This window comes from Schistocerca nitens, chromosome 6, assembly GCF_023898315.1.
Source record: "Schistocerca nitens isolate TAMUIC-IGC-003100 chromosome 6, iqSchNite1.1, whole genome shotgun sequence".
NCBI classification, from domain to species: Eukaryota; Metazoa; Arthropoda; class Insecta; order Orthoptera; family Acrididae; genus Schistocerca; species Schistocerca nitens.
Genome location: NC_064619.1, coordinates 628,297,433 through 628,441,611, shown reverse-complemented (window position 1 = coordinate 628,441,611; position 144,179 = coordinate 628,297,433).

Sequence of the window (144,179 nt, the reverse complement as noted above, 5' to 3'; positions counted from 1 at the left end):
ATTATGTTGGAGAAAAAGTCACCATCAACAAAATGCTCCCGGGTTTCAGAAGACGATGTCGTCAAATGAATGGTTCGGCCCTTACTGGGAAGTGGACGAAATATCACTTCAGACAAGTGGTTTACCGACTTTGCGCTTGTTGATGAGCTCACAAAGCATAAGCTCACCTACGTTGGTATGGTAAGGAAATACAAGAGACTGTTGCCTCTAGCCTTTGTGGATCTGAAAGGAAAGAAGCAGTAAGACAGTATGTTCGGGTACAACGATGGTAAAGTTCTGGACTCATATCTTAAAAGAGAGTAAAAAGATGTTATCTTCGCTTCTTCCCTTCATAATGACGATGCTATTGATTCTTCATCTGGACAGACCAAGAAGCCAGAGATCATAACATCCTACAACACTACAAATGGTGGAGACCAAATGTGTTCAACTCATGATGTATGCAGAAGCAACAAGCGTTGGCTAATGGTAATCTTTTATTTGATTGTGAATGTGGCTGAGGTGGACATCTTCGTGTATCTTGGCAATGATTTTGCAGCACTGCACAGCAGAGAGTTCCTCAGAAAGTTGGCCCATAAATTTACTCTCCCAGAACTGGAGAGAAGGAGCTAGAAGAGGCACGAAACTCCTCCAGCCTCCGAATCCGCCTGAGGAAGTTCAACAGCATGAACATAAGGTCGAACCATCCTTGAAGAGGCGTAAGTGCATGGAACTGGTCTGAGGAGTTTACCGTGTGGAGATGTCTTCGTCGTGGTAAGCCGATCTGTTACACACACGCAAACGACGTCTGTGATGAGTGCGAAGTTGCCAGTCTTCTAACGTTTTCTGAGGAACCTAAGTTCAGCGTATCTGAGGAGGACTGAGATCACCAGGAACAGACTGAAGTGCCTCCGTGTTTTTTTTTTTTTTGTGTTTTCTTCTGACGTTTAGATCACCTTTCAATCCAAGTTTTCAATCAAGTGCACTAGAAGGCTCAAAAATGGTTATTTTTAAAATCGTGTGCTTTTGGTAGCAAAAACGTTTTTTCCTTCAGTTCCTTTTTTACCTCCTTCATCTCGATCCTAAAGAAGTACCTCTCAGATCCAAAAGGGGATGGTCTTTAGGACAGTTTATTATGCTTTATTGGCATATTGCGACCCAACGAAGTTACGAATAGTTTGGGACCGAGGGAGGGTTGAACGTACGTTCACGTTAAGCCTCGCTGCTGGCACATCGTACCTCGCCGCTCACCGGTAGCGTTGTTGCATTTACGCTACAGCCTCGCTCTCGCTTCCCGCCGGGCAAATTAGCCCTGCGGCTTTTCACATACTGAGCTGACACCCAAACCTCCACATGTCAGACACTCAGAGTATGAACCAACTGACCGATTTACACTCATGCTCATAAATTAAGGATAATGCTGATACTTGGTGAAACAACGCTCTGGTGGGCGGTTCGCGGGTTTAAATCATCTCTGGGTATGACCATGCGATGCATTTGACCTGCGGTCTTCGCACGGTGACGCTGGCGGCAGTCCACATACGCAGTGTTGGTGCATGTCAGAGTACGGTGAAGCGAGTAAGTGTGCAGACGTTTTCAGACGTGCTAATGGTGACTGTGTGTTGAAAATGGCTCAAAGAACACATATTAATGACGTTATGAGGGGTAGAATACTAGGGCGACTGGAGGCTGGTCAAACACAGCAGGTCGTATCACGGGCCCTCCGTGTGCCACAAAGTGTGATCTCAAGATCATGGCAGGGATTGCAGCAGACAGGAAACGTGTCCAGGTGCTACAGATCGGGACGTCCACAGTGTACAACGCCACAAGACCGATATCTCTCCATCAGTGCCCGCAGACGGCCAAGGAGTACTGCAGGTAGCCCTGCTCAGGACCTTACCGCAGCCACTGGAACAGTTGTCTCCAGACACACTGTCTACAGACGACTGAACAGACGTGGTTTATTCGCTCGGAGACCTGTAAGGTGCATTCCACTGACCCCTGATCACAGGAGAGCCCTTAAAGCCTGGTGTCAAGCCTGGTCATTGGAACAGTGGACCCAGGTTACGTTCACGGACGAGTCCAGGTATAGTCTGAACAGTGATTCTCGCCGGGTTTTCATCTGGCGTGAACCAGGAACCAGATACCAACCCCTTAATGTCCTTGAAAGGGACCTGTATGGAGGTCGTGGTTTGATGGTGTGGGGTGGTATTATGATTGGTGCACGTACACCCCTGCATGTCTTTGACAGAGGAACTGTAAAAGGTCAGGTGTATCGGGACGTCATTTTGCACCAGTATGTTCGCCTTCTCAGGGGTGCAGTGGGTCCCACCTTCCTCCTGATGGATGATAGCGCACAGCCCCACCGAGCAGTCATCGTGGAGGAGTACCTTGAAACAGAAGAATCAGGCGAATGGAGTGGCCTGCCTGTTCTCCAGACCTAAACCCCATCGAGCACCTCTGGGATGCTCTCGGTCGCTGCAGGTCTTCAAACCCCTAGGACACTTCAAAAGCTCCGAAAGGCACTGGTGCAATAATGGGAGGCTATACTGCAGCAGCTGCTCGACAACCTGATCCAGAGTATGCCAACCCGTTGTGCGGCCTGTGTACTCGTGCATGGTGATCATATCCCATACTGATGTCGGCGTACATGAGCAGGAAACAGCGGCGTTTTGTAGCACATGTGTTTCGGCACGGTTTTCTCAACTTATCACCAATACCTTGGACTTACAGATCTGTGTCGTGTGTGTTCCCTATGTGCCCATGCTATTAGCGCCAGTTTTGTGTAGTGCCACGTTGTGTGGCACCACATTCTGCAATTATCCTTAATTTATGAGCATGAGTGTAGTTCATGCTGTGTGCCATAGTCTAGTAAAACATGCGTAAACGGCAATTAAAAGTATCATCAGAGCTACGTAGCACAGGGAAAGTGTATCTGTGAGTAACTTTATTGTAGATCTCTCACTTGGGTGAGAAGGTAGAGCGATCGGCCGTCATACCAAAGATCCCGCGTCCAGATCCCACTGATGACAATTTTTTAAGTTTTTACGCATGAAACTGACATGTAAAAGGACTTTTCGGAGTTTGGAGCAATGTTCTTTTAGCGGTCTGCTTTCGCTTCGTTACTTGAACGTTATGTACTTTTTAATGATCTTATTATTTCGTTTAATATTAATTATTATTATTTCTATTACTTTCGCACGTGTGATGCAATTGTTTCTTTATTTTTCTATTCTGATAGCATGTTCTGTGAAACTACAAATGTGGTCTATACTTTTACTAATTTGAAAGAAACGAAGCGGAAGCAGACTGCCAAGAGAACGCTGCCGTAAACTCTAAATAGCCCTTTTATATGTCATGAACACGTTGTCCGTTATAACTTCAGGCATAACACAGGAAAAGAAATTGCCATCATGGGGATGTGAAACTGGGATCTATAGCATGGTAGATCTAATACTGCACCAAAATTCCCACGGCTGCAACTGCTGTAATTCACTCACAGTTTTGCTTTTGATGTGCTATGCAGTTGTGGTGTTCCTTTTAATTAGCGTCAATGGCCGTTCTGCTGGACGGCAGCACATTATAAAAATTGAATCGATGTTTTGCTGTGGCTGACCGGTTCTAGGCGCTTCAGTCTGGAACCGCGCGACCGCTACGGTTGCAGGTTCGAATCCTGCCTCGGGCATGGATGTGTGTGATGCCCTTAGGTTAGTTAGGTGTAAGTAGATCTAAGTTCTAGGGGACTGATGACCTCAGAAGTTACGTCCCATAGTGCTCAGAGCCATTTGAACCATTTTTTTGTTTGTTTGAAGTTTTGGTTGATACTCATCGACATAGAATGTTTGGTATCGATCTGAGTGTGCCACATCAGGAGGTTGGGTGTGACTGCTAGCAGCGTCAAACGATGCACTGCTGGAGTGACCTTGAAGCAGCCAATCACGGGTCAGGTTTCAAGACATGCGGCGATGGTCGCAACGGGAAACACAAATCACCTGAGAACAGCCGACAAGTTGTCGCAAAAAGTATTTGCTATAAACATCTCAGAGTGTTGTGTCGTCGATTTGTCTTCCAAAAAAAGGTCAAGCTTTCCCTCTCTGCCGTATGCTCATCCTTTTTTTTTTACCGATAGTGACCGTTTTCTTCTTTTCGTGTTGTTCACTGGCACGACATATAATGCAGCAGATGCAAAGAAAGAAAATTGCTTATACAGGATGATTTTTTACCACCGTGTACAAATTCTAGGGACTGATCGATGAGAGGTCAAGGAACAAATAAGGTCTAATAAACTCATGTCTGGAAATGTATGATGTTAGAGACCATTTTTTTAATGACACTTTCTTATAGAGACTGCGGTCTAATACGCGCTGTACCACGCAGCCACAGTTGGGTGGTATTCCTAGAGGGTGGTTCTGTTCCCCATATGTCATGTTCTAGCACCTTCTGCCGTAGTCATTGGGAATGTTGTGTCCGATTCACTTCTATTACTGACTCACCTTGTAGTGGATGTGATACTGACTCGTACACGATGATTCCGTATTTGAATCGAGAGCTTGCCGACATGATATTTACTTACGGAAAGGTAAATGACAACGGGCGGTAGGCAGCAAGGTTGTATCAGGAGTCCTCTACCCGCCGACAACAATCATAGCATTCACTGTTTGCAACAGTGTTTCGGCGTTTGTCTGAGACTGGGTCTTTTCAGGAAGCAGGAAATCATGAAGGACGTACGCGAAATGTCCGGACACCAGACCTGGAGGAAAATATGATTAACACTGTTGAAGGCGACCGCCGCATCAGTACCAGGCTAAGCCAGACGACAGCGAAGAACATGCTCAACGAAAATTGTTACTACCCTTGCAGGGCTTACTAGCGACACACTTTTTACATTGGGAGCAGTTTTTTCGGTGGTTTCTTCACCAGGCAACCACAATTCCGGGATTTGTATGACCCATAATATTCATAGATGAGGTCACCTTTACGCAGGGTGGTACATTCAGCTTCCATAACAGTCATTTGTGGCACAGTATGCAGAATCCCCATGGTATGGTGACAGCGAATCATCAGCATTGGTGTATGTGTTAGCCGGAATAATTGGCGACTGTATTTTGGGATCAGTCTTCATTCCACATCGCCTAACAGGCCGGAACTATCGGCGTGATTTTGCCTGCCCTCTGGAAGAAGTGCCATTGATGATTCGATGGGTTACGTGCCGCAACCCACTTTGCCGTTAATCATGTCTTCCCTGGTCGATGGATCAGACGACCGGGTCCAGTTGCGCGGCCTACTCGTTTACTCGATCTCAATCCGAACGATTTCTAGTTACGGGGCCATCTCAAACGTATCGTGTATGCAGAGCCCATTCCAGATGTGGAGACACTGGAGTAGCGTATTCATGCTGCCTTTGACACTGTTTGATGCAGCCTGGCCGATATGGACGTTTGAGACTGAGCATGCTATGGCGCGTACACGCATGCGCTGAGACACATGGAAAGCATTTTCAAGACATACTGTAGCTGTGGCTGTATCGTATAGCGCGTACTAGACAGAAGTTTTTGTAAGAATGTATGACTAAATAAATGGATCAAATGGTTCAAATGGCTCTGAGCACTATGGGACTTAACTTCTGAGGTCATCATCCCCCTAGTACTTAGAACTAGTTAAACCTAACTAACCTGTGGACATCACACACATCCATCCCCGAGGTAGGATTCGAACCTGCGACCGTAGCGGTCGCCCGGTTCCAGACTGTAGCGCCTAGAACCGCTCGGCCACTCCGGCCGGCGAATAAATGGTCTCTAGCATGGAATCCATGCATTTCCGGACATGAGCTCATTAGACGTTTTTTCTTCCATATCCTCTCATCGATCAATCCCTAGAATTTGTACAGGGTGGAGGAAATCATCCTGTGTAATGGAACATCCGCAGAGAAAGTAGAAACTGCCTATAGACTTTTACCACTCGACAGAATCCACAGCCGTACGTGCACTCTGATGTGCATTTTGTGGCACGTCCGCCCACGCGGGACTCTTTGCGTTCCCTTCAGCGCAAGCCTTGTTCCGTGCATTAAGCAATGTGTAAATTGCGACTTACAGAGTGGGGCAAGCTTCCGACCTCCACGTGTGATGTGGCGTGGACGTCCAGCACCTTGGCGCCCACTTGTGGTTTCGCCATCCTACAACAGCTTTTCACAGACGCTGATGACAGTAGCACTTGAACAGCCAACCAGCTTTGCCATTTCTGAATTGCTCATTTGCAGGCTGCAGGCCATAACAGTCTGTTGCGACGTAAAATCAAGCGCCGGCACGCCAGTCGGGAAGGACGGAGGGGGGAAGGATGTGAGCCAATTGGACGGTGACCGGACCTTCCTTCAGCACGACAGCGCGACGATAGCGGCCCCTGTGTGAAGAGGACATGAGCCCCGCGACCGACTGGTGACGGCCCAGATCAATAGAAGCTCCAAGACTAGCGACTTGGCTAGAAGCGTCAACACTAGTTACTTCGTATGTACTCTCTATATAGCACGGACTTGGAATTGTCTATACTGAAGACGAGTAATTATTTCGAATGTCACCCTTTGCTTGCGACACATCTGTGTGATTGCAAAAGTTAAGTATTATAAAATTTCTTTCTGTAATAAAACTCATTAATACGATATGTTTGAATGTTTGTCTAGCGAACCGAGTACATAGGTTTCCTAGACACCACATATTTGACGACAAGGCTGTATGTAATACAGTCAAAGTCGCTTATGTCTGTGGATATTCCAATTTACGCCCCCAGTGGTTGCTACAATGATTCCCCCATTCGCCTTTCGTCTGGTTTGTACAGTTTCCTTGCTGTGACCTGCGCCCAGAACACCACCAGCCAGGGTTCAGTCTCGCGGTGGGCATGTTCATAATGTTTTGACCCATCAACATACGTAGCTTCTGACTACAGACCCTATATCTGTCTCAGAGATAATTTATTTCAATGGTATTAAATTTCAGAACATATTTTTGTCGAATAATAGTTTTGTTGTAAATCATTAAGTTACAATGAAATGAATACCCATAGCTGCATATAGGCGTTGATGTAAGCCAACGGGGACAGTTGAAAATCTGTGCCCCGACCAGGACTCGAACCCGGGGTCTCCTGCTTGCATGGCAGATGCTCTATCCATTTAAGCCACCGAGGACACAGAGGATAGTGCGACTGCAGGTACTTATCTCTGGCACGCCTCCCGTGAGACCCACATTCCCAACTTATTGCCCCGCACTATATTCATAATGCCCTGCCAATTATACTCATTACTCGCGGCTTTTTGCCGATTCCCGTAAGAGTTCAGGTTCTGTTTGTGCATCTGCACAGAAGAAGATGGTCCAATGGCCGGTGAGCCTTATATATATAATCATTAAGTTTCCCATCAAATGCATTCACAATTGAGAATAAGGACTACCATCAGCTGTAGAATGGAATGACGACAATGAAAATTTGTGCCGGACCATCACTGTGTTTCGTAACGGCTGTGGTCGCCGCAGGGCCTGTTCCTTTCGACATGCATGTATGGTCTAAAAGGACCTTTGCATCGTAATCAGAGTAACACAAGCACGGCAAAAAATGGTTCAAATGGCTCTGAGCACTATGGGACTTAACATCTGAGGTCATCAGTCCGCTAGAACTTAGAACTACTTAAACCTAACTAACCTAAGGACATCACACACATCCATGCCCGAGACAGGATTCGAACCTGCGACCATAGCGATCGCGCGGTTTCAGACTGAAGCGCCTAGAACCGCTCGGCCACACCGGCCGGCCACAGGCACTGCAATATTGCATTAAGTTTCTATTCACTATTATCTCAAGTAGTGTCCTGTTCCCTACAGTCCTATCTGTTATACGATGGTTATCAGGTTGTGGTACTTGCGATAACTGAACGCGATTCATGCAGTGGACCTACACATCTGTTATACCGGTAGCTGAGAACTTGTAGTCATGCCTGTTCCTTTTGCAGTAAGAACTACGCGGTTACCGAAAGCTGCCATAGAGTGATGCGTAGGCTCCTCCAGGACAACTCGTTCCTTGCAATCTTCTCTTTACAATCTGACTCCTGTTTGTGTATTACATAGGACATAAAAAATATTCGGTATGAAGTCGGTGAATCTATCATTTCTATTAAGTGTACTGTAAGTACCCAATAGTCTAGTTTAGAGGTCAGTTAAATCTTGAAAAAAGAGCACGAAATTTGGTCTCAGCATAAAACTTTAAATAGAAATATGGAACAAAAATGTCCATCCAGTTACATTCTGTTAGGAATGTGGATGCACTCAAGCGACTGTGATGTGACTTTCAAAATGATGGAGCACAGCAATCAGTCGTCGTTTTCTTTCAGGTTCTATTAAAGCAAATCTAGATTTCGGTTAATGCCTAACCATTATCAACGCTAAAAAATACAAGAAGTACATAGTCAGGCGATAGTGTAAAAAGCTACAGCTCGTGGCATAACACATATCGCTTATAAATAGATTACATACCACTATATCATAGTATCAATGCTTGTCCGTCAGTACCATGTTGTTCGGTCTTCTGCCACCGTTCGTTTAAGACTACTGTATAATGAAGGGGGGCTCTGTGGAGAACACATCGATTGGCTTAAGGCGCCCTCTATATGAACTACGTAGTATCTAATAGTCAAAGAAAAGCAGTTATAGACTCTCCTAAAAAACTTCCAATTTGCATAGGAATAACACAAAATGAAATACAAGTAAAATTATTTACGTTGCCACATTCAACAGTAAACTTAAAAGATGTAAGAATTTTTTTCCAGATTCACTGCTTGCAGCCAATCGTTTTGTTATTCTTTAAAACACGCAAGTAATGTCGGATGAAAACAATTAAATCAAAATCAATTCCAATAGTCGCAGCATACAGCATGTGCCTCCTTGTGCTTTGTAAATAATTTTTTTTTTTAAAAATTACCATTCCTATGCTATCTATGTGTTTTAGAGAATACTTTAGTCTTGAACGAACTTATGACAGAAGCCCGAACAAGAGGGGACTGACAGGCATGCATTCATACAGTACTGGCCTTTAAAATTGCTACACCAAGAAGAAATGCAGACGATAAAAGGCTATTCATTGGACAAATATATTATACTAGAACTGACATGTGATTACATTTTCACGCAATTTGGGTGCATAGATCCTGACAAATCAGTACCCAGAACAACCACCTCTGGCCGTAATAACGGCCTTGATACGCTTGGGCATTGAGTCAAACAGAGCGTGGATGGCGTGTACAGGTACAGCTGCCCATGCAGCTTCAACACGATACCACAGTTCATCAAGAGTAGTACAGGACCTGCAACATGCGGTCGTGCATTATCCTGCTGAAATGTAGAGTTTCGCAGGGATCGAATGAAGGGTAGAGCCACAGGTCGTAAGACATCTGAAATGTAACGTCCACTGTTCAAAGTGCCGTCAATGCGAACAACAGGTGACCGAGACGTGTAACCAATGGCACCCCCTACCATCACGCCGGGTGATACGCCAGTATGGCGATGACGAATACACGCTCCAATGTGCGTTCACCGCCAAGTCGCCAAACACGGATGCGACCATCATGATGCTGTAAACAGAACCTGGATTCATCCGAAAAAATGACGTTTTGCCATTCGTCCACCCAGGTTCGTCGTTGAGTACACCATCGCAGGCGCTCCTGTTTGTGATGCAGCATCCAGGGTAACCGCAGCCATGGTCTCCGACCTGATAGTCCATGCTGCTGCAAACGTCTTCGAACTGTTCGTGGAGATGGTTGTTGTCTTGCAAACGTCACCATCTGTTGACTCAGGGATCGAGACGTGGCTGCACAATCCGTTGCAGCCATGACTGCTAGTGATACGGGGCCGTTGGGATCCAGCACGGCGTTCCGTATTACCCTCCTGAACCCATCGATTCCATATTCTGTTAACAGTCATTGGACCTCGACCAACGCGAGCAGCAATGTCGCGATACGATAAACCGCAATCGCGATCGGCTACAATCCGACCTTTATGAAAGAAGGAAACGTGATGGTACGCAATCCTCCTCCTTACACGAGGCATCACAACAACGTTTCACCAGGCAACGCCGGTCAACTGTTGTTTGTGTATGAGAAATCGGTTGGAAACTTTCCTCATGTCAGCACGTTGTAGGTGTCGCCACCGGCGCCAACCTTGTGTGAATGGTATGAAAAGCTAATCATTTGCATATCACAGCATCTTCTTCCTGTCGGTTAAATTTCGCGTCTGTAGCACGTCATCTTCGTGGTGTAGCAATTTTAATGGGCAGTAGTGTACTATGATATAGTGGTACGTTATCTATGTACGAGCGATACGGATTATGCTACTAGTTGTATCTTTCTATACTATTGCCTGACTATGTATTCCTTGTATTTTTTTAGCGTCGATAATGGCTAGGCACTAGCCGAAATCTAGATTTGCTTTAATAAAACCTAAAAGAAAAGGACGACTGATTACTGTGCCCAATCATTTCGAACAAAAATGTTTTGTGTCACTGTTAGATGCAGAAATATATTAGCTTAAGTTTCATCTGGGTAACGCTGTAATACGTAGGGATTTCAGAGAGTAATTATACATGCCTCCTCACGCTACGATCATTGAGAGCAGTATTGTCAGGAGAGAGTACATGTTCCGGGTTTCCTGCAGACGGTTTTGTTGGAGTACGACAAGCAGGTACATCACAGTGTAGGAATGAAATGGCGCGGCCAGTGGAAACTGGCCAGAGTTGGGCCAAACGTCTAAATTTTCACACATATCCACCTTTAAATTAGTGCGGTGTATGTACCACAGGCAGTGTCATTTCAAGCTCCAGGGAGACGGTGCCAACAAATTTAACAAGGCTACATAGACGTGGGTCATGCTCATCAGGAAGTGCAGATCTTGTGCCACACAAATTCCGTCCTTTCCGCAATCTAAAAGAACGTCTGGGGGAAAGAGATTTTGCAGTGAGGGGAATGTTCACTCAGCGCCTCTCGAAGGGCGGACTGCAACTTTTAATGACCACAAAAACGGTACTGTGAAAGGGTCAGTTAATGCCACACTTGAAGTTGGCAACTCAGTAAGCAAGAAGTAGGACAGCCCCGCTATAGAGCCTTGTACTGAAAGGCAGCAAGGGAGAGGATGTTATGGGTGGCCAGTATCTTCTTTCTACAACACAAATGGACACGTCAATTAACGCGGTTCTTTATTTACATGAACTTTTACTTAACGTGAATAGAGTCCACGTTCTGCGGTACAAGCTCATCAGTAACAGTCCTCTCGCTGACAATATCGGTAATCTTCCTGTCGGCACCGATCTGGTCGCTATGTACTGTCGCGGCCTGTTACGTGAACTAAGATCGCTCAGCGATTGAACTGACAGACGCCACACGGGAGTGTGTGAGTCAGTGAGCCAAGGCCGAGGGATTGCTTGTCAGTGTGTCTCTGGCCTCTCTCATGATAGGCGCACTTGATCCTGCGCCTACTATCAGTCTTCGCCCTTCGTCTTTGCCAACTGGTGTGCTGGCGACAGCTTACACCAGCACACCCACCCTAGGTATGAGTTAAAGGGGGTGGTGTCCCTGTTCCCAACCGAACTGGTCAGTCATATGAACGACAGCAACTCGCTAACATCTTAGCACAATCACATGATGTTTCGTTGTGTAGTTTAAGTTAATTATCAAAAGAGGAAAACATGGCAGAAACTTACGTTTTGTAACCTATTTTTAGTGACTGTGGTAATGTACATTCAAACCTTACAGAATGGTTCTAGGAACTGAAGAACGTGGATAGCGACCCTATGGTAAACAATCGTTATGTCCTGTTAAATTATTTACAGTAGACAGCGAAAATTTTTTTCGAGTTTGGAAGGCACTCACATTACACACCATTTCCAGAACACTTGTTAAACAGAAGAATGTTATCAAATTCTGTTAAAATAAAAGATGAAACTTTAGATGAAAGACCATCAGACATTATACACAATGAAGTAAGCATAGAGTAAATATCTCTGGAGTGAGCATTGCGTTCTGCGCATGTTGTCAGCATTAAACCAGGATTGTCACGCGTTTTCGGGACTTCACAATGAGTGCATGCTTTCCGCAAAGTTTGAAGTTTATAATATCAAGTGTTTTTGTTGTGTTCTCACCGTTTGTTGATAGTGTAATAGCGATGGTGATTTACTGTTGTTGCTACGGAGGCAAAGAAAAATATGTGAACCGAGGGACAGTAACTTTTCATGGGTACATACCATGTAGCTCCGATTATAGTTAGCATATTACTAAGAGACGCTGTGTATGTTTAAAAATTTAGAGACGCATTATAATTAAGGCTTGATTCTGTAGACCTATTTTTCTACAATTTTATGACTATATGATAGATATTACGGCTCGTACAAAAGCTTACAAACAATCGCTTCCTCTCGTAAATTTGCTAGTGGAACAGGAAAGGGAGTGGTTCGTTGTTTCAGCAAATACTATCCTCCATGCATTTATGAGTGACTTGTCGATTATGTATATAGATTTGAAAGACGGGAGACAGATAAATTCAATAGAATGGGAATCTGTAATTGTCTTCGTATAAAATATGTCCAAACCTTTTTGTTTACTATAAACTTACAGTAGGAGACCATGTTAAGTGTGTCTAGGTCATGGAGAATGATTATTTGTGATTTATATTTTTGTTTCACGAAGGATGAACAACGAGTAATGATGTGGCTCCAGAAAATAAGGAGGAGTAATTTTGTCCCCACAAAATATTCCAAAGTATGTTCATAACACTTTGAAGAGGAATGTTTGGACAGAGAAAAATTTGGACGTGTGTGGCTGAAGGTAGCTAATCAAAGTACACATTTATCTTCTTTAGTGTATTTTACTTTCAATTTATTTTCTTCACCATTTGATTAAGAAGCGTAAAATATTAGTAAACATGTCCCCAAACTCTTTCATTTGTGTCACTTTCCACTTCCCTTAATGGTGTTATATAGGTTGACTGTTACATGACCAACTGTATTTGCTTTACTGTACATCTGTTCTCCGATCGCCTGTTTCCCCCCGTCTTACTCAGTCTACTATTTATTTAATAAACTGAGAGGAAGTACGTAAAATGCGTTAAATTAATACTTCAAAGTGTCACCAGTGAGAAAAATTGTGCTTTAGGTCGCAAAAACGAGAAAATAAATACGCAGAAGCAGCAGAAAAAAAGGACGAATTAGCAGGGATATAATGGCTAATGTGTGGCAAATTCGGTGGTTTTCGGACACTTGCAAAAGTACTAGCGAACTGTCAAGTCGTTTTGCAAGACTATCACAGCAAAAATGTACGTCAGACTCTGTAATGCTATAAAGTGCCGTATCATACCGAAAACTACCAAAAATCGAGTGCATCAGAACTGTGACACCTGTCGCAAAGAAGAAGAATGCAATATCACTTGCTCTTAAAAGTTACGAAGCTGGTTTATTACCGATATCAAAGGGATACTGTTAAAATGTCTGTGCAACATATATAAATAATCCACGACACGTACGAAAAGAATCCGTCTGTACTAAGGGTGTAGTGACATTCTAAATATACAGGACGCTATACGGACAAACACACAACGTCCCGAGAACACGTGACCAGGCCGGCAATGTATGTTGACAACACAAAATCTGTTCTGAGCATGTGAATGCTCACTCCAGAGATATTTACTCTATGGAAGTAAGTGACGATCCGACAACCGTGAACACAATAACAAGACCCGGTGTAAGATATTTTAGCAACAATATTATTCACGCTCGTTTGAAGAGTATACGGAAACTACCAAAATCCGCGATGGAAATTCAGGTTGCCTTATCGCTGATGGGGGTGACAAGTCCAAAGACGAAGCCTTTGACCTCTATAATGATGTGAAAAATTGTCGTGTAATTTTTTCAAGCAATTCCAGTTTACAATACCAACACGAAACTATACTAATGCATGGCACTTCCTCCAATTTCATGATCCACTGTTAGTCAGCTTCTTACGTACCATTAGTGTTCAGCTGTATAAAATTTAAGAAGAAGGGAATGTATCTGTGAATTATATAGTGTATTCAAGATGAATGTAGAAAGAGGCAACCGTCTTTTAATCCAAAAACGGTGGTAACTGACTTCGAGCAGTCCATCCATTAGAGTATCACAATTGCCCTCCCATTACTCAAGATTACTGTTTGTCGGTTAAACTGACTCAAGCTTGGTAAGTGCAGTTGTAATTGTTATTTTAGTGGAATACATTTATTCCTAAAATTAGCTATGCATCATTCAAGCTACCAAGGGTTACGTTGCTGAAGTTGCGGATCTTAAAAACAAAACTTTTGTCTTTCAAAATTTCCACGAACATTTTTCTCTAAATATTTCAGGTGGCGAAATATACACTCAGTTTGGCTTCGATGTACAAAGAAAAACTGTTCAAATGTGTGTGAATTCCTAAGGAACCAAACTGCTTAGGTCATCGGTCCCTAGACTTACACACTGCTCAAACTAACTTAAAGTAACTTATGCTAAGAACAACGCACACACCCATGCCAGAGGGAGGACTCGAACCTTCGGCGGGAGGGGCCGCGCAATCCGCTACATGACGCCTCAAATCACGCGGCCACTCCGCGTGGCAATGTACAAAGACGGGACATTGAAAAAGACCAGTGGCCGCATTACATCTTTCGGCTTACTTAAATCCTCAAGATCTGCCAAATGTTTTTCCTCGCCTGGTCAGCATACAACCACAAGACCAAAAACCCACCAAATTTACGCATTATGTAACTGAAAACTGCACCGATGACGAATAAAATGCGCTATTTCTTCCTCACGTTAGTTTGAAGCATGAATAGAAGTATACCTATATAACTGTAAGGTAGTCATGTCATTTTGTTTTTTGTACGTCATCGACGTGCACGTCAGAGAGAGAGAGAGCAAGTTACGTTACTGCTAAAGAATCTTTGGTCCTGTCGTGGCACAGTCTTTGCCTCTGAGCACTCGGATACTTTCTTAGTTGAAGTGTGGTATTTAGTGGTGCTGTGTGGACTTGTGATTGTATCTGTTAGATGAAGAAAGGGTAGTAACGACTAGTATGATGGGTACATTGAAAGGTGAAAGGAATATAAATTTTGAATAATTTTTGAAGAGAAGAAGTTTGTAGTAAGACTGCAGCACTGCGCTACTAGAAATGATTATTTTCAGCTAGTAAACTTGTTCGGAACTGAGAGAAAGACCACACCACTTCCCTGAATCATGGATTAACATATTATTTGATTAAGCTGTTTGGTTTGTATAGAAATTCTCTGGTAACTTCGTACTCTTTTTAAATCATTGTTCACTTTGTTAGGCATAGTATTGTTCAGACCAGTGTTATGTGTTAGGATCACGCGAAGTTTAACTCTGTCTTTTCAATATATACATCATTCTGGAATCGTTGTCTTGGAATATAATTTCATAGGAATGGTCATTCTCCCATCCCACTGTTTGTCATTACGCATTACCACATGCAACAGTTTCACTATGTATTTAGAACCAAAAATCAAACAGCCGGTGCCTGCTTGCTGTTTGATGCTGTGGTTTCGAGAAATCTGCAACAATGTTGTCAAGAAATAAATGGATATTTCGATTAGGACCAGATAATTGTTTTACTTCCGTTGCGCATTTAATACCAAGTCAAGTTGCATTCAGATCAGTTACAATTAAGTATATATTAGGCTCTGTAAAGTTGGGCTAAATTTCTTACAAAAAAAAGATTACATAATCATTAACTCTGAAAACAATGGCCACATCATCAAAATGGACACAAAAATCAGGAGAGGCAAGCTTTCCTACAACAGAAATTATATTCACTCACGCCAGAAACGGTGAAGGGGCAAACTAGAATTCGTAAACTGCGTTATATACACAACAGCGGAGAGGGGAACATAAGATAAAAAGAAATGCAGTTTTTCAAACATATTTTTTACAGTCATTTTTTTCTATTTTCAGTGTTTCCTTAATTGCTTTAAAATTCGTGGAGATATGTTCCGTCTATGCAACTAATTGAAGGCAGTTTCTTTATTACCATACGTGTTTCGCTTCTTTTAATTGTGAAGCATCTTGAGTGGCCTGTAACACGTGCTTTTTTAAATATATGTCTAAGAAACGTATTATGTGGCAGTAACAATATGTTGCTGTGTTACATTTTGTCGTGTTTTGCGTTGTTTTTTTTAGGTTAGAATCAAGTTTTGCAGCACAAATTTCGCGATGTGAAATTAAGGTTCGGTGTTCCTTAAGATTTCCAGCGCTGTTAACTGATGCATACGGCCCTGGAGATGTATTCAGTTTCCATGCTGCCGCGCAGGATTAGCCGAGCGGTCTAAGGCACTGCTGTCATGGACTGTGCGGCTGATCCCGGGGCAGATTCGAGTCCTCCCACGGGTATGGGTGTGTGTGTTTGTCCTTAGGATAATTCAGGTTAAGTAGTGTGTAAGCTTAGGGACTGATGACCTTAGCAGTTAAGTGCCATAAGATTTCACACACACTTGAACACTTGAACACTAGAGTTTCCATGCTCCAGCAGGCCGATTTACGGCGTTCTTTCACCCACCTTTGATTCAACACATCACTTGCACTTTGCATTTGGTGGTCAGCATACACTACTGGCCATTAAAATTGCTACACCAAGAAGAAATGCAGATGATAAACAGGTATTCATTGGACAAATATATTATACTAGAACTGATGTGTGATTACATTTCCACGCAATTTGAGTGCATAGATCTTGAGAAATCAGTACTCAGAACAGCCGCCTCTGGCCGTAATAACGGCCTTGATACGCATAGGCAGTGAGTCAAACAGACCTTGGATGGCGTGTACAGGTACAGCTGCCCATGGAGCTTCAACAAGATACCACGGTTCATGAAGAGTAGTGACTGGCGTATTGTGACGAGCCAGTTGCTCGGCCACCATTGACCAGACGTTTTCAGTTGGTGAGAGATCTGGAGAATGTGCTGGTCAGGACACCAGTCGAACATTTTCTGTATCCAGAAAGGCCCGTACAGGACCTGCAACATGCGGTCGTGCATTATCCTGCTGAAATGTAGGGTTTTGCAGGGATCGAATGAAGGGTAGAGCCACGGGTCGTAACACATCTGAAATGTAACGTCCAGTGTTCAAAGTGCCGTCATTGCGAAAAGAGGTGACCGAGACGTGTAACCAACGGCACCCCAATCCAATACGCCGGGTGATACGCCAGTATGACGATGACGAATACACGCTTCAAATGTGCGTTCACCGGGATGTCGCCAAACGCGGATGCGACCATCATGATGCTGTAAACAGAACCTGGATTCATCCGAAAAAATAACGTGAAACGTCCCCTTTGAAAAATTGTACAGGACTGTGCTTTAACTGACACACAATATTTTTAGCGCAACGCAATCTGACTTTCAGAAATCCCTACAAAAGAATGGCCCTGACTAACATTAACCTATGCATTTCACAAATCGCTTACCTCACAAAAATCTTGGTTACTCGAACTACTGCAATACAGCGGGCGCCACTACTGCCAGCTAAATAAAAGATTCAAACTATGGAAGGCACTAACTACTGATAGGGATAGTTAGCAAATGAAAGATATTAATAGAGAACAAACATTGTATTTACCTTAATAGTCATAATATATATAGCAGTTCATGGCAAATTACAAAACTCCGCCATCCCTCTCCCCACATCCACCACTGCTGGCGGCTCACCTCCAACTGCGCAACGCTACGCGCTGTTCACAGCCAGCTGCCTAACACTACAATGGCGAGTATTACAACAATGCAAAGCAGCCACAGACTGCACACAGCACAGCCAGTGATTTTCATACAGAGGTGGCGTTACCAATAAAAAAACCTAAACAGCCTACTTACATAGCCCCCATGCTCCCCACAAAAAAATTTTACAAATTGTTCTGGGCACTGGGCAATACATATTTGTTAAAATTTTTCATAATCGTAATTACAATAACAAGGAAATCAAATGCACACACTTATTGATACAATGTTGGTCAAAAGCTAAAATTTTCTCACAGTCCATAAAGATAGTTCTGATCATTCATCATAATAGTAATTATAGTTTTTTTTCACAAAGTCTCATTAGTAAAAGAAATTGCACACAGAAGTAGTGGATTTCCATGCAGTCTTGAAGAAGTAGTGTTGTCCTTCCAACGGAAAGACAGTGCTGACTCTCGACATGCAGACAGGTAATGGGCCACAACAGAGTAAACCCACAGCAGAGTCCGTCGAAGGTTTGAAGAGTATTGGTAGGTAGGTCATCACAGAGTAGACCCACTGTAGTCCTGGTAGAGATTGTGGTATTGGTGGGCCACCAGAGGTGCAGACCCACTGCAGTCCTTGTAGAAATAATGGCACTGGTGAGTCAGCAAAGGTGTAGACCCACTGTGAGTGCACAAGTGATGGTTATGGACTTGCTATATTATCTCCAAGACTCTTCATTGGTGATTGTGTACCTGCACAGTCACAACAGATGGCTGCTGGTCATTTCTACAAGGACTACAGTGGGTCTACACCTTTGCTGACTCACCAGTACCATTATTTCTACAAGGACTGCAGTGGGTCTGCACCCCTGGTGGCCCACCAATACCACAATCTCTACCAGGACTACAGTGGGTCTACTCTGTGATGACCTACCTACCAATACTCTTCAAACCTTCGACGGACTCTGCTGTGGGTTTACTCTGTTGTGGCCCATTACCTGTCTGCATGTCGAGAGTCAGCACTGTCTTTCCGTTGGAAGGACAACACTACTTCTTCAAGACTGCATGGAAATCCACTACTTCTGTGTGCAATTTCTTTTACTAATGAGACTTTGTGAAAAAAAACTATAATTACTATTATGATGAATGATCAGAACTATCTTTATGGACTGTGAGAAAATTTTAGCTTTTGACCAACATTGTATCAATAAGTGTGTGCATTTGATTTCTTTGTTATTGTAATTACGATTATGAAAAATTTTAACAAATATGTATTGCCCAGTGCCCAAAACAATTTGTAAAATTTTTTTGTGGGGAGCATGGGGGCTATGTAAGTAGGCTGTTTAGGTTTTTTTATTGGTAACGCCACCTCTGTATGAAAATCACTGGCTGTGCTGTGTGCAGTCTGTGGCTGCTTTGCATTGTTGTAATACTCGCCATTGTAGTGTTAGGCAGCTGGCTGTGAACAGCGCGTAGCGTTGTGCAGTTGGAGGTGAGCCGCCAGCAGTGGTGGATGTGGGGAGAGAGATGGCGGAGTTTTGTAGTTTGTCATGAACTGCTATATATATTATGACTATTAAGGTAAATACAGTGTTTGTTCTCTATTAATATCTTTCATTTGCTAACTATCCCTATCAGTAGTTAGTGCCTTCCATAGTTTGAATCTTTTATTTAGCTGGCAGTAGTGGCGCCCGCTGTATTGCAGTAGTTCGAGTAACCAAGATTTTTGTGAGGTAAGCGATTTGTGAAATGCATATGTTAATGTTAGTCAGGGCCATTCTTTTGTAGGGATTTCTGAAAGTCAGATTGCGTTGCGCTAAAAATATTGTGTGTCAGTTAAAGCACAGTCCTGTACAATTTTTCAAAGGGGACGTTTCATATGTCGACCCTTAGCCTAGGATACCTCACTGGAATCTTCTGATTTTTTCTTGTAGTTTGTGTAATTAGCGTAGATTTTGTTTATTGCTAGCGCGTAATTATAGAGAATTTCCTTTGTAGTTGTGGTTTTTCATTGTTGTACAGTAAAACAGTTGTGGCATGCATGTAGATTTGCACCAAGTATTTCGCAGCTGCAATTAACTAGATATTATTTTCAGTGCTATGTTAATGTGTTCTCTTATTTTTGCTCTTCAAATTGTGCTTTTCTGTGTTATCGTGTGAAATATTGTGTCAATAATGGCGTGTGAAAAACGTAACACTAGGCTCCAAAGTAAACTGAGAAATGACAGTGAAGACGAAAGCAGTGTGTTAGCGCCGCAGAGTAATGAATTAACTAATGTTCAAAGTAGTAATTTGGTAATTGCGCGTAGGGAAATGGAGCGGGTTGCAAATAATGGCGTAGACAGTGAAACAGGTAGTGAACAGGGAAGCATTATCGATCGATCGGTCGGCAACAGCTCGCCTCAGGAATCGGGAATGACAGAGCACAATATTGCAAATACTGTAGACTCAGGTTTTAGGTTCTCACCGTTTTCTCAAATGAGTCGAGACACATTTTCTGCTCGTCAAAATGTAAATGTTGCCGGTGCAAATGCAGTGCCGAAAAGCATAGAGGAACCGATTCCAGACACTAACACATTATTATTGCAATTAATGCAGCAAATGAAAGATATTAATAGAGAACAAACACTGTATTTGCCTTAATAGTCATAATATATATAGCAGTTCATGACAAATTACAAAACTCCGCCATCTCTCTCCCCACATCCACCACAGCTGGCGGCTCACCTCCAACTGCGCAACGCTACGCGCTGTTCACAGCCAGCTGCCTAACACTACAATGGCGAGTATTACAACAATGCAAAGCAGCCACAGACTGCACACAGCACAGCCAGTGATTTTCATACAGAGGTGGCGTTACCAATAAAAAAACCTAAACAGCCTACTTACAAACGTTTTGCCATTCGTGCACCCAGGTTCGTCGTTGAGTACACCATCGCAGGCGCTAGGGTAACCGCAGCCATGGTCTCCGAGCTGATAGTCCATGCTGCTGCAAACGTCGTCGAACTGTTCGTGCAGATGGTTGTTGTCTTGCAAACATCCCCATCTGTTGACTCAGGGATCGAGACGTGGCTGCACGATCCGTTACAGCCATGCGGATAAGATGCCTGTCATCTCGACTGCTAGTGGTACGAGGCCGTTGGGATCCAGCACGGCGTTCCGTATTACCCTCCTGAACCCACCGATTCCATATTCTGCTAACAGTCATTGGATCGACCAACGCGAGCAGCAATGTTGCGATACGATAAACCGCAATCGCGATAGGCTACAACCGATCTTTATCAAAGTCGGAAACGTGATGGTACGCATTTCTCCTCCTTACACGAGTTATCACAACAACGTTTCACCAGGCAACGCCGGTCAACTGCTGTTTGCGTATGAGAAATGGGTTGGAAACTTTCCTCATGTTAGCACGTTGTAGGTGTCGCCACCGGCGGCAACCTTGTGTGAATGCTCTGAAAAGCTAATCATTTCCATATCACAGCATCTTTTTCCTGTCGGTTAAATTTCGCGTCTGTAGCACGTCATCTTCGTCGTGTAGCAATTTTAATGGTCAGTACTGTATAAGTTCTTTCGGTGAGTCGTGTTGCCAACTGTCGTGTGTTTATTGTCGTCTTTTTTTGTGTTGTGCGTGTGGTTTGGTATACAGTATTTCATTTGTCGTGTGTGTATGTGTGTATTTGCTGTGTGAAAATGTTTCTTTCTTGAGAGGGTGACTTTTTAAAATTAAATGTCACATTCACAGACAGCAAATGAAAAATATCAGACCACACACACACCTAAAATCTTCCTGTTTATGTTTAATTTGTTTTCTTTTACATCTTGTTCTTTGGTCCAATATATAGAATATTATTTAAGGACGCTGTAAATCGTGATGGTGGTCGTGCACTTGCTTTATTCAGGTTTGGAAGAGTTTGCAGCTGGTCTGCCACGTGCAGGTAGAAGTTGCCGAATTAGTGCGTGCCGCTCACGATACGCTTTGGTAACAGTTGCCGAATTCGAGTGTTCCGTTTTCCACCAGCAAGTAGAAGTTCGCGAATTCGTGACAAGGACAGTTTTCTATCGCCGAGGAACTGAACGATTGGTACTTGTCCTGCCGTAATAACGTGCCATTTATGTTTTGAAGTCCACTCGTGTCTGCAGTTGCTAATTCGCAGCACAGCTTCAAAACCAAGTGCGGGCTTCAGCAGATGATAATTCGGGCCAGGCGCTCGGATGCGACCAGCGAAACCGGGTTTAAGTGACTTACGGAACTTTACAATCCGTGACGGGAGCTGCGAATCAAGGACTTGCGGATATGGCTGCCGATACCTCTACGTCTACATCTACATGGATACTCCGCAACTCACACTTAAGTGCCTGGCAGAGGGTTCATCGAACCACCGTCACAATAATTCTCCATTATTCCACTCTCGAACAGCGCGCGGGAAAAAAGGAACACGTTTCCGTGCGAGCTCTAATTTCCCTTACTTTATTATGACGATCGTTTCTCCCTATTTAGGTTGCCGTCAACAAAATATTATCACATTCACAGAATAATAATGGCGTGTGACGAGGGCCTCCCATCGGGTAGACCGCTCGCCTGGTGCAAGTCCATCGATTTGACGCCACTTCGGCGACTTGCGCGTCGATGGCGATGAAATGATGACGATTAGGACAACACAACACCCAGTCCCTGAGCGGAGAAAATCTCCGCCCCATCCGGGAATCGAACCCGGGCCCTTTGGATTGACGCCGACCGAGGTGGCCACGCGGTTCTAGGCGCAGCAGGCCGGAACCGCGTGACTGCTACGGTCGCAGGTTCGAATCCTGCCTCGGGCATGGATGTGTGTGATGTCCTTAGGTTAGTTAGGTTTAAGTAGTTCTAAGTTCTAGGGGACTGATGACCTCAGATGTTAAGTCCCATAGTGCTCAGAGCCATTTGAATCATTTGAACCTTTGGATTGACAGTCTGTCGCGATGGCCACTTTTTTTTCTAATCTCATTTTTCTTCGTTTTTTCGTTCGTTTCATCGGTGCGGACGTCGCAAGACAGCCGTTTCAGTTCGTCGTTGATCCATTAACTCACTTTTTTTTTTCTTTTTTGTTTGTTACAGAGAGCAGCTAACCTTCTGAGTGAACACGCTGAGCTACCGTGCCGGCTATAGCACTCAGCTACCGGGGGCAGACACATTCAGAGAAGAAAGTTGATGATTGAAATTTGGTGAGAAGATTCCGCCGCAACGTCAAACGCCTTTGTTTTAATTATGTCCACCCCAAATCCTGTACCATGTCAGTGACATTCCCTTTCCTATTTCGTGATAATAAAAAATGTGCTGCTCTGCTTTGAACTCCGTTAATTCTACCTGGAAAGGATCCCACACCGTGCAGCAGTACTCGAAAAGAGGACGGACAAGCGTAGTGTAGGCAGTCTCTTTAGTAGATCTGTTACATTTTCTAAGTGTCCTACCAATGAAACGCAGTTTTTGGTTGCCGTCCCCACAACACTTTCTAAGTGTTCTTTCGAATTTAAGTTGTTCGTCATTGTAATTCCGTGGCCAAAGTGGCCGTGCGGTTAAAGGCGCTGCAGTCTGGAACCGCAAGACCGCTACGGTCGCAGGTTCGAATCCTGCCTCGGGCATGGATGTTTGTGATGTCCTTAGGTTAGTTAGGTTTAACTAGTTCTAAGTTCTAGGGGACTAATGACCTCAGCAGTTGAGTCCCATAGTGCTCAGAGCCATTTGAACCATTTTTTTGTAATTCCGTGGTGTTTAGCTGAATTTACGGCCTATAGATTTGACTGTTTCATCGTGTAACCGAAGTTTAACGGATTCCTTTTAGTACACATGTGGATGACCTCACACTTTTCATTATTTATGGTCAATTTCCAATTTTCGCACGATACAGATATCTTTTCTAAATCGTTTTACAATTTGTTTTGATCTTCTGATGACTTTACTTGACGATAAAAGACAGCGTCACCTGCAAACAACCTAAGACAGCTGCTCAGATTGACTCCTACATCATTTATACAAATAAGGAACAGCAGAGGGTCTATAACACTATCTTGGGGAACGCCAGATATCACTTCATTTTTACTCGATCACTTTCCGTCAATTACTACGAACTGTGACCTCTCTGACAGGAAATCACGAACCCAGTCGCATACCCGAGACGATATTCCGTAAGCACGAAATTTCACTACAAGCAGCTTGTGTGGTACAGTGTCAAAAGCGTTCTGGGAATACGGAATCAATTTGAAATCCCTTGTCAACAGCACTCAACATTTCGTGTGTGTAAAGAGCTAGTTGTGTTTCACAAGAATGATGTTTTCTAAATCCGTGTTGACTGTCTGCCAGTAGCGTTACTCCTATACTTACAGACCTCCGTCCATTAGGGTGGTTAGAACGACGAGCATAAGCAGGTCGTACAGAGAGAGAGCTGCAGCAGGTTGTGTGCAGACAGACAGACTTGGCTTGCTGGCGCCTTCCTGCCGCTGACTCACCTCCGGTGCCCCAGCGCGCTGCAGCCCGCGACTACGCGAAGCCACAAAAACAACACCAGCAGTCGGCAGGGGCGACGGCCGGTCGCAGGACCGCCTGCCTCACATCTGCTCGCCTCTACGCCACAACGCACCGAGTAACAGATACGCGGAGCGCCCTCGAAAAACTAGCAAACATCACTCCTGGGACTTGCTAAGCTCTGGCTGGCCTGGTTGTTCACCGACGTGATCCAAACTGGTGATCTGCCCAGGGAGTTCAAACGAACAAAGATAATAGCCATCCTAAAAACAGGGAAAGCAGCGAACTGCCCTAAGAGCTACAGGCCTATTGCATTATTATCAGTAACATACAAGTTACCTGAAAGGCTCATCTACAGCAGACTTTCTCAGAAAATATTTGATGAACACCAATCGAATAGGCAGGACTAAAACGAAGCTGTGCTGACCGAATTCTGTAGCTAACTACTTATATTGAAGCGAAATTTCAAAGAAAGCTTAAAATCTGCGCTGCATTCATTGATGTACCAGACGCCTACGACACTCTCTGGGGAGAAGGCATGCTCTATAAATTACTTCGTATGGTCCGATGCAAACCAGCAGCTCGTTTTTAAATGATATGATGAATGACAGAACACTGCAGGTTATCACGGGGTGCAACGTGAGCTCACCACGAAAACTCCTGCCACAAGGATTGGTACTTGCACCTATCCTATTCAGCAAATACATCGCAGACATGCCAGAGACGAGATCTAAACAGCACGGCTACGCTGATCACCGGATACTTGCAAGAAGACGTGGCTCATTGGAAGAATCAGAGGACGTCCTTAGAGCCGACCTGGAGAAGTTGGGAAGATACTTCCGAAAATGGCGCCTCCAACCAAATCCCAGGAAAACAGAGGTTACATGATTTCATCTGAACGACAAATTTGCCAAAAGGGAGCTTAGAATACAGTCTGAGAGCACGTGGCTTACTCACAATAAAACAAAATATCTGGGCGTGACACTCGATAGAAATTTCACATTTACAGAGCACGTAACAAAAATAGCAGAGAAATTAAAATGGAGGAGCAATATCATACAGAAACCCTGTGGTGCAACATGGGGAGCATCAGACTCTGTCCTACCCTTATCTGCTCTGAGCCTTGTCTTCTCAACTGCTGAATGCCGTGCGCCAATGTAACTCAACAGTCCCCACACTCATAAAATTGACGCTCAATAACACAGTGAGAATTATCGCAGGAGTCATCCGATCTACCCCTACGGAATAGCTCCCACTACGGAGCCATATACCACTGCCAAATCTGCTTCGTATAAACACACCCACGAGAGAGTACAAGATCTTATGCAACAGTAACCTACCAGTACCTGAGGATATTGAATAGCCCACCCATAGCCACCTTCGATCCAGAAAACCCTCTATCAAAACGGCAATTACAGCAACAGAGGAAAAATTCAGCCTGGCATCAACAATGAACCACAAAGCAGAGTAACGAAATTCTACGTAATACCCAAAGCCTCCAGGTTTTGAATTCCAACGTAAAACCTGGTCATCTCTGAACAGAATACGGACCCACCTTGGTAGATGTGCCTATTTCCTGCACAAATGGGGCAATAAATCGACGCCTTTCTGAGTGGTGAAACCAAAGCCGTAAAACACAACATAGAAGAATGCCCTCGGACAGCTTATGAAGGGAAACTTGAAGATTTCCTGACGGCAACACCAGAAGCAACAGCCTATATAAATAAGTTTGCCAGTTAGCAACGAGTGACGAGACGGAAAGAATACCCTTCTTAATGCGTCTCCCTTGTACAGACCTCGTAACCAGTGTCGTAAAAGAAGCATTGACGATTGGTATTGATTCTGGGAACAGACTCAGGTGCCGAAAGAACAAAACAGTGCAGAGATTCAAGAATGCCTTCCCAAGAAACCATGGAGTCCAAAGTTTTTACATTCACGACCACATACTACATCAATCATAAGAATGCGAAGCGGACACTGGTATTATGCCGCACACCTCTACACAATCACCACTTAAAAATTGAAAATCTGAATCACCTCCTTCTTGGCTGTTTCCGCTACGCCGGTAATCAGGCCAAACTTTATATCGCAATAGACAAACTGGGAATTCCACTACCCACAACTGTCACGAACTCTGCCCTACAGCGAAAAATACGATCAGTCATTTCTAAATTCCAAGGTATGAGGACACCGAGCCACAGCAACCGCAATATGTGATTGGCTCTACAGGTGCACACCATTAACCGCTATCAGAGGACGAAACCACATGCATTCATTTTAGAGCTGGTTGTTTTATTTATTTATTTTATTTATTTGCTGCTGCCATTTACAATGACCTAGTTACTAAGACAGATGCTATTTTCGCACTGCGAAATTGTACACATAAAAAATGTGAAATTGATTTGATATTTATTGTTTGTAATAAGGATGAATAATACTGCAGCTTTAAATACTTATAGTCTTCAGAGTAGTTAAGAAGTCAAAATATTAAAATTAACGACTTATTCATGAACAGAAGATAGAAATTTAGGAAGACAGAAAGAGGACATAATATACTATCACTTTATTACATACTAGAAGTTCGGAAAAACTTTCTAAAATAACAAGAATCTAGCATTTTAGAAGGACAAGTAAAAGATAATAGGAAAATACATAGATTTGTATTAAAGATCCCACTACCCAGCTATCTTGGGTATGACGACTTGGCAAATCATAGAGCCTGTCACATTCGAGGTAGTGCACAAAATATATCTTTAATACTCATTTCATAATTTATTTGTACAGACTTGCATTGAATTATTCTTGTATTATATCATTACACAATTTTTATTACACATATTATTTTACTTAAGCTTAATATACAATTATATCATTTAAATTACACTTATTACTCAACACATTTCTACATATATTAATATGACAGTTGATCCATTTCTGTGTTCCTTGATTTAGTCTTATCTTACATTAAAACCTGTATATTAATCTCACTGTTTGCTTCTGTTTCAGTATCTGAATCTGTTTCTGTGATTCTGTTGGTGTCTGTGTCATTACAAGTATCCTGTTCCCATATTTGCGTGGTTGTTCTCATTTGTGTATATGTTTGTTCTTGTTTGTATAATTCGTGTAACGTATGTGACACTTTATCAGTTACGTCTCTCAGTATGTTCTAATCGTTCTACTGTCATAGAAACTGTGCTGCGCTAATAACTTTATCTTGGAACACTTCCATTTGGTCCGTGTCTGCAATAAAAACAACAATGTGGAAATTGTGAGTGTGGCTTGATGCAAAACACTTTGTTACTTGGGGAATGAATAAGTAAACAAAGAACAAACCGTTTTGCATCAAGGAGGACTCACAATTCCCATATTGTTGTTTGTGCTGTGCTGTCACAGTGAGTTCCGGATGGTATATGTGTGACCCTGTCACAGTTAAAAGTAACATGTTCAGAAGTTCCTAGTTCCCCGCAAGTACAGATAGACGATTGGCTGAGACGAAACCGATGAGGTGTTGCAGATATGGACTATGGCCCTTGAGGAAATTGACCATGCTACATGGGGGATCTATATGCTATTTTTAGTGATAATATGTAATTAGGAAATAGTGAGATGTATCGAGAATCCGCTATTAACATAAAAATAATATGTAATTGTGATACATTAAATAACAATGTAAGTGACTAAACACCTGAGCAGCTAGAGGCCAAATAAATACAATAAGTAAATATACTGACCATCTAAAAGCGCGTATTGACCAATAGTATTGACAGTCCCAGAAATATTATCAGTATTGTGAATATGTACTAATCTAAAAGCGCGTATTGACCAATAGTATTGACAGTCCCAGAAATATTATCAGTATTGTGAATATGTACTAAGCATGTGAGGTCGAGTAGTGACCTTTGAAAATATTCGCCATTCATATGTAGATGTAACTTCATAGACTGCCCACTAAACGTGTTTAGGATTTCAATTCTTCGTTTATATCATGCTTCAAATTCAATTTGTCAAGTAGTCTTTTAACAGAAAATAGTTTCAACAGTCCTACACAGGAGTAATCATTGCATTTACCATTTTACAATAGTCACTGGAGGATTCACTAAGTCACTGTTTTCTTTATTAACTCGAAAATATAGTATTAGTATCTTGAATTACACAGGGATTTGGAAGTATGCTTCTACTTTGATAAGTATGTCACATATTACAATGACTGGTGAGATGTCTGCGAAATACAAATCAGTGTCATCAAATAACCACAACACACAAAAAATATATCCTTGTAGGTCAGATGCAATTGCTCCACAGTTTTGCATAGTAATTTTGGTAATTGTTTTTGCAGACATTACAGCACCAAACTTCAAGCATTCCAGTGACCTGCCTGTCCAGAATTCTCAAAATTACTACTAATTTCTCATCGAATACGATTGCCTGTCTCATGAAAGGAATTCGGTTCTGTGTTTTTTGTTTGTATCTATATTTAATTTTGTGTATGATGTAGGACTCATCCGAAAGTAGTTCATATTTCAGGTCCAGGAGCACCTGGGTTCGAGTCCCATAAAGGGCACCACCATTTTCAATTTCCCATCAACTCCAAGTGCATGCCTCTGATGGTTTAATTGTGTTAGGGGGGTGCACTTGGGCTTTACACCCAGGGGGACCAGGGTTCGAGTCCCAGAAAGGGTACTGACAATTTTTAATTTCCCGCCAGTTCCCAGGTGCGGGGGTGGGGAGGGATCTCAGCGCAGCCCTGGTACAAAGAAATTCCCTCCAAAATTCGAAATTCCCGCCAATAGGGTAGGCTGGGGGGAGGGGTGGGGAGGGGGAAGGGGAGGTGGGGTATGGGGCACATGTGCATCTGGGAAAACACGTGACGTCACCTGAGGCCGGGGGTGGGCGTGGTCGGGGCGGGGGTGGAGGAATTAACTGATCACTTTAATTGATTTGCATATTAATTTGATATCAAAATTGCACCAAGGTCCCCATCTCTCTACTACTGACATGGACTCAGCTATAAACCTGATCATTGTCACGGCGTGTGCATTGTTAAACTTTAAACTTTCTGCTATGGAAGCAAGAATATACGTGTATGCCGTATATAAACACTCCAGAGACATTTCTGCTCTCTCGAGCAGTGTTGTTCGTTTGAGATTAAATGTTTCAACACTAGTAAATGTTGAGCTAACGAATGGTATCAAATTACGGATAGTGTAAGTATAGCGAGTCCCCAGTGAAGTGGATTGTCACCACGGCTTTGCATAAAACCAGGAAGTGTGTCAGGACATCAGTTCAGAACATAGCGCTGGCAGCAATATGTGAACGAGTCTTTATTAAGCACTGATGCTGGGATCTGACTTTGTTTCGTGAACCCTGCATAGCATTGAGCAAACAGTTGGCAACACTTCAGAGCCTTCCAGCGAGCCCCTGCAATCCCGAGTCTCGTGGTTCCTGCATGCCGCCATCATGCTAACGGTGGAGGAGGGCTGCCTGTGGTCATCAACCTGAGGGGGCAGCTTGCTCCCCTCCCCCCTCTTCCACTAAGCACTCTTCCGCTGATGTGCAGAATGAAAATATCAACAACGAGTCTACACTGAGTTTATATCATTTAAACTGTTCTATAAACCACTGCACCAGATGATCATGAGTCTATTTTCCTACTGTATACATTCATTTTCCGACGTTACTCAATATAAGATGACCTCGAGGTTACTTTGCTTTGCAGAAATGCATTACCTTCAAACTTTTCTACATCAACCATCGTCAGAAGACCTGGAATCTATTTTGTGTTTACATAAATTCACTTTTTGTAGAACGAAATTCCTGATCGATCCAGGAAGAACATTCAGTCTATATTGTGTTTGTATAACTTCAATCTTTCTTTTGACCATCACTGACCACTGATCTGTGAAGACTGCATGGGGGCTTAATTAAATATAATGCAAATATTTTTAGTTTTAGTCGCTGTCTGTCCAGTTACGCAGTCTCGTAACCGGTTGGCCCTGACTAGTATTAGTACACAATCTGACTGCATAGAATAACAACAAAGAATGAAAGGAAATTCCGTTAACCAATTAATTAATTAAGTCCCCAGCAACTATGAAAGCTACGAAACAACAAAGCACAAGTGTAACTGTTCTGTGTGTGGAAGTGTGATTCAACGTACACATCTGGCACGGTTCTTCCTCAATAAGACAAGGTATTTTAAGCACCATTTACATTGAAGTAATTAAAAAAAACCAGAAATACTGTGATTGCACACAGAAACCAGAATTACACTCTAATACATGAACACAAGCCAGATGCTTTGTTGACTGAACCTGTAACCAAGAGACATTGTTAGTTAGGAAATTTGAAATAAAAAAAATGTTTTTTTATCTTCATATATATTGACGAAATATACACTCTGATCATTACAACATCCCCAATCGAACAGCATCGGCTGTCTAGCCCATCAGAACAACTGCAAACGACATGCTGACAACTAGTATTGTAATCGACATCCTCTCAACAAGCACTGACTATGGCAACCTCAGAACTACTACTTCCCACAGCAACTTCTGAACAAGCACTGCCAGCGGAGGCGGCTGAATAATACTCTTTGGCGCAATCTCTGGCGCTGTGACTCAGTGTTGCCACCTTTCAAGACTCGAGTCTACTTAACATCGTATCGAGCTAAATTTCTAGAAAATATTAATGATCTGAAGCACAGTCATTCCAAAATTCATCCTCGGCAAATTTGCGGCATGAAATCGTATTATACGAATTCTTTAACTAACCAAGTTGAGGGGAAATATTTGATTTGTAAAACATTATACTTTTATGAAAAGCTTTAATCTTTTGAAGTTATCAACATCTATCGATCTGTGTATCACTTGTAAGGATCTAAATACTTTAAGATTGAATTTCAATTATAATTTGCTGAAATAAATATGGCATATCCAACTAACTAAATCAAAATCATTATCTTATTCAATTGTATGTAATATGCTCCAAAATTCTTATGGTATATGTACACTTAAACTGTGTGCCAACTAATGTAATGTACTGAAATACTTTGTGAAATGAAACTATGGCAAGCCATTGTACCATAGCTGTTACCCTAAAATTGGTCGAAGACTTGGAGGTATTTGGTGTTTTGTATGCCTTCAAGCCTTTGAGGGGGCCATGTATTATTACTTTTTGTTTCATCCTATTTTGTATGAATTAACTGTTTGTGAAATAATGCTGTAAACGATGCGCCTGTGCTCTTATTTTAAATTTATGCATTTACGTGAGTATATTTACTCCTAAAACTCCGTATCTAATCTTCTTCTTCTTCTTCTGTAGTGGTCAATCCAAGAATTGGTTTGCAACAGCTACAATGGCAGCTTGTCTCCATTCTGTGCGTCTTTCAGCTTTTCTCTTCATTTCTTTATAGGTGTTACATCCCACATCTTTCACGATTTGATCCATGTACCTCAGACGTGGTCTTCCTCTCGGTCTTTTTCCCTCGACATATCCCTCTATGATTGTGTTCAGGAGTCCTTTATGTCTTAATAGATGGCCTGTAAACTGCACTCTTCTTTTAACAATGAAACTCCAGAAGCTTCTCTTCTCACCTGCGCTTTCCAGAACCACTTCGTTTGTGACCTTGTCAATCCATTTTATTTTGAGCATGCGTCTATAGCACCACATCTCAAAAGAATTTAGCTTCTGCTGTTCCTCTGTCCCGAGAGTCCATGTTTCACACCCATAGCATGCCACACTCCACACATATGATTTCAAAAAACTTTTCCTGGTTTCAAGGCTGATGCTCTTAGATGTTAATATGTTTTTCTTCTTGTTAAAAGCAGCCTTTGCTTGAGCTATTCTACTTCTCACTTCTGCCTTGCTCCTTCCATCCCTGGTAATATTACTGCCCAGATAAGTAAATTTATCAACTTGTTCAAGCAGTTCATTGCCTACATGAACTTGGACTTTCACTTGATCTTCTTTGTCGCATGCCATTACTTTTGTTTTTGCTTTATTAATTCTCATATTATATTCTTCACACATAACTTTATCCATTCTATTCAGTAGGACTACAAGATCTTCTTCACTTTCAGCCAGGACAGCTATAGCTTCGGCATATCTTATCATATCTATTCGTTGACCATGAATTACTACACCTGTCTGTGAATTTTCCCTTACTTTTTTCAGCGCCTCTTCAATGTATACGTTAAAGATAACAGGGGATAGTGCGCAACCTTGCTGGACACCTTTCCGTATCTGCACCTCTTCTTGTTTTGTCCGTCCACGGATAACTACTAGTCTCGTTTTTGTACAGGTTCCATATCATTTTTCTATCTTTATGGTCTATTCCTACTTTTTTGAGTACCTCAAACATCTTATCCCATTTAACATTATCAAAGACTTTCTCTATATCTACGAAAGCTATGTATGTTTTCAGGTTCTTATCTAGTCGTTTCTCTATAATTAGTTTTAGAGCAAATATTGCTTCTCTGGTTCCTCTATCTTTCCGGAATCCAAACTGGTCTTCGGAGAGTGTAGCTTCGACTTTTTGTTCTATGCGTTTTAGGATAATTGAGGTTAATATTTTAGAGGCGTGAGTAACTAGGCTGAGTGTCCTATAATTTTCACATCTTGTAGCATTTGCCTTCTTTGGAATGGGGACCATAACGTTTTTCTCAAAGTCTGTAGGAATTTTACCCTGCTCGTACATGTTGAAAACAAGATTATACAACTCCTGATTCAGTTTTGCTCCTCCAGATTTCAGAAGTTCGGCTGGGATATTGTCTATACCAGGCGATTTGTTGTTTTTCAATTTTTTCAGAGCTTGTTCAAACTCTACCTTTAATATAGGTTCACCTATGTTGTGTGCATCTACTTCTGTTTCTTCTTCCATGATGTTTTCAGACAGGTCTAATCATGGACTAATAATTCATCTGATATTTTTATACTTTAGATGTCCTCCTATCTCTTGTGAATTTTGTCTTTCGTTGTGTCGTTCACATAATACATGGGCGCCATTCTGCAGTGCTCATTGTAAAGATTATTTTGCAAATGATAATTAGGTTTCCTAAATGTAGTATGAAGTAAAAGTAATTTTGCCTTTTATTTCTAATAAAAACCATGACACTTTTATATGATTTTTGATTTGTATGGTTTGTTTTTCAGAGGATCATGGCTGGTAAGGAGGCATCAACAGCACATTGTTGGTGGATGTTAATGACTAAACACCTTTTGTATTCAGTCATTACTTTACTTTGTGTCTTACACATAAGTTAATGCAGCAACTTTAACTGAATAACATTTTAAGGGAAAAATTCATCTCTAATGAAGGAGAAAAATACGGTTGTTTATATTAGTTACATAAGAAACAAAAACGTAATGGGCAAGATAAACTGGCTCTATTTATTTCCTTACAAATATTGTGTGATGTATTTGTATTTATATATCTTCACTAGCAAAGAAATGTGGATGTTTTGAAACGTTCTTTCATTTTTCAGCATTTTATCACACAAAATTAGTCAAGAACTTACTTTTTCAAATTTGCTTTGGTGTTAATAATCTTTAGCATTATTAATTCCTCAGTTCCGATACTGTACTTCGACTTTTGTATCTCAGATGCTAACTCATAACATCACCTTCACCTTATGATAGAGGTCTAAGGGAACTTACGTGATGTGATGTGACATTATGGACAGTGTGAATATAGCCTGGCATGAAGGTGCAGTGATGTGACGCCTAATGTTAAATTATCTTAACCCAGGAAGTATCTGAGCATTCAGCAACATGATGGAGTATGTCAGTGAATTGCATGTTGAATGGTGCATCCTGAGTGAAGGCAGCTATAGTCTGTTTACAAGAATTCATTAGAGGCATCAGTCAAGTGAGCTCAGTAAAGATAATACCACCACAGATGAGACACTGACACTGGTAATTGGGCTATTTTTGTGAAATCTTGACATGATACCAACTGGAGACAGCTGAATTGGTAATCTAATATTTTTGATTACAGACTATTGTCACGTTTGTCTTTTCGCTGATACCCATAATAATCTGAACATTTGCAGATCCACTGCAGCTTCAGAGTGATGCATCAATTATATGTACTGTGTGCAACCTCCATAAGCCTCTATTTCCTTTTTTATTGTTATTTTACTTTCCCTCGATGTGGCTGGTTGGTAGTGGATAAAGGGTCTCTTCAACAAAAGGTTTTGTGTGTTTAACCAAAGCTTTAATTATATAAAACAAATTATTGCGTTTAAAAATGTACATAAATTTATACATGATGTTTAAACTGTAACCAGTGATAATGATTTTGACGCTCCTATGATATAATGATAATGCTAGTGTTGCATGAGGGATGTGGAATGATGAGCACTACAGTGTGCCCATGTGGAACCTTGGAAGCCTCTAACAGTTACTGAGAGGGGAGAACAGAGGGGGAGAGGAAACAGAAGGATGAGGGGAAGTGGAGCGTTGTGGACTGGATTTGGACAGAAGCATTTCATCACAGGTTATTGTTTGTGTTTCAAGAGTCTCCAAAAAGAGAAGAAAGTGTGGAATGCGACTTAGAGGCGGTTGGAGGATGTGGAGAAGTCTCTCTAGGATTTCAAGGGACTTGAAGAATTTAGCAGTTTCAAAGCTCCAAGCAACACTGCCATAAGTTAGTCAATTTTTGGTTTTCTACTGAATACTGAGGGAGTGTTAGTCCTAAATATTTTACTGTTTTACAGGAATGGGTTGACCATAGCAGGAGAGATGGAGATCTGGACAAATGACTAATCAATTATGCTCCCAAGACTTGGCTTTTCAGTAGATTTACTTCAAGTTTTCGCGTAGTACATGATGAGGAGATGCGACTTGGAAGGAAGTGTAGGAGCGTTGGAGGATGTAGTGGGTAGTTGAATAAACTCTGCCATCAGCAGGTTAGTGGTTGGGTATTGGTTTGGGAGTATCTGCAGAATATACTCGTATGTGTGACAGGAGATGCAACAGGACAGAAACTTGAGGCACATCAGTGTAAGATGAAAGATGCAGGAACTAGTGAAACAGGTCGATGGTGGAAGTGTGCCTTCCATGTCACTTTTCTGTAGGTTTTAGTCCTTAATATTTTACTGCTTTAGAGGAATTGATTGACCATAAAAGGAGATGCGGAGATCTGGACAAATGGCTTGGCACAGTTAACTAGGAGTGCCTAGGTTTGTAGTCTGAAGAGTACTCCATAATCCCATACACAGTCAAGGGCTTTTTGGATATCGAGTGAGGCAAATATGGCAGATTTTCTTTTGTTTAGTTGACGGGTGAAAAGGTGGATAACGTAAAGACGTGGATAAGAATTCTTGTATGGATTTTTCTGAAGATTGTTGGGAGGATGGTTCCTAAACGGTGGTTTACATTTTACGAAGGGTAGGACTTTGGATGATTTTCCATTACTTTGTGTTACAACCTGTGTAGAGGAAGGTAGTGTAAAGAATGCCAAGGAGTTTCCCCATAGACTCTGGGACACTTTTTTGAGATTGTAGTACACAATCACAACATGGCCAGGATCAGTGCTTCGCTTTCTATCGAGTGTTTGTGTTATGTCTTCAGCTGTTATTGATGCGTGTAGCCTTCTTCGTGGACTGCTGGATGAGTAGTGAATGTTGTTGTATATAGCCTTCAGGCAAAAAAAAAAAAAAAATAAAAATAAAAAAATAAAAAATATCTGCTAGAGGTGGAATATCTTTGTTTATACAGGGTGTTTAAAAAATGACCGGTATATTTGAAACGGCAATAAAAACTAAACGAGCAGCGATAGAAATACACCGTTTGTTGCAATATGCTTGGGACAACAGTACATTTTCAGGCAGACAAACTTTCGAAATTACAGTAGTTACAATTTTCAACAACAGATGGCGCTGCGGTCTGGGAAACTCTATAGTACGATATTTTCCACATATCCACCATGCGTAGCAATAATATGGCGTAGTCTCTGAATGAAATTACCCGAAACCTTTGACAACGTGTCTGGCGGAATGGCTTCACATGCAGATGAGATGTACTGCTTCAGCTGTTCAATTGTTTCTGGATTCTGGCGGTACACCTGGTCTTTCAAGTGTCCCCACAGAAAGAAGTCACAGGGGTTCATGTCTGGCGAATAGGGAGGCCAACCCACGCCGCCTCCTGTATGTTTCGGATAGCCCAAAGCAATCACACGATCATCGAAATATTCATTCAGGAAATTAAAGACGTCGGCCGTACGATGTGGCCGGGCACCATCGTGCATAAACCACGAGGTGTTCGCAGTGTCGTCTAAGGCAGTTTGTACCGCCACAAATTCACGAAGAATGTCCAGATAGCGTGATTCAGTAATCGTTTCGGATCTGAAAAATGGGCCAATGATTCCTTTGGAAGAAATGGCGGCCCAGACCAGTACTTTTTGAGGATGCAGGGACGATGGGACTGCAACATGGGGCTTTTCGGTTCCCCATATGCGCCAGTTCTGTTTATTGACGAAGCCGTCCAGGTAAAAATAAGCTTCGTCAGTAAACCTAATGCTGCCCACATGCATATCGCCGTCATCAATCCTGTGCACTATATCGTTAGCGAATGTCTCTCGTGCAGCAATGGTAGCGGCGCTGAGGGGTTGCCGTGTTTGAATTTTGTATGGATAGAGGTGTAAACTCTGGCGCATGAGACGATACGTGGACGTTGGCGTCATTTGGACCGCAGCTGCAACACGGCGAACGGAAACCCGAGGTCGCTGTTGGATCACCTGCTGCACTAGCTGCGCGTTGCCCTCTGTGGTTGCCGTACGCGGTCGCCCTACCTTTCCAGCACGTTCATCTGTTACGTTCCCAGTCCGTTGAAATTTTTCAAACAGATCCTTTATTGTATCGCTTTTCGGTCCTTTGGTTACATTAAACCTCCGTTGAAAACTTCGTCTTGTTGCAACAACACAGTGTTCTAGGCGGTGGAATTCCAACACCAGAAAAATCCTCTGTTCTAAGGAATAAACCATGTTGTCTACAGCAGACTTGCACGTTGTGAACAGCACACGCTTACAGCAGAAAGACGACGTACAGAATGGCGCACCCACAGACTGCGTTGTCTTCTATATCTTTCACATCACTTGCAGCGCCATCTGTTGTTGAAAATTGTAACTACTGTAATTTCGAAAGTTTGTCCGCCTGAAAATGTACTGTTGTCCCAAGCATATTGCAACAAACGGTGTATTTCTATCGCTGCTCGTTTAGGTTTTATTGCCGTTTCAAATATACCGGTCATTTTTGAAACACCCTGTATGTTCACAAACATAGAGATCCACAGAGTTATGAAGGGGGGGAGGGGGCTTGATGTAATGTGGCTTTGAGGATGTCTGTTACTGTGTAAGATGGGCTACGTGTGAGTGGGGGTTTCGTTGAAAGCATATGAAATGCTTTGTAGTAATTTTCAGAGTTTATAGATATTTCGTTTAGTTTAGTGAATGGTATGTGCCAGTTCTGCTGATGTAACTAACTACAGGTCTGTCAATGGACCCATTAGTGGACTGTTAGAGAGTTTCGAGAGTGAGTACGAAGAAGTTCTCTGTAGAGAAAATAGACTTTTTGGAGCACAGTAAGAGTAAGTGGAGGGAAAGGGAGATGTCGTCAGTGCTTCATTGCTAAATTTTTAGGTGACTGAACGCCACCTCTTCAACCATACAACTATCTCCCCGCAACCCACTCCAACCGTAAAAATCACAAGTTTCGATTTCTGAAAACTTACGATAAAATTTACAGTTTACAAAGTACTGTTCTGAGGGAGAGGTTTGTAAACAAAATTTCTTACAATAAAAACAATAAAACCACAAGATTTAATATGAAGCAACAGATCGTGCTGTCTATTCCCACAGCCATGTCGCTTTGACACGTTCCTACCCATAAATAAGCTCAAAAATTTAATTTCATTGATTTAATACAAATTTCGAAAAAAGGGTAGCTGTCACCAAATGGTGGTTGCACATACGGTAGTCCGCAATACATATGGACCAGTGCGGTAATACAGCGTATGTTGGGAATGCAACATAGGAAGCGTGCGCACGAATAACGCTGTATGGCACATTTTGACATTTCGTAGAATCGCGTGGAATAATGCTGAATACAGCAGTCTGCATCACCTGCTGTTATAATTGACATGTTCACCGTCCGAGGGCAGCACTTAACAGCGACGAGACGCGCACAGTTTTCGCGCCTCTTCGCGAACAATGCTGTATCTTACAAGAATGGCGGAGTGCAGCAAGGCGACGCTTACCGCAAGTGGTTTGAAAGGTGCAAATAATGCACGGAAGAGGAAAATTAACATTGGTAGTTGGCAGGATATTAAGAGGAAAAGGCTTCGTGATGCTGGACTGGAACATAAATCACGAAAAGGAAAGGTAGTTCCTGCGAAGCAGCCTCCAACACAGGTGAGTAGAATAATGCTGTATGGGTTTTGTAAAAAGATGTATGTCTTTAGAGAAGCATATGTGTCCTGTAAAGCGGCGACGTGCTTTGTAGAGTACATGCCTCTAATGACATGTTATGTGTATCTTCTGAAAACATTACAGTAAAAGTATGTAACGTGAATGAAATTAACTACAGTTCTGTAGTTATCATTGGCGAAAAAATAGAATACTCAGTCTGAGTAATGATATATTATTAAAAGAGAATGTGAAATTTGATAATTTAGTTGAATATTAGGTAGTAATAGTGATTGTTTTCGTGATTCAGGATCGTGTATGCAATGCAGAAGTGTGCTCAAAAGAAGGATGCAAGGACATAAACCTGGAAATGAAGTTAAAGCTGTACGAAGAATATCATGCCTTAACATACGATGAGTAGTCCACATACTTAATAAAATCCATGGAAATATGCGTGCCAGCCAGGCGCAACAGAGCTAAGACAGACGATACTTCACGGAAACAAGCTACTTTCAAATACAAAGTTTACTCAAAAGAAGTGTGTCAAAAAACATTGCTTGACATATTCTCCATCACCCAGCGACTAATGCAGACTCTGCAACGTAAAGTAAAAGGTGGAATAACCACTCCTAAAGACGGTAGAGGAGAACACTGCAATAGGCCACATGCCATATCAAATGACTACAGGGCTCTTATTCGGCAACACATATCGAGTTTCCCAAAGCAGATGAGCCATTACAGCAGGAATAAATCCTCAAAAGAATGTCTGCACCCCGATCTCAACCTCTGTAGAATGTATCGGTTGTTTGCCGAAAAGTTTCCTGATAAGTCAATAAGCAGGTCATACTATCAAAGTGTGTTTCAAACAGATTTTAGTCTGCGTTTCGGAACACCTAGATCAGATACTTGCAGACTGTGCGATTTGTTGTTTAACAAAATGATTGCAGCTTCAGATGAAATAGAACTACACAAGACTGAAATTGAGAGTCAGTTGCATCATTCGAGAGCAGACCAAGCATACAAAACCCTAAAAGACGATACGGAAATGGCTAAGAGGAATAGCAATATACATATTATGTGTGTTGACCTACAACAGGTTTTGCTTTGTCCTACATTTACTCATTCCACGGTATTCTACCAGAGACAGCTGTCGTCGTATAATTTCACGATTCATGACGTTGGTACTGGAAACATCACCGTAAATTTGTGGGATCAATCCACTGCAAGGAGAGGTTCAGCCAAAATAATTTCCTGTCTGCTTAAATTTGTAAAGCACAATTATCATACGTTTGAAGAAGGTATGGAAAGAAAACTGATTGTTTGGTCTGACCGCTGTGTCGGGCAGAACAAGAACTGGAGAGTTTTAGGACTTTATTTCTATCTGATCAGCTGCAAGTACTTTACAGAAATACAACAGAAGTTTTTATGTTCGGGTCACAGTTTCCTACCGTGTGACAGGGATTTTGCAGTCATCGAGAAAAGAGAGAAAGTGTCAAAAGTTATGGTTCCTTCAGAATGGAAGCACGACATTGCTAGGGCCTTTGTCGATCCTTCAAAACAGACCATTCACGAGATGATGATGGAAGACTTCAAGGACATGGGATCCATCGAGATGCTTATGAAGAAGCCGCCTGCTTTGAAAATTACCGAAGCACTTTGGTTGAAGCTGTGTAGTGACGATCCTCGAGGTTTAAGTGTGCGCCGTACCCACAATGTGCTTCGCCCATGGGAAAGACACTGTATTGTAAAGCATGGTTGTGAACATCAAGTAAAAAATCGTCCATTGCCTTCTGAATTTCGGTTGCTCTATAACGGGACACTGAAAGTTCATAAGGAGAAGAAAAGGGATCTATTGGACATGACGAAATATATCGAACCAAAATACAGGCAGTTTTATGAAAACCTGCAGTGTGACAACTGACTATAATGTACTAGATTTGAGCCTAAACTTGATAAACTAATGTTGTATTATTTTTTTTAAGATCAAGCAATTCAGTTTACAATAAATATTATTTAGTATCTTATTTTAAATCTCTTACTTACTATTTTTGGATTTTAGACACCTTATAATTACAGCAGAGCACTGGCTGATCTGGAATAACGCTGTATATCCATTGCCATACAGCGTTATTCCATTTTAAATCTTACTTATTTTCGAAAAATCTGTGCTTAGCGCAAATTTAAAAACCAGAAATTAGTATTTTCCACAGTCTGTATGCACAAACAATACATATCTGCTATTACATTATTATATCGTATTTATTCTCTGGAACTAACAGTTTTTGTCAATTTCCCAACAACTGCAAAATGTGCCATACAGCATTATTCGTGCACATGCTTCATATAATGGAAATTAATCACCATCAAAAACTTCTAAATGTTTGTGGTGTCTGCATCCAACTAGTGTAGGCCACACAATCCCATTGTTAGTAGATGGATTAACAAATCATTCTTTGCATAGATTGCGGGAAAACCTTCCAAGATACAAATAAAATGACCGGTATAAGTATCTCAGGGATGTATAGTGTAAGACACAATGTATCTATATATATAGTGTGGGTATCAGCTCAGCTACATTATTGTAAAACCTAAATAATTTTTCGCTTTCGGATGTATGACTTCGCTTGTGGAAGAACACATAATTGAAAAAAAATATCCAAGTTTTCGTCGAACATTTGCAATTTGCCACAAAAACAAAGTACAATATAAAAATAAAGATCAAGAAGACACTAAAGTATAATGTCTACTACTATAACACGAGTGAGCGCAGAGAAAATAGGCAAACTTGGCAAACGACGGTACTGACAAAACATACTTCCTGAGAAACCTTGATGTGGCGTGATGTGACGATCCGTTGACAGCTGTGTGAATGCCGCCATCTGAAATGCATTGTGGAGTTTGGTGTGACATGAAGTGGCGTGACGTGACGGTCAGAGCGAATGTGCCTTACCCACATGATATGGTTACCACTATGGTCAATGGGAATTAGCCTTTATCAACATGGTGCACTTAGAATGACGTGATAGAATATCACCGTAGTGCTCTCCAGCGGCAGCTGGCTGGTACAAGTGGCTTTTGCAAACTAAACAAGTACTCTCGAAATGGACAAGCTTAACCTTGACTCTCACTTTGCCAAAGACATGACAGACACTCTCCTTGTACCATTGTTCATTATGCTAATTTGTACTTTTCAATTCATGTAGGGAGTGTTCTTTGAATTAAACTATCAGCATACTCAATTCTACCCTCCTGTGCCCCAGCACCCAGAATGTCTTTGTACTGAAAAGAGAAGTGACCTGCATGTGATACAGATGTTTATTGCTCGATATTTGACTGTGTGTCTAGCATATCTGACGTGTTTGATATTGCTCTGCACGTTCAGAAACAACCTTTTATATGCGTTTTCCATTCTCTGAAGTCAGAAGCTCATCATGTTGAAGTACAAATTCAAGGCCCATGTGAGGATGGCTTCAGGCTCTACTTAGCTGTGTGAACATGTTTATAGCTTCATGGAGTTCAATGGTTTTAAGTTTTTCCTACATTTATGTATGTAATGGAGCATACTTTCTGCTGCTCTAGTTAATAGTTTTGTTACTCAGATCATGTAATCTTTTATTTTACTACTGTAATTTATTTTATTGTAAAATGCAGTGGATAGTCATAACTTGTGAATCCAAAAAGTGTAAAACTATAATGCTTGATATAATGGACTCCTGTGTTCTGGACATATTCTGATGTCGACTACCGTCTCATTTACATTTTGTTTGTGTTACAAATGTATTCAAATCCTTGTATTACCATACGCACGAGTTTAAATCATGTGCTTTTACTTCTTTCACGTAGGTCGACTTGATTATGGTTTAAGATCGGAGCTGGTCGAAAATGATAGCGTTTGCAATTTTAAGATGTCTTTTTCTGAATCAGTTAAAAGCACGGCCTGCAGACAGTCTCGGTCTGTGTACTATGCCTGATATCCCACTTCAACCTGTTGTGTATGGAGCGAACATCAGAGGACCCAGAAACTTCGCCTATCCTTTATACACAAGAAAAAGGTCATGTGCACTCCACATGTATTTTGCTACCCGCCTGAACTTCTTGCAACTACATAGATCGCTATTTTAATAGTAAAAGTATTTCATCTAGGTTGTTTGACCTTCCTTTTTTGTTTCTTTATCGTCAGGTTCTCGCAATTTCACTACTTATTCTTTGACCCATTTAGTGTAGATGCCCATATTTCATGTCCATCTTCACCCCATTTTCTTGTTTTTGCTTAAACCTTCCTTTTCGTATTATTTAAATTGTTGTGGATTGGCAGGAGAGCCAACCCAGGATTATAGAGGAAGCCGAAAGGCACGCGCTTTAGCTCACGCAGGCTGGCGTGAGGTCTGGAACAGGACAAGGAATTTAGACTAGAAAAAAAAGGATGTAGCTGGTGGAATACTTAACTTTAATTTATTAATGCTGAACGTAGCTCTTGTCTCTACATTATTTACAATATCAATAGTAACTGAACATTGCGCCTTGCTAGGTTGTAGCAAATGACGTAGCTGAAGGCTATGCTAACTATCGTCTCGGCAAATGAGAGCGTATTTTGTCAGTGAACCATCGCTAGCAAAGTCGGTTGTACAACTGGGGCGAGTGCTAGGAAGTCTCTCTAGACCTGCCGTGTGGCGGCGCTCGGTCTGCAATCTCTGATAGTGGCGACACGCGGGTCCGACGTATACTAACGGACCGCGGCCGATTTAAAGGCTGCCACCTAGCAAGTGTGGTGTCTGGCGGTGACACCACATAAATGGAAGCCGGTTTAGCTCTCTTTTCATTTGATCTGGACATTCACCAGTAGTTTGTGTTACAGATTCCTCTTCCATTACTAATTATAACCCACTGTCAGCATCAGCCGTCAAAGACGTTCCAAAGCTGTTTTCATCTCTGATCGCAAACATGTTACAGTCTTACGACATTAATGGATCAAGCAATCTTTTAGTTCTCTTCGAAGCCCTCAGAAGAGCACACTCTGCCTAGTCATTGTAATCTTCGCAGTCCCGTCGCTGTAATTCTAACCGTTGGGCAGAATCGAATCGTATCGCCCTGAGGGGGTAACAATTTCTCTATTTTATTTCAAGTACTCGGGTACTGAAGGTGTTTGTCTTTACAGAGACATGCGGCCATGCTTGCTAGACGAGCTGTATCTGTTATATCCAGCACCGGAATCACTTTCTGGTGTGCAGAGATTTGTCTTCAGAAGCAGGGGACGCTGTCACATAATGAATGATCAGAGAAGCTGCTCAGGCCAGTCAGCTGTGCAATTTCACTTTCTTCTCTGCCTCGTGATGACTGGGTGTTGTGTGCTGTCCTTAGGTTAGTTAGGTTTAAGTAGTTCTAAGTTCTAGGGGACTGATGACCATAGATGTTAAGTCCCATAGTGCTCAGAGCCATTTGAACCATTTTTGAATTTCACTTTCCGTCCGTCACGCTACACGAAGGACTGCCCTCTGGGAACATAACGTTGCCGACCGTAATCACCAAAGCTGCGTTTAAACGGGCCAAATTTTACGTCAATGTGTGGTGTCACCGTCAGACACCACACTTGCCAGGTGGTAGCCTTCTAATCGGCCGCGGTCCGTTAGTATACGTCGGACCCGCGTGTCGCCCACTATCAGTGATTGCAGACCGAGCGCCGCCACACGGCAGGTCTAGAGAGACTTCCTAGCACTCGCCCTAGTTGTACAACCGACTTTGCTAGCGATGGTTCACTGACAAATTACGCTCTCATTTGCCGAGACGATGGTTGGCATGGCCTTCAGCTGCGTCATTTGCTGCGACCTAGCAGGGCGCCCTTATCAGTTGCTACTGATATTGTAAAGAATGTACAGACAAGAGCTACGTTCAACATTAATGGATTGAAGTTGGGTGTTCCACCATCTGCGTCCGTTTTTCTGGGTTCTAGTTTCCTTGTCCTGTTCCGGACCTCACGCCGGCCTGCGTGAGCTTAAGCGCGTGCCTTTTGGCTTCCTCCAAACTCCGTGGGTTGGCTCTCCTGCCAATCCACAACACAATGTATGGTAGAAGCAGTGTTGCCGTCAGCACTGCTGCAACACGGTTGAAATGCACAGCAATAGTGCGCCATGGACAGGCAATATTTCTGGTGGATCAGGCTGTTGCAGGTAGTTGCTAAAGTATTGCGTAAGTGTTGCCGGTGTTGCCCACCAAGGGTAGGAAATATTTCGTATTGCAGAAAAGTATCTGTCTCTGTCGCTGTCTGTAAACGCTTCCGTTTCACTCTCAGCATTGCTTCCTCCTTCTCACGCCGACGGTCCTGCAGTTCCAAGTGAAGTAATCGAGCAGTGAAACAATATCATTTCGCTTCAGTTCGGAAGACAGCTTATGTTCCTGTTCGTTATCCACATGAAAGTAGAAATGGACAATCGAAATAACCATGAATCCCATCAATGTGATTCGTACATCTACAACCAGACTTGTACAACACAGGAAGTAATACACACAAAGATTGAGATCTGAAAAAAATCATTGTCACTGCTGCCGCTGTAGAAGGTCTGCAGTAGTGAGACATAATTCCATTCTACATGGGTTCTTAAGTGTCCTAAACTTTTTTGAAGCTTCATCATGTGTGCTGTCGTTTTCATGGGCAGCAACTAGCCAATTAGTTTTTATTATATTTATGGTCTTACTGTACATTAATTTTCACATCCCACAACTCTCCTCATAGATATAACACATTTATGAATTCATAGTTCTGTCACTGTACTGTTGATCCACATAAAAGCATTAACATAAACATTTTATTTGTTATTTCAAAGAACTGAAGTGAATTCTTTGGTTCCTTCTGTGGTGTCACCGCCAGACACCACACTTGCTAGGTGGTAGCCTTTAAATCGGCCGCGGTCCATTAGTATACGTCGGACCCGCGTGTCGCCACTGTCAGTGATCGCAGACCGAGCGCCGCCACACGGCAGGTCTAGAGAGACATGCTAGCACTCGACCCAGTTGTACAGCCGACGTTCATAGGAAGGGTTCATTGACAAATACGCTCTCATTTGCCGAGACGATAGTTAGCATAGCCTTCAGCTACGTCATGTGCTAAGACCTAGCAAGGCGCCATTACCAGTTATATTGAACTTATTATACTTTTGTATCGTCAAGAGCGATGTACACCAATTATGGATTAAAGTTAAGTATTACATCATCTACGTACTTTATTTGCAATTCTCAAGACATTGTCCTGTTCCAGACCTCACGCCAGTCTGCGTGAGATTAAACGCGTGTATTTCGGCCTCCTCTAGCAACACGGTGTTGGCTCTTCTGCCAACACTTCACCTTCCACCAAAAGGTTGCTAACGTCTGGTTGAGTCCGCATAGGATTCAGTGGCCGATCCACAGTGACCGGTTTTCGTCCAAAGCGCTGGGCGAGTTCACTCGTTTATTCGTGAGGGGAGGCCGACAACTGTTTTCCACCTTTTCAGCCGGACGGCGACCACAGAATCGAGGCGCACGCCCTGCATTGTTGCACAAACGATTTTACAGAAACTGTTCGGTAAAAATTTCATTTTTCCTTTACTTACAGCTTTATATGTCAGGTTGATGATGATGAGTCCATCATTTCGTTAAAGGTCATAGTTATTGTGTTATTTACATGTAAATTAGACATTGCGTGAAATTCGGAAAAGTTTGCACTGCAAAATGTAGGTCGCTATGATTTTGTGTTTGATGCATATTACATAATATTCTTTAGATTTGGGTAGAGGTATCTATCCGTCACCAATCCCGAGAAAATTGGTCTGGCGTAGCTTACTCATTTGCGATCGAACCGCGTCATCGATAAAGCCAGAGTGAAATATCCACAACTATCCTCATATTTCATAAACGATTCCAAATATCGAAATGAGATTTTGGCAAATGATAGCACTAAAAGAGGAGAGTATTTTGCCGTATCGTTATTATATAAAACTTCATTGTCCACTATGTTATTCCAGTAACTATAGAATTTTTCGATGAAAGAATGTAATTTTTAAGGGCCATCGATAGCTAGCGAAATGAGAAATGCTATGGCAACAAAGTTAACCGAAGACATTACAGGTTTTTCTCTACCGAGCATGTGCATATTCATAAGGTACTGGCCTTACTTTTCCTTAGTTCTTCACTTAATAAACTTAATAAAGCACCGTTTCAGAATTCTCTCGCAACTGTGTCTGGGCAACATGTAAGTGAGGTATTTTTTAAACTCCATTGTGTTTTGGCAAAAGAATCCAATTTTAACATGGCAACCAGAGAAATATGTGGGTTTTATGCAAAGTTTCACCATTCACGACGCTTCTATGAAAGTTACAAATGGTTAACACGCCAGGCGAAAATACACTCCTGGAAATGGAAAAAAGAACACATTGACACCGGTGTGTCAGACCCACCATACTTGCTCCGGACACTGCGAGAGAGCTGTACAAGCAATGATCACACGCACGGCACAGCGGACACACCAGGAACCGCGGTGTTGGCCGTCGAATGGCGCTAGCTGCGCAGCATTTGTGCACCGCCGCCGTCAGTGTCAGCCAGTTTGCCGTGGCATACGGAGCTCCATCGCAGTCTTTAACACTGGTAGCATGCCGCGACAGCGTGGACGTGAACCGTATGTGCAGTTGACGGACTTTGATCGAGGGCGTATAGTGGGCATGCGGGAGGCCGGGTGGACGTACCGCCGAATTGCTCAACACGTGGGGCGTGAGGTCTCCACAGTACATCGATGTTGTCGCCAGTGGTCGGCGGAAGGTGCACGTGCCCGTCGACCTGGGACCGGACCGCAGCGACGCACGGATGCACGCCAAGACCGTAGGATCCTACGCAGTGCCGTAGGGGACCGCACCGCCACTTCCCAGCAAATTAGGGACACTGTTGCTCCTGGGGTATCGGCGAGGACCATTCGCAACCGTCTCCATGAAGCTGGGCTACGGTCCCGCACACCGTTAAGCCGTCTTCCGCTCACGCCCCAACATCGTGCAGCCCGCCTCCAGTGGTGTCGCGACAGGCGTGAATGGAGGGACGAATGGAGACGTGTCGTCTTCAGCGATGAGAGTCGCTTCTGCCTTGGTGCCAATGATGGTCGTATGCGTGTTTGGCGCCGTGCAGGTGAGCGCCACAATCAGGACTGCATACGACCGAGGCACACAGGGCCAACAGCCGGTATCATGGTGTGGGGAGCCATCTCCTACACTGGCCGTACACCACTGGTGATCGTCGAGGGGACACTGAATAGTGCACGGTACATCCAAACCGTCATCGAACCCATCGTTCTACCATTCCTAGACCGGCAAGGGAACTTGCTGTTCCAACAGGACAATGCACGTCCGCATGTATCCCGTGCCACCCAACGTGCTCTAGAAGGTGTAAGTCAACTACCCTGGCCAGCAAGATCTCCGGATCTGTCCCCCATTGAGCATGTTTGGGACTGGATGAAGCGTCGTCTCACGCGGTCTGCACGTCCAGCACGAACGCTGGTCCAACTGAGGCGCCAGGTGGAAATGGCATGGCAAGCCGTTCCACAGGACTACATCCAGCATCTCTACGATCGTCTCCATGGGAGAATAGCAGCCTGCATTGCTGCGAAAGGTGGATATACACTGTACTAGTGCCGACATTGTGCATGCTCTGTTGCCTGTGTCTATGTGCCTGTGGTTCTGTCAGTGTGATCATGTGATGTATCTGACCCCAGGAATGTGTCAAGAAAGTTTCCCCTTCCTGGGACAATGAATTCACGGTGTTCTTATTTCAATTTCCAGGAGTGTAAATCGTATTTTCGGCGGAATTCTTTTTATATATTAACCAAAACAGAGGTGACAGATCTTTTTAAATGGTCACCATGCAAATGTGGGCATGGAGGGGCCTTGTTGATGTTTACAAAAAATGTGAGTGTAGGCGTCAGTGGAGAATGACACTTTCCCTCCAGCACTCCGCATCTCCCCCACAACGTCTGCCCGTAACCCCCACCACTACCGCTCTCCCCACACTTGCCCTGCGTATCCACTGGTCACAGAATTCTGCGTGGACCCTACCAAGAGGCATGTCAACGAGAAGTAGTCTTAAACGTTAAAGAGGTGCATCACAGATGTGTATGAATCTTCAGCAGCCAAAACTGCAGTGTGAGAGCCAGCCTGGCCGCAGCTCGTATACATTCTTTCATATTCGTATTGTTCATGCCAGTTCTGGGACTAATTGCTTCTAAACGATTTACTCAGAATCGTGTTGCAGCATTGTTGGAGTGGTACTTAGCACACAAGTTGAAGTTTCAGAGGCTGTTAGCTTACTTATAAAAGAACACAACGGCAAGGCCCGTTTTCTGTTTGTGGAACGTGAATGCAACAGAACCGCACTCACTTCCGCTACACAGCTCATTTTCGTCCATTTCGCGACCGCAGAGTGGCCTGTGTAAACTCTTCACACTCTTCTGGCCGGGAAACGTACTGCTCCAACCACCCCAGGTAACAGTTGTTGGCTGTGTTGCCATACATGCGACTACTATTCGTGTGGCCCACGATGTCGCCGGATGACACTGCCGGGCTATATTGTCGGCAACATATACTTTTTATACCCCATGCAACGTACTTTCACGTGTCTCGTGTGTTGGTAGAGTCCATACTTTCTTACCGTTAGTGTCCTACAAAGGAGGCGGAATCACTTTACTGGAACGAGACTGGTTTCAGGGAGCGGCCATGTCATAGCGCGCTGTAGCAACTGATGGAAGTAATACGCCGCCATAGCGGATTAACTAATGAATCTATCATTTCTGCAACAACGCTGGAAACGCTGTTGTCGAACTCAAATCCTGTCATCGGCGCCATCGTGTTCATGTATGCATACATGCAGAAGTGTGTTGTCCAGTTCTTTTGCTGTAAATGATGAATTTCATACTTCCATGGAGACAAATTTCGCCTTATGCGAAGCACTGCTTGTTTATTTTTGCATTAATGTTTCAGCATTTCCAGTGCTACTTTCAGTGCGTTTTCTTGCTACACACTCTGAAAATTTCTGAAATGAAAACGTTTTGTTTATGTTATATGACTTTCAGTTTAAAGCTATTTACTTTCGCAAAAACTAACAATTAACGTTCAATTTAACGTCAGTTTACATGTTAAATTAGTCACATATTACACAGTCGAGCTTTGAAATGTTGTACATTTATATTGAAAATTAGGCCTAAGATACTAATTAGGATAATAAAATATACTTACACTATTGCTCACATAGTACAGGTTATCCTACATTAAACCGTTAGAAAAAGCCTCACTCCTGAGATTCAAATAGCAATGACCTAATTAAAAAAGAACAGATAATAGTAACTCAGTTTCCTGTTTATAAAATATGCAGCGTAGCCAACTTTCGGGTCAATGTTGCTACTTCACAAGCAGTTCGACTACAGATGGTTAACCGTTACGTCAGGCGTACTGGTTTTAGGTGGGACACAATGTAGACTGGCAATGGCAAGGAAAGCGTTTCTGAAGAAGAGAAATTTGGTAACATCGAATATTGATTTAAGTGTCAGGAAGTCGTTTCTGAAAGTATTTGTATGGAGCGTAGCCATGTATGGAAGTGAAACATGGACGATAACTAGTTTGGACAAGAAGAGAATAGAAGCTTTCGAAATGTGGTGCTACAGAAGAATGCTGAAGATTAGATGGGTAGATCATATAACTAATGAGGAGGTATTGAATAGGATTGGGGAGAAGAGCCGTTTGTGGTACAACTTAACTAGAAGAAGGGATCGGTTGGTAGGACATGTTCTGAGGCATCAAGGGCTCACCAATTTAGTATTGGAAGCGTGGAGGGTAAAAATCGTAGAGGGAGACCAAGAGATGAATACACTAAACAGATTCAGAAGGATGTAGGTTGCAGTAGGTACTGGGAGATGAAGAGGCTTGCACAGGACAGAGTAGCATGGAGAGCTGCATCAAACCAGTCTCAGGACTGAAGACCTCAACAACAACAATGTACTTCGCATAACACTGCCACTTACTTTGTGCTGGTAGTTTTAAGTCTGTCGTACATTCTATGGCTTAGCATTTGCAAACAATAAAACGATTTTATTTGTCTGCTGAAAATCATTAAATGTTAGATTTACGCAAAAATAGACGAAAAGTAACGACTGCTACATTATCCAAAAGATGATTATTCGTACTTCTTGTGGCGTTCTGCATGCATCCAGCATAGACGGACGCTTTCTGCTTGGGATCGGGACAAAACCATGCAGAATAAGTACAACTAATAGACGACACACACACACACACACACACACACACACACACACACACACACACACACACACACACTCTGTAATGGGTAAAGGGATTCTATTTAATGTTGCTGCGGTGGTGTGTACGTGTTATTGTAAAACGTATGAAAATATAGGATATAGGAGCAAGAATAACAGTATTATTTGCAAGAAATAAATAATCTCTGATAATTCTTATTTAAGTGCTGCTGAGGACAGGAGACGAGGTACTGGCGGAAGTAAAACTGTGAGGACGGGGCGTGAGTCGTATTTGGGTAGCTCAGATGGTAGAGCACTTACCCACGAAAGGCAAAGGTCCCGAGTTCGAGTCTCGGTCCGGCACGCAGTTTTAATCTGCCGGGAAAGTTTCATAACAGCGCACACTCCGCTGCAGAGTGAAAATCTCATTCTACATTCTACTAAGCAGCTGCTTTAACCACTGTGCCACCTGGACACAGTGTTTATCGAAAATACTCGAACTGTCTCGACATGTGTCTCGGCCAACCCACACCACCTATCCACAGTCCCTGTACATGTGCTTTATGCTCGCTGGAGGTCGAAAGTATCTGTGCATCTCCACTGAAGGTGGCGGACTCATGACCCGTGAAGCGAATCAATTATATGAATGCGTGGGCCATAAATCCACCATCTTAAGTGCAGAGGCATAAGTGCGTTCGATCTCCTGTGGAAATCTAAAAGTAAGAGCATGGAGGACACTGATAGGAACTTCGGATAGGTGGAGTTTGTGGGAGTTGGTGTCGGTTGTGAGACGGGCCGAGATAGTCCACACAATTGCGATATACCGGTACATTGTGTCTGGATGCAAAGTGGTTAACGCAGCTGTCTAGTAAGCGCCGGCCGCTGTGGCCGAGCGGTTCTAGGCGCTTCACTCCGGAACCACTCGGTTGCTACGGTCGCAGATTCGAATCCTGCCTCGGGCATGAATGTGTGTGATGTCCTTAGGTTAGTTAGGTTTAAGTAGTTCTAAGTCTGGGGGACTGATGACCTCAGATGTTAAGCCCCATAGTGCTTAGAGTCATTTTAACCATTTTTCTCTAGTAAGAAAGTTTCACTTTAGAAGCCGAGCAGTGTGGACATTATTTCCGCCTGTGGGGCGTGCGTCGTAGTTTCGTTTACCCTCTGCGGCCGTTACTTGCGCGTTGTTTAGCACTCCAGAGTAATGGCGATCAGATTGCATAAATCGACACTCTGTTTCAACGACTATGAAAGACCAAAGGCGCTCGAGGTAGAGCACTTTCTTCGTGATATAGCCAAAATCGAAATCCCGACGAACGATATGGTGGATGTCCACTTATCAGTACTGAACAGCAAGGTGTGTGTTAAAGCCAATAATGACGCGATCTGCTGTAACATGCTTGGGAACATGCAACAGGGACCCGTTTCTGCCATGCTGACGGTGGCATGGAGTGGTGACGGTCGACCACGCAGGATTAGGCATGTAGGCAATTTGGGTCTCTGAACTACCGTTCGAACTCCCGGCAGCCGACTTAATGGACGCCTTCCATCCTTATGGCACCGTTCACCGTTACGTAGCCAAGTGTTGGGCACAATTTCGAACATACCGGGTCCTCAATGGTGTATGGTTGTCACATGTCATCCTATCTTCAAACATGCAACTGCCATGTGGTCATCATCTACGACGGGCAACTGTGGACTTGGTCAGAATATGGCAAGGAAGGACATGGTTGATCAGATGGTCTCCAGCGTTGCATCACACAACTGCCAGCCTCTGATGTGACACTTGCACCACAACCAATGTCCCTTACCATCCACTATGTGATGGCTGTCGTTGCACCAGCAACTTCATGAGGACCCTGTACCAGTGCCATTATCAGACGCCACCAATACAACCATCGCACAACCTCCTCAGCAAGGAATGGCTGTGTCGACACCACTGGCATGATGGACTGTGGAAAGCGACCATCTCTCAGGTGACCTGATCGGCTTTACGGGTATGATAGTACAAGCCTTTGTGCTGGGATTCGCTCCCTTATTTCGACATGGAAAGCCGGTCACAGAAGCAGTGGTGGTGGTGGTGAGTTGCTATGGGACCAAACCGCTGAGGTCGTTAGTCCCTAGGCTTACACATTACTTAATGTAACTTACATTAACTTACGCTAAGGACGACACACACAGCCAAGCCCGAGGGAGGACTCGTACCTCCGACAGGGAGAGCCATGCGAACTGTGGCTAGGAGCCTCAGACCACACAACTACCCCCCTTGGCGAGCAGTGGTCACCCAAACACTGTGAATGTATACGTCACACGTTCTAGATCTGGATGCCTCACCTCCCAATGACACCCCACTTGCAGTTCCCAAGGACGACGACCATAAGTTGACTGATGTCGAGGACACGAATGTAATCCCAACTCCAACAAATGAACAGCCACCAGCCCTGACAGCAAATTATTGTAGAACCAGAGGAAGCGTCCATTCTTTGGACACTTCTTCATCAGTTAACTGCCACAGCAAACGAATGATTCACTGGGATTCCATTCTTCTGCAAGGAGCGATGGCATTGATATCAACCATGGACCCCAGTCAGCTGTGGTGCCTCCAGAGGCCACGACCTGAACATATCTATATTAAATACATTAAATGTAAGACAAGGCTGTAGCCTTTCGCCCCTACTCTTCAATCTGTACATCGAGGGAGCAATGATGGAAATAAAAGAAAGGTTCAGGAGCGGAATTAAAATACAAGGTGAAAGGATATCAATGGTACGATTCGCTGATGACATTGCTATCCTGAGTGAAAGTGAAGAAGAATTAAATGATCTGCTGAACGGAATGAACAGTCTAATGAGTACACAGAATGGTTTGAGAGTAAATCGGAGAAAGACGAAGGTAATGAGAAGTAGTAGAAATGAGAACAGCGAGAAACTTAACATCAGGATTGATGGTCACGAAGTCAATGAAGTTATGGAATTCTGCTACCTAGGCAGTAAAATAACCAATGACGGACGGAGCAAGGAGGACATCAAAAGCAGACTCGCTATGGCAAAAAAGGCATTTCTGGCCAAGAGAAGTCTACTAATATCAAATACCGGCCTTAATTTGAGGAAGAAATTTCTGAGGATGTACGTCTGGAGTATAGCATTGTATGGTAGTGAAACATGGACTGTGGGAAAACCGGAACAGAAGAGAATCGAAGCATTTGAGATGTGGTGCTATAGACGAATGTTGAAAATTAGGTGGACTGATAAGTAAGGAATGAGGAGGCTCTACGCAGAATCGGAGAGGAAAGGAATATGTGGAAAACACTGATAAGGAGAAGGGACAGGATGATAGGACATCTGCTAAGACATGAGGGAATGACTTCCATGGTACTAGAGGGCGCTGTAGAGGGCAAAAACTGTAGAGAAAGACAGAGATTGGAATACGTCAAGCAAATAATTGAGGACGTAGGTTGCAAGTGCTACTCTGAGATGAAGAGGGTAGCACAGGAAAGGAATTCGTGGCGGGCCGCATCAAACCAGTCAGTAGACTGATGACAAAAAAAAAATATGTATTCGCAATTGCAAATAAGGTGACCATACCTAGGCTGCAACCTTGGAGACTGGACGAAACTATCTATGACCTCCTTTTTCACCCTTCGTTACATACAACGTGATACTGAACTTCCCCTTTACTGCATGTCATCAATATCTGCACTCCATCTGGTTCCACCCACGGGCAGGAGAGCGTTATATTCTATTCTGAAGACACTGCCCTACTGTTCTTAGGGCGTTAAGCTAGTTGCATAATTGGAGGGGACTTCAACTGTATTTTGAAACAGAAAGATCAGTCTCCTTACTTTAATGCCTGTCAAGAACTCCTCATGATCGTCTGAGTCCTTCAGCTTAGCAACACATGGGAAGAGAAGTCTGGCATTGACCTTGGCTCCAAGCCATTCAGAAAGTCGACTAGATAAAATTTATGTCTCGGTGGTGTTCGCGTCTGATATCCAGGACGCTGAACTGTGGCCACTGGCTTCCTCCTACCAAAGTGTATACATTTGTATGATTCACTTCAAACTGCAACCAGTCTGGCGTAGTCATAGATCATGGAAAATGAACATCACACATCTCCAGCAGGTGGAATGTCAGTGATGCGTAACACAGACTTGGGCAGCTTGTGAACGACGAGTGCCCACCTATAGAAAGATTTTAAAGTGCTGGTTAGGGTGTACCAAGCCTTTCTTATGGGAAACCTTGATACAGTATGGGAAGGACACGGCGGAATGGCGCCAACACACAACTAACTTCTATTACACCATCCTCCAAGACTTAGACATCCAAGGACCTGACCTAACCACCAGAGCGAGCAGCAGCAGATTAAGGCATGGATAGTAACGATGGCCCGACGTCGTCTACAGGAAGTCCTAGAGAGAGCGCGCGCCGGTCGGTGTGGCCGAGCGGTTCTAGGCACTACAGTCTGGAACCGCGCGACCGAAACGGTCGCAGGTTCGAATCCTGCCTCGGGCATGGATATGTGTGACGTCCTTAGGTTAGCTAGGTTTAAGCAGTTCTAAGTTCTAGGGGACTGATGACCTCAGATGTTAAGTCCCATAGTGCTCAGAACCATTTGAACCATTTTAGAGAGCGCGCCTACAGGCCTCACTGGACCACAAGATATCTATAATGAATCATATCGCAACCGACAACCAACGACGGCGACAACAGCTCATAACCAAATTCGTCAGGCCACAGACACAAACATCACACAACGTCTGAAAGCAATCTACTACACCACCTCGACCCACTTCAGCATGGGCTACCTCAGTTGTCATGTTGCTTCGAAACTAGTACATGTTACTCATGTCATACCTTTACCGCAAACGATGGCACTTCGGCCACAAGTGGGCCCTTGGCTACTGGTTCAGATGGCTCTAAGCACTATGGCACTTAACATCTGAGGTCATCAGTCCCCTAGACTTAGAACTACTTAAACCTAACTCACCTAAGGACATCACACATATCCATGCCTGAGGCAGGATTCGAACCTGCGACCGTAGTAGCAGCGCGGTTCCGGACTGAAGCGCCTAGAACCGCTCGGCCACAGCGGCCGGCCCTTGGCTACTATATGATGGCGTGAACCATCCATATGGTCCAGTATGAAATGCTTACCCTCCCCCTTGTGAACGAGGACTTGGTCCACTCAACACACAGCACAGAGCAGATGCTCTGTGCACTGGAATGATGCAGTAGCAATAGACTGGAGCGGGAGCGAGCATCACCTACAATTACGTGGACTTTCTCATGCTGGTGTCCATTCTTTCACCAGTGCCAGTTAGTCACATTCATACGTCATTGTCACATATTGCGACCTTTATTATGGCCTATAGTTATGTACATCCCACACTTCTGACCATGCATTATCCTATGGCGAAAGACACGTATCTCACCCTGTTACGTCGAGTGTCATGCAACATAGTCGAACAGAAGAACTCTGCTATCCATTGGTCAAATGTATGGCGCCACACATCTACGAAGTTTACCTCGTCACATATGTTCAAGCAACTTGGTACTTGGTTAACAATGAAAAAATCGCGACTTGACAGAAGTCACATGCAGCTGGACTAGTTGACATCACATTGTGTGTCACCTGCCAATACCTTCACGAGGACGTCCACTGCCTCACATGTCGATCGACCCTTAACATCTGGCAGATAAATGACAAGTCGGTCACCTGTTTTCTCTGACCGTGGTCCAACCTAAGACATACATCATTCCTGAGGACATATACTCCCCAGCTGGCAAAACCAGTGCAGCACTCAAAAGTTTGGACCCTCAGCTACCTCTAAAGCGACGGCGACAAATCATGTTTCGGCTTTTGCAAAATCTGCACGCCGCTTTGGAGTGACGACGCAATTCCCGGGCTCTGTTTGTCAAGTATTTGCATGGAGTATTCATTTTCCGCCGTCCAGATGGGGCGTAATGGGGGTTATCCTCACTCCGCCCCCATGACTTCTCCTGCTCTTCTCGCTGCGTCTGCATATTTCTTCCCTGCTTTCTGAGGACTTCACAAAGGCGAGCGCATCTTATCGCATATGGCAGCACCATGACATTTTACCCTCTCCCCTCACGTCACCGGAATTGGGATTAAATAAATAAAAGGAAATTCGCCCACCCAACCCTAGCTACAACATACACTCCCCTCCTATACATCCTACTGTGGAGGGGTCCAGGGACGACGTGGCCAGGCCTCAATTACGACTCCTGTCCTCTCTCCCCTCGGACTCAGTCGATGGACGGATGTATATCGCCGATTGTTTCTCGTCTCCCTTTTCTTCCCTTATAAAGTACATTCCACAGCAGGTACGTTCCTCTATTGTTCCTCTTTGGTTGTTGTCAATAAAATTACATGTAAATCAAAACTGAGCAGATTGCACTAAAAAGACAAAAAAAAAAAAAAAAAAAAGCAAACTGGAGATGTCGGGTTCGCGTCCTAGCCTGGCATTCATTTTCGCTCGTAGCCGCTGATCCCGTATAAAGTTCCAAGTCAGCTGACATACATAAGTCCTCCCCTTTCCTTTCCTTTCTGAACCCCCACGTTCAATTTACGTAACGCGAAATAGCTTGAGATCATGCAAATGGCTAAAAGTTGCCGCATTTTCTGCTAATAATAATTTTGTATGGTTGATCGCCGTGGTGCAAGACTTTCTATTGGATGCCACTTTGGCAGCTTGTGTGTCTCCAACCTACCCAAGTAATGCTGCTGTGTAAAAGAGGACCTACAGTTTAACGTAGAGTTCGAAACACGTGTCGTTCACCCCACCGGTAGTTGAAGGCTCAGGTAACGGAAGACTGAAAAAACTTCCGTGGTTCGACTGGAACTCGACCCTGTGACCTACCTGTTCCCGGGCAAGTGCTTTGTCGGTAGACCACTAGGCCCGAAGTACTTTCTGCTGGGATAATGTATTGTAACTGTAAAAGTAACATCACCGAGAGATTGCAATTATGAGTAATTAACCACCTAATCAACTAACTACAGATGTTCGTAAGTACCGCTATGTGTGAATGCAGCTCTCATATCTAAAGTGGTAGGGAGAGATGTTGATTTAAATGGACGATGCACTAAGTATTTTCCAACTGAGAATTCGATATATTTTACTATCATTTCTTAACTTAGATATAATCATTTATAATTTATAATTTTTATTATATTTATTATTCTTACTTACTAATATTATTTTACTGCCTTTAATGACGCTACGAAATAAAGCAGGACGAAAATGTAACAAGTGGCTGGGTCCACTCTTAATGAAGTTACGGTTACGAAGTTTCGTAAAAATATCCAGTAAGGAGATAGAAAACATCACGCAACGTGGGGAAAGTTGTTTTACGTAACACGTAGCCCCGAACTGGAACCAGGAAAACGTCACGAGATTGCATTGGACTTCCCGCGTGTTTCCAGGTACACGGCCGTCCTTTGCCAGCATCTCCCGCCAGGCGCACGTTGTTGCCGACCAGTACTGTTTTTTGTTATCTGTACCTTTGAAGTTGGGTCGCCATGCCTCATAAACACAAAAACATCAGAGCAACTGAGACAATCCAAATGGGCATCAATAAAAACAACCAACTATAAAATGTCATTGACTAGCAATCGACAAGAGTGGGGAACTAGGAAATGGACTTGAGAAATGAATAGTTCGTTATTATTTACGTAGTATTTCCAGAAATAGTTTCACAAACTTGAAGAGCATATTCCACACACGAAAACAAAAAAAATAGTAAAGCAAAAATGTCTAAAAATCCTTCGTCTTTTGTAATTGTAGGGAAAGTTAAGACCAGTGCGTTCAAGATAAAATCCAACAACTAATAATTAAAACTTATATTGTTAGATAACAGAAGGGCAGCGCAGATAAAGGCCAATCTGCTTATGCACTCATTGTATCCCCGATGGCTAAATGTTCCTGTGGACATACATTGTATGCATTTCAGAATAATCTGTCTTGAACCTTCTACGTGTGTTGTAGTGCTGAATAACCTTATTTGTGTACCATTTAATCCTAGCAGAGTATTCATTTCGTAACCAACAGGTCTGATATTTATGTGCAGCCACGCAAGTGGTAACGGACGTTAGGATGCGTGGTGCAAAGAAATCACTTTTTCTGACAGAAGACATTCGAATCAACCAACCTGTGTTACTCCCGATCGTCGCGTTGCTTGAACAGGATTCGGAGCACTACAAATGGTTGACCAAAGCAGACCATGATTTGTTCGTACTCCTAACCAGAAAGAGCACGTTCTATTGGCTACAGGAGGAGACTCACGTATCAATCCATGGAACATCGCCATAGCATGTGACCCATCTGGTAGCACTACTTGGGGTGCAATTCACAATTAGTTCATGTACCCGTATCGTCCTGACAGTGTGCGGGATCTCTTACCTCACAGTCACTGGCCAAGGGGAAACTTTAGCCAATGGTTCGTTGCCATAATTTTTACTATCAGTCTTGTTTATAGAGGAGGCAACATTTGCAAACGATAGAATAGCGAATTTTCAAAACCGATTTTTGTATGCAAATGAAAATCTCCATGGTACTATTTGAACCATCAGCTGCAGTTTTAAGATTAATGCGTGCATTATAATAATAGATGACTGTCTGGTAGGTCCATTTATTAACTGAATATGTCTTGTGGATTCCGTCTACAACCATCTTTATTCAGTACACTTTTTCAGACGTGGTACAGTATGGTCCGTCGAAAATAACAAGATTCAGTGTTTTGTGAGTGGTGCACATTGTAGTCACAGCATTTGATTTGACGTGGATGATATCTACAACGACATATGGGTAGAGCAGGACCATTTACAAGGACTGTGCAATCCCCCAACGTCGTCCTTTGGGTCATTATCGGTGGAGCCACTAACATAATATTTGTTTAAAACCTCTTCGGCCAAATGCAGACGCGGACGCTATAGCGACGATTGAAAGCCCTTGGGAGCCAGATCAAGATTTAAATACACTGTCAAAATCGTATACTCAGTATAGCTCCGTAATCTCGGAATTTTATTTTACACATTCTAACATTCGCCACACTGCATCGTTGGACTCCAGTACACTGACTTTGTTTTTACGGTGTATTGCAGGCCAGTAAGATCGACAACCAAGTGTGGGTGTTGCAGAGCAGCAACTTACACTGCTGCCAACGGGACGTGAGGTGACTTCGCGCTTTCGGGGGACACGAAAGCCAGACAGCTAAAGCCGCTGTCCACTCGCAGGATCTAAGCGGGCCATCGCTGCCATAACACGTGAGCCTTTATGCCCAGCTCTCGGCGGTCATGACGCAGCTGATGCAGGCGGGAGAAACGTAATGTAAACAGAAGGAAAAAGTTGACCCTCTTGAGTCGTGTTTAGTTTCACTCTCTGTCGATATCGACACCATCACTGAAGGTGGACAGTCTCTCATTTAAACAGCAACACGCAGAGATACACTTTCTGTGAACACTCATTGTCATTCGTCCAGTAGACTGCAGTCACACAGGGCCTCGTTTTCCTGTTTTAACATCATTTAATCTTTTGAAGGCTGTATCCGATACCTTGAAGCAGTGGCGGCTCGTACGTACACATTTTGGGTGTTGGCAAATTTTTATAAGCTGATAAATATGAGAGTGCGGAACTAATATTATCTGCTGTATAACATTTAAGCTTATCAACATATTTATAAAACTTCAGCCACTGTCAACAATAGTAGTAATAACAATAATGTAAGTAGGCAGTTTAGGTTTTTCTGTTGGTAACGCTATGTAGCGCTCTGTATTAATATCGCTGATTGCGCTGTGTGTAGTCTGTGGCTGGTTGGACTCATTGTTGAATTATTCGCTAGTGTAGTGTGTGGTCGATTGGATGTGAACAGCGCGTAGCGCTGGGCAGTTGGAGGTGAGCCGGCAGCAGTGGTGGATGCGGGGAGAGAGATGCCAGAGTTTTGAGATGTTAATATGAGCGGATGATCTGGACGTGTGTCCGTCAGAAAAAGGAAATTTGTCAAAATAAACGTCAAGAATATATATATATATATATATATATATATATATATATATATATATATATATATATATATATATATATCTTATGACTTTTGAACACTGTTAAGGTAAATACATTGTTTGTTCTCTATCAAAATCTTTCATTTGCTAACTATATGCCTATCAGTAGTTAATGCCTTCAGTAGTTAGAATCTTTTATTCAGCTGGCAGTATTGGCGCTCGCTGTATTGCGCAGTAGTTCGAGAAACGAAGATTTTTGTGAGGTAAGTGATTCGTAAAGGGTATAGGTTATTGTTAAAAAATGGTTCAAATGGCTATGAGCACTATGGGACTTAACTTCTGAGGTCATCAGTCCCCTAGAACTTAGAACTAGTTAAACCTAACTAACCTAAGGACATCACACACATCCATGCCCGAGGCAGGATTCGAACCTGCGACCACAGCGGTCGCGCGGTTCCAGACTGTAGCGCCTAGAACCGCTCGGCCATCCCGGACGGCTGGTTATTGTTAGTCTGGGCTATTCTTTTGTAGGAATTACTGAAAGTCAGATTGAATTGCGCCAAAAATATTGTGTGTCAGTTTAGAAATGATCAGAATAAGTAAAGAGAAAATTGTCTGATTATATTCAGTTTTACTCAGCTGTTTCTGCATCAAATAACGTAGAAGTTTACCAGCACAGTCATTCTTTACATTAAAAGGGGAAGTTTCAATAACAATAATAATAGTAATATGCCTAACTTGTCTGAAAAAGGAAGAATTGTTTTTGCGGAATTTTGTTGCTTGCTACTTAATTATGCATAGTTTGGGGAAAGAAGGAAATAATGTTTAAGCTTTCGCTACTCTCGATTGCGCATTTTTGTGTAAGCGGGAGTTTTTTCGGAAATGTACCTGATCGATGATTCATTAACGAATTAGCCTGTGGTCTGAAATTCAACATTCTTGCGTTGCACCCACACAAGAACTTACACTTAATGTACACTTCCTTGTTAAATTTTCGCGCGTAGACACGCTTATTTGATGTCTACACTTTCTCAGGCAACGGATCTGGTCTGGGAGGCTGTACTTCCTTTGTGGATAACTTTTCCTGCTAATTTTCTTTTCTGTTAGCGCTTAATTCAGGTTCAAAAGAGTTCATGTTGACACTGCACAGGACAGGCGATTCCTCAACAGTAGACAACCAACTCTAAGTACAAAGTGCCGTTTGTGGAAATTATTAAATTCAAGTAGCACTACCTACCAACATGTTCACTTGACTAGAATACAAATGAGGCTTTGAGAGCCATAAGGGCCAAACGCGCACCGTCTTCGACCCCGCATTTAAGGGAATATCAGAAAAACAAGTGAGACAGCTTTTTGGGAACGTTCATATATGCGTACTATGTGGGCCTACAGTACAGATAAATATGATCCACCATAAGATCAAAAGATGTCAGAAGCATGAATAAATGGTACAGTCTCACAATCGATGATGATATGCTTTTGATTCTCAGCACCTCAAATGGATTACTGTATGATAAAACTCAAAACTTAATGTGGTATATCTCATTAAGAATCCCACAGAACAGGTTTTCCTACCGTATAGCTATAATATATACTAATGTACAATCTAACTTTGCTATATAGTGAGTGAATTGGCATATCTGAGGAGTGTGCTTCTGCCTAGTGGGATTTATGCCAACCGAACATAAACTGCTGCAGTGTACCCCACCTAATGCATTGACATAAACTTGTAGTTGATTGGTAAGGGGTAGCACTGCACTCCGCGAACCGTGCACTGTCTGTATCAAATCCGTATGTATTTGAACCGTAAGGCAATTACATCACACCAATTGCGCATGCGCAGAAGCTCCTTAAAACGTGCACAAGTGAAGGCCTGCTCGCGACCCTGATGCCAAGTTTTTCATTTAGTCTATAGGAGCAATGTAACAAGCGTGGTAGATTTAGTGCCGTGTATTTCGGATTACTGCATCTACATTACATTTAACAGCATTCAAAGAAAAATAACCAATAAATCCGCAAGGTGTCAGAAATTAGGGTTTTCACGTGACCTTGTGCTCTTACACAACAGCCGCCACTGCCCTGAAGGCAGAATTGGTTTCTATTCTTGCTGAAGCGTCATGAATATTTTGTGCCTAAATTTAAATATGTACCTTATAACTGTTCTATCCAACATCCACATTTTTAATCGCACAATGATCTGGTTCAACTCTGACAATGAGTATTAAAATATGGGGCTTATTGAACTCTCGTGAACAGGTCCCTTTTGATGAGCGAAGTCATTAGGGTTTGATGCCCCGTTGGCAACAACGTAATTATAGTCTGCGTACAAGCTCGGATTTTGGATTGGTGGGGAAGGAAATCGGCCCTGCCCTTTCAAAGGTACCATCCCAGTATTCGCATTATCGGATTATACAACTGATACAGCAACAGAAAGCTTAACATGGATGGATGATATGAGCGTAACTAGGACCTGCACTGGAGGGGGGGGGGAGGGGGGGGGTGGAGAGGGGGCTACTGATAGTAGTTGCAGGAGGGCCGTAGTCAGTGGCATACAGGAGCTCAGCAGGCACACGCGATTAGCGCCGGAAAGGACAGACATATTGTTCACCTGGCCGAGCAGAATCGTACAACTGTTGTTACAATATGCTAACATTGATGCTCTCAGTGACAACACGGGACACAAAAGTGAAACACGGTTGTATCTTAAGACGAGTCTTGGTCCCGCGTAAAGCGTCACAATGGATGCATGCAGGTGTGGAAACTTCAAGGAGAACTAACGTTGCCAGATGACCACCGCCATCAACATGTTGACCCAGTACCTGAATTGATGGTATGAGGTGCCACTGGGTACACAACACGATCACCCCTGATTCACATAGCCTGTAATTTGGACAGCAGCCGATACATTTCCTACGTATTATGGTCGGTGGCTGTGACCTATCTCTGCAGTGTTATCTTTCAACAAGATGACGCAAGACGGTATGTTACCCGTGCTCTCCTGATCAAAGTCGTTACAGAGGTTGTTCTACTGTTGTTCCAGTCAAGTGTTTAAACTCAGAAGAATGTTGCTGGAGCCACTCTGTAGCAATTCTGGACGTGTGCGTTGTCGCATACGTTCACCAAATGTCCTACCCATAGAACACGGTCCCCAGCCGGGTTGGGACGATTCGATACGGATTCTGGCTCAAGCTAGACGGGCAAGTCCTGGTTGAGAAAAATGTAAAATACTTTGCCTTAAAATTTGCAATTCTTGCTGTTAGCAAGTACGCATCAAAGAACGCAATAATCAAACTTTTCTTCGACGAAGAGGACATTAGGGAGGCCACATTTGCTCTGATTGGACCAGACTGAGAAATTAACGGTCCTTGACTCTGTGCAAACATCCAGTGCCAGATTAAGCCAGCACAAGAGCCGTAGTAAATGCTAAGAAGACGCCCTCGGTTTGCTTTTGGCCTCAAAGTTCAGGATACAAAACTGAACAGTACTTTATGAAAAAGCTTTCCTCAATTTAATTTAGAGGTAACACTAATCAAATCAGCGTCCCTAAGCGAATCGCATTCTGTGTTGATTACCGCGAGGTCGCTTAGACGCTCTCGTCCCGCCGTCTTCCTTAACTCATTTTAATGTGGAAGAGAACGTTCCCCACTGCAGCTGATAATCATCAAAGATAAACAGATATGTACGACTATCTCTACGTTTGGGAAAAACTATTATGATGAATTTACTGCAGAAACTTTACACAGCTGCAGTTTGAGGGGCTTGTTGTTTCTGCTGTCAATAGCAGCAGCCACTTCTGGTTTGAGCAGCTAAGCAGACTGCACCAGTCCGACATGCAGGCTTTCTTCTCAATCGTCTGTGTAAACACTGACGATAATTGCAGTTGTTTTCAAGATCTCTTAGGTTGTTAAAAGCTTAAATACTTCAGAAGTATGCCAAATACACTAGTCCCTTGATCATACATCTTCCACGCGTCAGCTAATGCAAACAGCACATTGTCAGATACGACAATAAATGCCTCAATTTCAAAATGTTGTCCATGTGTTTGATTTTCTCAAACTTAATCGACTGTAGTTGAGCCGCTGAAATGGCCATATTTCGTATTTCGCTTATGTCCTCTTGAAGTCTTTTGCTTGTATTCTTCGCTGCCGGTCAGCACCTTGCCTTATTGCTTCAATATCTGGACATGTGAATACTATTGTTGGACATACCCATCTAACGATTAATAAAACAAATAATTTAACCTTATTCCTCAGTATTTCTCACTTTCCTGTTGGTAAATTTTGCAGTCACTAGATAAAAATCACATTTCATTCTATCTTCTACTATTGTTAAACAGTAGTATTTCTTGGCGACTGTGATGTAAAAAAGGTACTGCACGTGCGAAATTCTGGTAGGGCCTAAAGGAGTGCCACATGACCCTAATCAGATCAGATTAAATAAATAAATAAAATAAAAATAAATATTGTAACCCATTACTCCACAGCGACCTGCAAAGAAACATCGGCGCAAAAGAAACGCAGGGACTGAGAAACTACAAGAAGTGTACAACGATAGTTCACCCCTCAAGAAAGCAACTTTCACTGTAGACCAGGAGTCCCCAAACTTTTCCTCGACGGAACACTTTGAGAATCCTGGTACTTTGATAGAATACCTTTATTTTGGAGGTTAATAAATTATTTGTAGAATGAGAAAAACTTGTTTTATTCAGCGATAACGTCAATTTTAAATCATAACTAATGACACAGAAATGATAGTAAAATGTTTAAAAAATAATTAGTATCGTCAGAATTTCAAAAAAAGAAAAAACCGCCAACGTAGTTTGGAAAATGTGCTGTAGACGGCTCGTTTGGAAGTATAGTGATAAAAGTAAATAGACTGTAGCAAGTATACACGACAGGAATAGTGAACTTACAAAACTAAACAGTATCGATTAATAACTGTCTTATTGGTGATCAGTAGGCCCCTCGCTAATTGATCGGGTTATTAAGACTAGCTCGCATAACATTAGGGAAATCCGCTGTAAGTTAGCAGTATTGTCAAATTCCGAGAGATAATGTATGTATGAAGATTGTATCTATATAGATACCACTGGTGATCTTGCAGCTCTCGAAGAATGAAATTATAATGATATCCAGACCTTTAGCTGCTTACAGGCGTTGATAAATATCAACGGGGACAGTTGAAAAATGTGTGCCCGACCGGGACTCGAACCTGCGACCTCCTGCGCAATGTAAACAGGAGGTCCCGGGTTCGAGTCCCGGTCGGGGCGCACATTTTTCAACTGTCCCCGTTGATATTTATCAACGCCTGTAAGCAGCTAAAGGTCTGGATATCATTATAATTTCATTGAGAATGTATATGGCCAGCGCATACTTTTAGAAATCAACTAAAATATTGTTACTTCTCATTGTAGATTTGGCCACCACCGTCTTAATAGATTTCTTCAGATCCAGGTACGGGTCTTGTAGCATTTTGTCGCCTACTATACCAGAATGAAGTAAGTGCGAACTGTGTAGCGCAATCGGGACGTTAACGACAATGGGTTAGTTATAAATTGCTGTCAACCTTTATATTGGAGATGAGAGCGAGAGAATCTCCTTGGTATGAAGCAAATAAGTTTACTGAAAATAGGTTAGAGACTTAATTTCTATCAAGTTTATTCTCACATTTACTTATGTGAGGTGCTGGACCATAAACTCCTTAGTAAGATTCCTTCTATTTATTCAGATTTACTACTTCAAAGCTAATTGCCGGTACATATATGAAACAAGTACAAAGCAATCACTTGTTCTTGGTTAGCACTGAAATCTCTCTAAGTAATTGAGACAAAGACTGACAGCCTCTGTTCAACACTATTCCAACGAAACTCTAAAAATCCTACTTGACCTGCAGTTCCTGAGTGTCCACCAGAGTCTGTCACCGTCTTCTTGTAGTTGAAGTCTTTATCAGCTGTATCGGCTGCTATGAGCCTACTCGGCCCCGCTGGCGTCTCTCTGTGGAATCTCCAAACTGCTGGCACTGGTTCTGAATCTGCATCTGAATCTCTGTCTCTAGCTGTTCCGCTGCCTGGCCTTTTATTTCGTTTCTCATGTACTTGGGTGCATACGAGTTAATTTGTTTCACATGACCCTTTCATTTCTAAGTGATCGGATTGCACAAGAATGCCTATGGTTCCACGCGACACTCTCGTTTCTAATTGGTCGGCTTGTGCAAGAATGCCTTCGGTTCCACACGACGCTTTCGTTTCTAGCTGCACACAACTTAATTTGGTTCCAAATGAGTCTTTTCCGCACGTGACTGACACTCTCTCTTGCTGTATTATCGCCCTGGTGTTTGCGTCTTCCATTGTTCAAGTTTGAATCACGCTGCTTCCTCTGGCAGGAAGTCAAACACTAACTTATTTCATCAACAAGCCATTCATGGCAGCCTCCGCCACTTATCTTGCCCCTACGTCCTCGTGGACTATTTCTTAATGTCAGCTCGCTGTTTCCCTATGTAGCCTGGACTCTTATTATGGTCACAAAAGCAAGAATAAAAATTAAAATTTTCTACAGTCACAACATTTTGCTAACTTTTTCTATGTGGCTAATCTGACAATGGAAACATCCCAATAGTGATGCAGGGAAAACCTGGAAAATCTAAACAAGGATGACCGTCCGAAGACGAATAAGGTTCATTTCTATTGTGTGTCAATTCTGAAGACAACTGGATTGCTGGAAACTGGTCTGCTACCTCTTAAAACGGAGAAGTCTGCAAGAAAAGCGCGTATACTATACGTGCAAACAAAGTTGACACTCGGCGCGGTGGCTGATGGGAGCGACCGTAAAGGCATTTTCCATTTACAGTCGCTCCCATCAGCCACTGCGCCTGTTATCAGCTTTGTTTTGCGCGAGTGTTACATAGCTATTTACGACTCGAATCGCTTCGCTTGAGCCTCTGACGTCTTGAACCACGTTATCCCGCTTGAGTGTCCACTATTGAACACGGCTGCATTCATAACGACAGAGAGAGGGAGATTACGAAGCCGCTGTGCCTGCTGCTGCGTCTATTTATAGACGGGAAGACTGGACGGGGAGCTGCCGTTAATGAGGCCGACGGGAAGAATGGAGCTGGGCGCTAATGAGCTGCTAGGGCCGCCAGAGGGTTTCGTAACGCACGACGGCGATGAAGCAAACGACCCCAGAAACGTGCCCCGAGTGAAAAATACGGAAGCAGTAATAAGGTCGTGCAACACGCGCACCGTAACTCCGCTGTGAGATACCACCTCGAATAACGCCAGAATACACGCGACGGCGCCGATTTATTGCGAGCCACACCTGCTGTGACTCGGTTAATGGAGACGTAAATACACGGAGCGCCCCACACGTCATCACCCTATCACCAAGCTAAATGTGTTAGCACGATGGATTGACCAAGGGAAAAGTCATCCCCGTTTCTGAACTAACAACGATAAAAGAAAGGAGTTGAGACACCAGTGAAAGCCGGCCTTTGTGGCCGAGCGGTTCTAGGCGCTTCAGTCTGGAAGCGCGCGACCGCTACGGTCGCAGGTTCCAATCCTGCCTCGGGCATGGATGTGTGTGATGTCTTTAGGTTAGTTAGGTTTAAGTTCAAATGGTTCAAATGGCTCTGAGCACTATGGGACTCAACTGCTGAGGTCATTAGTCCCCTAGAACTTAGAACTAGTTAAACCTAACTAACCTAAGGACATCACAAACATCCATGCCCGAGGCAGGATTCGAACCTGCGACCGTAGCGGTCTTGCGGTTCCAGACTGCAGCGCCTTTAACCGCACGGCCACTTCGGCCGGCTAGGTTTAAGTAGTTCGAAGTTCTAGAGGGCTGATGACCTCAGACGTTAAGTCCCATAGTGCTCAGAGCCATTTGAACCATACCAATGAAATTTCCTTTTCTGCTGATAGGGTTTACTGTACCTAAGTTTACACTCTACAGACTCTGTGGCAGAGGGTGGCTTTTCGTCGTTACAAATTGTTTCCCCCGTGTCATTCTGTCCACGGATGGAGTGTGTATAGAATGACTGCAGTCTTCATGCTAGGACCAGTCTCTACGGTTGTCGAGACAGAAGTGGAAAAGCTTAATTTCATTACGTTTATTTTTACTTTCTGCTGTGTGATATCATGTCGAAGAGCAAATCTGTGCAGTAACAAACATTCTTAGCCCACAACGAATAGCAATGTCATAAAGCTGAATTCTTAATGACCGGAACGAAAGCTCGTAATGAACGGGTAGTGAAGAGTGATGCGGCACAGTTTCAATTCCGTTTGGTGAGTCCATGTTTTCATGCCACAGTTTTAGTCGATCTCCCATGGTCGCAACTATATTTCTTGTCCAACAGGACTTCTGTAACCAAGTGATTAACTGAATGATTAAAGCAACAGTCCCGTCCGCTGTGGACGAGCTGTTCTAGGCGCTTCAGTCTGGAACCGCGTTGCTGCTACGGTCGCAGGTTCGAATCCTGCCTCAGGCATGGATGTGTGTGATGTCCTTAGGTTAGTTAGGATTAAGTAGTTCTACGTCTAGGGGAATGATGACCTCAGATGTTAAGTCGCATAGTGGTTAGAGCCATTTGAACCATTTTCTGAAAGCAACAGTCGCCATCCAGGATTGTGTGAACAACAGTTCGAGAAGAACTGAATTTGTCTCTTAAACGAGAATTTCAAGGAATTTGGAAATCTGGTAAGATTATATTTGAACACGATGAGCCGACATAAAAGATTCTGGGTGCTATCACACCAACTATGTCTTTTGGGCAGTTTTCTTTGTAAGTTCTTCGAGACGTTCAGGTTCATAGGTTGTAATGCAAGGATGTTCAAATCAAAACATTTTTATAGATAGCTCACAACCTGTTACGTGTTTAATTGCACCCTGCATATCTGAAGTGTATTCCATATCCACTGACAACACATTCAGCTATTTTCGTGTATGTTTATGGGAAGCAGCACATTTGAACCTTTTCTTAACACTTCAAACTGCTTTTCGGACAATATTGTTTCTTAAAGATTTACTGCTCGTTCTGAAAACTTTTGTTTGCGAGTTGTGGCTATGCCTGCATTGCGATCGCGAGAGCTACATATATTGCTTTTTTTGGCATAAGAATATGTCGTGAAGTAGCTGACGCACTTATTGGAACATTTTTCTGTTACAAACATCATTCAAAATTGTGTCACGATTATGCTTACTCACCTTGTCAATTATACACACCATTTTTTAACCACATTTTTTTTCGACCTAGAATTCGCCTGGGTAATCGCTTTTTTTCGGGCAGCTGCGATTCCACATATTTTGATTTAATATTTAGTTTTTGGCATTGTTTATAGAACCAAATGTGTTGATTGTATTTTCTCTAAATCGTCTAAGTGGAGCCAAGGCTCATGAGTAGACGACATTCCCTCACAGTTATTGAAATCCTTTGGAGAACTGGCCATGATAAAATTATTCCACCTGGTGTTAAAGATATGGGACAGATAAAATAAACTCAGACTTCAGAAAGAATATAATACTACCAGTTCCAGAGAAGACAGTTGTTGACATGAGTCAGTACTACAGAATAATCAGTTTAATAAGCCATTCTTGCAAAACAGTGACACAAATATCTACAATAGAAAGGAAAAACTGGTAAAAGCCTATTTTGTGAAGATCAGTTTGAATTCTATAGAAAGACAGGAACATGGAAGGCAATACTGACCCTGCAGGTAGAAGGAAGGCGAATCTACGTTTATGACATTTATGGCTTTAGAGAAACTTTTTGAGGATGTTGACAGGAGTACCCTGTTTTAAAGTTTGAGGTAGCAGGGATAAAACACAGGATGTGGAAAGCTATTCACAACTTGTACAGAAACCAAACTACAAATATGTTTATGTTATCGTTTGGTTGAAACTTGTCTTCTCTTTAACAGTTAACTTTATCCATGTCAGTTTTTCTTTTGGTATCCTTAAACCTGCTTTGTTAAATAATTTCTCCTTTCTTCTGTGTCAGTACAATCACCATTTTCTAACATGCTGAACTTGTTACTAATTTTAATCTGGTATACACCACCATACTGAAATAAAATCTACACTTCTGACTTCCTGTCTGCTGAGTATGTTTCTTTTTAGTTTTGTAACTACTTTTATTCTGCACGTCATTGATCTTGAAGTACTCAGTCTTGATTTGCAGTACTTATATTTTCTTTGATATCCATATATTTATTTATTTGTTTCTTGTTTAAGCTGAACGAGTTAGGACCTTAACGCTATCTCTTCTATCTGATCAGAAACAACACATACAGAAAAATATTACAAACAACCACAAAAATAATAATTTGCATTATTAATCAAAATAATAATTGATAATAATAATAATAATAATAATAATAATAATAATAATAATAATAATAATACTAATAATAAGGAACTGAGGAAAATTAAGAATAATGCTGATTGATCATTACATAACAAACTCAATAATCATTTTCATTACTAACTAAAAGTAATAATTGGCAATAATAATAGCAACACTAATAATAATAATAATAATAATAAGCAGAAGCAGAAATTACAAGCATTGGCCAAACGACTTAGAAGATACAAAAAAAGTGAAAATAGAAGGAAACAAAACCAAACATTCAACACAAACCAAAAGAAATTTTAGCAGACAATAGATAACACACACATTAAAATAGACAATCCACCAAACATAACAGACATGGAACACTTCTGGAGCAGCATATGGTCAAACCCGGTACAACATAACAGACATGCACGGTGGTTACAAGCAGAAACAGACACATACAAGATGATGCCTGAAGTGATAACTTTGCAACATGAATCACCCGAGCAATTAATTCTACGCACAATTGGAAAGCCCCTGGAAAAGATAAAATAGCAAATTTCTGGCTAAAGAAGTTCACCTCAACACATTCACATCTAACTAAATTATTTAACAGTTACATTGCAGACCCATACACAGTCCCCGATACACTTACACAAGAAATAACTTATCTGAAACCTAAAGATCAAGCAGACACAGCAAACCCAACAAAATATCGCCCCATAACATGCCTACCAACAATGTACAAAATTTAACTTCAGTCATTACACAGAAACTAATGACACTTAGAACACAGAACAAAATTATAAATGAAGAACAGAAAGACTGCTGCAAAGGAGCACGAGGATGTAAAGAAAAACTGATAATATATGCAGAGGTGACACATCAAGCTAAATCGAAACAAAGGTCGCTACACTATGCATACATTGATTACCAAAAAGCTTTTGATAGTGTACCCCACTCATGGTTACTACAAATATTGGAAATATACAAAGTAGATACTAAATTGATACAGTTCCTAAACATAGTAACGAAAAATTGGAAAACCACACTTAATATCCAAACAAATTCAAATAATATCACATCACAGCCAATACAGATTAAGTGTGGAATATACCAAGGAGACTCATTAAGTCCTTTCTGGTTCTGCTTTGCTCTGAACCCACTATCCAACATGCTAAATAATAAAAATTATGGATATAATATTACTGGAAGTTCCAACACAAAATCACACATTTGCTATACATGGATATCTAAAACTACTGGCAGCAACAAATCAACAACTCAACCAATTACTAAAGATAACAGAAGTATTCTGCAATGATATAAATATGGCTTTTGGAACAGACAAATGTAAGAAAAATAGCATAGTCAAGGGAAAACATACTAAACAAGAAGATTACATATTGGATAACCACAGTGACTGCATAGAAGCGATGGAAAAAACAGATGCCTATAAATATCTAGGATACAGACAAAAATAGGAATAGATAATATAAATATTAAAGAAGAACTAAAAGAAAAATATAGACAAAGACTAACAAAAATACTGAAAACTGAATTGACACGAAGAAACAAGACAAAAGCTATAAATACCTATGCTATACCAAAATTGACCTACTCAATTGGAGTAGTAAAATGGAGTAACACAGACCTAGAAGCACTCCATACACTTACACGATCACAATGCCACAAATATAGAATACATCAAATACATTCAGCAACAGAAAGATTCACATTAAGCTGAAAGGAAGGAGGAAGGGAATTAATCGACATAAAAAACCTACATTATGGACAGGTAGACAATTTAAGAATATTCTTTATAGAACGAGCAGGAACTAGCAAAATAAACGAAGCAATCCATCATATAAATACATCAGCTACACCACTGAAATTTCATAACCACTTTTACAACCCTTTAGATCACATAACATCAAGAGATACAAAGAAAGTAAATGGGAAAAAGTAAACACTACATGGCAAGCACCCTTATCACCTAACACAGCCACACATCGATCAAAATGCATCCAACACATGGCTAAGAAAAGGCAGTAGATACAGTGAGATGGAAGGATTCATGATTGCAATACAGGATCAAACAATAAACACCAGATATTACAGCAAGCGTATTATTAAAGATCCCAATACCACAACAGATAAATGCAGACTTTGTAAACAACAAATAGAAACAGTAGATCACATCACAGCGGATGTACAATACTAGCAAATACAGAATACACCAGAAGACATGACAATGTAGCAAAAATAATACATCAACAACTTGCCATACAACATAAACTAATAAAACAACACGTTCCCACATACAAGTATCCACCACAAAATGTACTGGAGAATGATGAATACAAATTATACTGGAACAGTACCATTATAACAGATAAAACAACATCACATAACAAAACTGACATCATACTCACCAATAAAAAGAAGAAATTAACACAACTAATCGAAATATCCATACCCAATACAACAAATATACAGAAGAAAACAGGAGAAAAAATTGAAAAATACATCCAACTGGCTCAGGAAGTCAAGGACATATATGGCATCAGGCTAAAGTTGACATTATACCAATTGTACTATCAACTACAGGAGTCATACCACACAATATCCACCAGTACATCAATGCAATACTGCTACATCCAAATGTATATATACAACTACGGAAATCTGTAATTATTGGCACATGGTCAATTACCCAAAAGTTCCTAAATGCAATGTAACATATACCATACAGTTAAAAGGAAGTCACGCTTGATGAAGGTCCATGTCACTTTCCATTTTTAACCAGACAAAACATCTGAGAAAGAAAGATATCAATAATAATAATAATAATAGTAATAATAAACAATATCCACCAGTACATCAATCCAATACAGCTACATCCAAATGTATATATTCAACTACAGAAATCTGTAATTATTGATACATGTTCAATTACCTGAAAATTCCTAAATGCAAAATAACATATATCGTACAGTTAAAAGGAAGTCACACTTGATCAAGGTCCGTGTCGCTTTCCATTTTTAACCAGACATAACGTGCGAGAAAGTAAAGAAATAATAATAACAAAATAATGGAGGCATTAAGAATGAAACTGATTAGTGAAGCTGTGTTTGGTATTAGAGGAAGTGGAAGGGATAATTAAAGAGGAGAAGAATGAAAGGAAAGTGACAATGGTTGTTAGGAAAGAAGAGAATTTCAATAGGGAACTCTGTAAGCAAGAGGATGGAAAAGTGGTGTGGGAGGGAGGGTTGAGAAAGTCTGCAGCAGAAGAGATAGCTATTGTGGTGAATGGTGGGCCATTAGCTGTCTTTTGAAGTTTGAAAGGATTTTTATTTCTCTAATATTTTGAGGAAGATTGTTCCAAATTCGGGTTCCTAACACAGAAAATGATTTAGATAACGTGACAGTGTTGTGTACTGGTACAGAGAGGATTTTACTTTGTTGAGAACGAGTATTTGTGCTATGTTGTTCAGATAATAGTATAAGGATTGAAGACAAATCGGAAGGATGATCGAGAAGACGACACAGCAAACATAGGGTATGATAATCTCTATGCTTTTTGTCATGTATACATGTTAATTGTTCATAGGTTAGAGCGATATTGTCGAAATGGCGTATATCACAAACATATCGCACACAAGCATTCATTGCCAGTTCCAGCCGATGTGAGTTCTCATATGAACGTGCTTGGGGAATAGGATCATCATAATCAAAGATGGGAAGTATTAGTGACTCTGCGAGTTTCTGTTTAAGCTCAAGGGGAAATACTTTTTTTGTATTTGTGTGATGAATGAAGTGATGCTGGCATCTTCTTACAAACTGCATTTTTATGTTCAGTCCAGTCTATGTGATGGTCAAGAATTATCCCCAACTATTTTGCAGAAGAAGGAAAAGTTATTTCGATGCTCTTTAGGATTAAAGGTGGAACAGATTCTCCGAACTGAGGAGTAATAAGTCTTTTGTGAACGACTAAGATACTCGTAGCTTGTATTCTAGATGAGTTAAGTTTCACACTTATGTTCTGCATTCATCCTTTAAAGAAAGGAAGTCAGCGTATAAGTTCTCGATAACCATACACAGATTTGTTGTGCTTGTGCAGTACTTAGGTATAACTCAAGGTCGTCAGCCTATAAATGATATTTGCAACAGGAGATAGTAGAATACACTTACTTGACTCATTTACCTTCATTATAATGTGGAGCATGGGGCACATATTAGAGCTCTATATCTGACCCTGTTCGCTGCCATCTTCTTGATGTTACTCCAGGAGTTTTACTCCAGGAGTGGCCAACGGCTGCCACCACAGCTTCAGCAGTCCTGCACCAGATCGACCTCGGTCTGTCTCTCCTCCTTGCTCCTTGCGGATACCATTCTAAAGCCTGCTTTGGAATATGTTGCCGGCCTCTTCTCAGGCTGTGTCCAGTCCATCTCCATTTCCTTTCTTTTACGATTATCTCGGCTTTCCGTTGTTGGGTGCGTTATCATAGGCCTTGGTTTGAGATAACATTTGGCCAGCGTACTCCCAGTATAGTCCTCAAACATTTGTTGGTGAAGGTTAGGACTCTTGCTTTAATTTGTGGTGTCACCTTCCACGTCTCACACCCATAAAAGAGAACAGATTTTACATTTGAGTCAAAGATTTTAAGCTTTACCTTCAACAATATTTCACGAGATGTCCAAACTGGTCGTCGCTGGGCAAAGGCTCCTTTTGCCTTTTTGATCCTACTTTCGACGTCTTCTGTCGCCCCTCCATTTTTGGAAACAATACTTTCCAGGTAACAAAAGCTTTCCACCTGCTCAATCTCCTCTTCTTTCACGGCTAGTACATTCTTGTTCTTACTGTTCATCCTGAACCTACTTTCGACGTCTTCTGTCGCCCCTCCATTTTTGGAAACAATACTTTCCAGATAACAAAAGCCCTCCACCTGCTCAATCTCCTCTTGTTTCACGGCTAGTGCGTTCTTGTTCTTATTGTTCATCCTAAGTTCGTTAGTCTTAGCTGTGTTTAATCCAACTCTCTGAGCTTCTGTTTCCAATTCCTTAAGCTTTTCACTCATATCCTTGAAAGTGTGGGACAGAAGGCAGATGTCGTCCGCAAAGTCCAGGTCCTCAAGGCTATCATATAGTGTCCACTGTATACCTCTCCTTTTCTCTCGGGTCACCTTCTTGATGACACCATCTACTATCAGCAAAACCAGTAGTGGTGAAAACAAACAACCCTGCCTTACTCCAGAATTTAAAATGAATGGTTCTGAGAGATTTCCATCATGTTTCACCCGGCAAATATATACTCTGTACATCATCTTCACGATACTGATGATATTTGGAGGTACTCTGTAACTCTGCATTGTTTCCCAGATGGCTTCACGCTGCACCCTATCAAAGACTTTTTCAGTCAACAAAAACCAGATACAAAGGAGACCAGTATTCCATGGATTGCTCAGTAATGATCCTCAAGGTGTTGATTTGGTCCGTGCATTCTCTGAAACCAGCCTGTTCTTTCCTGAGCTTACTATCCATGGGAAATCTGAGACGGTTTAAAACAATCCTTGAAAATACTTTACTGGGTATTGACAAAAGTGTGATGCCACGCTAGTTGTTGCACTTTTTCATGTCTCCTTTCTTGGGTAACTTGATAAGGATTCCTTTCCTCCAATCTTCTGGGGAACAGGGGCAGTAACATATCTGCTGTTACTTCATAATCTACCTTGAGCATTTCCGCCACCACGCTGTCTACACCAGGTGCCTTGTTATTCTTGCAGCTTTTAAGAGCCTTGATAATTTCGCTCTTGCTGGGAGGGTGAGTACTAATTTGCAGTGCAGGCACTTTCTTTTGATCTATTTCCTCCTGCTCTTGTTCTTCTTGATGGATCAGGGTCATATTGAACACCTCACTGAAATATTCCTTCCGTCGCTTTAGCTGCTCCTCGCTGTTGGTCAACAGTTCACCCTCTTTTGACTTCACTGGCTTACTTTCGTTAAAGCTTTTCTGGGACAGCTGTTTGGTGACATTATATAGCTCTTTCGAATCGCCCCTTTCTGCTGCCTCTTGAGCTCTTTCTGCAAACTGTTCTACCCGATTTCTTCTGTTAGGTCTAGCGCTTCTCTTCACTTGCCGATGAACTTCATTGTACCTTGCCCTAAGGCGTTGTATTTCTTCATCGTCCCTATCCTACTTGATCGAGGTCTTTAGTTCTCTTTTTTCTTCAGTCTTCTGCCATATCAGATATTCATAGCTTCCTTTTGGTGTTCTGGAATCCTAATACCTTCTCACTGGAATTTTGGAAGGTTTTCTTGATTTTATTCCTCTTCCTCCCCACTTGTGTACTTGCCTCTTCCTCACTTCGATTCTCCATCTCCAACTGACTATATCGGTTTTTCAACTCCAGCACAAACTCTTTTCTAATGTCCTTGTTTTGAAGTTTTCTACTATTGAATCTTTTCTGCCTGCAGTTTGCATCTTGATGACCAGTAGCACCAATCTTAAACCGTACTTCAGCTATTACAAAGTGGTGGTCACTTCCGCAGTCAGCATCTCTTCTGTTTCGGACATCAAGAAGGGAACACCTCCACATCTGGCTAATCGCAAAATGATCGATCTGATTTTGTGTCTTGCCATCTGGTGAGAGCCATGTTATTTTATGGCAAAGTTTGTATGGGCACACCAATCCTCCAATAACCAGCCTATTGTTAGGCTACATTTCAATAAAACGCTTTCCATTGTCATTTTGGACTCCAGCACCATAACTTTCTCTAACCCTTCATTTTCACAACCAATCTTGGCATTGAGATCTCCCGTCACAATTTTTACATCTTTCTTTTTGATCCTGGCTAGAACTTCTACCAGTTGTCCATAGAAATTGTCTTTTTCTTGGGTGTCTACTTATTTTGTTGGTGCACAACACAGCACAAGATATATCTCTTACTCGGGTCCAGAATTGTGCTGTAATAGTCCGATCTGAGATTGGCTTCCAGTCTTATAAGCTTCTCCCTGCTTCTCTTGCCAGTAGTATACCCACTCCATTTTCATGGTCTCCTCTTTCCTCTTTCCCTGAGTACAAAAGTGTCTTCCCATTTCTCAACCTGAGTTCCCCCAAACCATTCCACTGTGGTTCGCTCAGTCCACGTATCACCAGTTTGTATCGTTCCAACTTCCTAGAGACTTGTTCCAGTTTTCCTGACTCGAACATCGTTCTTACATTCCAAAACCCCACTCTTCTCCCTACTTCAAGCCACAGGTCGTCAACGAGGTGTCTGTCCTGTTTGCTCTCTTATGTGTTTCAGTAACGGTATAATTTTTATGAGGTAGGGTTGTTAGCTCCACGCCCAGACCCCAATCTGGAGGACCAGGATTTGTATTAGGTTTACTCCCCTAGGGAAGCTGGCTTCACTACACCTCTAGAGCCCTCCGTGCCCTACGTTGTGGGACACACTTCGTCTGGCTCCTCAGTCGAGATCAATCCGGCTTGGGTGACCCTGCCAGGGCAGGGAGTCGACACACCATTAACATATAATGAGAAAAGTAATGGGCCCAATACTGCTCCTTGTGGGACCACAGATTGCACATTCTTCAACTGAGACTTCGTTGTTCCAATCGTTACACACTGTTGGCAGTATATAAATATGAATGGAACCATTGTGCAGCACTCGAAGAAAAATGCCGACTCTTGAGTTTAACAAGGAGAATATAGAAGTTGATAGTGTCGAAAGCTTTGCTGATATCTAAAAAGCACACAGTACTGTTCTCTAGTTTGCCCATAGCTTGTTTCAGTTCTTCAGTAACTTTTACAAGAGCAGTCATCATGCTGAAATTTTTCCAGAAACCATATTGGTATTCATCCAGAAGATTATCTGATGTTAAGTAATTGGTAAGCTGATCATGAACTATGTATTATAAAGCCTTAGATGATGCTAGTAGAATGCAAATGGGCCTGTAGTTATAAGGTTCTTTGGCAGATTTCTTTTTGGCTATTCTATGAGTCCCTTTTTACCGGCTATTGGGAAGATACTGAAGGTCAGAGGATGGTTAAAAATATCCGTTGTTATGGGCAGTAATGGATCAACAAAGAAATTTATCATTTTTATTGTAATATTGTTGTGTCACAGCTGTCAAATGAATTCGAGCAGTTGACCTGATCTGGTGATTCACCCTGTTAACATATTGCCTTATATGTAACTGGGGTACTTTGATTTATTGTTCAAAATTCCTGGGCTTGCATACTGATTATGACTTGAACTAGAAACCACATATTATAGCACTTCTCACACGCTTGAGTTCAGCAACATTTGCTCAATGAGTCATTGCTGATTTTGGCTATGTAAGCTTCAGAAAATTAGATTACCTTTCATAAGCTCGTTCACTGAAATCACACGTAAAAATTTTCTTTGGGATTCCACACACAGAAAGAAAGTACTTATTGCACGCAAACTTGATGTAGGGATATCTTCTGGTTTCCATTCTTGAACTTCATGTAGGCAAATGTTTAAATCACTGCGCATAATAACAACCACCTCACAAAATAACTAACCTCTTGTTTTTTTTATATAAAGTATCAGGCACAAACTTTAAAATAAAAATAGCATTCATAAGCACCTCAAAAACAGCCTTCATTATTCGCAACTCCTGCACAAAAATTAGCAAAGTATGTGTCCTAAAAATTTTTTAAAAGCGAATGGAAATGGATATTGTTACTGTTTGACAACTCCTTGTCTCTGTAGATGAATTTTTGAATAGATAATACATACGTAGTTGGACTACTTTCTCGTTACGAGAAAGTGGTTGCTAGGTTTATTAACGCGTTACCATACCTTTTATCAGAATTTGTGATTCTTTGTAATACAACAAAACTGTTAGTGTAGGTGAGGTCACTTACCAGTTTGGAAGGCAGAGGAATAGAGATGTAAAGTACACTACCTCAGTATTGCAAACATTATAGTGCAAGAAGTGAGAGGTATTTCTTTTGTATGGCAAGAGTTCCTGAATGAACTATTGATATTCGGAACTTACGAAAATATAATTTCCTATTCAGGTAATTAAACCGTACACGCCAAAAAACAGCTGAATCAGCCCTAGTATATTTTTTGTGATGACAATGGGAAAACTCTAGTGACATCACTTTCGTCACTGTCACAGATGCTTAAAATGAATTGTCGCGTCATTATTTAACTGAATTTGTGTAACTGTTTCACTTTGTCATGCTGTTTCCATGATGTGCTGTGTAAGATTGGTGGTTTTCTTCTAGTCTTCAGAGATAACATGCCCAATAGCTTCTCTCGTGGGTGATTAGCCTGCAGACAAGTAATTTATTGGTATTGCTGGTAATGGAACTTTCAGTTACGGCTCACATCAGCTTTGTTCAATTGAAATAGGAGTCGTTAGGTGTCAGTCTAATGAGTGTATGCCTGTTTATTTTGAGCAGCTCATTCGTGTACGGTAGGAACCGTGGTTTATAGTTCCTTAATCTTTTGCGCATTGTCACTTACCTCGATGCTGCAATGCTGAAGCCAATGAATCATACCCTCCTTTCGCTTTGCCGTTGTAGACGTCAGTAGCAACAGAATCTTTGAGCACATTATCACAAATAATTCTTGACGATGTAGAGATATAAAGTGCAAACCATTTGTTTCGATTGTCCTTGTCCACGAGACCGACGTCGAACTTTTCCACTGAATGACAAATGGCTCTGAGCACTATGGGACTCAACTTCTGAGGTCATCAGTCCCCTTGACTTAGAACTACTTAAACCTAAGTAACCTAAGGACATCACACACATCCATGCCCGAGGCAGGATTCGAACCTGCGTCCGGAGCGGTCTCGCGGTTCCAGACTGTAGCGCCTAGAACCGCATGGGCACTCAGGCCGGCCACTGAATGACGTTCAACGAACTTGCTTCTGAGACCCATATGAGACACCTTCCTCTCTAATGCTAATAAACAATCGGCAAAATACAGTTCAAAGCAAATGCACTTTTTTAGCTTACGTCACTAAGTACGGGATATGTGCACAGTACGTGTTTCTTGCTTCTCCTTGATAAGTACAGGGTTATTACAAATGATTGAAGCGATTTCACAGCTCTACAATAACTTTATTATTTGAGATATTTTCACAATGCTTTGCACACTCATACAAAAACTCAAAAAGTTTTTTTAGGTATTCACAAATGTTCGATATGTGCCCCTTTAGTGATTTGGCAGACATCAAGCCGATAGTCAAGTTCCTCCCACACTCGGCGCAGCATGCCCCCATCAATGAGTTCGAAAGCATCGTTGATGCGAGCTCGCAGTTCTGGCACGTTTCTTGGTAGAGGAGGTTTAAACACTGAATGTTTCACATAACACCACAGAAAGAAATCGCATGGGGTTAAGTCGGGAGAGCGTGGAGGCAATGACATGAATTGCTGATCATGATCACCACCACGACCGATCCATCGGTTTTCCAATCTCCTGTTTAAGAAATGCCGAACATCATGATGGAAGTGCGGTGGAGCACCATCCTGTTGAAAGTTGAAGTCGGCGCTGACGGTTTCCAGTTGTGGGATGAGCCAATTTTCCAGCATGTCCAGATACACGTGTCCTGTAACGTTTTTTTCGCAGAAGGAAAAGGGGCCGTAAACTTTAAACCGTGACATGCACAAAACACGTTAACTGTTGGTGAATTGCGAATTTGCTGCACGAATGTGTGAGGATTCTCTACCGCCCAGATTCGCACATTGTGTCTGTTCACTTCACCATTAAGAAAAAATGTTGCTTCATCACTGAAAACAAGTTTCGCACTGAACGCATCCTCTTCCATGAGCTGTTGCAACCGCGCCGAAAATTCAAAGCGTATGACTTTGTCATCGGGTGTCAGGGCTTGTAGCAATTGTAAACGGTAAGGCTTCTGCTTTAGCCTTTTCCGTAAGATTTTCCAAACCGTCGGCTGTGATACATTTAGCTCCCTGCTTGCTTTATTCGTCGACTTCCGCGGGCTACGCGTGAAACTTGCCCGCACGCGTTCAACCGTTTCTTCGCTCACTGCAGGCCGACCCGTTGATTTCCCCTTACAGAGGCATCCAGAAGCTTTAAACTGCGCATACCATCGCCGAATGGAGTTAGCAGTTGGTGGATCTTCGTTGAACTTCGTCCTGAAGTGTCGTTGCACTGTTATGACTGACTGATGTGAGTACATTTCAAGCACGACATACGCTTTCTCGGCTCCTGTCGCCATTTTGTCTCACTGCGCTCTCGAGCGCTCTGGCGGCAGAAACCTGAAGTGCGGCTTGAGCCGAACAAAACTTTATGAGTTTTTCTACGTATCTGTAGTGTGTCGTGACCATATGTCAATGAATGGAGCTACAGTGAATTTATGAAATCGCTTCAATCATTTGTAATAGCCCTGTATATTGTGGCTCCCTGTGAAAAGGCAACGCTCGTGTTTACTGGGCATGATTAGGTTCAGTAGTACAATTCACACTGTGAAAGGTTCACGAAAGGAGAAAGTCACCTACTCTGCATGATGGAGGTACATTTTAGAGATCAAAAATGGTTCAAATGGCTCTGAGCACTATGGGACTTAACATCTATGGTCATCAGTCCCCTAGAACTTAGAACTACTTAAACCTAACTAACCTAAGGACATCACACACATCCATGCCCGAGGCAGGATTCGAACCTGCGACCGTAGCTGTCACGCGGTTCCAGACTGTAGCGCCTAGAACCGCTCGGCCACTCCAGCCGGCTTTTAGAGATCAATTCGACTTGTATTATACAAGAATCTTAGAGAAGCGCATTGTCTGCAAGTGGTATCATGAAGAATTATCAACAGAGTTTGTAATGTATCGATCTACTGAGACATACTTTTCCTTAGAATGAGTTCATCACTTATTTGTGTAACAGATTGAAAGCAAATACTTTAACTTCCGTAGATACATTTTTAAAACTTGGAGACATGGAAGGATACATTGTCTTTGAGTATTAGGAAGAGTGTTGTTGAGCAAAATAGCGAACCGTTAATGTAACAGCAGTAGCGGGGAGAGAAAGTCGTAGCTGAGTCTTGGGCGAGATGTGACTGTGATCGGTTGGCTTAGCTGAGGAGTTCTGGAACAGAGCAAGTGGTTCGCTTTTGAAGATGACAAATTTTGAGACTTCGAGAATAGCTAAGAACTGAATATTATTGCAGGAAAAATTTTTGGAACTCCATTTTGACGCCGAGACGAGTCAACAACCAAAAGGTATTTGTCGCACTTCTCTGGTACATTTAGCGATTACTGCAGTTTGTTTATTTTCATTGTTCAGTGATTTCAAATGTTAGGTAAGGGAGACGATTTAACAGTTATATGTCGAAGGTTTTAGCAAGTTCCATTAACTTCTTTTAGTTAAAAGGAGATTTTGATTTAATAATTTAACAGTAAAACTGATAGCAGTTTTATGCTTCTGTAATGCTTGGCGTACCGGTACGGGAAGAGTAATTTTACTCAAATGAGTTACATGTGAGAATTGCAATTTTGAAAAAAATTAATTAGGTTCTGATCTAATTTTGTGTTTTATTTATAATTATCCTCTCGCTTTTTTTAAAATGGCGTACATTTGGAATACATTTTGAATGCAGTGGAAAGGAACAGTATTGTTAGCAAATGAAGAGAACAACGAGAGGATAGGGTGTTGTCTTTCTTGACAAGCGGTAAATAGTGGCACACCGGGCAGCCAGAGCTTTTCTCTTTCAGCTTATCATGTCGTAACAGCATTGTTATTGGCAGCTACGCTAATACAGAACACAATCGAGCGTCCTTTGCAGGTAAGACATTATCAGGGCATAATTACAGAGCTCATTTGGAAGGAGATTTCCTTATTGCGTGCACTGAAATAAGTTGGACGTAAACACATTCTCGATACTTAATGAACAGCCACCGTGATTAAGCATTTCCGCGGCAAGTATAGTTTCATTTAATACTATCAATGTTCAAATTTCCTTTAATTAGAAGTTTTCAAATTAAATAATTTTCATTTTATTAGGTATTTCCAGCAGTTGCCCATCATGCAATATTTTTTATTAGATACTTCCAGCTGTTTTAATCTGTTTCTTCATCAGCTGTTTCATTTTCTTCATTATCCACAATTACACTTCCATGGATAGATAAATATTAACCTAATTTGTTCCTTACAAAACCAGTGGAATATACAGTCGAACAGCTCAAACCACAACGAACCAACAGACTCACTTCCCCATCACTGGCAGACTCTATAAAACCTTTTTACACGCAAATCAACAACAAAGATACATGAAGCAGCAGTTCAGCGACCATCAGATACATAGATCTTTTAGAACCAAAGGGTCTCAGACAATTTACAACTTCTCAAATGTTTTCGGAATAAATGGTATAAATTCGAATAATGACAATAATTTTAAATTATAATTACAATTTCAAACTTTTATACACCACTTTTAGTTATGAAAAAGTATGGAATAATTTTCGATTTTACATTTATAATTTTGGTGCCACGAATTTAATGTGAGTATTGTATGAGAGAGAGAGAGAGAGAGAGAGAGCGGTAGGTGCACTGACCACTTCCGTTATAACTATCACACAACAGACAACATATTATAGTAGAAACAGATAAAATATTCAAGTTAGAATTGTGAGAAACGAAATCAAATTCCCAACTGACAAATCAGACTGATACGCAGGTCGGGTCTGTGAGACCCCTCGTAGGAATGGTGGTACAAACGAACACATTAGCAACGCAGGGTTAAACTTCACACTTGTTATGAGTTGATTATAGACAAAATTTCAAAAATTGTGTTTTTTTCCGAAGCATTTATGTAGGAAAGAAGGTATGATACGCAGCTTTGCAAATATCTGTTCTTGAGCTCGATATTTTGTTATCAACGAAGAAACAGCTAGTTCAATAGTTTTTGAGATACGGCGTGATAAGCATGAATCTGTTCCCGTATGAAAAAATTACCGCGCCCTCCTCTCAAGCATCAACGTACGAGCTCTTAACTTAATTAAAATTAAGTACAAATATTTTGCATACTTAGGGCACAGTCGAAGTATGTATACAGGGTGTTACAAAAAGGTACGGCCAAACTTTCAGGAAACATTCCTCACACACATATAAAGAAAATATGTTATGTGGACATTTGTCCGGAAACGCTTAATTGCCATGTTAGAGCTCATTTTAGTTTCGTCAGTATGTACTGTACTTTCTCGATTCACCGCCATGATTTCATACGGGATTCTCTACCTGTGCTGCTAGAACATCTGCCTTTACAAGTACGACACAACATATGGTTCATGCACGATGGAGCTCCTGCACATTTCAGTCGAAGTGTTCGTACGCTTCTCAACAACAGATTCGGTGACCGATGGATTGGTAGAGACGGACCAATTCCATGGCCTCCACGCTCTCCTGACCTCAACCCTCTTGACTTTCATTTATGGGGGCATTTGAAAGCTCTTGTCCACGCAACCCCGGTACCAAATGTAGAGACTCTTCGTGCTCGTATTGTGGACGGCTGTGATACAATTCGCCATTCTCCAGGGCTGCATCAGCGCATCAGGTATTCCATGCGACGGAGGGTGGCTGCATGTATCCTCGCTAACGGAGGACATTTTGAACATTTCCTGTAACAAAGTGTTTGAAGTCACGCTGGAACGATCTGTTGCTGTGTGTTTCCATTCCATGATTAATGTGATTTGAAGAGAAGTAATAAAATGAGCTCTAACATGGAAAGTAAGCGTTTCCGGACACATGTCCACATAACATCTTTTCTTTCTTTGTGTGTGAGGAATGTTTCCTGAAAGTTTGGCCGTACCTTTTTGTAACACCCCGTACATCCTAAGTGAATTTCAGATTTTTTTCACGTGATTTTTCTTAGGAGATAGAGACTTTAAAGCGATTAACAATTGATGCAAAGACCGGAGTGCTGTATTGGCTGCCTACGGACAGTACTTCTCGCGAAAACGTCGCAAGTGACGCTATTGTGGAGATATGCGCTGCGGTTGCTTTCCTCCGACATGTTACGAAGTGTCAAGTGTCTGGCGTGTGGACAGCCATGATGAGTGTTTGCGCAGTGTACCGTTATGTTTGTTTTGTAGGATGAGAGAGAACGGAGAGCGCGAAACCTGTTGTCGGCACAGAGCTTACTGCTCTCGAATAGCTCTAACCGTCAATGCCGTGCTGTGCGTCCCCCTGCGACCAACAGATCACCATCACCATGCCATCGTCCCATGAAATATCGCATCTGCATCTACATATACAGGGTGTTTCAAAGTCTTCCCATCACACTTCTAGGGGTGATGGACCACGTTAAAGGGGAACAACTTTTTGTTACAGGTAAAATGTTTGTTGACGCTTCCTTCAGTCTTACAACATGGTTATTAAAGTATAACTTGGTATATATACTTCTGACTCAACATTACATTTAAGAGTGCAAAATTAGGCTAAAGTCGAATGTGTAAACATGCCCCAGGTATGGAGCAAATTAACGCACCTGTGGGAATATGTTTATTCGTATCATAGAACACAATAATGAGTAAATAAAACACACTACTAAATTTTTTGAAATATGTTTTATTGGCGGTAAACAAAATTACACTCTTGCTTACATCAGTTAACACGGTAAAATACAAGAATTTTACTGGCGGTAAACAAATGTTTTAGGCGTGCTTCCGGTTCAAAATGGTCCAAATGGCTCTGAGCACTATGGTACTTAACTTCTGAGGTCATCAGTCCCCTAAAACTTATAAGTACTTAAACCTAACTAACCTAAGGACATCACACACATCCATGCCCGACGCTGGATTCGAACCTCCGACCGCAGCGGTAGTGCGGTTCCAGACTGTAGCGCCTAGAACCGCTCGGCCACACCCGGCCAGCGGCGAGCTTCCGCTGTGGCCGAGCGGTTCTAGGCGCTTCAGTCCAGAACCGCGCTGCTGCTACGGTCGTAGGTTCGAATCCTGCCTCGGGCATGGATGTGTGTTAGTTAGGTTTAAGTAGTTCTAAGTCTAGGGGACTGATGACCTCAGATGTTAAGTCCCATAGTGCTTTGAACCATTTTTTAGACGAGCTTCCATGTGCTAGCATAACATGGCCTTCATAAAAGTTTGAATGTTAATTAAAGGCTTATTCATCATGATTTTTCGAGTTGCAGTTTATGCACGCAAAAAAATATGTTTTTCCTGTGGCGCAATCGTCTTTGTATCACTTTTTACATCTAGGTAGTGGACACTTTCTTGATTTCTTTTTGGTTGGTTTCATCGTTTGAAGCACTAAATGCAAAGCCATTTTCATCCTCTTCATCACATTGATGCAGGTTAAAAGAGAAAGGAAGAAGAACTAGAGGACCATTTGTTGAGACGAGAGTGTTCGCTAACAGACGCTGGTTTGTGGGAGGAGACTGAGGTGAAGGAGGAGATACAAGATGACGTACGACATAAAGGGAAGCGGAAATTACGCGGATCTTGAGGAAGATGGCAGAAGACAGGAGCTCATGGACAGTTACCATGTGAAAACGTGCCTTTGGGCAGGACACTAATTGTAGTGGACTGTTAAGGCAGCCAGTCCACAGTGAAGTAGCCGGAAGGGCACGCGTCAACTCACGCCGTCTGGCGTTAAGTCTGGAACAGGATTCGTAATGAATGTGATAAAGAAAAGAACGTAGCTACTAGAACACTTAACTTTTATATTGTCCTTTGGTATACAGCATTCTTGATGATACAAGTGAGACTATCTTGAGATACATGCAACGGTACAAATGGCGCCTTGCTAGGTCGTAGCCATTAACTTAGCTGAAGGCTATTCTAACTGTCTCTCGGCAAATGAGAGAAAGGCTTCGTCAGTGTAGTCGCTAGCAATGTCGTCGTACAACTGGGGCGAGTGCTAGTACGTCTCTCGAGACCTGCCTTGTGGTGGCGCTCGGTCTGCGATCCTGACAGTGGCGACACGCGGGTCCGACATGTACTAATGGACCGCGGCCGATTTAAGCTACCACCTAGCAAGTGTGGTGTCTGGCGGTGACACCACACTAATAGTGACTTCAGAAGCAGGAATCTCTACATTTTTCCTTGTTCTTGCTTTTAGCAATTTCTTGTATTTATCAGTCCTTGCTCTGACAAAATTAATTCTTTCTGCATGAGATTCATTAGGTTCAAATACCCTGCTCAAGAAAAGATTGGAAAACTATCGTAAAATAAAGTCTATGATACTACAGGTCTCCCATGTACTGGGCGGTGCTTACTATTGGCATACTTTGTGGCTGTTTCCCAGTGATGTAAACAGTCCAATATCAACAACAGCTTCATTCAATTTGTGTTCAGCACTGCACTAACAAGCCACGTAGAGGCAGGCAACACTTTCATAGAGTCAAGATAGAAGCTTTATTTTCAGCAGGTCATACACAGAAAGATGTTCCGATCGGTTACATGTCACGTCTAAGGTGTGGGGAAGGTACATAGATACAGGAAATGTGAACTATAGACCTCGCAGTGGTCGTCCTCGTACGACAACACCAGTTCAGGATCGTTTCCACCAACTGTCGGCTCTCAGGCGCCTATCAGCTGCCAGAAACATTGGAAATGATTTCTCCGGGCTGACAGGGATTCGTATCTCAGATCAAACAAGGACCTGAGCTCCTGAGCAGCAACACTGGATCATTGCACAATGGACTAATGTCATGTTTGCTGACGAGACCAGGATTGGTTTGCGACCAGACACTAGACGTGATAGGGTTCGGAGAAGCATTAGACGACACTAGGAATGCCGATACTTTCAGTAAAAAAATGGTTCAAATGGCTCTGAGCACTATGGGACTTAACATCTGAGGTCATCAGTCCCCTAGAACTTAGAACTACTTAAACCTAACTAACCTAAGGACATCACACACATCCATGCCCCAGGCAGGATTCGAACCTGCAACCGTAGCGGTCGCGCGGTTCCAGACTGAAGCGCCTAGAACCGCTCGGCCACACAGGCCGGCACTTTCAGTAAGGGCATCCGTTTGCAGGTGGAAGTGTTGTATTCTGGGCGGTAATGATGATGGAACGGCGGACTGCTCTAATTCCCATCTACGGCAATTTCACTGGCACCTGGTATCTCCGAGAGGCCCTACAAACGATTGTAAGGCCCTACATACGTGAAGTCAGTGACAACTTCATTCTAGTCGACGACAATGCGAGGCCGCACCGTACTCTAGCAGTGTCTCGGTATCTTCAGAGATGCAACATCAACCGAATACATTGGCCAACACAGCCACCAGACAGGAATGTAATTGAGCATGCATGGAACCTTTTGAAAGTGGCCACTGCGCAGCGTCCGAAACCATCAGACCATCTTCAGGACCTCACTGAAGCTGTCATTGCAGAGTGGGGCCTCATACCGCAAGATAAACTTGATGGTCTCATTCAGAGTGTGCCTCTGAGTGGAAGAACTCATCCATATGCGGAGAGGACATACCACTACTAAGACTGATTATAGTCATCATGAGAAAAGATTTTCACTCTTTTTTTCTTTAAGATGTACCCTTAGGCGAGAGCCTGCTCTGTTTTGTAATGGTTTTTTGTAACTAACCAAAATCTTTCTTGTTTTCAGAAAGAATTACCTTTACTTTGTTAATAAGGTAGTGTACAAATGGATGTGCTATAAAAAGTCGTTCTAGTAAACTGTATGATATTCCAAACTTTTTTGAGGTGTGGAACTTTCTTTTTTAGCAATTTTTATTCTACTGTGCCTTCATTTTTTAAGATTTTGTTGTCAACTGTTGGTATCTTAAAGATTCCTTGAGTGGGTTATCAGTTAGGATGGCAGTGTAAAATGGTGCGTGAACGTGTCCCAACAGAACTGCGTAAACGTGCCCCACTTCTACGTTTGAATTGGTTTCGAAATTATTGTAGTAATTTTCCGATTTTTCGAATTATATAAATGTACCTTTTAAAGTAGAATAATCTGCTGTAAACGAACATATATTTTTCTATCTTCAGTTCTAAAAGCGATGCACCCTAGAAGCTTCGATATTTGAGTAACAAAGTTTACTCATCTTGTCTAAAACACGACTTGTTTCTTCACTCTAAGACGTTCACTGTGCTGGTGCGGTGAAGTTTGTGAGAGTCCTCAGTAGATGGCAGTACTAACCTTCCATTATCGGTAGCACTCTAGCAAGAATGGATCCTGGGAAAAGTGCTCTGCGTAAACGTGCCTCGTGTGTGAACGTGCCGCAGTCTCTCTTATGCCCCTGAGAGGCACCAGTGCGCAGGCGTAAGCCTAGAGTGCTGCGTATATAATCCAGTCATGTGCTGCGCGTGAAAGGTAAAAAGTTCCTGATTCACTTCAAAAATATCTCCTCTGCTTAGAGATACCTATTCTTAAGCTTTTTCTGTTGAGATTCACACTATTTACTGTGGTAGGTACTATACAGGATGTCCCATTTATCTTGACCACACTAAATAACTGTTTCTCCAGATGCAAATTACAAAGTGTTTCAAGCAAATGTTCTTTATTCGTCAAGGGGACATCAATCAGTATGATTGCCTTCGTTGTAGCTTTGTTTTTTACAAAGATATGAACAGAGGTATGACGTTTTTAAATGGCACCCTGTATTTTTTATTCAGTAATTCATTTCCTCTCCTAAAGGTCTATTCAAAAATGTATCACAGTGTACCATTCACTGAAACACAACATTATTACTTACAGAACACAACATTGACGTTGACGCTCCCAGCGTTTAGTGCAGATACTCGGGGCTATGGAACTCATCAACGTGCTGACATTGACAGAGGACAAACGTAAACATAAGTAGAATGCACACCCGTCATTCCCTCAACCATCGTCAGTTGAAGAGTTGTGTGAGTAGAATGTACACCAACGAAGAGAAGGTAGAAATGCTACTCATCTATGGGGAATGTAAGTTAGCAGAATAGTAATTGCAATACTGTTTTCTTATGTACGGGTACATTTAGTAAAGTAATTTAGTCCTTTTAAAGACTGTTGTGCCGAGTAGGCATACAGTAAAGGTTGTCCTTCCTACAAGCTGCATCGACATAACGTTTCTTTTATTGTTGTTGTTGTTGAAGGTAGGCGATATGCTACGCAGGCAGCGGAACTGTGCGGAGAGCGATATCCTGACAAGAACCCACCTTCCCGACGGATGTTTTCTCGTCTTGTTGCGACGCTTCAGGAAACGCTAAGTTTCAACCCATGACAACGCAATTGTCCTAGCACTCGCACAGACGAAGCTGCTGCAGTTATTGTTCTCGCTTCTGTTGCTATGAATCCACATGTGTACATCGTATTCTTAAACGTTACCGGTTCCATCCTTACCATATACACCTATATCAAGAATTGCACGGGAATGATTTCTATAATCGTGTAGAGTTTGTAAGTAGGCTGTTTAAGTTTTTATATTGGTAATGCCACGTAGCGCTCTGTATGTGCTGTGTGCAGTCTGTGGCTAGTTTGCATTGTTGTCTGCCATTGTAGTGTTGGGCAGCTGGATGTGAACAGCGCGTAGCGTTGCGCAGTTGGAGGTGACCCGCCAGCAGTGGTGGATGTGGGGAGAGAGATGGCGGAGTTTTGAAATTTGTAACACTGGATATCATGAACTGCTATATACATTATGACTTTTGAACACTATTGAGGTAAATACATTGTTTGTTCTCTGTCAAAATCTTTCATTTGCTAACTATGCCTATCAGTGCCTTACGTAGTTTGAATCTTTTATTTAGCTGGCAGTAGTGGCGCTCGCTGTATTGCAGTAGTTCGAGTAACGAAGATTTTTGTGAGGTAAGTGATTTGTGAAAGGTATAGGTTAATGTTAGTCAGGGCCATTCTTTTGTAGGGATTATTGAAAGTCAGATTGCGTTGCGCTAAAAAATATTGTGTGTCAGTTTAAGCACAGTCATGTATAATTCTTCAAAAGGGGACGTTTCATATGTCGACCCTTAGCCGAGGATACCTCACTGGAATCTTCTGATTTTTTCTTGTAGTTTGTGTGATTAGTGTAGATTTTGTTTATTGCTAGCGCGTAATTTTAGGGAGAATCTCCTTTGTAGTTGCAGTCTTTCATTGTTGTACAGTAAAACAGGTGTGGCACGCATGTAAATTTGCACCAAGTATTTCGCAGCTGCGCTTGCAATTAACTAGATATTATTTTCAGTGCTATGTTAATGTGTTTTCCTATTTTTGCTCTTCAAATTGTGCTTTTCTGTGTTATCGTGTGAAATATTGTGACAATAATGGCGTGTGAAAAACGTAACACTAGTCTCCAAAGTAAACAGAGAAATAATAGTGACGACGAGCGTAGCTTACCAGTACCACTGTATAATGAATTAACAGACATTCAAAGTAGTAATTTGGTAACTGTGCATAGGGAAACGGAGCGGGCGTCAAATAATGGTGTAGACAGTGAAACAGGTAGTGAACAGGGAAGCATTATCGATCGATCGGTCGACAACAGTTCGCCTCAGGAATCGGGAATGACAGAACACAATATTGCAAATACTGTAGACTCAGGTGTTGGGTTCTCACCGTTTTCCTCAAATGAGTCAAGACACATTTTCCGCTTGTCAAAATGTGAATGTTGCCGGTGCAACTTCACTGCCGAAAAGCACTGAGGAACATGTTTCAGACACCAGTGCATTGTTGTTACAGTTAATGCAACAAATGGGACAAACACAACAAAAGCTTCAAAAGTTAGACACAATGGAACAAAATCTTCAAAAGTTAGACGCAATGGAACAAAATCTTCAAAAGTTAGACGCAATGGAACAAAATCTTCAAAAGTTAGACACCACGCTTGAACAAACACGTGAAGATTTAACTACTGAGTTACATAACATCGAATCGAAATGTCAAAAAGCCTGTAATGACGTAAAAACACAAATTTGTGAGCATTTCCAACCTATCTTTTCCCGTCATGAAAAAGCATTACAGAATCACGAAGCAGCCATAAAAGAACTGCAAACTATTGTTCATGAAAATCACGACACCTTGCAAGCTAAAATTGACTCAGTTGCATCTACCGATTCGGTTACGCAACTTGCAATGGAGGGTTAACGTCTGGTGTGGGATGTTTGGTATTACAATTATTGGCCCTTATTTCATGAATGGTAGTCTAAACGGCACAGGGTATGCCAGCTTCCTCAGACGAATTCTTCCTCCTCTTCTGGATGGAGTGCCGCTAAGAACCAGAATGATTATATGGTAACAACACGATGGATGTCCAGCACATAATGCCTTGCGTGCACGTCGTGTTCTGAACAGAAGATATCCTGCCAGATGGATTGGTCGAGGAGGAACAGTTACTTGGCCTGCTAGGTCTCCTGATTTAAATGCTCTGGACTTTTTTCTTTGGGAATGCATTAAAGGCGTTGTCTATCCCGATATTCCAACAACTCCAGTGGACATGCATGATCGTATCTTGCTTGCTTGTAATTCCCTTCACCAGGCAACACTGGAAGCAGTAAATAATTCTTTCGTTCAACTTGTGCACCAGTGTATCGGTGTCCAGGGTCACCACTATGAGCACCTTTGAATGTTGTACTCCTGGGCAATGGCACAGGAGATTCAAAGTCAATTTTGTGTTATGTTTTTACTTGGTTTTCATTTGTTTCCTGACAACTATAGCAAGTGGACGAGTTTGTGATCCCAGGCTCAAAGTCAGTGTTGTGTTAGGTAATTTATAACGTTGTGTTTCAGTGAATGGTACACTGTGATACATTTTTGAATAGGTCTTTAGAAGAGGAGATGAATTACCGAATAAAAAATATAGAGTGCCATTTAAAAAAGTCTTACTGCTGTTCATACGAACAACGAATGCAATCATGCTGATTGAAGTCCCCCTGACGGCTAAAGAACATTTGCTGGAAGCACTTTGTAATTTGCATCTGGACAAACAGTTATTTTGGGTGTTCAAGATTCATGGGACTCCCTGTATAGCTCACCTGCTCAGTAAACCCTACTAGTTTGGTGAAATATCGTCTTTCTAGGGCTGACGAATTCTAAAGGACGTCTAACGTCGACAGGAAGAGTCAGTGAGCCGTTTGTCTCTAACAACATTGTTCCTAAGACGTGATGTATCACCCCTAGACATTTGATGCAAAGGCTTTTCAACACCTTATATCCTTCGCAAGCTACTATACAGTGCATGATGGAGAGTACTTCGCATTAACATTATTGATTTTACGTGCAGTTCAGTTGCGTACTGAGACAGAGGAAAATGAATGCCCACATACGTCCTAATCTCATCTGTATTACTCTCATGATCTCTATCTGCGGTATATGATGGTGGCAACATTATGGTCACACTTTCTTTTCGAGTAGATTTTCTCTAAACCTACCCAACGGGAGAAGTATGTCCTCCTTTTTCCGTGGATTCTCATTTAATTTGATCAAACATTAGCGTTAAGCTCTTACGAGCTATACAATTGTCAGCATCCTAAAAAGACTGTTGGTATTTTTAAAAATATTGGGAATCTGATATATAGATATTTAAAAATATTTTTATTAGTGGCTCTCGATATATCAAGGAATGAGTAGATATATCGATTCATCAACGGATTAATATCGAAGTACCGGACTATAAAAATATCGGCTGCACATTCTAAATATACTGCTAGTTTTAGAGCTGTATATTTAAGTATTGATTTATTATTAGATGTTCTGCACACCAACAAGCTGGCAGCCTACTTATCACACTTAGAGCAAGAATTGCAACGGAAACGATGCCCGTTCTCGCTTGGCGATATTTGCTAAGAATGGTAACTGCATGGAAGTGGCCGATGAGTCCGTCGTTCGGTTTCGCCGCATATCGGATTTGCTCGGAACACTTCATGTCATTTCCCTGTTTTTTCAATTTTGCCAACGCCATCGAACTAGTTGCTGAACTGTCAAAACTGCGTGGTGAAGTTAAACGTTGCAGGCCCTGTCGGTTCCGCCGAGCGCCGATTACGTCAGCATTTCCTCTCTCGCGTATCCGCCCACCGCAAAGACCAATTTCGTCAAACAGATTTGTGTTCATTATTTTCAACAACTGTTTTTGAAGAATGCTGATTTGAAGAAATAAAAACGCTTTTTTTTTACGCAACTGGTGTGCTACTTTTTAACGTCAGACATCTTGTTATTCCATTCACACCGTCATCTCTAGTTCAATCGGACGCCTTTTGTGCCCCTGCACTTGCTTCACACATTCAAAGAGAAAGATTGGACGTAATGAAAACTAAACAAGTGAAAGTAAAATAATGTTCTACTACAATTTCAAAAGAACAACTTTAAATTTTTACCGAAAACTATGAAAAAAATATAAAATAAATACTCGATATTGATATTCTGATATCCGTATATCGATATACCTGTGGTATAAATGTCGCCAATATATATCGATGGCCCCCCATGAATCATGGACCTTGCCGTTGGTGGGGAGGCTTGCGTGCCTCAGCGATACAGATGGCCGTACCGTAGGTGCAACCACAACGGAGGGGTATCTGTTGAGAGGCCAGACAAACGTGTGGTTCCTGAAGAAGGGCAGCCTTTTCAGTAGTTGCAGGGGCAACAGTGGATGATTGACTGATCTGGCCCTGTAACACTAACCAAAACGGCCTTGCTGTTGTGGTACTGCGAACGGCTAAAAGTAAGGGGAAACTACAGCCGTAATATTTCCCGAGGGCATGCTGCTTTACTGTGTGCTTAAATGATGAAGGCGTCCTCTTCGGTAAAATATTCCGGAGGTAAAGTAGTCCCCCATTCGGATATCCGGGCGGGGACTACTCAGGAGCACGTCGATATCAGGAGAAAGAAAACTGGCGTTCTACGGATCGTAGCGTGGAATGTCAGATCCCTAAATCGGGCAGGTAGGTTAGAAAATTTAAAAAGGGAAATGGATAGGTTAAAGTTTGATATAGTGGGGTGGCAGGAGGAACAAGACTTTTGGTCAGGTGAATTCAGGGTTATAAATACGAAATCAAATAGGGGTAATGCAATAATAGGTTTAATAATGAATAAAAAAATAGGAGTGCGGGTTAGCTACTACAAACAGCATAGTGAACGCATTATTGTGGCCAAGATAGGCACGAAGCCCATGCCTACTACACTAGTACAAGTTTATATGCCAACTAGCTCTGCAGATGATGAAGAAATTCATGAAATGTATGATGAGATAAAAGAAATTATTTAGGTACTGAAGGGAGACGAAAATTTAATAATCATGGGTGACTGGAATTCGACAGTAGGAAAGGAAGAGAAGGAAACGTAGTAGGTGAATATGGATTGAGGGTAAGAAATGAAAGAGGAAGCTGTCTGGCAGAATTTTGCACAGAGCATAACTTAATCATAGCTAACACTTGGTTCAAGAATCATGAAAGAAGGTTGTATACATGGAAGAACCATGGAGATACTAGAAGGTTTCAGATAGATTATATAATGGTAAGACAGAGATTTAGGAACCAGGTTTTAAATTGTAAGACATTTCCAGGGGCAGATGTGAACTCTGACCACAATCTATTGGTTATGAACTGCAGATTGAAACTGAAGACACTGCAAAAAGGTGGGAATTTAAGGAGATGGGACCTGGATAAACTGACTAAACCAGAGGTTGTACAGAGTTTTAAGGAGAGCATAAGGGGACAATTGACAGGAATAGGGGAAAGAAATACAGTAGAAGAAGAATGGGTAGCTTTGAGGAATGAAATAGTGAAGACAGCAGAGGGTCAAGTAGGTAAAAAGACGAGGATTAGTAGAAATAATTGAGTAACAGAAGAGATACTGAATTTAATTGATGAAAGGAGAAAATATAAAAATGCAGTAAGTGGAGCAGGCAAAAAGGAATACAAACGTCTCAAAAATGTGATCGACAGGAAGTGCAAAATGGCTAAGCAGGGATGGCTAGAAGACAAATGTAAGGATGTTGAAGCTTATCTCACGAGGGGTAAGATAGATACTGCCTACAGGAAAATTAAAGAGACCTTTGGAGAAAAGAGTACCACTTGTATGAATATCAAGAGCTCAGATGGCAACCCAGTTCTAAGGAAAGAAGGGAAAGCAGAAAGGTGGAAGGAGTATATAGAGGGTCTATACAGGGGCGATGTTCTTGAGGACAATATTATGGAAATGGAAGAGGATGTAAATAAAGATGAAATGGGAGATACGATACTGCGTGAAGAGTTTGACAGAGCACTGAAAGACCTGAGTCGAAACAAGGCCCCGGGAGTAGACAACATTCCATTAGAACTACTGACAGCCTTGGGAGAGCCAATCCTGACAAAACTCTACCATCTGGTGAGCAAGATGTATGAGGCAGGCGAAATTCACTCAGACTTCAAGAAGAATATAATAATTCCAATCCCAAAGAAAGCAGGTGTTGATAGATGTGAAAATTACCGAACTATCAGTTTAATAAGTCACAGCTGCAAAATACTAACACGAATTCTTTACAGACGAATGGAAAAACTGATAGAAGCCGACCTCGGCGAAGATCAGTTTGGTTTCGTAGAAATATTGGAACACTTGAGGCAATACTGACCCTACGACTTATCTTAAAAGAAAGATTAAGGAAAGGCAAACCTAAGTTTCTAGCATTTGTAGACTTAGAGAAAGCTTTTGACAATGTTGACTGGAATACTCTCTTTCAAATTCTGAAGGTGGCAGGGGTAAAAAACAGGGAGCAAAAGGCTATTTACAATTTGTACAGAAACCAGATGGCAGTTATAAGAGTCGAGGGACATGAAAGGGAAGCAGTGGTTGGGAAGGGAGTGAGACAGGGTTGTAGCCTCTCCCCGATGCTATTCAATCTGTATATTGAGCAAGCAGTAAAGGAAACAAAGGAAAAGTTCGGAGTAGGTATTAAAACCCATGGAGAAGAAATAAAAACTTTGAGGTTCGCCGAGGACATTTTAATTGAACATAAACAGAAGCAAAACGAAGATGATGGAATGTAGTCGAATTAAGTCGGGTGACGCTGAGGGAATTAGATTAGGAAATGAGACACTTAAAGTAGTAAAGGAGTTTTGCTATTTGGGGAGCAAAATAACTGATGATGGTCGAAGTATAGAGGATATAAAATGTAGACTGGCAATGGCAAGGAAAGCGTTTCTGAAGAAGAGAAATTTGTTAACATCGAGTATTGATTTAAGCGTCAGGCAGTCGTTTCTGAAAGTATTTGTATGGAGTGTAGCCATGTATGGAAGTGAAACATGGACGATAAATAGTTTAGACAAGAAGAGAATAGAAGCTTTAGAAATGTGGTGCTACAGAAGAATGCTGAAGATTAGATGGGTAGATCACATAACTGATGAGGAGGTATTGAACAGAATTGGGGAGAGGTGGAGTTTGTGGCACAACTTGACCAGAAGAAGGGATCGGTTGGTAGGACATGTTCTGCGGCGTCAAGGGATCACCAATTTAGTACTGGAGGGGAGCGTGGAGGGTAAAAATCGTAAAGGGAGACCAAGAGATGAATACACTAAGCAGATTCAGAAGGATGTAGGTTGCAGTAGTTACTGGGAGATGAAGAAGCTTGCACAGGATAGAGTAGCATGGAGAGCTGCATCAAACCTGTCTCAGGACTGAAGACCACAACAACAACAACATATATCGATGTTCTTACACAAAATGTCGGTATGTTCAGACATCGATATTTCGGTATCTTATCAACCGTCCTACATCCTAGTAGCGCCTCACGCAATTTGTTCGATCTTCGTTGTCATACCCACTTCAGACGATGGAACAACACTGATGTATTGCGTGCTATTTCCTTGGCAGGTTATAATGCTGCATCGTGCATCGACGTGTCATTCAGCAGTCTGGCCGCCTTTACTAAGTTATGGTCATTTACGTCACTTTTGTTGTTAGCTAATTTATAGCAGTGGCAATTGAAAGTAAAAAGATTACAAAATCTGTAGTGTGTGTTTCTTTGTTACCTGAGCGACGCAGCAACCGAATGGGAGGCGACGGCAGTTTACTGCGCTGCACAGTTTTTCATTGCCGGATGAAATTTCCCATGGGTCGACGGCCGCGCCGTGCAAAGATTGCCAGACGCTACGTTCGACTAATCTATTAATTATTTTAATTATGTAAACAATAAATGAAATATTGTGTCTGAGAGAGTCACCAGCATATGTCCAGTTTGTTTGCACACATTTCTGACTCACGTAACAGTTCCAATACGAGCGAATGAGAAATAACTAGTTGGAAATATTGAAGACTACTCTGTAGTTGTACGATAAATTTTTGTTGAAGACTTCTTTGCTTGAAATGATTAATATTGGTCTTATGAAAGAATACTGCGGACGGGTTTAATATGTCAGAGTTAAAACTGTAAATAAGACAATGAAATGTTGTATGGCTCTGAGCACTATGGGACTTAACTTCTAAGGTCATCAGTCCCCTAGAACGTAGAACTACTTAAACCTAACTAACCTAAGGACATCACACATATCCATGCCCGAGGCAGGATTCGAACCTGCGACCGTAGCGGTCGCGCGGTTCCAGACTGTAGCGCCTTTAACCGCTTGGCCACCACGGCCGGCCGAAATGTTGTATGAAGTGCTCTCTGATTACTACAGATGAATTGACATTTTTTCGACTGGGGGGGGGGGGGGGGAAGGTGTGAATAATATGGCCTTGAAAGTATTCTTGAAAGTGATTAAAGTGAAAGCTGTCAATATCACAATATAAAAATATTTCAACGCAGTTATCTGGATCGCTAATGCCAGTGAAGCAGTATTCTAGCGTCTCTGGTCTGATCGGTTACAAATTCAACTGTGATAACTTTACGCAGAATCTTAATTTGAATTTTTATTGCACTGACGTAAGAGATTTTGTGCCCACATTTCGTCACGTTGCTGAACGAGTAGGATCCGCTGTATTACAAAATAATCTTGGAGTAGAAACTGGAATACGATCCGGATCGGCATAGTTATTTTAATACAGGAGCTGCGAGACTTAGATGACTGCGATACACAATCTCGCTACGCTGCTTTCGTGCGTTGTGTGTGGTACACACACTGTAAGATGCATTGCACTTTACCAGAACTCTTCAATAAGTGTAAGTCTTCCCTTCAAAGACGCTAATACTGATTTAACGTGAATGTCTCATGTCATATGGGTTCTTACCATTGTCCCAGTGTACGAGGTCTGGTCAAAAAATTCCGTAACATTCGGAATTTTGCGCTAGAGGTATGTTGCTGTGAAATCCGGATGGTATTATGCACACGCCTGTGTTTTAAGAGTAATCGTCGGAAGTTTCATTGTTGTATGTCTGTTAGTTATTGTTGAGCGCCATAGTGAGTAAAACGTGGTGTCGCACCGTTTGCGAATTTGGAGATGGCAGAGTTGGAGGAGCAACGCATCTGCATTAAATTTTGCACGAAACTCAAAGAAAATCTTCACAGAGACACAAAAAATGATGCAGGAAGCCTACAGAGATGTGTGCTTAAGCCGTACTCGGTGTTACGAATGGTTCACACGGTTTAGAAATGGCCGGATGGAAGTTGAAGATGGTCCTCATTCAGGACGACCTTCGAAGTCTACCGACGACGCTCACGTCGGGAGCGTCAACGAAATTGTACGTGCCAATCTAAGACTGACTGTTCAAGTAACTGCAAAAAAATGTAACACTTCAGTTGGACCATGTCATGAAATGCTGACACAGCATCTTCAAATGCATCGTGTTGCCGCGACTGGTTTGATGTGGCCCGCCACAAATTCCTTTCCTGTGCTAACCTCTTCATCTCAGAGTAGCACTTGCAACCTACGTCCTCAATTATTTGCTTGTCGTATTCCAATCTCTGTCTTCCTCTACAGTTTTTGCCCTCTACAGCTCCCTCTAGTACCATGGAAGTCATTCCCTCATGTCTTAGCAGATGTCCTATCATCCTATCCCTTCTCCTTATCAGTGTTTTCCACATACTCCTTTCCTCTCCGATTCTGCGTAGAACCTCCTCATTCCCTACCTTATCAGTCCATCTAATTTTCAACATTCGTCTATAGCACCACAGCTCAAATGCTTCGATTCTCTTCTATTCCGGTTTTCCCACAGTCCATGTTTCACTACCATACAATGCTGTACTCCAGACGTACATCCTCAGAAATTTCTTCCTCAAATTAAGGCCGGTATTTGATATTAGTAAACTTCTCTTGGCCAGAAATGCCTTTTTTGCCATAGCGAGTCTGCTTTTGATGTCCTCCTTGCTCCGTCCGTCATTGATTATTTTACTGCCTAGGTAGCAGAATTCCTTAAACTCATTGACTTCGTGACCATCAATCCTGATGTTAAGTTTCTCGCTGTTCTCATTTCTACTACTTCTCATTACTTTCGTCTTTCTCCGATTTACTCTAAAACCATACTGTGCACTCATTAGACTGTTTATTCCGTTCAGCAGATCATTTACTTCTTCTTCACTTTCACTCAGGATAGCAATGCCATCAGCGAATCGTATCACTGATATCTTTTCACCTTGTATTTTAATTCCACTCCTGAACCTTCCTTTTATTTCCATCATTGCTTCCTCGATGTACAGATTGAAGAGTAGGGGCGAAAGGCTACAGCCTTGTCTTACACCCTTCTTAATACGAGCAGTTCGTTCTTGATCGTCCACTCTTATTATTCCCTCTTGGTTGTTGTACATATTGTATATGGCCCCTCTCTCCCTATAGCTTACCCCTACTTTTTTCAGAATCTCGAACAGCTTGCACCATTTTATATTGTCGAACGCTTTTTCCAGGTCGCCAAATCGTATGAAAGTGTCTTGATTTTTCTTTAGTCTTGCTTCCATTATTAGCCGTAACGTCAGAATTGCCTTTCTCGTCCCTTTACTTTTCCTTAAGCCAAACTGATCGTCACCTAGCGCATTCTCACTTTTCCATTCTTCTGTATATTATTCTTGTAAGCAGGTTGGATGCATGAGCTGTTAAGCTGATTGTGCGATAATTCTCGCACTTGTCAGCTCTTGCCGTCTTCGGAATTGTGTGGATGATGCTTTTCCGAAAGTCAGATGGTATATGGCCAGACTCATATATTCTACACACCAACGTGAATAGTCGTTTTGTTGCCACTTCCCCCAATGATCCTAAGAGAGTCATAACTGGTGATAAGACGTGGGTCTACGCTTGTGATGTTGAGACCAAGGTTGAATCTTCACAATGGGCTGGGGAAGGTTCTCGAAGACCAAAAAAAGCTCGTCAGGTCAGATCAAATGTCAAAGCTATGCTGACAGTTTTCTTTGACTTTGGATTAGTTCATCGTTTATGCGTGCCACAGGGACTATTATAAGAACGTATTCCGACGCTTGCGAGAAATTGTGAGAAAGATATGGCCTGTAATGTGACGAGACAATTCATGGCTATTACGCCACAATAACACATCCTTACATTCATCCTTATTGGTACGTGAGTACTGCACAAAAAACGAAGTCACTGAGCTGCCTCATCCTCCATATTCTCCAGAAGATGGACCCTGCTGGTTTCTTTTAATTACAAAGTTGAAAAGCTCGTTGAGAGGAAGAATATTTGCAACAAAAACGAGATAAAAAAATTCGCAGAAGGCACTTCGCGCGATCCAGCAAGAGGCGTACCAAGGCCGCTTCCCGAAGTGGAAACGGAGTTCGGAGCGGTGTATCAACTGTGGAGGAGAGCATTTCGAAGGAGGCCATGTACAATAAGTAAAAGGTAAGCGTAGAAAAATTTTGTGGACGAAGTTCCGGAATTTTGTACAGACCTCGTAATTATATGATGTGACGTGTTCAAGATGTGCACTAGAAACCACGTAATGCGATTCTATCGAGTTGCACTACGGAGAGGTTTGGAACTTAACCCAAGACATTGGCGGAAAATCTGATATTCAGATGCTACCATGTCCCGTCCCCCCACCTATCAAATACTAGCGATGAAAATTTCTCCCACCACCACAATTCTAACGCTAAATTAGAAAAGAAATTCCCACAATTAGCTCATATTAAAGTGGTTCAAATGGCTCTAAGCACTATGGGACTTAACATCTGAGGTCATTAGCCCCCTAGACTTAGAACTACTTAAATCAAACTAACCTAAGGACATCACATACATCCATGCCCGAGGCAGGATTCGAAGCTGCGACCGTAGCAGCAGCGCGGTTCCGGACTGAAGCGCCTAGAACCGCTCAGCCACAGCGGTCGGCTTGTTAAAGTGGAAGCACTTCCTATTACACACCCACAGCTCACCGCCTCACCTACGCTCTTTCATCTGGGCCAGCGCTTCATCTTTTTACGTCAGACTGCAACAAAGTTTCTTCCCAACTATCATCTTCCGCTTTAATAATAGGCCTACGGTCGACTCACGAAACATATAGGAGCGAAACTCACGTCAGTTCGAAACAGACAATATGTCACACGCGGTTTGATACAAGGTGGTTACAAAAATGGTTCATCGGCTTTCGAAGGAATGTTTTTCACAAAGTATTACATAAAATGCAGGGTGAAAATTGTTTAAACCGACAAACTCAGGGAGGTTACACGGGCCAAAGAAACAATATACTGAGTCATGCTGTGTCCGCTTCCGCGCGGCTCCTCTCAGCTTGCACGGTCATTGTCGCTCCCATCATTTAAAAAAAAATTTTAAAAAGATTTTTAAATTTTAACTACCGCTTTCACCAGATGACGGTATATTGGACGTGAACGGTGGGGAGTGGCTACAGGGCAATGTTCAACGTTACTATGTCATAAATAGCGTATATTGCCTGAGGATGCACCGATAAGTGGTGCGAAACCGGTCACAGATTTAATAAAAATCATTGATACAGCCAGTATGGAATTTTCTTTGGAAAAATGCCGAAATTTAGCTGTGGTTGCCCGCCCTAAGAAACAAAATATTTTTCTCTAGTGTCATATTTTCCTGTGAGGACTTTTTAAACCAGTAAAAGTAGAAAATTAATTAAGTTAGCAGACTTTAGGCGGTGGCATGGGAAAACGAAAACAGTTTTTTTATAATGTATTTTCGTGGGAAGACAAAGTAACACAAACAAGTTTTAGTTCAGTATTACCCAAGAGCAAAACATTAACACAACGCAATTACACAAGAGGTTCAAAGATACCAGCATCGATGCAGAGGTTACACCGGTGAGTCGTGCTGTGTTACACGGTCCATCGCTGCAGGAGTGTTCTTGATTCCTATTACCGCTGTTGCTGTCCACGCAAGCAGATCTTCTTCTCAGTCAACAGAGGTTTTGTAAACAATGCTGACAATTATTGAACCATATGAAATAAAATTGTCATAACTTCTGAACGGTTTGCGTTTTGACGTTCAAATTGCACGGTTCACAGAGGGCATGATGGGAATTAGTATGCGTGTGGATGATTTGGTTTAGCGACGAAGCCTACTTTAATTTGGATTTCATTTCATCGTCAATAAGCAAAACTGGCGCATTTGGGGGACTGTGAATCCGCATTTCGCGATCGAGAAGTCTTTTCACCATCAACGGGTGACTGTGTGGTGTGCAATGTCCAGTCACAGAATAATCTGTGCGATATTCCTTGATGGCACAACAACTACCGAATGATACTAGAAGGTTTAGGAAGATGATTTCATTTCCATTATCCAAAGTGACCCTGATTTCGACAAGATGTGGTTCATGCAAGACGGAGCTCGATCCCATCGAAGCAGGAGTGTTTGGTTTCCTGGAGGAGTACTTTGGGGAACGCATTTTGGATCTGGGGTATTCAGAGGCCACTGGATACGCCAAAGGCCTCAATTGGCCGCTCCATGTTCTCCGAATCTGAACATATGCGACTCCTTTTTGTGGAGCTACATTAAAGGCAAGGTGTACAGCAATAACCGTAAAACCATTGCTGAGCTGAGAACAGTCATTCAAGAGGTCATCGAAAGCATCGAAGTTCCGACACTTTAGCGGGTAATGCAAAATTTCGCTATTCGTCTGCACCATATCATTGCCAATGATGGCAGACATATCGAACATGTCATAACCTAAATTCGAATATCTGCAGTGACGTTTACATGTTAAATAAAGTGTGTGTACGCCGTAGTTCGTAACTGATTTACGTTCTTCTCATATAGTTCAGTAATTGTTACCCTGTATCTGCTCACACAGAATAGTCGAGAGTAGTCAAATCGGGGGGATCGAGTAGGCCTTTGAACAGGACCACCATTGCCAAACCACTTTCCTGTGAACTAATGGTTCGACACTCGACGCAAAGGACGACTGAAACGTGTCGGTGCCCCGTCATGCTGAAACAAAATGCGCCGTCTTGTAGCGAGTGGCACGTCATCCAGAAATTCTGCCAATGCCCTGGCGAGGAAATTGTAATAATATCTAGAATGAGATTTTCACTCTGCAGCGGAGTGTGCACTGATGTGAAACTTCCTGGCAGATTAAAACTGTGCCGGACCGAGACTCGAACTCGGGACCTTTGCCTTCCACGGGACGTGAGTCGTGCTTGGGTAGCTCAGATGGTAGAGCACTTGCCCGCGAAAGGCAAAGGTCCCGAGTTCGAGTCTCGGTCCGGCACACAGTTTTAATCTGCCAGGAAGTTTTGTAATAATATCTGCCATTTGATGGCATAGATAGTAGACATGACCCAGTTAAACAGTCACCATTAACACCTGCCCACACATTCACGGAGAAACAAACTTGATGAGCTTGAGTAAATGTGGCATGTCGATTAACTTCACCACAGGCATGCGAACCGCGGACGTTGAAGACCCCACCACGCCCAACCGTTGCTACACGCGTAAAGAGCACAGAGGACGGAAATGTAGGATGCCTTTGACACTGTTCCAGCTACAACTGAGGCAACTGTGCTCTGAAGGGATAATCACCTGGTTCCAGATAATTCACACCCTATAAGTCAAATGGATCAATAATTACTCACGTAGGATGTTGCATATATTCGTCTAATTCGTCCTCATATTATGCGCAATTGCACGAATGCTGAGAGCGATTTCGCCCTCTACCAGACTATAAAATGTTCGCAGATAATTATGACGTTAGAGAAAAATGCTTTTGTGTCCAGTGCTACCTCCCAGAGTTTGTCGGTTTAAGTAATTTTCATCATGTACAGTGAATGATACATTGTGTGAAAAAGAACATTTCAAACTTCGAACTCACCATTGCAGATGTTATATGCATTTTCCTCATGTTAGACGACGATCATTTATGTGGTAGCCAAGCTCGGCCGAGATATGTTCGAGCATGTCCTCGCAATGTTCAGCAGCGCAGCAGTTATGCAGTCCTGGAGTTCAGTCAGAGTCGTCGGCGATTGTGATACGTAAATAGTACAGTACAGTACTCCGTAGGAAAAAGAATGAAACTGTAAAGACAGGAGAGCTTGGGGGCCTACTAAAGAGTGCCAGATCATCCCGCGCGCAGCGCCAGTTTCATCGATTCGGCAGTTCCTTGTTCAGATGGTGATGCACTACTCTATGCCAATGACGCGGAACTCTGCGTCGTTCGAATGTGACGTTTTGGATATCAGCTAACAGTCTGGGACACTATACCCTATAAGTAAGTTGAAGGTGGAGAGGGGAAGAAAGGAAAGGAAAGTAAGGGGATCACTGCTGTATTCTACAATGGGTCATTACGTGGAATCAGCGGCGACGAGCGAAAATGTATACTGGACCGGGATGCTAACCCAGAACCTCCTGCTTACTATGTAGGTGCGTTAACCACTGCACCATCCTGTCCTTCGTTCATTTCCTCCACATTCGCTATCTGAGATTCCCACAGGAGGTCGAACGTATTTGTGGGTCTGCACTGGAGGAGATGGATCTATTCCCCATTCCATTCGCCTCCTCAGCGCTGTACACGAATCGGGGTGTAAATTCATCGTCTTTCACTGCTTCCTGGAAAAGCACGCCAAATTCACATCTGATAGTGCGGTCGCTTGACAGTAAACGTCGCAACTGCTGTATGCGATTTTGTTTTGATGGAATCGTCAACAGAGCTGGCTGACTAATGCCCTGTTCGCTACTTGTACGACGTGTAGGTTTCTTTGGGCTCGAAGGAACGCCTGTTGGAGATATCTAGACTGTTTCAACTGCAACACTTCATCGTACTGCGCTTTTTTCTTTATAGAGGCAACCTGTATCCTTGAACTGCTGTCGATACCACCTCAGAATGCTTCGGGTTGTTGCACTGTCTTCGAGACGCTAAAAAAATTCGAATGGCTCCAAGCACTATGGGACTTAACATCTGAGGTCTTCAGTCCCCTAGACTTAGAACTACTTAAACCTAACTAACCTAAGGACATCACACACATCCATGCTCGAGGCAGGATTCGAACCTGCGACCATAGATGCAACGCGGTTCCAGACTGAAGCGCCTAGAACCGCTCGCCCACAACTGCCGGCTCGGGACGTACGGTGAACGGTAGTCGCAAATACAGCTTTCTAATCTTGCAACACAGAAAATGCTTTCTGTTGATTAGTCGCCATTTTGCAAGCTGCTATCACCCTGCCGCCTGGTGACTCACAATGAAACCTGCAACGACAGAAACAAAACTTTAAAATATGCTCTTTTCATTAGTTATTAGTAGAAATGGCTGGACGTTGTGTATTTGAAGATGTAAGATGTGAAAACCCTATGAGTCAATTTGCGATAACTCTGTATTTAGAATCTAGAATTGTCAACGAGGAACTGCAGAAACAACGGATATGCTACTGGCGTTCCCACATTCCATTAGTATGGGTAATATACCCATCCTGCTTCTTTCCATGCACACAAAGGGAATAATTGAGGATAATAGGCACAGTCACTATAGACTCACAAATAACGCCAAATAATTCGAATAAATAACAAAATATAACAAAAAAATTTTGTCTTTCAAGGTGTTTCGAACCGTTACTATATATTCACCATGCTTCCTAGTCCTTCCCGTTCACCATTACACTATCAGTGATATGTCAAACAGATGCTTGCAATTGTACCTACATCAGATTTATGTATATGTCTAATAACTGTCACTCTACGCCTTTTTTATTCAAAATGTTGCAGGCTTACTTGCGTTTCTTAATATGATTACAGTACATGAACAGAGAAGAATATGTTATAAAAAATTGTAATTTAACTGAATGATTTTCACATATTTATTATTTTGAATGTGAATAGTATGCGTTGTTTTATTGTTTAGTTAGTATTTATAAAGCAGATGTTACGCCATTTCGGAATAGGATAGTCAGCTAGAAACGAAGCTTTATTTTCGGACATCTTAAGCTTCATGCTATTGCTTGTCAAAAAGATTTCAACACTCTTGAAAGTGTTTCACGAGTGTTATGCTCGTCCGACACAGAGCGGAATGAAACATCACTGTTTCGATACAATCAGTCCGTTCCAAGCACAGGTGGACTGAAACAGCCTTATTTTGAAACAACGATACAGTTTCTGTGTCTGGCTCGAGATCGAGACAAGGGCGGAATGAAACACCGCTGTTTCGAAACAGTGAACCACAGCCGTTCCGAAACACTGAAACAGTTCCACGTATCGATACACTGTATCGAAACATAGAAATAGTGGCCAAGTCTAGTCGGTAGTAGTCTGCAGTAGTCGGCGGTAGTCGGCGCGTGTCTGCAGTCTGCCCTGGTCGGAACTCTGGAGGATGAGTATTATTGTAGAAGGTAAAGAAGCAGCCTTGCGCATATCTAGTAATGTATGTTAACTGTCATCCAATTTCTTTTAAAAAATGCCCCAATAATAATTTTTATAATATAAAGTATTTTTTTTTAAAAAGCACTCATTTCAATTTAAAGAATATATCCAATGCATGATCATTCCTTTCAAGAATCACAAAAAATATAGGCCAGCATTGCACGAAGCTGTGCCGAAAATTTTTTAGGTAAGAGCAGATATATTCGCAGTTTTTATTGAGGTAGGAATTTTTTTGTTTTTTTATTCAGACTACAGGGCCGTGGCGCAGCGCTGCTGTCGTCATAAAATTTACCAGGTTACTGAATTTTTTTATTATTTTGGTGTTTAGGAGTTTTTCTGTTTCGAACTTAACATTAAATGAGAAAAGAATTTTGTGGGTACATTAAATGTGAATGCATTTCTGCATGGAGATTATAAATGGGAACCAATTTTGTTCTGAGGTTACAATACACAAAAATTAATTTTTATTATTATTTCCGTGGGGAGTTTACACATGGTTCATTTTAATATTTTTGTGGGGAGGTTACACTTGGCGACATCCGGCCAGGATCGTATTTCTTTGTGAATCTTCTGAGAAGTAGTCATATATCTGCTCTTATTTATTTAAATGTAGTTTGCATCTGGCGCAACGCATTTACTAATTTGTCACTCTTTCTTTCACAGATCATCGGCAATTTGTTGCACTTTGTTGTAATTGTGTTTGTTGCATTTTGCATTGTTCTTGTTTCATTTGTGCTTAATTTTGATTAGTGAAAATGCCGCGAAAAACTGTTAACAGTACATCGCGATGTGCAATGAGTGAAATAGCCGACTCGAACAATTTGACCGATAATGTTTGCGACACTCAGTGTAATGATGACAATCCTCCATTTACAGACAATCAGTGCGTACCGACCGCTAGTAATGATTTTGATCCTAATGATGAACAAATAAATTCAATTGTGTCCTCTGTTAATTTAACGACAATTGATGACGCGGGACGTTCTGTTACAATGAACGCTGCCCAGTTTAACACACCCGATTTGCAAAATTTGAATTGTGAACAGATAAATTTTTCTAACGAAAATGAACAGTGTACTCAGAGTACGACAGATTTATTTGATTCCGATTTAGTGACCAACAGTGCACATTCAATTGGCAAACCTTTTCAAGAATTAGATAATGACCAAATGGTTACAGAAAACGTGACAATTGCAGGTATGCCATCAAACAGCACAGAGAATAGAGTAGGTAATATTGGCTTGGATCAAATTATGGCAGTATTGCTACAACAGAATGAAAGACAAGACAACAATTACAAACAACTTAGTGAACAGAACAAACAACTTAATGAAAAACTCAGTCGAGTGAAAAACAAGACAACAATCACAAACAACTTAGTGAAAATCTCAAACAACAAATTAATGAAATTAATGAAAAGCTAGACAACAATTCCAGACAGCTTAGTGAACAGATTACAGCCGTTGCCGCGCAATGTCATGATACTAAAGAACAATTACGTGAGGAAATTAAGGCTTGTGCTAGGAAAAGTAGTGAAGAAATTAGATCTGTTGCTCAAGAATTAAGGAATACGCAAACAGCTACAACTGAATCACTTAGAGACGAAATTAGTGCAGTCGCTAAACAATGCTCTGAAAACGCAACACAGTTACGCTACGAGTTTAAATTAATGTCAGCAGAACTTTCGCGCACACTGGATGCAAAAGTAGACGCGAAATTTGACCAGCAGAACAGCCAGATTGACGAACGTTTTAATCACCACCTACAAAACAGTGAAACGCGTTACCGTAAATTCATACAGGAACAAAATAAAGTAAAACGACAAGTCATGGAAACAATTACTGCACAGAGACAGGAAGATAAGCGTAAATTAATGCTTGTGACACTAAAAACGATGATCAGGTAAAAATACTGACTGAAAAAATATGATGAATTGGCCAGTCGTATTGACGTTATTGAAAGTAATAATGACAGCAAATCAGACGATACTTCACCGATTTTGTTTAATCAAACACCTGAATTCCAAAATTTACAGCAGACGATTAGTGAGATAGATTCGTCCAATAATACATTACGTAGAAAATTGTCAACTTTACAGCAAGAAGTGACAGAGATGAAAAATGTTTCAGTCAATAACACGTCACAGCATACGGCACATTCCGAACATTTTTCACACTCACACAGCCAGTATAATTTAGGTAATTTACAGAGAGTATGTGACTTAGATTCCGAACAATCACAGACAAATAGATTCTCATACAATCCAGAACCTGTTCAGATGTACAGAGACGATAATTTTGATTACAAACATTTTCTATCAGTGAGAAAATTTAAAGTATTTAATAATGACAGAACTATTTTTATCAGCTTGGCCTGTAACGCAGAAACTAGAATTGGATTGGATACAACAACTTCCTTTTGAATTTTCACCGGCATTGCCTGTAATGCAGAAACTGATATTTATTTACAGCGCGTAATAGACCTCAGGGTATTCATTACGCTTTAATGAGTATGTGCCGTAGCGTGCACAGGGCCCCGAGCCGTAGTAGTGCTGTTTCATCTTTAGTTTTCTGCACTGCTGCCTTCTCTTCTATATATCTATCAGACCAGCTCTTCAACTATCGATCTATCTAGTATTAGAAACGTGTAAAGAAAACCTGATATGACAAGTTTTATCTGAAAGTGACATTTATCATTATACGCTCCCGAAATGACAAGAACTACCAGCATAATTTTAATGCCAGACAAAAAAATTTAATCATCAGTATGTGTAAAATTATCAGCAACAGGTACCACATTTAGGTAACAATAGAGGTTTTTCACAACAACAGCAACAAAACCAGCCGGTTAGCATACCTAACCAACAATGTAATGCACAAGGTCAACCAAGCTTTAGTGTTTCGCCGCCTACGCGTATAGCGTCAGGTCCAACAAATAGTAACGCACAACAACAAGGGAATCAGTACGTACAGAAAACACACCATTTCAACTCCTATCGCAATGCACCGTATAGTAATGACTATCATGACAGACGTAAAAGTAATGAGCACAATTTTCAGCGTACGTTTAATAACAGTCGGTCTTATCAGCAGCAGACTCATCCACAACAACAGATTATCATGAATGAACCAGACAGTAGATATCATCCCGAACGTAATACGTCAGGAAGAAATAACACAACAGTACAAATAGTGGAAATGCCACAGCATCCTCCCGAAAATAATAGCACGTCAGATAGAATTTGACTAGATACAGTACAGGTTGCATCTTCCAGCAACGTAAGCAATACTTTTGACACGCAGAATCTTGTTCACGAAAATGTTATTACTTTTGACGACATACGACACACACTTTTGCATGAAAGACAGGATCACAACGTATGTAGACGACATTCTTATTGCAGAAGCTAACTGGTTTGAACACAATCAGATTCTTGAACAACCGTTACCAACTTTTCGTGCACAAGGACTCACAGTTAATCTCAGTAAATCGCATTTTGGCAAAAGTTCTATAAAATTTCTTGGACATGTAATTTCAGCAGAAGGCATTGCGCCTGACCCGGAAAAACTTCAAGCTTTACGTGACATTACTGTTCCTACGACGAAGAAACAACTACGCAGTTTTTTGGGTTTAATTAACTTTTTTCGTAAATTATTCATTACTCTGCTTTAGACACCCCTAGATTATGTCAATTGACAGGTAAACACTATTTGGTCCTGGGATAAGCAAGCACATTCTGAATTTATGAACCTGAAACATGCTTTGTTGAATGCACCACTTATATCGCACCCAGATCTTACTAGAAATTTTTCCATTGCCACCGACAGTTCTAACACCGCTTTAGGCGTACACATTTTTCAGAAGATGGCATTACAGTAATTAAAAACATCGCCTCTGCGAATCGCATTCTGTCACCTGCCGAACGCAATTATTCTGTTACAGAACTTGAAACATTATGTGTTGTATGGGCATTTACGAGATTTCGGCATTTCCTTTATGGAAGACATACGACCGTTTACACAGACCATAGAGCGATACAGTTTTTACTTTCCGCTAAATTTACACACGACAGATTAAGCAGATGGAAACTTTATTTACAAGAATTTAATTTTACAATTGTTCACATTCCCGGTACACAAAATATTGTAGCAGACGCACTATCCCGTTCTCTCAGCAACAATCAGCAAGACATCGCAACCAACTTCTGCAAAGCAAATTTCAGCGTCATGTAAATTCAACAAGTTGCATTTGAGAATTTCATTTCGTCGTCATTACAAGATACAGCACAAGAGCAGAGTAAAGACAACGTATGGAAAGAAATTAAACACCTTTGGCAAGATAGGAATAATGTTACCATTAGAAACCATTACACTGTACGCAATGACATTCTGTTTCGCCGCTCTCACCCTGACAGGAACAATTGGTTATCATGTATTCCTGACGAGCTTGTTAACAAATTAATCTGGTATACCCATTTAAGTTACGCACATTACGGAGCCAGAAAATGTTTTCTTATACTGAGACAGAACTGTTATTTTACCAACATGGAGAAACGTATTCGACGAGTTTTAGCGTCATGTAAAATCTGCCAGAAAGCTAAGTCAGATACGACTTCACATATTCCTCCATTACATCCCATTGTACCTGTTAAATTGAGACACATGGCCGCTGTAGACATTTTTGGTCCGATTCCCAGAACTAATAGCGGTTTTTGCTACATCTTTGTCGCTGTTGAAGTCACTTCAAAATTTGTTACCTTCACTCTGTTACGCAAAGCTACTGCTAAAACTGTTTCGAAAACATTTGTAAAACATTTTCTATTTCATGTAGGGCATGTATTGAAAGTAATTTCCGACAATGGATCACAGTTTCGATCTGCTATATGGAGACGTATGTTACGAGCTAGAAACATTTCTCCGATCTATATATCCAGGTACCATGCTTCTTCGAACCCTTGTGAACGATTAATGAAAGAAATTGGTAAACTGTGTAGAATATACTGCCATAAAAAACATATTGATTGGGACACACACATACTCTGATTCCAGGATGTAATTAATTCCATACCAAATGAATCTACTATGCTATCTCCGTCTGTTATACTGAAAAATGTTGAACCACCTAACAAAATTAAAGAATTAGTAACCTTTCCTACATCTCGTCGACTACGACACCATGAAATAATTGACATTGCGCTGAACAACATCAAACGTGCCGCAGAGCGCCGGAGAAGAGAGCAAAAACAGGTTTGTACACGCCGTGACTTTCACATTGGATAGAAGATATTAGTACGCACACATTATTTATCTAATAGAGGAAAAAGTAGATGTATTAAATTTGAGGTTCTATATGCAGGTCGCAGCATTCCTCACCCCAATGTAGTACACGTCGAAACTTTGAGAACCAGAAAAACCAAAGGGAATCATCATATCTCCAACATCAAACCCTTTATTGAATGAACATACTTTATGATTTATCACACTGTAATGCCATTTCCTGATTTTTTTTATGACCACTTATGCAATTATATTCACATGAACACTTAATTATGAGTATCATATTTTTTCTTGGCAAGTGCCCGGCAAGGTAAGGTTAACAGGTCGCTTTTCTTGTCATTACACATCAGACCGTGCACATTTTCCATTCTTCATGTATGTATGATTGTTTTCGTGTTTTGTTTGTATGCATTATGAAATATTTGAGATGTAACAAACATCAGTTGACTTTGACATTTTGCCTTATGGTATCTCAACATCGTGACTATTTTACATTTTTTTTTGCTGCTACATTGTGATACTCTGTGTACATTTTTGCACCTGGACACTGTCTATGTTTGTGACATATTACGTTTTCTGTCATGCTATGCTGTATGCTCAATTAAATCACTGGAAACCAGTTTTTATTTAATGGGTATGTGATTTAAATGCAAGACATTAATCATTGTTTATCATTTTCAAAAAGAAATAACGTGTAAAGGATATAAATTACGGGAATTTCACCATCGCAATGAACGAAAGAAAACGCAATACCTCGTCACGAAGAGTAAATGGATCAGAATTAACAAGCATTAACTAGAATATACTGTACACATCGTATGATAGCAGTCTTAACTAATTTTTTTCTTTCAGAATCCGAGGCGATTGATGCAGACTGTCAGACAGAACTACACATCTTAGTTTTAGTGATGAAATATGCTAGAAATAAGGAACTCTATACTGAATAGTTGTATAATGAATAATGAAGTGACTTTTTTTTGCAGATGATAACGAATGATGATGAATAGTGATGCAGAATATGCTAATATGGATAATGAAGTTTTTCTTTACAGGTGATGATAATAATGGAATTATGGTGATATGGATAATGTTTTTCTTTGCAGATGAGGATAATGTTGAAGTTTATGTTTTTATGCTATGTAGTTATTTAAGTGTTTGTTGCAGCACGTCTTGACAGTATGTCTTATGTCGCATGGTATGATGACTGAAGGTTTTGGAAAGGACAGCTAGAGAACATATATATTTAATACACATTTTATTGCCTGTTAATTCGACGTTCACTACTTTTCAGCATAATATGCGTTTCTTCTTTCAGCTTAATAATCCATTTTGTATTCTTTGCAGGAGAAATTATTCATGAAATTAATGTGCTATAAGCAGTTGGTCATTAAACCTGTGTCATTCATGAATGTGATCACATATACTCTATTTGTTTCATAACCTTGCTACAGCTGACTCATGACGAATGACGTTACACATCTTCATTTGCAGCAATAAGTAAAATGCAAATATTGTTTGAGAGGCACCCACATGCCTTGCTCATACTGTGGCATCAAGCAGTCAGGCCTGCAAGATGAGTGGTCTGCCAAACGAGTGGATTCATTCTTATTTATCGAGTAACATGAACTCTAGTACTCACACTTAAGTTACAAGTTATCCTCCTATATGATTAATACGCAACGGAAACACGCATCTGACTATCAGTAATTTACAGAACTCTGACTGTACACTACGCACTGACAATACCACATTTTCTTTTTGTCTTTTATTTAACGGCTTTTGTCAACACGTGGCCACCGCTCTGAATATGAATGGCGTACACATTATAAATTCGGGACATTATGACAACATACAATTCGAAGGAAAATTCCACCAATCTTTTTCTTTTCACTATCTTATTTATTCCGATAAATTCTCTAACCTAAACACACAAATTCTATAACCTACAACAATAACACATGAGAAATTCCGCCCAGTGGGCATGGCTTTACATTGGTGAATCTCTATATTATGGTCTCGTAATTATTTAACGCTACAGTGCACTTTCTGGATAGGATGGTGGATCTTTTATTATATCTCACACTTCGACTCTCACAATCATCATCACGAAACTTTCCTTCAGATCGAGCGGTACAGAAGGAACAAGCATAACCCACTAATCTTTTGAAACTACCTTGCTACTCTCCCATGCAAACCACACATACCCAAATTACATGACATACATCACACTACAATATGAAATACAAAACACTAAATAGTCACAACACTATCACTTTCAGCTTTCCCACTTCAATTAGTATTTATCCCAGTTTCACACGACACTGCCCCACTTTGTAATTCTACTTTCCTGCTATGAGATATTTGCACGTCTTCCTGTGCAATGCAAGCCAAGTGGCGTTGCTGGATAGATGGCCGACTCACCTTGCTTCTCTCTCAGAGTTTGAATCTAGCGTCACACAGAATCATATCACGCAAAGTAATATTAAGAACATATTTATCATACACGCGAGTCCTCAACTGATACCATGGACGAGTACTTCTCTTTATCCTTTGTCTCATACACAGATTGAGACTCACACAGTACTCACCACGTGGAAGTACTCGTCTCTAATTTCAAGTCCTGCACACGCCATTTCTTAAATATTTCAACTTATGGTACACACGCTATTTCTTAAATATTTCAACTTATTGTACACACGCTATTTCTTAAATATTTCAACTTATTGTACACACGCTAGTAATTCAGCTTAACTTAAGCACACGGAAGTATTTCAACTTATTGCTACACGTGGTTTCATTGTGACTGTTGGTCACTTCCGAAGATTACTACAATCCCATTAATATTACCTGCCTTAAATTCTCCCCACAAAAGTTCCTGAGATAGAGAAATTATTATTTCAAACTACTCTTAAATATTCCACATGCATACCATGTCTCCACTCTTTCGTCATTACGGAGCACAACTAAAACAGGTCTTAACAGCACAAGATCCAGCGGCAGAGTGCTGAAACATGGCCATTCTCCAGGTCCTCTCACACCTCTGTCGAAGTGGGGGAGCACCTTGCTACCGTATTGGTCAGCCACATTTCAGGCGCTCAGAGCTCAGGTAAATTTCATCTCTTTGGTTCCACCAAAGGTGGCCAAAGGATCGACTCAAAGATGATCATATATTGACATTCACTATCTGCAGTTAGCAGACGACCATACATTCATTCATTTCACAGATCTCACCAAACTGGATGTAGGGATTTACTTTGTGGGAGTGCACATGTGATCAATTAAATAAATAAATTGTCATTCTTTCCCACAGTGTTATCCGGCTTCACTGTATTAATTGAAATTGAGTTATTTTACAAAAAAATGTGTTGTTCTGACAAAAATAATGAAGTATGTTGTACCTATTTTCAATGTCGGGCGGTACTGTACCCTTTCATGTTATGCCACAGCAATTAATTATCGATCCCAACGCAATGCATTGCTAGCACAAAAAAATGTATTACCAGTCCCAAATAATAATACCAATTTAAGAGAGTTATGAGTAATACTGAATGATGTTTTCTAATCACAGACTTTGAGTAATAGTTACAGTATGTTACATTTTAATTATGTCTTATGTCACTTAAATGATGAGTTCTGAGTAACAGTGAATGATATTTTGTAATAATGCATGCATGCTCTACACTCGTTAACTCCTGTTTTGACTGATGACTTCTGATGATTTGTAACTGGCCAATGAGTGCCTATAATTATTTTTAAATATGTCACATGTCACTTGAATGATGAAAAATGTTTTGTAATATTCAATACTTGCTGGCCAACAAATGCCACTGTTTCTTATATTTTTGTATTATGTCACTTTCATGCTGTATATATGACTACCAGTAGCTTGATGCTACACTCATTAGCTCCTGTTTTGATTGATGACTTCTGATGGTTTGTAACTGGTCAATGAGTGCTAATGTTCTCTGTAAACAGATAACTTATGAACATTATTCTGTAATACTTCATACATGGTACAGAAATGTTCAGTAACTGGGCGATGAGTGCCACGAATTAATCAAATCAGTTGATAGACTAATAATTATCAATGATGACTGGCATAAGACTTAATGTCCTTCACCTTCTGACCTAATTACCAGAAATTACTGTAATATCCGTTTGTCCTGTCTATCCTCATGCTAATGGAGCACTGTATTTGGTTTTTGCACTAATTCTACGTTGGTGTACCTTACAAGAACGTGGTGTTGACATGACATGCTGTCGACCACCTTGAGCGATGGAGATGTTATTATGGTCCCAATGTTTGGTGTACCTAATGTACTACCAAAATGATAACATGGAATATTAATACGACATTTCAGTGTCTTGGCTACACTGATTAATACTTCAGGGAAAAGAACTTCAGATTGTCTCACTTGGTGTTGTGCTTCTGTAGAAAGATATGGACTTTCAGTGCAGCTGCGTGCAACCTAATGTGCTACAACCATGATGCAATCCTTCCCTTTCCTATCCTAGTTCGTGTAAAATGTTGTTGTTGTTGTGGTCCTGAGACTGGTTTGATGCAGCTCTCCATGCTACTCTATCCTGTGCAAGCTTCTTCATCTCCCAGTACCTACTGCAACTTACATCCTTCTGAATCTGCTTAGTGTATTGATCTCTTGGTCTCCCTCTACGATTTTTACCCTCCACGCTGCCCTCCAATGCTAAATTTGTGATCCCTTGATGCCTCAAAACATGTCCTACCAACCGGTCCCTTCTTCTAGTCAAGTTGTGCCACAAACTTCTCTTCTCCCCAATCCTATTCAATACTTTTTTTTTCGTGTAAAATAGTAAAAAAAAACTACAGTGCGTGTGCACTTTATGTCATTTGTTAATATGATTTGTACTCATTGCCTATACATTTTGAGATTTCCTGATATATTCTGCACTACAGTGCGTGTGCACTTATGTCATTTGTTAATGTGATTTGTATCCATTGCGTATACATTTTGTGATTTGCTGATATATTCTGAACTACAGCGTGTGTGCACTTTATGTCATTTGTTAATATGATTTGTATTCATTGCGTATACATTTTGTGATTTGCTGATATATTCTGAACTACAGTGCGTGTGCACTTTATGTCATTTGTTAATATGATTTGTACTCATTGCCTATACATTTTGTGATTTCCTGATATGTTCTGTATTACAGTGCGTGTGCACTTTTGCCATTTGTTAATATCTTTTGTACTCATTGTGTATACATTTTGTCATTGCTTGATATGTTCTGTACTCAGTGCATATGCACTATATATATTATTTCATGTTCTGCACTTATATATATGTATATATTCTGTGATAGTAAACTTAGTTAAACGAGTGGATTCATTCTTATTTATCGAGTAACATGAACTCTAGTACTCACACTTAAGTTACAAGTTATCCTCCTATATGATTAATACGCAACGGAAACACGCATCTGACTATCAGTAATTTACAGAACTCTGACTGTACACTACGCACTGACAATACCACATTTTCTTTTTGTCTTTTATTTAACGGCTTTTGTCAACACGTGGCCACCGCTCTGAATATGAATGGCGTACACATTATAAATTCGGGACATTATGACAACATACAATTCGAAGGAAAATTCCACCAATCTTTTTCTTTTCACTATCTTATTTATTCCGATAAATTCTCTAACCTAAACACACAAATTCTATAACCTACAACAATAACACATGAGAAATTCCGCCCAGTGGGCATGGCTTTACATTGGTGAATCTCTATATTATGGTCTCGTAATTATTTAACGCTACAGTGCACTTTCTGGATAGGATGGTGGATCTTTTATTATATCTCACACTTCGACTCTCACAATCATCATCACGAAACTTTCCTTCAGATCGAGCGGTACAGAAGGAACAAGCATAACCCACTAATCTTTTGAAACTACCTTGCTACTCTCCCATGCAAACCACACATACCCAAATTACATGACATACATCACACTACAATATGAAATACAAAACACTAAATAGTCACAACACTATCACTTTCAGCTTTCCCACTTCAATTAGTATTTATCCCAGTTTCACACGACACTGCCCCACTTTGTAATTCTACTTTCCTGCTATGAGATATTTGCACGTCTTCCTGTGCAATGCAAGCCAAGTGGCGTTGCTGGATAGATGGCCGACTCACCTTGCTTCTCTCTCAGAGTTTGAATCTAGCGTCACACGGAATCATATCACGCAAAGTAATATTAAGAACATATTTATCATACACGCGAGTCCTCAACTGATACCATGGACGAGTACTTCTCTTTATCCTTTGTCTCATACACAGATTGAGACTCACACAGTACTCACCACGTGGAAGTACTCGTCTCTAATTTCAAGTCCTGCACACGCCATTTCTTAAATATTTCAACTTATGGTACACACGCTATTTCTTAAATATTTCAACTTATTGTACACACGCTATTTCTTAAATATTTCAACTTATTGTACACACGCTAGTAATTCAGCTTAACTTAAGCACACGGAAGTATTTCAACTTATTGCTACACGTGGTTTCATTGTGACTGTTGGTCACTTCCGAAGATTACTACAATCCCATTAATATTACCTGCCTTAAATTCTCCCCACAAAAGTTCCTGAGATAGAGAAATTATTATTTCAAACTACTCTTAAATATTCCACATGCATACCATGTCTCCACTCTTTCGTCATTACGGAGCACAACTAAAACAGGTCTTAACAGCACAAGATCCAGCGGCAGAGTGCTGAAACATGGCCATTCTCCAGGTCCTCTCACACCTCTGTCGAAGTGGGGGAGCACCTTGCTACCGTATTGGTCAGCCACATTTCAGGCGCTCAGAGCTCAGGTAAATTTCATCTCTTTGGTTCCACCAAAGGTGGCCAAAGGATCGACTCAAAGATGATCATATATTGACATTCACTATCTGCAGTTAGCAGACGACCATACATTCATTCATTTCACAGATCTCACCAAACTGGATGTAGGGATTTACTTTGTGGGAGTGCACATGTGATCAATTAAATAAATAAATTGTCATTCTTTCCCACAGTGTTATCCGGCTTCACTGTATTAATTGAAATTGAGTTATTTTACAAAAAAATGTGTTGTTCTGACAAAAATAATGAAGTATGTTGTACCTATTTTCAATGTCGGGCGGTACTGTACCCTTTCATGTTATGCCACAGCAATTAATTATCGATCCCAACGCAATGCATTGCTAGCACAAAAAATGTATTACCAGTCCCAAATAATAATACCAATTTAAGAGAGTTATGAGTAATACTGAATGATGTTTTCTAATCACAGACTTTGAGTAATAGTTACAGTATGTTACATTTTAATTATGTCTTATGTCACTTAAATGATGAGTTCTGAGTAACAGTGAATGATATTTTGTAATAATGCATGCATGCTCTACACTCGTTAACTCCTGTTTTGACTGATGACTTCTGATGATTTGTAACTGGCCAATGAGTGCCAATAATTATTTTTAAATATGTCACATGTCACTTGAATGATGAAAAATGTTTTGTAATATTCAATACTTGCTGGCCAACAAATGCCACTGTTTCTTATATTTTTGTATTATGTCACTTTCATGCTGTATATATGAATACCAGTAGCTTGATGCTACACTCATTAGCTCCTGTTTTGATTGATGACTTCTGATGGTTTGTAACTGGTCAATGAGTGCTAATGTTCTCTGTAAACAGATAACTTATGAACATTATTCTGTAATACTTCATACATGGTACAGAAATGTTCAGTAACTGGGCGATGAGTGCCACGAATTAATCAAATCAGTTGATAGACTAATAATTATCAATGATGACTGGCATAAGACTTAATGTCCTTCACCTTCTGACCTAATTACCAGAAATTACTGTAATATCCGTTTGTCCTGTCTATCCTCATGCTAATGGAGCACTGTATTTGGTTTTTGCACTAATTCTACGTTGGTGTACCTTACAAGAACGTGGTGTTGACTTGACATGCTGTCGACCACCTTGAGCGATGGAGATGTTATTATGGTCCCAATGTTTGGTGTACCTAATGTACTACCAAAATGATAACATGGAATATTAATACGACATTTCAGTGTCTTGGCTACACTGATTAATACTTCAGGGAAAAGAACTTCAGATTGTCTCACTTGGTGTTGTGCTTCTGTAGAAAGATATGGACTTTCAGTGCAGCTGCGTGCAACCTAATGTGCTACAACCATGATGCAATCCTTCCCTTTCCTATCCTAGTTCGTGTAAAATGTTGTTGTTGTTGTGGTCCTGAGACTGGTTTGATGCAGCTCTCCATGCTACTCTATCCTGTGCAAGCTTCTTCATCTCCCAGTACCTACTGCAACTTACATCCTTCTGAATCTGCTTAGTGTATTGATCTCTTGGTCTCCCTCTACGATTTTTACCCTCCACGCTGCCCTCCAATGCTAAATTTGTGATCCCTTGATGCCTCAAAACATGTCCTACCAACCGGTCCCTTCTTCTAGTCAAGTTGTGCCACAAACTTCTCTTCTCCCCAATCCTATTCAATACTTTTTTTTTCGTGTAAAATAGTAAAAAAAAACTACAGTGCGTGTGCACTTTATGTCATTTGTTAATATGATTTGTACTCATTGCCTATACATTTTGAGATTTCCTGATATATTCTGCACTACAGTGCGTGTGCACTTATGTCATTTGTTAATGTGATTTGTATCCATTGCGTATACATTTTGTGATTTGCTGATATATTCTGAACTACAGCGTGTGTGCACTTTATGTCATTTGTTAATATGATTTGTATTCATTGCGTATACATTTTGTGATTTGCTGATATATTCTGAACTACAGTGCGTGTGCACTTTATGTCATTTGTTAATATGATTTGTACTCATTGCCTATACATTTTGTGATTTCCTGATATGTTCTGTATTACAGTGCGTGTGCACTTTTGCCATTTGTTAATATCTTTTGTACTCATTGTGTATACATTTTGTTATTGCTTGATATGTTCTGTACTCAGTGCATATGCACTATATATATTATTTCATGTTCTGCACTTATATATATGTATATATTCTGTGATAGTAAACTTAGTTAAACGAGTGGATTCATTCTTATTTATCGAGTAACATGAACTCTAGTACTCACACTTAAGTTACAAGTTATCCTCCTATATGATTAATACGCAACGGAAACACGCATCTGACTATCAGTAATTTACAGAACTCTGACTGTACACTACGCACTGACAATACCACATTTTCTTTTTGTCTTTTATTTAACGGCTTTTGTCAACACGTGGCCACCGCTCTGAATATGAATGGCGTACACATTATAAATTCGGGACATTATGACAACATACAATTCGAAGGAAAATTCCACCAATCTTTTTCTTTTCACTATCTTATTTATTCCGATAAATTCTCTAACCTAAACACACAAATTCTATAACCTACAACAATAACACATGAGAAATTCCGCCCAGTGGGCATGGCTTTACATTGGTGAATCTCTATATTATGGTCTCGTAATTATTTAACGCTACAGTGCACTTTCTGGATAGGATGGTGGATCTTTTATTATATCTCACACTTCGACTCTCACAATCATCATCACGAAACTTTCCTTCAGATCGAGCGGTACAGAAGGAACAAGCATAACCCACTAATCTTTTGAAACTACCTTGCTACTCTCCCATGCAAACCACACATACCCAAATTACATGACATACATCACACTACAATATGAAATACAAAACACTAAATAGTCACAACACTATCACTTTCAGCTTTCCCACTTCAATTAGTATTTATCCCAGTTTCACACGACACTGCCCCACTTTGTAATTCTACTTTCCTGCTATGAGATATTTGCACGTCTTCCTGTGCAATGCAAGCCAAGTGGCGTTGCTGGATAGATGGCCGACTCACCTTGCTTCTCTCTCAGAGTTTGAATCTAGCGTCACACGGAATCATATCACGCAAAGTAATATTAAGAACATATTTATCATACACGCGAGTCCTCAACTGATACCATGGACGAGTACTTCTCTTTATCCTTTGTCTCATACACAGATTGAGACTCACACAGTACTCACCACGTGGAAGTACTCGTCTCTAATTTCAAGTCCTGCACACGCCATTTCTTAAATATTTCAACTTATGGTACACACGCTATTTCTTAAATATTTCAACTTATTGTACACACGCTATTTCTTAAATATTTCAACTTATTGTACACACGCTAGTAATTCAGCTTAACTTAAGCACACGGAAGTATTTCAACTTATTGCTACACGTGGTTTCATTGTGACTGTTGGTCACTTCCGAAGATTACTACAATCCCATTAATATTACCTGCCTTAAATTCTCCCCACAAAAGTTCCTGAGATAGAGAAATTATTATTTCAAACTACTCTTAAATATTCCACATGCATACCATGTCTCCACTCTTTCGTCATTATGGAGCACAACTAAAACAGGTCTTAACAGCACAAGATCCAGCGGCAGAGTGCTGAAACATGGCCATTCTCCAGGTCCTCTCACACCTCTGTCGAAGTGGGGGAGCACCTTGCTACCGTATTGGTCAGCCACATTTCAGGCGCTCAGAGCTCAGGTAAATTTCATCTCTTTGGTTCCACCAAAGGTGGCCAAAGGATCGACTCAAAGATGATCATATATTGACATTCACTATCTGCAGTTAGCAGACGACCATACATTCATTCATTTCACAGATCTCACCAAACTGGATGTAGGGATTTACTTTGTGGGAGTGCACATGTGATCAATTAAATAAATAAATTGTCATTCTTTCCCACAGTGTTATCCGGCTTCACTGTATTAATTGAAATTGAGTTATTTTACAAAAAAATGTGTTGTTCTGACAAAAATAATGAAGTATGTTGTACCTATTTTCAATGTCGGGCGGTACTGTACCCTTTCATGTTATGCCACAGCAATTAATTATCGATCCCAACGCAATGCATTGCTAGCACAAAAAAATGTATTACCAGTCCCAAATAATAATACCAATTTAAGAGAGTTATGAGTAATACTGAATGATGTTTTCTAATCACAGACTTTGAGTAATAGTTACAGTATGTTACATTTTAATTATGTCTTATGTCACTTAAATGATGAGTTCTGAGTAACAGTGAATGATATTTTGTAATAATGCATGCATGCTCTACACTCGTTAACTCCTGTTTTGACTGATGACTTCTGATGATTTGTAACTGGCCAATGAGTGCCAATAATTATTTTTAAATATGTCACATGTCACTTGAATGATGAAAAATGTTTTGTAATATTCAATACTTGCTGGCCAACAAATGCCACTGTTTCTTATATTTTTGTATTATGTCACTTTCATGCTGTATATATGAATACCAGTAGCTTGATGCTACACTCATTAGCTCCTGTTTTGATTGATGACTTCTGATGGTTTGTAACTGGTCAATGAGTGCTAATGTTCTCTGTAAACAGATAACTTATGAACATTATTCTGTAATACTTCATACATGGTACAGAAATGTTCAGTAACTGGGCGATGAGTGCCACGAATTAATCAAATCAGTTGATAGACTAATAATTATCAATGATGACTGGCATAAGACTTAATGTCCTTCACCTTCTGACCTAATTACCAGAAATTACTGTAATATCCGTTTGTCCTGTCTATCCTCATGCTAATGGAGCACTGTATTTGGTTTTTGCGCTAATTCTACGTTGGTGTACCTTACAAGAACGTGGTGTTGACATGACATGCTGTCGACCACCTTGAGCGATGGAGATGTTATTATGGTCCCAATGTTTGGTGTACCTAATGTACTACCAAAATGATAACATGGAATATTAATACGACATTTCAGTGTCTTGGCTACACTGATTAATACTTCAGGGAAAAGAACTTCAGATTGTCTCACTTGGTGTTGTGCTTCTGTAGAAAGATATGGACTTTCAGTGCAGCTGCGTGCAACCTAATGTGCTACAACCATGATGCAATCCTTCCCTTTCCTATCCTAGTTCGTGTAAAATGTTGTTGTTGTTGTGGTCCTGAGACTGGTTTGATGCAGCTCTCCATGCTACTCTATCCTGTGCAAGCTTCTTCATCTCCCAGTACCTACTGCAACTTACATCCTTCTGAATCTGCTTAGTGTATTGATCTCTTGGTCTCCCTCTACGATTTTTACCCTCCACGCTGCCCTCCAATGCTAAATTTGTGATCCCTTGATGCCTCAAAACATGTCCTACCAACCGGTCCCTTCTTCTAGTCAAGTTGTGCCACAAACTTCTCTTCTCCCCAATCCTATTCAATACTTTTTTTTTCGTGTAAAATAGTAAAAAAAAACTACAGTGCGTGTGCACTTTATGTCATTTGTTAATATGATTTGTACTCATTGCCTATACATTTTGAGATTTCCTGATATATTCTGCACTACAGTGCGTGTGCACTTATGTCATTTGTTAATGTGATTTGTATCCATTGCGTATACATTTTGTGATTTGCTGATATATTCTGAACTACAGCGTGTGTGCACTTTATGTCATTTGTTAATATGATTTGTATTCATTGCGTATACATTTTGTGATTTGCTGATATATTCTGAACTACAGTGCGTGTGCACTTTATGTCATTTGTTAATATGATTTGTACTCATTGCCTATACATTTTGTGATTTCCTGATATGTTCTGTATTACAGTGCGTGTGCACTTTTGCCATTTGTTAATATCTTTTGTACTCATTGTGTATACATTTTGTCATTGCTTGATATGTTCTGTACTCAGTGCATATGCACTATATATTATTTCATGTTCTGCACTTATATATATGTATATATTCTGTGATAGTAAACTTAGTTAAACGAGTGGATTCATTCTTATTTATCGAGTAACATGAACTCTAGTACTCACACTTAAGTTACAAGTTATCCTCCTATATGATTAATACGCAACGGAAACACGCATCTGACTATCAGTAATTTACAGAACTCTGACTGTACACTACGCACTGACAATACCACATTTTCTTTTTGTCTTTTATTTAACGGCTTTTGTCAACACGTGGCCACCGCTCTGAATATGAATGGCGTACACATTATAAATTCGGGACATTATGACAACATACAATTCGAAGGAAAATTCCACCAATCTTTTTCTTTTCACTATCTTATTTATTCCGATAAATTCTCTAACCTAAACACACAAATTCTATAACCTACAACAATAACACATGAGAAATTCCGCCCAGTGGGCATGGCTTTACATTGGTGAATCTCTATATTATGGTCTCGTAATTATTTAACGCTACAGTGCACTTTCTGGATAGGATGGTGGATCTTTTATTATATCTCACACTTCGACTCTCACAATCATCATCACGAAACTTTCCTTCAGATCGAGCGGTACAGAAGGAACAAGCATAACCCACTAATCTTTTGAAACTACCTTGCTACTCTCCCATGCAAACCACACATACCCAAATTACATGACATACATCACACTACAATATGAAATACAAAACACTAAATAGTCACAACACTATCACTTTCAGCTTTCCCACTTCAATTAGTATTTATCCCAGTTTCACACGACACTGCCCCACTTTGTAATTCTACTTTCCTGCTATGAGATATTTGCACGTCTTCCTGTGCAATGCAAGCCAAGTGGCGTTGCTGGATAGATGGCCGACTCACCTTGCTTCTCTCTCAGAGTTTGAATCTAGCGTCACACGGAATCATATCACGCAAAGTAATATTAAGAACATATTTATCATACACGCGAGTCCTCAACTGATACCATGGACGAGTACTTCTCTTTATCCTTTGTCTCATACACAGATTGAGACTCACACAGTACTCACCACGTGGAAGTACTCGTCTCTAATTTCAAGTCCTGCACACGCCATTTCTTAAATATTTCAACTTATGGTACACACGCTATTTCTTAAATATTTCAACTTATTGTACACACGCTATTTCTTAAATATTTCAACTTATTGTACACACGCTAGTAATTCAGCTTAACTTAAGCACACGGAAGTATTTCAACTTATTGCTACACGTGGTTTCATTGTGACTGTTGGTCACTTCCGAAGATTACTACAATCCCATTAATATTACCTGCCTTAAATTCTCCCCACAAAAGTTCCTGAGATAGAGAAATTATTATTTCAAACTACTCTTAAATATTCCACATGCATACCATGTCTCCACTCTTTCGTCATTACGGAGCACAACTAAAACAGGTCTTAACAGCACAAGATCCAGCGGCAGAGTGCTGAAACATGGCCATTCTCCAGGTCCTCTCACACCTCTGTCGAAGTGGGGGAGCACCTTGCTACCGTATTGGTCAGCCACATTTCAGGCGCTCAGAGCTCAGGTAAATTTCATCTCTTTGGTTCCACCAAAGGTGGCCAAAGGATCGACTCAAAGATGATCATATATTGACATTCACTATCTGCAGTTAGCAGACGACCATACATTCATTCATTTCACAGATCTCACCAAACTGGATGTAGGGATTTACTTTGTGGGAGTGCACATGTGATCAATTAAATAAATAAATTGTCATTCTTTCCCACAGTGTTATCCGGCTTCACTGTATTAATTGAAATTGAGTTATTTTACAAAAAAATGTGTTGTTCTGACAAAAATAATGAAGTATGTTGTACCTATTTTCAATGTCGGGCGGTACTGTACCCTTTCATGTTATGCCACAGCAATTAATTATTGATCCCAACGCAATGCATTGCTAGCACAAAAAAATGTATTACCAGTCCCAAATAATAATACCAATTTAAGAGAGTTATGAGTAATACTGAATGATGTTTTCTAATCACAGACTTTGAGTAATAGTTACAGTATGTTACATTTTAATTATGTCTTATGTCACTTAAATGATGAGTTCTGAGTAACAGTGAATGATATTTTGTAATAATGCATGCATGCTCTACACTCGTTAACTCCTGTTTTGACTGATGACTTCTGATGATTTGTAACTGGCCAATGAGTGCCAATAATTATTTTTAAATATGTCACATGTCACTTGAATGATGAAAAATGTTTTGTAATATTCAATACTTGCTGGCCAACAAATGCCACTGTTTCTTATATTTTTGTATTATGTCACTTTCATGCTGTATATATGAATACCAGTAGCTTGATGCTACACTCATTAGCTCCTGTTTTGATTGATGACTTCTGATGGTTTGTAACTGGTCAATGAGTGCTAATGTTCTCTGTAAACAGATAACTTATGAACATTATTCTGTAATACTTCATACATGGTACAGAAATGTTCAGTAACTGGGCGATGAGTGCCACGAATTAATCAAATCAGTTGATAGACTAATAATTATCAATGATGACTGGCATAAGACTTAATGTCCTTCACCTTCTGACCTAATTACCAGAAATTACTGTAATATCCGTTTGTCCTGTCTATCCTCATGCTAATGGAGCACTGTATTTGGTTTTTGCACTAATTCTACGTTGGTGTACCTTACAAGAACGTGGTGTTGACATGACATGCTGTCGACCACCTTGAGCGATGGAGATGTTATTATGGTCCCAATGTTTGGTGTACCTAATGTACTACCAAAATGATAACATGGAATATTAATACGACATTTCAGTGTCTTGGCTACACTGATTAATACTTCAGGGAAAAGAACTTCAGATTGTCTCACTTGGTGTTGTGCTTCTGTAGAAAGATATGGACTTTCAGTGCAGCTGCGTGCAACCTAATGTGCTACAACCATGATGCAATCCTTCCCTTTCCTATCCTAGTTCGTGTAAAATGTTGTTGTTGTTGTGGTCCTGAGACTGGTTTGATGCAGCTCTCCATGCTACTCTATCCTGTGCAAGCTTCTTCATCTCCCAGTACCTACTGCAACTTACATCCTTCTGAATCTGCTTAGTGTATTGATCTCTTGGTCTCCCTCTACGATTTTTACCCTCCACGCTGCCCTCCAATGCTAAATTTGTGATCCCTTGATGCCTCAAAACATGTCCTACCAACCGGTCCCTTCTTCTAGTCAAGTTGTGCCACAAACTTCTCTTCTCCCCAATCCTATTCAATACTTTTTTTTTCGTGTAAAATAGTAAAAAAAAACTACAGTGCGTGTGCACTTTATGTCATTTGTTAATATGATTTGTACTCATTGCCTATACATTTTGAGATTTCCTGATATATTCTGCACTACAGTGCGTGTGCACTTATGTCATTTGTTAATGTGATTTGTATCCATTGCGTATACATTTTGTGATTTGCTGATATATTCTGAACTACAGCGTGTGTGCACTTTATGTCATTTGTTAATATGATTTGTATTCATTGCGTATACATTTTGTGATTTGCTGATATATTCTGAACTACAGTGCGTGTGCACTTTATGTCATTTGTTAATATGATTTGTACTCATTGCCTATACATTTTGTGATTTCCTGATATGTTCTGTATTACAGTGCGTGTGCACTTTTGCCATTTGTTAATATGTTTTGTACTCATTGTGTATACATTTTGTCATTGCTTGATATGTTCTGTACTCAGTGCATATGCACTATATATTATTTCATGTTCTGCACTTATATATATGTATATATTCTGTGATTGTAAACTTAGTTAATTAGGAAAAATTTGTTGCTCATGGCAAGTCCAATTGACTCACCATCGCTGCCAAATTTTTGCCCTCCCAGTGGAGGGTTATGTAAGAGGTATGCGATGTATGCGCTGCCTGCAACAGGCAAGACTTAGGAGAGTCTCTGACCAGAGAGCAGTATGTAGTTAGTTGTTGCTTGTCGCTAGTCAGCAGTAGTCGGCAGTAGTCTGCAGTAGTCGGCGGTAGTCGGCGCGTGTCTGCGCTTGTCTGCAGTCTGCCCTGGTCGGGAGTCTGGAGGATGAGTATTATTGTAGAGGGTAAAGAAGCAGCCTTGTGCGTATCTGGTAATGTATGTTAACTGTCATCCAATTTCTTTTAAAAATGCCCCAATAATAATTTTTATGATATAAAATAATTTTTTTAAAAAAAAGCATTCATTTCAATTTAAAGAATATATCCAATGCATGATCATTCCTTTCAAGAATCACAAAAAATATAGGCCAGCATTGCACGAAGCTGTGCCAAAAAATTTTTTAGGTAAGAGCAGATATATTCGCAGTTTTTATTGAGGTAGGATTTTTTTTTGTTTTTTTATTCAGACTACAGGGCCGTGGTGCAGCGCTGCTGTCGTCATAAAATTTACCAGGTTACTGAATTTTTTTATTATTTTGGTGTTTAGGGATTTTTCTGTTTCGAACTTAACATTAAATGAGAAAAGAATTTTGTGGGTACATTAAATGTGAATGCATTTCTGCATGGAGATTATAAATGGGAACCAATTTTGTTCAGAGGTTACAATACACAAAAATTCATTTTTATTATTACTTCCGTGGGGAGTTTACACTTGGTTCATTTAATTAATATTTTTGTGGGGAGGTTACAACGGTCGTAGATGGGGAAAAGAGTGTGGAGTAAGCATAAATATAGCCCGCCCGGTTAGCCTAGCGATATAACGCAAGGCTTTCCGGAATGGGAAGGAGCACCTGGTCCCCAGCACGAATCCGCCCGGCGGACTTGTGTCGAGGTCCGGTGAGCCGGCCAGTCTGTGGATGGTTTTTAGGCGGTTTTCCATCTGCTTCGGCGAATGCGTGCTGTTTCCCCTTATTCCGCCTCAGCTACACTATGTCGGCGAGTGCTGCGCAAACAAGTTCTCCACGTATGCGTACACCACCACTACTCTACCACGCAAACATAGGGGTTACACTCGTTTGGTGTGAGACGTTCCCTGGGAATAACCCTGGGTTCGGTGTGGGTCGGCGGAGGGGTGAAGTGGACTGCGGTAGTCGTCGTGGGGTTGTGGACCACTGCGGCTGCGGCGGGGACGGAGCCTCTCCGTCGTTTCTAGGTCCCCGGTTAACATACAACATACAAGCATAAATATGGGAAAGACTGAAGTAACGAGAGATTCAGAAAACGTGAAAACTCTGTCAAAATTTCGTTGGAAGGAAAGACTTTGAAACAAATTAAATCTTTTAGGTACTTAGGAAATTCTGTAACTGAAAATAGAGTCTCTGTAGAGGAAAGAAGAAGTGTAATTATGGGGAAGAGAGCGTTCGATAACATGAAAGATTAGTTGATAGGAAAACTGTAATGGATCCAAGAAAGACATTCTCCAACCATTTTGTCTGGATTGTAGTATTACTTGCAAGTGACTGCTGGTCAGGCAAAAAGAAGTACCAAACACACTTGAATATGAAACGCGGTTGCGCAAAGGAAGCAAGGACTTTGTGGCTATGCCCTCCCGTAATGTTTTTTGGTTCCTGGCTGGATGAGGAGATGGTGGTATGGTAGGTGGGTGGCCGGTTTCCTCTCACTACAACACAATATGCACACGTGGTTAAAATACACTTTATTACAGGAACCAATTAACACTTTCTGTGGTTCTTCATCGTATGGAATTTGCAAATAAGCATCACGCTAATCTATCTTAGAAAAGTAACGGCCTGCGCCAAGCCTGACCATAAGTTCCTCAGCACGAGGCAATGGATAAGTATCAATTATTATCTGTGGATTGACTGTAGTTAAACGCGAATGCGACCAGAAGGCTTTGGCATCAAAACCGATATACTTTCGCACTGACTAGCATCTACTGGAGCAGTCACACCATTGTCTTGCAATTCTTTTAATTCACGCGCTTCTTTGTCTCGCAAAGCATTGGAAACGGGCCGGGCAATGTGAACTTAGGCTGTGGATTGTCTTTCATAATAATGAACGCTACAAAATTATTAGCTTTTCCAAGTCCATAAGAAAAGATTTCAGGAAATTCATTAAGCAAACCAGCAACGCTATCTTTTGGATTAAAAGCAGTCACTGAAAGTCTTGGATGTTAAGGCCAAACAAGTCAAACGAATCTAAGCCAAAAGTATTTTCACTGTCCCTAGATTGCAACACAGTAACTTTCACACTTCTAGTGTGAGATTTGGAAGTGGCAAGCAAACAACACTGTCCAAGTAATGGAATTTCCTGTCTGTTGTATGCAGTGGGTTGCGTGGTAGAGGTTGACAGGCGTGGTGAACCTAACCGTTGTTACGTGACACGATCAAGCAAAGTTACAGAAGCACCTGTGTCCAATTGAAAGTAGTTTTACAAATTGTTTATTGGAATTGCGTCGCACTGCACTGGGGCGAGATGAAGGCACAATCTTACCTGAATTACTGCTAGAACTTGTAGTCGGACTGAAAACACTGCATTCGCAGAATGTGCATGAGACCTGTTGCTGCGAAAGCGGGTAGACTTGGCGTTCTTTTGCCGTTGCAAGCAAACTGCCTGGATGTGGTCTTTCTTTTCACATGTGTAACATGTCGCCTTGCGCGACAGGCAATATAGCCGCTTATGGCGACAGAACAGCGAGGGCAAGGCTTCACTAGACTTACGGGCCTGACTACTTGTTTACTAGGCTGTCTGCACGTCTGTGTGCAAGAGGCGACTCGACCCGACAAATCGGGACCTGATCAAATTGATCGGCGGCTATGGCGCCGAAATCGAATTGTTGTAATATCTGCAACACTTGATGGAGCGAAGGATCTGAGTACTTGACAATCCTTTCACTAATTCTGATATCAGGGACATTATATGTGATCGCATCACGGATCATCACGTGACTATAAAAGTTACCACACTTGAATTTACGCTTCGTAGTGAGTCCCTGTAAGTAGATATACCACTGACGGTACGTCTGTTTCGGCTTTTCCTCGACGTGAAAGAACGGAAATCTGGCTGACGCGACCTGAATCTGCACTTCGTAAAACTGACTTAATGTACCTACAACTTCAATATAGGAGAGACGTCGGCGGCCGCTGTGGCCGAGCGGTTCTAGGCGCTTCAGTACGGGACCGCGCTGCTGCTACGGTGGCAGGTTCGCATCCTGCCTCGGGCATGGGTGTGTGTGATGTCTTTAGGTTAGGTTTAAGTAGTTCTAAGTCTAGAGGACTGATGACCTCAGATGTTAAGTCCCTTAGGGCTCAGAGCCGTTTGAACCATTTCAACCATTTGGAGAGACGTCGGGAGACGACTTGGGAAAGAGTTTTTGAATTAAGCGAAAAACAGGGGTTCCCGCGGCAGAGGGGAAATACTGAGATTTCACAGCACCTTGGAATCGATGGACTTACCAGTGGGCCTGGAACTGGGTGAGATATTCCACCCATCCTCTTCTTTTCCGTCGAAGTGTCGAAACGGTGGAATGTTATTTGGTGACACTTGTTGGATCAGTTGGTTGGTCGGTTGCGCAGGAGACGCAGCTTGTGCTGCAAGCAATTGCTGTACAGTAGACACCAATGTGGAGATTTGCTAGGTCTGAAACTGAAAAATATGATTTGGTTCCAGAGCAGGACCAGTCTGGGGCTGAGACGCTCTGGCTGGGGGTGGAGTAGATTGGGTAGCCGTTCTAACGCTAACAAACTACAACAAAATATGAAAAGACAAATAGAAAAAATAATGTGCAAAGTTCTGCAGCTCCCTTCCGTAACACGCTGAAGAGCCAAAGAAACTACTAAACCTACCTGGCATCGTGTACGGCCCCCACGAGCAGGCAGAAGTGCCGCAACAGGACGTGGCATGGACTCGACTAATGTCTGAAGTAGTGCCGGAGGAGGGAACCGAAACCACGAATCCTGCATGGCTGTCCATAAATCCGTGAGAGTACGAGGGGATGCAAATCTCCTCTGAACACCACGTTGCAAGGCATCCCAGATATGCTCAATAATGTTCATGTCTGGAGAGTTTTGTTTGGTGGCCAGCTGAAGTGTTTAAGGAGTGTTGCTGGAGCCACTCTGTGGCAATTCCGGACGTCTGAGGTATAGTATTGTCCTGCCGTTATTGCCCAAGTCTGTCGGAATGCACAATAGACATGAATAGATGCAGGTGATCAGACAGGATGCTTACGTACGTGTCACCTGTCAGAGTCGTATCTAGACGTATCAGGGTTCCCATATCACTACACACGCTCCACAGCATTACAAAGCTAGCATGCAGGGTCCATGGATTCATGAGGTTGTCTCCATACCCGTACCCGTCCATCCGCTCGATAAAATTTTAAACCTGACTCGTCCTACCGGGCAATATGTTTCCAGTCATCAACAGTCCAATATAGGTGTTGACGGATCCAGGTGAGGCGTAAAGCTTTGTGTCGTGCAGTCATCAAGGGTACACGGGAGGGCTTTGGGCTCCGAAAGCCCGTATCTATGATGTTTCGTTGAATGGTTAGCACACTGACACTTGTTGATGGCCCAGCATTGAAATCAGCAGCAATTTGCAGAAGTGTTGCACTTCTGTCACGTTGAACGATTCTCTTTAGTCGTCGTTGGTCCTGTTCTTCCAGGATCTTTTTCCGACCGCAGCGATGTCGGAGATTTGATGTTTTGCCGGATTCCCGATATTCACGGATTCACGGTACGTTCGTTCCAATGGTCGTAAGGGAAAATACCCACTTCATCGCTACCTCGGAGATGGTGTGTCCCATCTCTCGTGCACAGGCTATAACACCACGTTCAAACTGACTTAGATGTTAATCACCTGTCACTGTAGCAGCAGTAACCGATCTAACAACTTGTTGTCTTATATAGGCAGCGCCATACTGTTCCTGTTGACATATCTCTGTATTCGAATACGCATGCCTATACCATTTTCTATGGAGCTTCAGTGAAGAAGCGAAAACAAGAAAAAATTAAGAAATAGAATAACTGTAACGATAGCTCCTCTGCAGCAACCTAGAACACACGAAAAGCAAACAAAACTTGTTGATCACACTCGTCGCCACATCTGTTGGCTGTGCCCTCCTGTAATGTTTTGTGGTTCCTATCTGGATGATGAGAGGGTGGTATGGTAGGTGGGTGACGGGTTCTCTATCACAACAACGTAGAAAGCACACGTGGTTAAAATACACTCTATTACAGTAACCAGTTGAGTACTGAACTACAATGAGATCCAATTTGAATTTCTGAGGTTAACAGCAATCAATTAAAATGTACTAATTCTTGAATCTTGTCCGTGTCCATATCATAACTACGAGGTGCATTCAAGTTCTAAGGCCTCCGATTTTTTTTCTAATTAACTACTCACCTGAAATCGATGAAACTGGCGTTACTTCTCGACGTAATCGCCCTGCAGACGTACACATTTTTCACAACGCTGACGCCATGATTCCATGGCAGCGGCGATGGCTTCTTCAGGAGTCTGTTTCGACCACTGGAAAATCGCTGAGGCAATAGCAGCACAGCTGGTGAATGTGTGGCCACGGAGAGTGTCTTTCATTGTTGGAAAAAGCCAAAAGTCACTAGGAGCCAGGTCAGGTGAGTAGGGAGCATGAGGAATCACTCCAAAGTTATTATCACGAAGAAACTGTTGCGTAACGTTAGCTCGATGTGCGGGTGCGTTGTCTTGCTGAAACAGCACACGCGCAGCCCTTCCCGGACGTTTTTGTTGCAGTGCAGGAAGGAATTTGTTCTTCAAAACATTTTCGTAGGATGCACCTGTTACCGTAGTGCCCTTTGGAACGCAATGGGTAAGGATTACGCCCTCGCTGTCCCAGAACATGGACACCATCATTTTTTCAGCACTGGCGGTTACCCGAAAATTTTTTGGTGGCGGTGAATCTGTGTGCTTCCATTGAGCTGACTGGCGCTTTGTTTCTGGATTGAAAAATGGCATCCACATCTCATCCATTGTCACAACCGACGAAAAGAAAGTCCCATTCGTGCTATCGTTGCGCATCAACATTGCTTGGCAACATGCCACACGGGCAGCCATGTGGTCGTCCGTCAGCATTCGTGGCACCCACCTGGATGACACTTTTCGCATTTTCAGGTCGTCATGCAGGATTGTGTGCACAGAACCCACAGAAATGCCAACTCTGGAGGCGATCTGTTCAACAGTCATTCGGCGATCCCCCAAAACAATTCTCTCCACTTTCTCGATCATGTCATCAGACCGGCTTGTGCGAGCCCGAGGTTGTTTCGGTTTGTTGTCACACAATGTTCTGCCTTCATTAAACTGTCACACCCACGAACGCACTTTCGACACATCCGTAACTCCATCACCACATGTCTCCTTCAACTGTCGATGAAATTCAATTGGTTTCACACCACGCAAATTCAGAAAACGAATGATTGCACGCTGTTCAAGTAAGGAAACGTCGCCATTTTAAGTATTTAAAACAGTTCTCATTCTCGCCGCTGGCGGTAAAATTCCATCTGCCGTACGGTGCTGTCATCTCTGGGACGTATTGACAATGAACGCGGCCTCATTTTAAAACAATGCGCATGTTTCTATCTCTTTCCAGTCTGGAGAAAAAAAATCGGAGGCCTTAGAACTTGAATGCACCTCGTATATACAATGACTAACGTTCCCCCACAGTTAGCTAAGGAGCGAGGCGACGACAATCACTGTGGAAGACTAGAGCACAGCGTAAAGTATCAAGGTGCAATGCGAGCTGAGTCCCGATGCGACGTACTGAGGTACCGAGACAGCGAGATTGAGACATCTCGTTCGGCGGCGGCGGCCTATATGCACTATGCCAATGGGAGTTATCGGCGCATAGGCTGGGGACGTGTCTCGGTCTTCTCTTGTCATAGGCACGACTGGTTCAACGCCTGCTATGCAATGTTTCCTAGTGCCGACCGGTGTGCTGGCGAAGGCGTACGCCAGCACAAGGGAGATTAGGAATTTAGTGATCTGTCGGCGATGACGTCAGTAGAGCGGGAACGCAACGTCAGGTGGTTGGGCTGAAAAATTGCCTGAATTAGGCTACCGGCATGAGGAATGAACAAGTAGTTACAAGACTAGGAAACGCGTGGAAATGACAAAAATGAGGAAATTCCTAGCGAGGAAATAGTCTGCAACGAGGAATCGTCGAAGAAAATATTGCAGGGAAGGGAGGGAGAGAAGAGCAAGGACAGCTGGTACCTACACAAACACAATCCATCTTCTGGTTGTTAGCTCATATGTCAAGACTGCATCTGAATTTGTATTAGAGAGACAAGCACAGATTTCAACAGTAGGAACGCAAAACACAGAAAAGTACTCAAAAAGCAAGAGGTGTTTTTCTTTATTCGCAGAACACTTTACCTATATGGACCACAGACCAGCAAACCTCAGCACTCACCTAGAAATTCTAAAATGAAGCAACAGCCTTAGTAACTAATAATCGAAGAAAAATGCATTACGCAGAAAACCATACTAGAAGGAAAAAATAATAATAAACGAATGCACAGCTCTGTGCAATGAAATTTTGTTCTCTATCTTCAAAGAACTGTCAGAAGACCTAAACCCATTAACATACATACCCTCAAACATAGAGACAGACAGACAGACACTGGAAGTCTAAGTCCATACAAAATTTAACATTCCGGCCCAGAACACATTCAACTCTTTGCCATCTTGTTGTCGCACCCTGAAAATAGTGAGATACTGTTAGTATGAAGTGCAGTTTCACATCTAAGACAGTGTAATCCGTAAAAGTTAGTTTGAACGTACTCTACACACACTCACACACACACACATACACACACACACACACACACACACACACACACACACACACACACACACACACACACATACACAAAGCCTTTCACACAATAAAATAATGAAAACCACAACAGTTTATCATTCCCAAACGTAAATTTCGATGTAAATAAGTTTTCTATATTAAGACATCTATGTTTGCGGATGATAAACTCCAAAAGTAAAACAGTTACAATACGAAGTACAGAAGTTTCGGGAAACAAAGCACGTGTTAACAAGGTAGAAACGTGTTTTCAAATTTGTGAGCACTTCACTTAAAAACTGAAATGCTATTTGTACGGACAATAAAATGCATCTTTGTTGTTATTTGATAGGAATCAAATTAACCTCGACCCTGAGAAAAAAAAACGCTCTTATGCTGCAATTCAGCGAAAGATTCCTGGATAAAAAAAATATGTTTTCTCAATGTGAACTCTACCCAAAAGCAAATTTGGAAAGAAGAAAGCTTGGAATGCAGGAGTGTATCGAAAATGGCCGAAATTACCAAGGTATTAAGCTAGAGACGCAGGACAGAGTGCGTAATCGATACCGTCCGTAAATCAGACATGGCAGAAAAAGGAAGAAACAAATGCATGTTGTCGTAAGTGTCGCACTGACAGACACTCACAAATTTCTGCATCACTCAAAAATGGTTCAAATGGCTCTGAGCACTATGGGACTCAACTGCTGAGGTCATTAGTCCCCTAGAACTTAGAACTAGTTAAACCTAACTAACCTAAGGACATCACAAACATCCATGCCCGAGGCAGGATTCGAACCTGCGACCGTAGCGGTCTTGCGGTTCCAGACTGCGGCGCCTTTAACCGCACGGCCACTCCGGCCGGCTCTGCATCACTCATTGTGAGCTGCAGCCTACACCTGATTCTTGTTTGAACTCCATCATGTTTTATGGATGATTACAGCCTACGACATTGTCCCAGCTAGGGCTCCAGTAACTTGAGCTGAACTGTCCGCCAAGTTTTCCTCCAAAGTATACAATATCCATACTTGTTTACACACTGTGAGCCACGTGTGGGTGCTATTCTGTCATTCTGCGCAACGGATTAATCTGAGATGTACCCTTTACCCTGTGGCTCCTGCAAGATGCTATTTCCACCCCCCACACTACTACTACAGACTTCCCCCATGAACCATGGACCTTGCCGTTGGTGGGGAGGCTTGCGTGCCTCAGCGATACAGATGGCCGTACCGTAGGTGCAACCACAACGGAGGTGTATCTGTTGAGAGGCCAGACAAACATGTGGTTCCTGAAGAGGGGCAGCAGCCTTTTCTGTAGTTGCAGGGGCGACAGTCTGGATGACTGACTGATCTGGCCTTGTAACATCAACCAAAACGGCATTGCTGTGCTGGTACTGCGAACGGCTGAAAGCAAGGGGAAACTACAGCCGTAATTTTTCCCGAGGACATGCAGCTTTACTGTATGATTAAATGATGATGGCGTCCTCTTGGGTAAAATATTCCGGAGGTAAAATAGTCCTCCATTCGGATCTCCGGCCGGGGACTACTAAAGAGGACATCGTTATCAGGAGAAAAAAAACTGGCATTCTACGGATCGGAGCGTGTAATGTCAGATCCCTTAATCGGGCAGGTAGGTTAGAAAATTTAAAAAGGGAAATGGATAGGTTAAAGTTAGATATAGTGGGAATTAGTGAAGTTCGGTGACAGGAGGAACAAGACTTCTGGTCAGGTGATTACAGGGTTATAAATTCAAAATCAAATAGGGGTAATGCAGGAGTAGGTTTAATAATGAATAAAAAAATTAGAGTGCGGGTTAGCTACTACAAACAGCATAGTGAACGCATTATTGTGGCCAAGATAGACACAACGCCCATGCCTACTACAGTAGTACAAGTTTATATGCCAACTAGCTCTGCAGATGATGAAGAAATTGATGATAAAAGAAATTATTCAGGTAGTGAAGGGAGACGAAAATTTAATAGTCATGGGTGACTGGAATTCGTCAGTAGGAAAAGGGAGAGAAGGAAACATAGTAGGTGAATATGGATTGGGGGGAAGAAATGAAAGAGGAAACCGCCTTGTAGAATTTTGCACAGAGCATAACTTAATCATAGCTAACACTTGGTTCAAGAATCATGAAAGAAGGTTGTATACCTGGAAGAATCCTGGAGATACGAAAAGGTATCAGATAGATTATATAATGGTAAGACAGAGATTTAGGAACCAGGTTTTAAATTGTAAGACATTTCCAGGGGCATATGTGGATTCTGACCACAATCTATTGGTTATGAACTGCAGATTGAAACTGAAGAAACTGCAAAAAGATGGGAATTTAAGGAGATGGGACCTGGATAAACTGAAAGAACCAGAGGTTGTAGAGAGTTTCAGGGAGAGCATAAGGGAACAATTGACAGGAATGGGGGAAAGAAATACAGTAGAAGAAGAATGGGTAGCTCTGAGGGATGAAGTAGTGAAGGCAGCAGAGGATCAAGTAGGTAAAAAGACGAGGGCTAATAGAAAACCTTGGGTAACAGAAGAAATATTGAATTTAATTGATGAAAGGAGAAAATATAAAAATGCAGTAAATGAAGCAGGCAAAAAGGAGTACAAACGTCTCAAAAATGAGATCGACAGGAAGTGCAAAATGGCTAAGCAGGGATGGCTAGAGGACAAATGTAAGGATGTAGAGGCTTGTCTCACTAGGGGTAAGATAGATACTGCCTACAGGAAAATTAAAGAGACATTTGGAGAGAAGAGAACCACTTGTATGAATATCAAGAGCTCAGATGGCAACCCAGTTCTAAGCAAAGAAGGGAAAGCAGAAAGGTGGAAGGAGTATATAGAGGGTTTATACAAGAGCGATGTACTTGAGGACAATATTATGGAAATGGAAGAGGATGTAGATGAAGATGAAATGGGAGATAAGATACTGCGTGAAGAGTTTGACAGAGCACTGAAAGACCTGAGTCGAAACAAGGCCCCGGGAGTAGACAACATTTCATTAGAACTACTGATGGCCTTGGGAGAGCCAGTCATGACAAAACTATACCATCTGGTGAGCAAGATGTATGAGACAGGCGAAATACCCACAGGCTTCAAGAAGAATATAATAATTCCAATCCCAAAGAAAGGAGGTGTTGACAGATGTGAAAATTACGGAACTATCAGTTTAATAAGTCACAGCTGCAAAATACTAACGCGAATTCTTTACAGACGAATGGAAAAACTGGTAGAAGCGGACCTCGGGGAAGATCAGTTTGGATTCCGTAGAAATGTTGGAACACGTGAGGCAATACTAAGCCTACGACTTATCCTAGAAGAAAGATTAAGAAAAGGCAAACCTATGTTTCTAGCATTTGTAGACTTAGAGAAAGCTTTTGACAACGGTAACTAGAATACTCTCTTCCAAATTCTGAAGGTGGCAGGGGTAAAATACAGGGAGCGAAAGGCTATTTACAATTTGTACAGAAACCAGATGGCAGTTATAAGAGTCGAGGGGCATGAAAGGGAAGCAGTGGTTGGGAAAGGAGTGAGACAGGGTTGTAGCCTCTCCCCGATGTTATTCAATCTGTATATTGAGCAAGCAGTAAAGGAAACAAAAGAAAAATTCGGAGTAGGTATTAAAACCCATGGAGAAGAAGTAAAAACTTTGAGGTTCGCCGATGACATTGTAATTCTGTCAGAGACAGCAAAGGACTTGGAAGAGCAGTTGAACGGAATGGACAGTGTCTTGAAAGGAGGATATAAGATGACCATCAACAAAAGCAAAACGAGGATAATGGAATGTAGTCAAATTAAATCGGGTGATGCTGAGGGGATTAGATTAGGAAATGAGACACTTAAAGTAGTAAAGGAGTTTTGCTATTTAGTGAGTAAAATAACTGATGATGGTCGAAGTATAGAGGATATAAAATGTAGACTGGCAATGGCAAGGAAATGGTTTCTGAAGAAGAGAAATTTGTTAACATCGAGTGTAGATTTAAGTATCAGAAAGTCGTTTCTGAAAGTATGTATGGAGTGTAGTCATGTATGGAAGTGAAACATGGACGATAACCATTTTGGACAAGAAGAGAATAGAAGCTTTCGAAATGTGGTGCTACAGAAGAATGCTGAAGATAAGGTGGGTAGATCACGTAACTAATGAGGAGGTATTGAATAGGATTGGGGAGAAGAGAAGTTTGTGGCACAACTTGACTAGAAGAAGGGTTCGGTTGGTAGGACATGTTTTGAGGCATCAAGGGATCACAAATTTAGCATTGGAGGGCAGCGTGGAGGGTAAAAATCGTAGAGGGAGACCAAGAGATGAATACACTAAGCAGATTCAGAAGGATGTAGGTTGCAGTAGGTACTGGGAGATGAAGAAGCTTGCACAGGATAAGCATGGAGAGCTGCATCAAACCAGTCTAAGGACTGAAGACCACAACAACAACAACTACTACTACAGAAGTCAGACAGACTTCCTAACGTTCTAAAGAGAAATGCCTGAAAAACTTTCAGCAATAAATATCTTCTGGAGTCGTCCACTGTAAGGAAATGACACAAAAAATCACAAAATTTCTTACGTAACTAGTGGGATATTTGGGTACTGGAGTAGTGCTCGTTAGTGTAAGAAAAACATGAAACTAACGAAAATTATTATTTATTTTACAAAAATTCTGAGAAATTACAATGGCACTTTTAGTAATGAACTGAACAAGTTATTTCCGGGTTCTTTTCGGAATGTGAAGTTACCTCTTAAGGATAGGATTCGCTAATGAAATTTCTATACAAAGTTTAAGATTGTTATTGACTTGGCAGAATGGCTGAGAGGCGTGCCTACTCAACTTGAATAATTATCCGTTAGAATGTTGCTAGGTAAGGTCGAGGCTGTCGCGTGTGAAATGCAGTGAAGTGTACTGTTGTGGAGGAAACATGGGGCTCGCAAGAGCTGTAGTGCACAATACCTTAAGCTGCGATGACTGCTGTCTGCGCCGCTCGCTGCTGACAAATAAGATAACTCTCGTTCTATCTGGATTGACCTTCGACAATCAAACTCCCACTATGCCTTGATGAAGTCAAGGACTCCTATTCGCCCCTAGTATAACTATTGGCTTGGTACACTGGTCAGATAACCAGTCCACCGTGATGCCACTCAAAAATTCGCTTGCAGGCATTTAACTGTAACTCTGTCCATTCACACCGCACAATAAGTGCGGCGGCCAACACAGTGAACAACGCTTAATCGCAAGGACTCAATAGAGACTCGCACTCCAATTTGCTCTCGACAGAGGTGCTGTCCCAGTGAAGTGCTGAGGAGAGACTTGTTCCTCACTCTTTGAGTACACGTACGAACACACATGCTCTCGTTACGTGTTCTCGCTCCAAGAGCGACAACGGAATGGCCCCTCTCCATGCCAGACGTGAAGGGGTATATCTTTCAGTCTTTTCCATTACTTCTTCATCTCAAGGCGTCACGAATATTG